The sequence below is a fragment of the Anser anser genome (assembly GCF_964211835.1).
Source record: "Anser anser genome assembly, chromosome: Z".
Lineage (NCBI taxonomy): Eukaryota > Metazoa > Chordata > Aves > Anseriformes > Anatidae > Anser > Anser anser.
Window position 1 is genome coordinate 38,437,366 of NC_139723.1, and position 144,179 is coordinate 38,581,544.

The 144,179-nt window shown below is 40.2% G+C and overlaps 3 protein-coding genes and 1 long non-coding RNA gene across 43 annotated transcripts in view; 3 read left to right on the top strand and 1 right to left on the bottom strand.

The window, feature by feature from the left end:
• Positions 1–5,711: 5,711 nt before the first annotated feature.
• CDC42SE2 (CDC42 small effector 2) lies at positions 5,712–81,804 on the top strand. 36 transcript variants are annotated; one of them, XM_083816099.1, is made up of 11 exons: positions 5,743–6,068; positions 6,303–6,360; positions 6,468–6,591; positions 18,397–18,505; positions 20,994–21,066; positions 21,416–21,457; positions 49,373–49,695; positions 50,170–50,295; positions 74,656–74,757; positions 79,309–79,426; positions 79,850–81,804. In XM_083816099.1, exons 7-10 carry the CDS (start codon positions 49,642–49,644, stop codon positions 79,405–79,407), a joined length of 381 nt encoding a protein of 126 aa, XP_083672225.1. In that variant the 5' UTR covers positions 5,743–6,068; positions 6,303–6,360; positions 6,468–6,591; positions 18,397–18,505; positions 20,994–21,066; positions 21,416–21,457; positions 49,373–49,641; the 3' UTR covers positions 79,408–79,426; positions 79,850–81,804. The 36 variants fall into 36 exon arrangements, with proteins under 36 accessions (XP_083672242.1, XP_083672225.1, XP_083672226.1 ...); XM_083816100.1 differs by lacking the exon at positions 21,416–21,457 and adding an exon at positions 30,999–31,126; XM_083816096.1 differs by lacking the exon at positions 21,416–21,457.
• A 13,081-nt stretch (positions 81,805–94,885) lies between these two features.
• Positions 94,886–102,717, top strand: LOC310889007. Its single transcript, XR_014576314.1, has 2 exons — positions 94,886–95,344; positions 100,401–102,717. It is a non-coding gene; the product is annotated as an uncharacterized lncRNA (long non-coding RNA).
• A 9,251-nt stretch (positions 102,718–111,968) lies between these two features.
• On the bottom strand, positions 111,969–138,471 carry LOC310890217 (uncharacterized protein). Of its 3 annotated transcripts, XM_083818974.1 has the most exons (5): positions 138,168–138,471; positions 137,502–137,619; positions 128,803–128,862; positions 117,616–117,680; positions 111,969–112,306 (listed from the first exon to the last, which is right to left on the bottom strand). In XM_083818974.1, the coding sequence occupies exons 2-5, from the start codon at positions 137,613–137,615 to the stop codon at positions 112,045–112,047; spliced, it is 501 nt and encodes a 166-aa protein (XP_083675100.1). In that variant the 5' UTR covers positions 137,616–137,619; positions 138,168–138,471; the 3' UTR covers positions 111,969–112,044. The 3 variants fall into 3 exon arrangements, 2 of the variants coding, with proteins under 2 accessions (XP_083675100.1, XP_083675101.1); XM_083818975.1 differs by lacking the exon at positions 111,969–112,306 and adding an exon at positions 113,839–117,279 and having other exon boundaries at positions 137,502–138,423; XR_014577102.1 differs by lacking the exon at positions 117,616–117,680 and having other exon boundaries at positions 137,502–138,423.
• Positions 138,472–138,530: 59 nt separating this feature from the next.
• The window catches only part of SPTLC1 (serine palmitoyltransferase long chain base subunit 1), a 33,384-nt gene continuing 27,735 nt past the window's right edge, over positions 138,531–144,179 (top strand). For 2 of the 3 annotated variants that reach the window (XM_083818972.1, XM_083818973.1), the window contains exons 1-2: positions 138,531–138,668; positions 139,892–139,999. In XM_083818972.1, coding sequence (XP_083675098.1) covers positions 138,603–138,668; positions 139,892–139,999 — 174 coding nt within the window. In that variant the 5' untranslated portion in view covers positions 138,531–138,602. The remainder of the gene's footprint in view (positions 138,669–139,891; positions 140,000–144,179) is intronic. The other variant, XM_083818971.1, reaches the window with a different exon arrangement.

Genomic DNA, 144,179 nt, shown 5'->3' on the forward strand with positions numbered 1-144,179 from the left:
CCCATGAATCAGTGAGGCTGATGGCGTGGTGATAAAAAGCTGTGTAACCTCACGCATACAGTTACTGGCATGAATGGCATTCGAGTTTAATTTTTGAGGCAACTTCGTATATATCCTGCCTCTGGCTTGACCCGAGGGTTTTCTAAAATTCTCCCAATTCTAACTATTAGTGGTCAGTGGGATTCTTATTTTAGGGAAAGCTCAGTGTGTTTTTCCTACCACATCTTCTAGTTCTGTTGTGAGCCCCACCTCTTTTGACCAGTACTATGGACACGAAATAAACATCAGTACTTAATGATCGTACTGTCTGAAATCCCAGTTGCAAGTTCAAAGAACATATGCTTCAGGGCACACAGTCACTGTTCATATGCCTTTTTTTTTTTTTTTTATGAATATGAATGTCCTGTTCAAAACAAATGCCGTCAATCTCTGGTGGCTTGGGACTGAAAGTTATTCCAAATTAATCTAGCAGGTTGGAAAGAGATCAAAAATAACAACAATATAAGAGTTGATGCAACTTACTGCCAGTTACATAAACGAGGAAGGTATTGTAATGGAATGGCTGCTGCACAGCCAAACGCTGTTACAAGCAGGCTTTTAGTACCACCTATCCGTCAGCCAAGTAAGGATCTGTTTTTAAATATCTAGTTAAACTAGCTAAAATAAATAGCGTAATTAAAATGCAAAAATAAATAAATCCAGCAACAATGCAAAAGGTACACTGCAATTTATTAGGTGAAACTGAACATTAAATTTCTTGGTATAAGATGAAGAGGAGAGAGGAGAGGAGAGAAGAGAGGAGGGGTTGAACAGCTTCAAGAAAGAGAAAGCAATGGCCATTTATGTTGTTATGAGGAACAGATGCCATCTCATCATCATTCCTCAGTTAAATTGAACTGGCTCTGCTGCAGGGACAGGCAGGTTAACAGTACTGAGAATATGAGTCCACCTAGTCTGCAGTTCAGAACAGCTCTGGTACAGACCCATTCAAAAAGAGCACTGAGTATAAATCTAATGGAAGTGGCAATTAAAAAGAAATTGTAAGGGAATGAGAAAATTAATTTAAAGAACAAAATCAAGGGAGAAATGTGAGCTTTGAAATGCAAGGTGGATGCTGAGAAGGACTGTAAGTCGTTTGAGACCTAGTAAATCACTTACGTGAAGTTCCCATTGATTTCAGAGGACTTTTTACAGGATGAATAAAAGAAGCTTCCTAGGAATAGGAAAATACTTGAAGCTACCCAGCACTACCAATAAGTCTGTAAAACTCTCCATGCCACCAGCAAGGCACATAGGAATATTAGCAGTAATGGTGAGAAAAATTAGATGTTAAAGAGGATTTTTGGGGGGTGGGGGTTTCCTCCCATCCTCTAACCAGTCTCCAGCCAGTTTCAGAGTGGCATCTTGCAGCAAAGACTGCTTTCCACAGTGCCTGTTGGAATGGCCCTCGAGCTCTGGTAAAACCAGTAAAACCCATATTTTCATAAACAGGAAAGCAAAGTCAATCCCTAGAGCTTCTGAAATAACAGTATTTAAAAAAAAAAAAAGTGTAGTATTATTTATTATTTGTATCACAATAGCATCTGGAAAAGCCAAACAAAGTGGAAATTGCTTAATACCGGGCAATGTGCAAACATAGCACAAACATAACAGAAACATGCAACCTAAGCGGACCAGACAGCCAGAGGGTGAGAGACAAAACAGAGAAGCGAGTTAAATAATTGCAACTTTCCAAGAGCATATAATGCATACAATGAGAACTAAGGGAAGTTACAGAAAGTATATTAGAAACTTAATTATTAGCCCTGGTTCTTGCAAGCATAATTAGTGTTAAAAATGGTTTTCTTTCTTTCTTTCTTTCTTTGCGGACTTGCATTTCTACCAGAAAAAAAAAAAAAAAGAATGAGGGTATCATATAGAGATTTCTCTGCAAGCTCACAATGAAGAAACTATATCACTGCAGCTATTCAGTGAAGTTCCTTTCTGCTAGAGAAAGTGCTGATAAAGAATATATCTGAGAAAATACCTTTGGATTTATAATAGATGAGATTCTTTTGTTCAAAGATCTTACTTCTATGATGCAGAAAACTCTGAGCTACATTGCCAAGTTCAGGTCTTTACATGTTGAATAAGAAGCGACTGAGTGGAGAGGACACACGCTCTTTACACTTCTCCTCTCACCTTCTTGGTGAGTGTTAAATCTGCCTCGTGCTACTTGTTGGAAGAGCACCTTAGCTTGTTTTTCAAGTCTGTGCCCTATAGATCTAATTCAGAAACAAACCTATGCTCCCTATAAAGCCATGAGGGGGTAGGCACGAGGCATGAGCCTTCATGCAGACAGAACATGCGGCGTGGCTGGTATCCAAAATCTGTGCTGATTCAGAGGGTTTGCTGGGACTCCCAGGTAAAAATTCTGCCTTTTCTGGAAAATGCAAGTTCTTCTCTTACCTTGGCTTATTCATAGAGAGGAACCATTTAGAGAAAACCCTGGCAGATGGGTATCCCCAGTAGCTTTCTTTTTCAGCAGAAGAGAAGATGAGGCTAAACTTGCTTCTCCAGCCCCGTGCCCCACCCGTCGGTCTGAGCTCCTCTTAATGCTGACCCTTAGGGCTGGACTCATCTTCGGCGTGGGTTACGAACAGACCCTTGCATCTGGCTGGGCGAGCAGAGCTGAACACGTTGCCTCTCGCTAGCCGAGCCACATTAAATGACCGTACTCCTAATTCCTTGCCTGTGGCAACAGCAAAAGAAAACACCTCTGCTGAGAATGCTGTCACGGAGGTACACAGCTGCCACGGCCCAGGAATGAAGGTATGGTCAGCTGCTGCAGCTCAGTGAATAGCTGACTGAACCACTTGCAATCGCTCGTCCACACCTTCTCTGACTTGGGTATGGCAACACCAGAAGTAGAGGAATCCCATGGTGTTTATGGGTGTTATACCCACACGCTGCTGCTTAGTCACAGCTAACATGTTTGTTTTATTGTTCATTTAAAAAAGAGAACAACTCATTGTTAGATTCGGAATTATAAAGCGTTTCTTCCCTTTTAAAAAGCAATCATTCTTTCACAAACAAGATCAAAGCCAGCAATGATGGATTTCTATTTGTTGTGTTTGGAATGCTGACTGCCAAGCACTCTGGCACACAGGGTGGGAAGAATGTCATTTATTATCAAAAGTTCGTACAAATATTGTGTTATTTCTGCCTTGCCATTTTTTCATGCTTTGGCATGAGGTCCTGAGGAAGCAGCAGAGGGAAAACAAGTTTTTGAAAGATAAAAATTCTTTCCCAACTTTGGATATGGAAGAAGTAATTAGTAATAGTAATATTGTCAGGACTGTCACAGGGGAAAGAAATTAGGAGAACAGTCAGTATTCAGTCAGAAGGACACAAGAGAGGTACTTAGAAAGTGCTAAAGACAACGTGGCTGTGTTTTTGAGGAACTAACTGTAATGAAGCAAAGTACAAACTGTTGGTCAGAGCTCATTTGTCCGACTCAGTTCAATTTATTGAAGGCTTAATTGAGTATTTTTGCAAGCATGGCTGGCTCTATACACAGTTTGTTCTCATACACAACATGATTAGTTCTTTGTTAGTAACTATGGCAGCTAAATATGTACCATCACTGCCAGAAGCAGCCTGGCACATGACCGTCTTCTGACAAGTCTTTGGCACATGCTTTTACAATGTAGATGGATCTCCTGATTGTGCTGCTGAACCTGGTTTGGAGACATTGGCTTCTTGCTGGTTTATGCTACTTGGGCTACACAAGGTGCCTTTGGGCACTCAAGTGTCTGTTGAGACACGTGGCAGGGAAGACGCCTGAAACAATGAACATTGCCAGAACCAATCTAACATGGATAACTGTGGAGGCACACACTTCACACGTCCTTGTTCCTTACTAGAAATTGCCACAGGAAACAATTCAGACCATGTGTTATGACGGGGTCTGATGTGAATGCCGCAACATTCAAATACAGTGGTGTTGCTAATGTGGACAGTCCTTCATGGGAATCACTCTTGTGCAAGCACGTTTGGCCTAACATCCTGCAACGTTGCTGTGATTCACCCACTTCTGCGTGGAATGTGGCCAGTAAGAGCTGGAAGTTTGTACTTACATCATGTCTTAAGTGCACAGTATTGAAGTGACAAGTTGTGTGGCATTCCCCATTCCCCTTCATGGTTTATACACTCAGCAAAACAGGATAATGTTTCTGCAGAAAGCTTTCTGTGTAAATATGCCTACTCACAACATTTCCATTTAACTATGTAGTTTCCTGCATAAGCTGCCACTCAACAGAATTTATGTTAGCCTGTCTTCTTCAGAATTTCTTCAGTATTCCCAAGAGTTTTTCAGGAGTCGACTCCTGAGAAACAGAGCTTGAGAAAGACAATGAACTTGTGGCTAGACTGACTGGATCTGCATCCAAACTCTGTTAAGTTTCTTGTTTTACCACATACTATACGTATGACCTGAGGCAAGCTATACTGCCTCTTTATGCAGCAATTTCTCATCTTGAAAATGGGCATAATACTTCTCTACATCACAGGGTTCTTGCGAACTGAAGTCCATTAAGAGTAATGAGAAGCTTAAACAGAATGGTAACAATGATTGCAGCTGTTCTTTGCAGGCATCAGATAATGATCCATCATCTAAACACTTGCAACAGAAACACCACCGGTAGAGTACAGGGCTGGGACTGGTGGTTTTCAGTGCATGGGGCTGTGGAGGGCAGATCAGCGGCTGGATGTGGGGATCTGTTCAAACACCCTTCATGCTGCACCCTTCAGAAGGCAATCTGGACATAACCACATCTGGTACCTCGGTGGGTGCAAGTGAAGACATCTATGGAAAATGAGCAAAATCATTAAAAAAGTCTGGAAAACAAAACACAAGTTTTCAGGTGATGCAGTTTTTTTAAAGACAAGAAATCTGTGTTAAGTGTAAATGTCAGAGGGATTCATACAGGCTGAAAACAGAGACCGAAATGTTCTGAGTAGTTTTAGATATGCTTGATATGCTTTGCAGCCAAATGGTCTCTCCTGTTTCTTCCTCTGTGGCACTGCCCAAGCTCAGCTAACTGGAAACTCTTTAGCCCTGCCACATTTTCAGTTTTAACCCATGCTGCTGAAGCACGCAGGCCGTGCCAGGTGAGCACAAGCAGCACATGGGTGAGATGGAGGAGGATAGCGGCCTCTCGCAGTCTGGGGACCGGGAACATGACAGAGCTGAGGTGTCAACGTGCCACGTTTCGTATTTGATTCATGCTTGCCACCTGTAGCTCAGAAAAGTGGAACTTTTTTTATTTTTTGGAAGACAATACATGGTCTGAGCGAATGCAGAGTGCACGGCGTAGTGACTCAGGGCGGTGCAACACCTATTTCGGATGAGCGAACCGTTTGGTGGTTCGTCGCCACTCAGCGAGGCCAGGCGTACCCCGCCGTCGTGCCCTGGGGTGCTGTCCCGCAGGGGACACAGTTCCGCCGGGAGAGGTCCCCGCTGTGCCGAGGGGGTTGGAGCTGGGCGACCCCCGGAGCCCCTTCCAACGCAGGCCTTTCTGTTTTCCCCTGAGCGGGCTGCGCGGGGCCTTAGGCTTCCTCCCGAGGCCGGGCTCCGCAGCGGGGCCGCCCCCCGGCGCCAGGGGGCGCTGCGGCGGCGGCGGCTCGGCGGGACCGGGCGGCGGCGGCGGCGGCGGCGGCGGCGGCGGAGGAGGAGCGGGCGGTGCGCGGGGAGGGCTGACGGGCAGCCGCCGCCGCCGCCCGGCCTCCTTTGTCCCCTCCCCTGCCGGCGAGCCCAGCCCAGCGCGGTGCGGTGCGGTGCGGTGCGGTGCGGGCCGCCGCGGGGATCCGATCCCCTCGCCGCCGCCGCCGAGGTCGCCATCTTCACCTCCGCCCCGGCCGGGCTCGCCGGCAGCCCGTGAGGGGCCCTGCGCCGCGCCGCGCCCGCCCCGCTGCATGTGACCGCGCCGGCCTCCCCCGCCGGCATCGCCCGCAGCCTCCTCCAGGAGGGCGGCGGGGACGGGGCGCGGCGGGCGGGCAGACAAAGGAGCGGAGCGGAGCGGGCAGCGGTGAGTGGCGGGGCAGGGAGCGCCGAGCCCCGCCGCCGCTGTCGGTCGGTCGGTCGGTGGGTGGGGGGAGCCGGGCAGGTGGGGCCGCGCGCGGCTGGGTCGGTGCCGCCGAGCCCCGGAGGCGCTGGCGGGGCGGCGGCGGCGGCCGTGCGGGGGGTGTCAGGTGCGGGGCCCCGCTCCGCCCGCAGGGCTGGCCCCGGGCTGAGCAGCGCCGTGCCCTGTGCTTCTCGGCAGGTCGGCGCAGCGCGGCGAGCCGGGGCTCCTCCCGCGGAGGTCGGGCATGAATTGAACCGTGAGTCCTCCCTTCCTGAACTCGGGGGGGGGGGGGGGGGAACGGAGCGGTGGTGTTGCTACTGCCTTTTCTTTTTTTTTTTTTCTGCTTTGCCACGAAAACTTTAGGTTTTCAGCGACGTGCACCTGAACGGGCTTCTCTCGCACCCGGTGCAAAGACATCCTTCGTATCCTGGCTACCTCCTTCGCCTGGCTACGGCGCCTTAATGTGAAGCAGCGCGTGCAGCCTGCGGTGAGGGGTTGCCCGAAGTTCTTGCTGGGTCTGTTTTGTTTGGTGATGGGCCTGACTTCATCCTCAAGGACAGGCAGCCGGCCTCGGATCTTAGCAGGCAGGGAGCCCTCGTAACAGTAACGCTGTGTGCTTCCCTGTAATTAACCGAAGAAATGGTGATCAGAATCAGAAGGCGCGTTTTTCCTCACTCACGAGGAATGCGTAGTCGATACCATTTGCATAGCTCATCTGATCAACAATAGCTCAGTCTAGGTACAGATACGTTTCTGAGAGTTGTGCTTGACATTGTTGAGACAGGTACAGTTTTGAAAGACGTAATAAAACAACTGAATTTCACTTGTAATGACTTCTTCAAGGTTAAAAGGGATCGTTGTAGATAACACTGCAGACTGGGTTTAAGCAAATTATTTCAGGCGTTAATGATCTAAGTAGCAGCTCAAATAAGCAGTGAAATCTCGCTGTCTATAAATTCCATGTAAGCACGTAAATTGTTGTACTGTTACATACTTCATTGCTCTCTTAAATTTAATTTTGCCAATTAGCTTAGGTGAGAAAGTATAATCTGGATACTGTTGTCTGAATACCTAAAATTATTTTTAATAATAGTTTATATTTTCTATATGATTTCTGCTTTGAGGAAAGGGTGTTCTCCCTTCTGCAGGAGATCAATCATTTAGCATTCAAGAAACTTCCTGGTGAAGTTTCTGCTTATTTAGACCTAAGATGTATAGATAGGAAATCAAAAGACTGTAGTATACAGTCTACAAAATATTCTAATCCATTGGAACACAAGATGAAGAACATTGAACCTGTTGGCAGGTGTAATTTGTTTTCCAGAAATGTTGCAGCTGTACCACGCATTATCTTTGATATAAAACCTGTTTTCACGAACAGTATGTAGACAATTTACTTACACTGCCATATAACCACACAAAACAAATTACTTCGAAGCTTGTTGGTAATTCTGACCTGATAAGCACGTCAGAATCTTTATGGTGGCTTGCAGTATAGCCATCTGGGGGAATGCCTGCGGACATGGTGTCAAGCCACACGGTGACAAAAGAAAAGGCAGTTAGAAATGTTTTGAACATCCTGTCATGGCTTCTACTGTCCAAAAAATAGATATAGTTGCTTTAGAAACAGGAAGGGTAGAAAAGAAATTCAGTTTGTCTTCAAAGTGACTTTTTGATTTTTTTTTTTTTTTTTTTACTGTGATTTTTTCCTGGGTATCAGCGCATTCATTGCGATGATCAAAACGTTAGTCCTAGGGCAGAGTCGAGAAATCGAACCGTGTCCTATGGATGGAAGCATTGCAGTAACCAAGATGTATTAGATGTTCACACTTCACGTTTTTCCTCCAACAAGAAGCATAATCGACACTGTTCTGCATTTCTGGAAGGAGTAATGGCTTGTGGTGGTGAAATGACATTAATCAGCAGTTGCTGCTATAATTCACTGTCCAAAGGGGAGGAGTTAGTCCAGCACCTGGTAACTTGAGCAAACCTTTCAGAGCTTGCACAAACCCTTTAGATGTTTGTGCCAGACGTTTTGACCCTCAAAGGTGGGGTGTGAAGGGGTTTCTTCTTTCTCTCTCCAGTAAGATTTCTTGCTAGCATTACAATTATACAAATACTCTATTATACAAACACAAATGACTTTCTTCACGCTACTGACATATGAATTACCAGGAGAACATTTCATTATGTGGTTTATGATTGAGGTGGCAGTTTCCTGGATTTCAGGATTTTTTTTCAAAGTTATGGTAGTGTTGAGAAACTTGCTTTGTTTAATTATGATTCATAGACCAACCTTTAGGCATGAAGCATAATGCTGAATTAAGTTACTCAATAATGTAAAAAATTCTAAAGTACTTTCTGAAAGCACCCTTCTTGCGGGTCTTTGTTTGGTTTTTGTTTCGTTTTTTGTGAGCTGAGCTTGTTGTCACGTGGCAAACTGTATACAAGCCTAGCAGAATACATTGCTAAGAAAATCTCTTGCCAGTCTGTTTTGCAGGTACTGTAATGACTCCTGTTATTTCTGGTTTCTGTGCAGACATCGCTGGGTTCTGGTCAGTACCACCGAGTACTTGGGTAGAATTCAAATAGGACTAACTACACTTATTTTTGAGTTGTCCCATGACTGTTCAGTTTTCAGCCACTTCCTTGCAGCTCTCAATTACACTTCACAGCCCGAGTCTAGGCATCGAGTAGCAGTGTCTCACGAAATACATCGCTGCAGCGCGTGTTTTTAGTAGATATGGTTCTGCCGGGTAGTAGACACTGTCACGTCACATAAATGTGCACCTGAACGACCCAGTTATCTCTGGTGACCTCCCTAGCTCTGGATATCTTTTCTCACTGTGTGCTTCTCTGTATACTCAGATACGAGGAAAGGGGTGATGAATTATGTGGCCCTTCGTACAACCTTGTTGTGTCACCTCAGGCAAACACGTTTGCTACTAACTGCCCTACATGTTTAGTATTAGTCCCATGTCTTCTACTATTAATATTTGCGTGTTAGCAAACAACTGAGTTTTAAAAGAACTGGATGTTGTGAAAATGCTAGTCACTGTTTTGATACCTCAAGTACAAATAAATGCTTTCTTGATTATGTTGAAGGATTGTAGGGAATTTGATGCTGTTTACTCCATATATGTAGTTAGGACATACACGCCTGTTGTCTAATCCAATTTTATCAATTCTTAAAGCAGGGCTAACATTCAGGTTTTTTGTTTTTTTTTTTTAAAGTATTAGAGTGCTCTTGCTTTTTTTCCTGTTGCTTTAGATGTACTATGGAAGCTAAGCATACATGATGATGACTGCACAGCTGAATGATGTTTCTTTTTCAAGAACAAACTTACAAATAGCCTAGATTGAGATATGTTTGAAAAGCAGGGACATGGTGTTCCTTTCTGTAGCTGAACTGGGGGGAGCGAATGGGGGGGTGAATAGGGGTGAAAGGAAGAATGTTTCTGTGAAGCATGCTGGATGGGTTGGATTCCTTTTTGGTTGGAAAAAAAAAATCAGTAAATCTCAAGAGGCTTTTGAGTCACTTAAAGATTTCAGGGTGTTTTGAAGCAAGTCGGGCTTACATGATTAGCATCTCTTGTTCTGTTGCATGACTACTGATGATGTCAAGAAATACTAAATTCACACAAGCTACCTGAAACAAATGAAAGTGGGTGAGAGAATAATCAAACAGCTGCGCTGACTGCGTTGAAGTAGGGGCTGCACTTAATGGGCAGGATGAAGAGGAGATTAGCGATGAGAGCGCTGACTGTTTTCAACAAAAAGAATGCAAAAAAGTTAGGAGGGTGGTTTGGGAGAGTGCCCTGTAAGAGGGCCTGTTCTTGGTGCCTGTTGCATAGCTAGGTAGCAGCGCTTCAGGACCCCTCCAGTCTCTTTCTACCTCTGTGTGTTGTGCGCAGGTGTAATTTAATCTTGCACATCAGCTTCTTAGTCCAGTGATTTACCATTGTCCCGAAAGGAACAGAAGTTTCTCTCAATAGCTTCTCGTCTCCATTCCGATAGGAACAGAAGTTTTCTTGCCTGTAACAAAAGCACTGTTATGTGAGCGCTCTTCCACCTTCCTTGTCAGTGTTTTTATTAACAGATGGGTTCAGAGTGGAGGGTGTAAGGAGGAAGACATGAGGTGTCAGGGTTATCATCAGCAGATCTTGCAAGCTTCCTGGGAGGATGAATTATCTTAAATTAACTTCCTGCTCTGATTTATTTAACTGTCTGTCCAATCAGTTCGGTAGTATTCGTCATGATATGCAAAAGGGAGAACAGATACCTCCTCTGTGCACATCCAGCAGCGCACCGGGGTGATGCATGGGAGAAAGCAAGCTGCTGACAACTGCACTCCCTGGAAAACTGGGAACTGCTCTTCATCTTGCTTCAAAGTTATGGTTATTCAACACGGAGCTTAAATGGATGTCCCTGGGTTGTGTTCAATGAATCGCTTGCTTGTTTGGTGTTGAAGGTACGGATCACAGTGTAGGCCACGAAGTAGTGCTGCCAAAGGTCTAACCTATTGCAGTTACCTGAGGCTGTGATTTAATACTGTGGCTACTAGAAAACTGTCAGTTTCTTTGCTGGACAGAATTTGCATCCTCTCCCCACCATATATAATTGTTACAGCCCCACCATGGGCTATGGTAAGACTCGTTTGCGCTATATAAAACATTGTCTCCATTGCCGCTTCCTGGGAGGAGAGGAGGTACTAGAGGAGAGAAAAAGCGATTCATTTTTGGCATAATAGAGGAGAAATTTTCGTATAAACAGATGAGGGTTCCCAGTGCTAGGGGAAGATCACACGTAGTGATGACAGGTCTGACCCAATAGCTTTTCACATCACAACAGAGTACTGTATTTATGGTTGTGCTTTAGGCAAGCAGGAGTAAAATATTGTAACTATCTCTAACCAGTTAAGCTAAAACAGAGAGCTATTTGTTTCATGGGTATATAAATCACAATATAATGGCAAAACAATGCATGAACCAAGTAACTGGTTACAGACCGCATCATTGTTTGTTGAGTATTTTGGTGTCTCGTGCTTTTTTACAAATTACTGGACAGTTCTTTTTTTTTGACTGTACATGCCTTGAACTTTTATCAGTTACCGCATGCAGTTCAGATGTGTTTTCTCAAGAAAGCTTTCTTTCTACAGGATAGAAAGTACATTATCACCAAAGCATTTCCAGTCAAAATTTCAATTGTCCCCATAAGAAAAATAAGTGTCTTTTTGAATGAATTTGGAAATTTCTATATTATACTTAGCACATTTTCTGTCTAAATCATAGACTTATTTTTGTATGGATTTTATATATACATATACACATATAAAATATATATATAAAATTTTTCCTCACCTTTTGTAAAGGGATATCTGTCCTCTTTCTTGTAGTCACCAACTGAATTTGGAGACTGTTTTTGCACAAGATTTAAACAGGGCATCCATAAATTGCAACCCGATTTCTCATGAAATCAGTAATACTACTAAACATTGAATTACTACTACATGCAGAAAGCTCTTTGTTACTTTTTTTGGTTGCTTTATCTTGTGGCTCATGTTCAGTAATTCTTGTGCTGACTGATAACGTGTCTTTTAATTGGCCCCACGTGATGCAGCTATTCTCATCAAACCCCAGCTGCTAAAGGAACTCCACCTACTCCTTTAAAGCTTCCTGAGAACAAATTTTCACTTGAGCTCAATTACCTGTTTCCCCTCTTAACCCTTCAAGTGAATGGTGTCTTGCCCTGGTATTCCATGTTGAAGTCCTTTTTGGAGTAAGTTGTGTTTTGTAAGGTTTGTTCTTCCTTGAGATAATCAAAACAAAGTAAAATTAATGTAAAAAAAGATAGTTTGAAGTTAAGAGCAGTCTTGTTTACCTGAACTGTATAAACAGTTTTTGAGATCTGATAGAAACACTTTTCTGTAGTCCAAAGCATGCGTAGTAGTTCAGAAACAGGAGCTTAGCAGATTTTTATTTGGTGGTGACATATCCAAGTCTGTCTACTTAGAAAAAAGCAGACAAACTGTTCTAAGTAACCTCTGTTTTTTATGGGATGGGGCTGGTGGAGTGGTCTTCAAATAGTTGGTTTAGTTTTGGTATTTAATGTGCATATTGCTTGTTAGTTGTTTTTTCATCTTATTGTCCTCAAGCACAGGGTGCATTTGAAGAATAACTTTTTTTTTTTTCCATTTTGTAACGTCCAGATACTGCCAATTTGTGAAAAAGTGTTATTGGCACTACTCTTGGTAGGTGGGAGGAAATCATTTATGGAGCTAATGAAAGACTACCTAAATCATTAACTCTGGTACATTCTCTCTCTTCTTTTTCTTTCTCTCTTTTTTTTTTTTTTTCCCCTCTGTTGTTGTCCTATCAGAAAATCATCTTACACAAATATTTAAGCGATCTGCTTTCACTCTGTTTTCACGGGGAGCATGCCACTGGTATTGGTGTGGCTGGTACAGCCAGGACTTGCTGCATAATCAAGTCTTTTTATTTCAGTGTTGAAATAGTGACTTTGAAGGATAAATCTAGGTGTGTTCAGCTCTGTTATTTGACTCCGCTGTAACCTGTTTACTGCTAAGCTGTCTTGTAATGGGTAAGTGAAGCTTTGTGATGCTCTTGAAAAATGCTAGTGGGACTTAAGGCTGTATTGAGGCAAATTCAAAGGGGCTGTATGTCAGTATAGGCACTCTATTGTGAAACACATAATCGGCTCTAACACGCTGTTTTTTCCCTCGTGGACCATCCCCCTGGTTGCACCACTGCCAAGCTTGTTACGCGGGCTCTAAAGAAAAGCCTGTAAATCCTTGCTCTGGAGCCTCTTCTTCACCCGTGCATGGTTATTAAGCGTTTCTTCCACTTACTCTAGCCCTTTCCAGGGCAGTCAATAGGAGTGGTGAGTGACTCCTTTCAGTTTTGAGTGTTTCAAGTGAAGCACTGGCTATCATGAACTTGGTGGTGAAAATCTCATTGAGATCCTAAACCCACTACAACTGTGCCTGAAGAAAGTCCACTACAGCTTTACAAGAACACATTTGCAAGGGTGGTATTTGTCATTACCTAGGAGTCAGAGTTACAGTCTTGTCCCTTGAATCTCTTAGTTAGAATCATAATTGCTTTAGTTGTATTCCAACGTGTTTCACAAACCAAAGTATGAGGCACTGTCGTAGTACATGCAGGAGAATCTAGGTACTGAAAGTTGCGGTGGATTTGTTTGTTTAACCTACTTTTTGGTTGGGGCACAACGAACCAGCAGTTGTTGTCTTTCCTTCCAGTCCTGTGCATTCTATGTTTTCACGATACATGTATGTATCGATAGTAAGGTGATGCTTATTTCTTAAGGTGATTTTTTTTTTTTTAACTAATGCCGAAAGTTAGAAGTAGACTGGGTAAAGCGATCCCATTTCTGGGAAACTCAAAACATGTTATAGTCAAAACAAATGTGCACTTTGGTGAAATACTATATAAATTAAGAATTCCTTTAAAGAAAACACAACTCTATGAAAATACAACTAATTGCTCTGAAAGCAACACTTGTGCAGATGACTATTCAAATGCTAACACAGATAATGGGTGATTCCAGATTATGCTTTTTATGCAGTGGGTCTGCTATTTCTTCTTTTTTTTTTTTTTCTAATCCTTAAACTCAGTTTCCTTTCTTTCAGGGACTGAAAGCATAATGTGAAGGCTTTGTTGGTTTAATATCTACTGGCTGAGGTCATATTAAGATATCTTTGTTAGTGTTCTGCTCTAAAAAGAGCTTTATCAAACTGTGGCTTATTGTTTTTCTAAATGTAACTTAATTTGTATTTGCATCTATTCAAAGCTGATGAGAGCATTTCAAACAGTGTACTACTCAAAAATCCGAGACAGAAAATTTTACAAATCACCATGGTAATGTGTGTGTGTAGCGGGGGGTATGGGGAGCGTAAAGGCAGAGCCTGTGTTTAATATTGCATATGCTCAGTGCTGCAAGCATTGCTTGTTCTTTGATGTATATATGTTCTTTGCTTAATTAAAAATTAGACCGTAAGTAACATTGGCTGCATCATTTTATCAGATTTTTTTTTGTGATTCTGAAACTAATCCACTGAAACAATCAGATAATGTGGCTAATTATTGAGTTTTCTTTCTGTTCAGAAAAATGACATAAAAATCAGGTAAATTTGGCAAAGAAACTTCAAAATTTCTGTTCCATCCTCTCCAAGAACTTATGGAGAGGCTTAAAAGTCAGTGTTTTACAGCTAGAGCTACATTCAAAGCACGCTTAGTACAGGTAGCTCATGTCTTGGTGATTTCTGTTAAGTCATTGACAGTGTCTTAGGTTCTCCTTTTTAGCTAGGCCTGTCTGGATGCTTTTGTACCTGCAGTTGTTGCCTTAGACACAGCAGTAATTCTGAAGTGCAGTCAATGCTAGTTTTAATTACAAAAGGGAATATTCTTGAGAGGATCTGCATCTGCTCTGGAGCGCTGAAAACTGGTTTGGTTAAAAACAATGAGGATCATTGTAGACTATTTTCTTAATAATTTATTCAGTCAATGCTGACTACAGATTAACATACAAATTAATGGGAATTTATAGGGAGACTGACTCTTGAGGTTTTGTTTTTGTTTTTTTGTGATTTTTTTTTTTGAGGATGGGACAAGTTACACCTGACATTTCTTGGCTATTTACTACTGTAGTCCGAGTAAGCTGAAAAGCTGAGAGACTGGGTTGGAGGATGATTTTCTTTCTCTGTTGCTGTGTTGACTTTATTAGTTAAAAATATATATATATATATTTAAAAATATTGAGAATCAAGGAAGCACTGATGCTGTTCAGACTGCAGCCCAAGTTCTATCGACCTGTGTGTTCGATGGCCTGTGAGAACGGGCTTTTTTGCTCTCCCCTTGCACAGAGGAACCGTCGTGCAAAAGCACCAACATGGAGCGCAGAGCTGAAATGCTCTCTCTGCATTGGAGTTCAAACGAGACGGGTAAGGCTCATGAGAGCTGCCCGTGCCCAGGATAATTAGTCTGACATAACACGAATGCAGTCAGGCTGTCCGGACGTTTCTCAGTCAGCTGTAGAGCCGATTCGTCGTGTGTATTCAGGTCACTCACTGCATTTTGCTTTTACAATGATATTTGTTTGTTGTATGCAGTCTGTCACAGTTATAGTGGTTTCACTGAGGTGTTTTTTCTTTGACATGCCAGGCTTCCTGTTAAGAGGGGGTAAGTGTGGGAAGTGAAGGCTTTGAAAGTCTTTGCCTTTATGAAAACAAGTTGCAGATTTTGAAGGCTGCGTTTTGTAAAGGCCGAAACCATTTGTGTGGGTAGTGGAGCTATTTGGATAGCTAGTGACTTGTTAGGCCCTTTCTTTGCTTGCTGGGGGAGATGTTCAGTTTCCAGCAGCTGGATATCTCTCTTTCCAGGTCTTTAAAAGACAAAACTTCGGGATGGACTGGACTAGAAACACCAGTCTGTTGGGTTTTGTTTGTGTTCTGTTGGTTACCTCAGCCCTTCTACTCCTGTTACGTACAGGATTAGTATTAGCACTGTGGTTGATTGTCGTCTGTGTGATTTAAAATGGGCAGTCAAGGTATTATACGTAGTACATTTTGAAGCAAAAATTTGACTAAATTACACTCTCTGTCTCATGAATCAGTTAAGCTATTCACGTCAGGCTCTCAGATTCTAGGTTGGCAGGTATGAAAACAGACTGGTACGCTTCTCAGAAGCAGGCAGTAAATCCACCTTCCTCCCACCAAAACCCTGACAGCGTCAGCCTCTTCTAGCCATTTCCTTACAAAAAAGGAAAGCCCTTACTTTTAGTGAAAGAGATCTCTGTGAGATTTAGGTTTGTGTGGTTGTGAAAATAATTTGAGAAAGAAGTATTAGCCCACAGTTTACTTTTTCTTTCTCTTTATGAAAGGCTTAGCCACTCAGACATTGGAATACAAGCAAGTTTTCCATACTAAAAGTGCAGGATGTCTAATTGGAGTGGAATACAAGATTTCAAGCCTTACATAGCTGCGTTTCTGTATTCCTACGTATCTTTCAGTCGTTTCCATAGTGTGTTCATGCAGTGTAGTCCATTAAGCATCCAAGTAAACACACCTGTGTCGCTGATGAGCCAAAGAATTTCATTAGACCAGAGATGAAATAGGAAAACTTGACGCTGGCACAGATAAAAGTGACCTAAAGGTCAGCCTTCTAAGCGCCTGACTCCAAGTAGTTTCCAAGAGGATTATTTGCTTTTTTGCCTTTTTCCCTTCTCCTCCCTGGGGGAGATTTCTGGAGGCAAAGCATAAACAGTATAAAATATTGAAATGTCTTAATGTTGGTGTCTTCGAAGTATCTCTTGAAAAGGTTTAAACGGGGAAAGAGGTATTCAGAGAAGAGTTTAAGTAGGCTACTGTTCCAAGTCCTCTCCTAGGCGGCCAGTGAATAGAGATACCTTCCTCCTTTAGAATTATTTACATATTAACTCTGGCTCTAAATTGTCCTCTAAAAGATTTTAGTTTTGAAAGACACATCTCTGGTAGCAATAGGAGAAACTAAAACTTGCTTTCTGGATTCTTTGTGCTTCCACTTGTATTTGATCTTACTTCTCATAAGTCTTACAGCCTTTTATTTCTAGCTTTTCACAGTTCTGAACTCATTGGCACTTAATAATTCTATTCACATTCCTTAACGGTTCCATTAAATGAATTGATGAACAGAAGCTTCATAATGAAATAAAATATGATCTACTGGCTCTCCATCACTTCCTGCGTGCATGTGACTGAAGATATGACAACACTTCTAAATAAGTGTTTGCCATTGACTGGAATGGGAGGATGATTAAAAACCTATGTATATATACTATGTATGTATTATAGAGACATGGAAGTATCTCAGATGCAAGATTAATCCTTTATATTTTTCTCAATAGTTTTTAATAGCTTGTAAAAAAAAAAATATATATATATATAAAAGTCTGTTAACATAATGAAGATAAAAAAAATGACAAAAAGTTTAGATTATCATTTTCTTATCAATATACTGATCAAAGTGCTGAAACTGATTATGTTTCTTTAAATGGAAGTGGCTGAATGTTTGCAGGGCATTTAACTATTCATCTATTGCAAACCCACAGCTTCATTAGTTTAGAAAATATTTTTCCCTAAGATACAAACGCATTTTTAAAACTTGCACTTCGTATACATATAGTGTCTTCATGCAAGTTCTTCATCAAATTTGAACCAATTCTCTGTAATTTGAAAACAACTTGAAAATGTTACATGGCTCCACTGATTGTTTTCTCTCTGAATTTGATACACTTACTAATAACAGTTTGCGTAAATCTGTTAATGCTTATGATCCTCTTGTAGCTACCACATCAAAATAGATGTCCAACATCTGGGTTCTCTAAAATCTTGTGAATCTTGCAATATTAGTGATTTCTGGCAACTGGCTAAGCCAGCAGTTTAGCTGTAACTTAGAAATAGAGGAAACGTACTGAATTGTTAGCTCCCAAAACAAGGCTTTCACCAAGCAGAAAGCTTCAAGTTCTTATGTAAATGCTAGCACTTAGAATGCTGGTTATAAATAACAGTTGTCTTAATGAGTGAGAGGCGTAGGTAAGTCTGCAACAAGCTGTCCAAACTTTTCGAAGACAGTGGTTACAGCTTGATTAGTAGTGTGCCTTGGCAGTGCCTGCAAACACCATTCTTTCCACTCTGCTGGCGGGTAATCTGTGCCAGTTAATTTAGTAGCATTTCAGGCCAGAAGTCTTCCACTTATAGAAGTGGTTTTGTGAATTAAATTGTCCATTAGGATGTAGGTTTAGTCTACAGGCTTCATTCATCCGGGACTCTAAATAGCTGTGACACAACTTTAAACTAGTGGTCCAGAATTTTATTTGTAACTGACTTTAAAAGTTTTTTCTGTGAGGAGCTTCCATTGTTCGTTGATGCTGCTCTTACAGTGTGGTCATGGGCTTTGAATGTTACAGTTTAGGAAAGTGAAATTCATCTATTTTTCTACTTAGTCTATTCTTTTTTAAAGAGGAGTCAAGAAAGACGAAGCTTAGAATTTGCAAATATAGATATTCTTACATTTGATATTGTTAGTTATAAACATAGGTTATATAGAAACTCAGTCTACATGTTTTTAGGATGTTACGTGTGCTGTTAATGGCCAATTAATGTGTGCTCTGTACTAACAATCTCATAGCATTGTGTTGCTGAAGCACTGTTATCTCAGTTTTCTCTCGGTAAAACTTACATGATATGAAAACTTACGATATGAATCTTATGTTTCAGGTTCAGTTGCATTCTCTTTGAGGGAGGAGGTCTATGTTCAGCTGAGGTTGAATTAGTTGGTTCTCCTGCCTTTATCTCAGCTATTGGCCACATATACTTCAAGTACAAGGTAGCTAACTTTCAATGACAATTAGTTACAAGATTTTAAGAATGCTTGTCAGCCTTATTGGCTTTCAGGATTTTATTTGGTTCTTTGTTAAAATTGTTGGGCAACCAGTGCAATGTCATGTGTTACAGGCTGATTGTTTAGCTGTTCGTTTTTTGTTGTTTTTTGTTGTTTTGTTGTTGTTTTTTGTGTGTTTTTTTTTTTTGTCTGAGCAGCAAACTATCCTGATACAGTTATTTTCCAAGGGCATGGAAAAAAAAACCCCGAACTCTACATACAGATACTCTGAATATAGTTTGTATGGAGGGAAGTTTTCATTTGGTCATTTATTTTTTTTCAGGGTTCATGCAAACCGTTCAGTGAAAGCATGTATATTATTACCAAGTGTTTAAGTTTTTAATGTTTCAAAGTCAAGGAAACTGCTAAAGTATCATGATACTGAAGTGTCTTCCCTGGGTGTCTGCTGCTGTGTGGACAACCGCATGCTTTGCTCTGACCTGATGTCCAAACTTCAGGGCCTGTTGTTCTCTAGCTCCTCAATACATCTACTCTACACTCTTTATACGCTTGGTCAAATTTACTGTTGCATCAATTAAAGTTTATTTTTGTCTCCTATTTGTTCTTATGAAGTAGCTAAACATGCACAAGGTGTAATGCCAAAGTTGTTCTTTGACTCCTTAGCTGAAGAAAGGAGACAAATCTCGTTCTTTCCACACAGTTCTCTGTGGCTGTGTAACAGTCAAGCATTGCTTTCACTAAGGCAGTTATAGCTAATTCCTAATACTGTCATTCTTAGTAATCCACTGCTGTGATTTTTTTTTTTGACCACCCAAATTTCTGTCCTGACAAGAAAGGTGATCAAAGCTTTCTGTCTGTGACAAGTAACACTGTCCAGACAAGTTTCCCCTCTTCCCTACCTTCCTCCCCTGCATTCTTCTCTTGACTTGCTGTTTTTCTTCGTTTATATAATCTGTTTTACCTGTGCTCATCTGCCTCAGCTCTTTGTTTCTAATCTGTAGATTTTCCCTGTCTCTTTCTGAGAACTATGCAGTAAATAAACAAATGTAATTTTACTTTTTAAATCTGACATGTCAGCCTGAGAAGAAACAGAAGCCTCAGTTCCTCAGTTTGTGAGCAGTAAAGGATTAAATATGACAAACAAGCCGCCACTGAAAATCAGCAAGCAAATGTCTTGTCATTTAGTGTGGAAGATGTAGCACCAGGAAGCTCAGGTGTAGAAGATACTTAAAATAAAAATTAAAAAAAAAAATCCACAATCCCCATTTAATATAGGAAATGCATAAAGTTTTGTTTACTGTGACTTCTGCCATATTTCTTGTGAACATTTGAAGTGAGTGGTTTGGGGTTTTCTTCTGCTTTTGTTATTGCTTCTGTCAGTTTTGAAGCCCAGTTTTGATACACAACTGCAAACAGGATGGTTTATGAATCCACATGAACGATCTCTGAATGCAGTGGGTTTTTTTGTTTTTGTTGTTGCTGTTTTGGTTTTGGATTTTAGTTTGTTGCTGTTTCTAACACAGGTTTAGCACCAGGAAATAATCCATTGGCCCTAGTAGTTCAATAGCAGATTCTAGAGCAGTGGCTCTTGGTGGTCAGAGACAGCTCTTTTTGTGTTTCCTCTCTGTTACTGATTGCAGCTCTTGTAATCCATCTTTTTGCCGAGAACTTCTGAACTTGTTAGTAGATGTCATGCATGGACATCTAAACATATTTAATAACGAACACATTTGCTGAACCTCACAGACGTCATGAGGTGTAACTGCAAAGTTGTGTGTTTTTGTTAGATACTTAGTACAAACCACTTATTTCCTGAACTACCTGCTACTGACAGTGATCTGAAGCCTGATCAGTGAGAGGGTTTATGCAGCTAATCTTGCACACACAGTTTGTTGGAATATGCATCTGGTTTATGGCCTTTCCACCAGCCCCTGATAATATTAAAGTTTTACCTTAGCAAAGAAAGCAGCCAAAATTAAGCAGATGCTGCCTTTGAACCCATGCTTCTTGGTTACTTCCTAAGCTACTACTGCATATATATGTAAAAACGTACCACATGTATGCATGTGTGTGTACATACACACACAATATATAATATAACCATATATATGTGTGTTTTAAAAATAAAGTGTGTAGTTCCTCAACTCTTAAGGAAATATGTTAGTATAAGAATAAAGAGCGCCAAGAGTGCAAAAGTCAGCAAATGCTTCTTCCAAAACTGCAGTAAATAAGGTAGATTCTAGTCCTTGAATTTGTTCATTGATGGCAGTAGCTTTCAGCCTTCCATGAGTTATGATACCTGCGTCTCTTTGCAAAGGAAAAAAGGTGAAGAAATTCCTGACTCTGGGCTGACTGTTGGTAGCTGTTTTCTTTTCTTCATTCTAACATGAAATCATGTTACTCTTTGTTATAAATAATATGTATTGGCAGCTCTAATAGGTACTTACACTGTGTTTTTTTTCCTGCTCTCTAGAATTGGGGATATCTTCAGTGAATGACTTGCTGCTTACAGAAAGGACTAGAATTACTGAAATTGTGAAATACAGGTAGGCAATACTGCCAGTTTACATTTCACTTTAAATGTTGAGCTAAACACAGATGATAAACCTATGAATATTCATTGTGATAACAAAACCGTCAAAGCATGATAGAGTTTTTAACCTAAGTAGATTGGATCTGGTTTCATGGCACTTCTCATGAATTCTGAAAAGCATTTCAAGTGCCTCCCTGGTGATAAACCCCTGATGAGAAGTCCAGCAGAGTTATGATATGCAAATTTCCTTTGTACTCATAATAAAAACGTTGATTAATATTAATATCTAATTCAGACCAGCTTTGACAGGAGGTCCAGGTGCTTTGTGACCCTCAATTAATTTTACGTATTATTTTTGACAGCATTAAATTGTCTTGTTGCCCCAGTAGACTCTGGTATTTCTGGTATGTGCAGCCACATATGTTTTATCTAGATTTTTTTTCCATAATCCTCTTACCAAAGAATATACTGTATTCATTTTCTGCTTATTTTACGTTAATTTCATGTTCCTCTTCCTTTGTTCAAACTAAGGTTCTTAAATATGTTTGCAATACCTAACTCTTCTCTAAGATGATATGATTCCACAAGTGCTGGTGGAACAGTTAAATCCTGAAATTACTGATAATTTCTTTTTAATTCTGCACAACTTTTAATTTTGGAAGCTTGTAAATTATACTTCAGTGTTCTCCTTTCCCAATTCATATTCTCTTGTCTAAAAATCCTATGAGTTTTGGAGAAAGATTCTGTTGGGTAACACTAAGTTAGGAAATATGCACAAAAGCTGTTACATATGCTGCTTCATCCAAAAGAGATATCACTTGTGGAACATGTTACAGAGCTCTGTTCTGGAAGCAAAGCATGCAAAATACTACTTAATTTCTCAGGTACTAAGTAATAGATATCTTCCCATTTTAACTTGCTCTTTGTGCTTCTGAGCACTATTCATAAAGTGTGTAATTCAAGTAGCAAACCTGATTATTTACTCTAAAAATAGTCAAAGTATGCTGAATTTCATTTAAATAACTTGTTAATGGCTAACGGGCTTTTTTTTCTTTCCTTTTTCCTCTCTCCCTTCTCCCAAGTTTGTTTGACAACTCTGGAGTATTTTGAGTAAGAGTGACAATACCCGACATGTTTGGGCTTATCCTTCACGTTGAGCACTTCCTTTCTATAAGCGTACTTGCTTTTTTCAGCAGTGACTTCACTATTACTTGTAAAAGCTTTCTGCCAGAGAGCTTGGGGAAGAAAGAGTCTGCGCATGAATTTATCCCGGAGAAGTCCGTGATGAGGTAGTTTTATTACCAGCGTACGAGACTGGAAGTGTAGGTGCCGTCCTACAGTGGGGGCAGGATCTGCACCCTACCCCAGCTGTCCCTGATGTTTCTTGATATTTTGCCTCAGAAGCATTGCCGGAAGCTCATGTACCCACCCCATGAAAGAAGCTTCACTGGGGAATTGGGATGGTGTGTGGGGATGGGACATCTCAGTCCTTGGGATTCTGTCAGAAGTGGGGTGGGAGAGGGAGAGAGGGGAAGAAATGGTGGTCAGATGTGGTAATGAAACATGAAAATGTTGGAGATGGATGGAAGGGGGAGAAGGCAGGCAGCTGGGTGGCAGGCACAGGGATAATAAAGGCAGGTGGAAGATCTTGGTGATGTCTTCCTCTTCAAACAGACCAAGAAAAAGGGGTGGAATATTTTAAGGAGAGTAGGGGCTGTACTGCAAGCAGCAGGAGGGCTTATGTGTGGATGGGAGCTGTTGAAGGGAGACTCCAGTGGGGAAGGGAGAGGATTTTGACTGGAGCACTGGAGTCAGTGGTGATGCCCCCAGAGAGTAGGGGGAGGCAGGGAGCAAAGAGCACTGCAGAGTGCAAAAATGTTTGTGTTGTGCTCTGGTGCCAGAAACAAGTGAATTGCAGTGGGTGTTCCCAACCTGTTGGCTGCCCTTTCTGTATGTGCTCCAGGAGTGTCTGCAGGAAGCTTCAGTCACAGGTCAGGAAGTACAGCCTTCCTGGCCTGCCTCACCAACAGCTATTGAAAGTGGTGAGTGCAAAATCTCCTTAAACATCTTGTAGTATGTCCCATTCCAGCCTAAAAAAAAAAAAAAATACTGAGGTTCTAATGTATTTCTTCAATTATTTTGTGGTTCAGACTGGCAGTTCGCAAGACAGTGGTGCAGGACAGTGCTGCACCAAAGCCATTCCCAGCTACTTCTCTGCTGAGAACCCTTTAACTCCCCCTTCGCCCCTGCAGTTGTGTGTCTGGACTTGCGTCTTCGCATAGCCAGTCTTTCATGTCACAGGATTGTGACCATATAGTGGGTGGATGGATTTCCAGTCATAAGGAAGAGAAAGCATTAAGGCCTGTGGCTCGTCATCACAGTTAGTGTTTTCCTCGTCTAGCCTTATGACATTCTGAAACAAATACTTTCAAACTGCCTGGAGTAAATTCTGAACAGTCTGGAGAGGAAAAAAAAAAAAAGTATTTTCCTTTTCCATTCTGGTGTTGCTACTTATCACTTATTTCACTAAAGGTCTGGAGTACTGGGCTGGGGGGAAGGTAGGAAAAATGTTTCTGTCCTATATGGAGGTAATGTAAAAACAGTAGTGAATTTTAGAAACAACTTTTTTTTTTTTCTTTAAGAAAAACCTTATTTGATTCACTTCTAGCACAAAAAGCTTCTGAGCTTCTGCAACATTTATGCAGCACACTCTGGCTGCCCAGAGTACTAACCTAGAACCTTTGCAGGCTGTTTGTGGTAGCGTGCATCTGGATACCACCACAGAAAACCCTGCATATCTTCAAAGTCTGAAATGAGTCTTTTCTATTACCTTGGTTTTGTCGTATACGGCTTTCAGTTTTGGTTTGTAGGCTGTCTTTTCTGTGTAAAGTTTTCATGAGTTTTCATTTCCTGAAAGTAAGTGTGGAATTGCTTAGAGTTCATCCACCGTATTTTTGTCACTTCTGCATGACTCTTAATTTAACAATTGATTCATGAAGTTGGAGCAATGGCAACACAGAAGTTTTAGTTCACTCAAGTAATTAAAATTGACATGTGCTGTTCACTTTAAGGGTAGAGAAAAAAAAAAGCACGTAAGATGTTGATGAAGGACTATTTTTTTTTCAGTTTAGCTTAAGTAACTTCTGTCCTCCTCCTCAGTTGTTTTAAAACTTGGGTCAAATCATTGGGGTGCAGCTGGATTGTATAACTCACTCATACGGCTTCTTAAATGGGGGAGCAGGGGTAAAAATCTTTTTTTTAAAGAGCTGAAACACTTTGTTCCCATTTCACAGTAGAACTCAGCTGATCCAGAACAATATTAATGCTGAAGTCCACAGTGTAACTTTTCCTGTCGCTTTTCCACAATAAAGTGCAACATGAGGAATGAAGTCACTAAGGATTTTTGCCAGTGGAAACCATAAAACAGGAAGGCTAGGAAACAAAGTTGATCAATAAGAAATTTGCTATTGTGGAAGACAATTTGCATTACACCTGTCCATATGAAAAGAATATTAGGCAAAAAGTAGTATAGGAGAGTGTGCCAAGAAAATTGGTTGTTAAATTGAATACAGGTTTGTCCTGCTTTGTGGGCAAGCTCTCTTGTAGTCTAATGGGGAGGTAAAGGGAAGGAAATCCCGAGGTCCCCAAAGAGATGCTGCTAGAAACTGAAAGTAAACCTGCATGATGTTCAGTTACTGTAGCTTGAAATGTTGTGTGCATGCCCTGAGAGATCTTTCATTTTCAAGGTTTTAAATTTAGACTTATAACTAGCTATAGAATGTACTTTATAAATGATATTTAAAGCATCTCTCTAACAGATGGAGAAGTTCTGTTCTCTAAGATTTCTTTTTCTTTTCTTTTTTTTTTCTTTCTGGAACCGCAGTCATATGCGGTAATGTTTATCTTAAACTGGATAAGCTTATATACAGTGTGAAATACGGCGTCCTGAAAAGGCTCTGTGTGCTTCCTGCCTTCATGCGTGCAGTGTGCTTTGCAATCATATCTTTGGTTTTTACGCCCCGGGCCCACGCACTGTGTAATGCTCAGCGCAAAGTGCCATCTGCAGTTAGCATGCTGAAGAAGAATGTTCTAAGACTACTTGAGCACTGGCGTCCCGTTTCTCCAGAGAGGCCGCAGGGAGTTTTAATAGTCTTTGTCAGAGATTTAGTACTTCCTATCTGTCTTCTGTACATCAGCTTTGTAGTTATCCTCCAGTGTGTAATGCCTATCCATTTAGAAAAGCTACCAGACAATGTGCATGTGTTATATAGTCAAATTAGATTGCTAGACATCACATAGTTAAGGAACTGTATACTAGAGCATGAAATCACCTGAGAAATTTAAAATGTAGTAAGTCGGTAGGTCACAGGCACAGAAGAGCTCATGAAGTCCAAGAATCTGGTCCTTGAGCAGGCTGGGTGCAAAAGTGAACTTAAGCAAAGATCTGCTTCCTGTACCTTATCTAAATCTTGTTCCTGAGTTACAGGTGTAACTTCTGACCATGGCCATTTAGAGATACTTCTGTTGTCTGTTTTCTTGAAAAGAAGGAAAAGGATAAGTCTTTTCTATATTACTGGTCTAGTACCAAGAGAAAGAGGAAATAACGAACAGACGTTTGCTAATGGCCTAATTTAACCTCAGATTCATCTTTGCCCACAGAAAATACTCTGCCAGCCATATCACTCTGACGTCTTCTTTTGGAACAACAGTTGCTACAGCATATTGAAGGACGTAGAATGGCTAATTTTCTACCCTTGTTTTTAACATTATGTACAGTTACTGGGTATTCCCTTAATTGTAAAAGCACTTTAAGCTCTGTTCCTTGAAGGACATGTGTTCCAGTAATCATTTATTTAGAATTTTGGCACCTAGAATCAAAATACTGTCTTGGAAGTCTCACCGACACTCAGCTTTAGATATGATTGTTTCACAGATGTCTTTCTTTCTGTATTTTCACAGATAACTAGTCTGCATGTTTATTTATGCCCAGGGCTGTTGCATTTTGGTTGAGCAGTTTGGATGCTACCCAGTGTCCAGGGGAGACTGATCTGGCACATGTTTATTGGAACAGTCTTCATTCAAATATTAGATTTCTCAGAAGACACCATTTTGCAATATCTATTTTTAATATAATGAACAAAGTAATATCTTGCTGTCCATGCCTTCCTAAGCATGAGCTAGCTGCAGTGTTTTTCAAGGATTCAGTTTCTTCTTTGGACAGGGATAATTCAAAGAATAGTCATGTCTGTCTCTTTCCTTCTCTGTATTAAAATGTATTGCATTATTTAATCCTTCTCATCTTTCTTGTTTTCCAGTTATTGGTACTATCAGAATGTTTTCTGTTACTGACTAAACTGGGGAGGAAGTGTAAGCAGGCAAATAATTCTCTTATTCCTGATGCAAAACCGGCCTGTGCCTCTCTGGCTGGATTATGCTTGACTGAGTGTTTGTGTGTGTATGTTTTATATATATACATGTATATATATATAATGTATATGTGTGTATATATATATATAATTTCAAGCATTCAGAAATAGATGTAGTGGTGACATAAGCAAATGCTGTCTTTCTTATCAAACACCAGATAGCACTATTCATTGCACTGCATATTCAAGAATCACAGTTATTTCAGTGCTGCCTTGTGTTACTCTATCCCACCTCTGACTCTTACACATCTTTATTTGTCTAGTTACTTCTGCACGTGTGCTGGCTAATGTGAAATAATAGTGCTTTGTTGTCTCTTTTGTTGTTGTTTTCTTTTGGTTCTAGCAAATGTATGTCTTTAACATGAAGTTCTTAGCAATTGTTCTACCATCCCCATTATGGAGCTATACAATACAAATGGAGAGATAGCTATGGAATTAGGCTAAGAAAAAGAATAGGTGGAATCAAGTATCAAATAGTATTACAAATAAACATGGTACGTGCACCTTTTTTGATCTTGTATTGCTACAGAAGAAAGACTATGATTGTAGGTTAAGGCATCACAAATTCTGAATTAGTAGAACAGTTAAGTTCCTGTTGCACTGGAAGTATTTGAGTTATGGTTCTGGTACAATACTAGTTATATAGTTCAGGGCCTTATTTAACCTACTGACCTTTCGCTTTCCCCTAGGTTATTACGTGACACAGAACTGAGACAGTTAACCATAAAGGTGGTGTGTTTTTTTTCCGAATGTAAACTTCTACTGAAATTCCTTTGCAGAAATTACACTTGTTTGTTGCTGCCTTTCTTTGGGCCCATTCAGAATAATCACATGGGGTTTAAGACCTCAGCAGAAGTACCAAGAGGAAGTATTTTAGGGAAGGTCTAACCTGTTTCTCACAAGGTTACCAGGAAATGGGCTAGACTGTCTGCATATGTCCCATGTTAACACGTTATTGCATATCTGTCATATATGGTCTTTCCAGAGTTAGATCACAGGTGGCAGCTCATGGGACAAGTAACAAACAGCCTCTTGGTCGTAGATGGTATCTGGAAGTCATCTGTTGACTGGGAGTGTGATAAGTGTACAGCCTTGTCAAGATACTCTGGTAATCTGATGGGCAGCAAGCGCTGCAATTCCTATGGCCTTTTACGGAGATTCTAGTTCCTCTCTACTGGCATAAACCCCCAAAATTTTTTCCACTGTTCCTAGAGAGACAGACTTTCAGGTAGAGAACTGCTAACCTGGTAACATGAAGTGAAAAATCTTCTCTGACCCTTTAGTTAGGGTAGGACCTGAAAATAACAGGCCTAGAAAAACTATGATTTCCTTTCTACCTCTTGCTAAGCAACAGTCTGACATCCTATATTAAAATACTTCTGCTCCCTGTGTACTCTCTGAATAAGCTTATTAATGTAAATGATTGGTTTGGGTTGCTTTCCATTAAATGTAATCTTCCTTCTCTGTTTTCATTGTGAACTACTACTTCACATATAGCCTCAACAAAAGATCTGTTTTATCAGTTGTTACATATTGATACTCAGAATTCTTGCGGTAGGTTAGTTTCTTTTCTTCCCTATTCTGTTTCTGCTATTCAGTAATGATTTTTTTTACCTAGAGGAAGGGCAGTTGAAAATGGACGCTATTTTTTTTGAGTATTTTCTTTCCTATGACACTACAAATGCTAAACAAGTTTTTCATAGGAAATGGCTGAAAATGTACTGGCACTTACAAGCAAGAGGATACCAAAACCAAGCCAAGAAACAGTTTATTGGTAATTATTTGGAATTTGACTTTTATTTCTTAACTTTTTAAATTTATTTGTCTTGCTAAATATTCTTCATGGAAACACTGCCCGTATCCTTCTTGCCTTTATAACTGGTGCAACTGTGTTAGCACGTTCACTGAATGAATGCAGTTGTAAATATCAATAAAAGATTTAAATTAATCATTGAGAAGGAAGTTCAATGTCAATGAACAGTGTTTTAGATTGGTAGCTGTGTCCTTTTCTGTGTTGTGCCTTAAGCTGGTGTGAGGCTGTGTACCCAGAAGAAGGCCTGGACTTCTAAACAAAAGTCTTTTGAAGATTGGCAATGTTAGCAGATGGTTCTTCATGCTTTTGAAAACCAGTCACTAACATCACCAATCATTTTACTAATTCCAAAGTTATACTCCAATGTTAACTTTCCATAAAATCGCAAGTAAAGATGACTGAACAATAAATGAACAACTTTTGAAGACCCCTTGGCAGAACTGGAACAACCTGTGGAAGTCGCCTGCAATTTAGGAAGGGCATGGGATTCCTGGTGCAAGTGTTCATATGTAAATAGTCGTGACTGAGCGGCTGGGATTCTCCGAGTACTTTCTGGTGGGGGACAGAGGGGGGAGTGCTCTATTCTGACTGTGGGAGCTCTGAGAAAAAGATAATGAAGCCCTTTGTGCCCCCCTCCAAAGACATGCGCTTCAGCGGGAATGGGCCATGCAGCTGCAACCCTAGCAACAAGGCACTGGAGAAAAGAATTAGGGCAGCTTTCCAAAAGAGAATGGCCACAACTGAGGATGAGCAAATTAAACTGCTGGCATAGCATTTAGAAGAACCTGTGTGCCCATTAGTCTTCCTAGTTTGTTGTTGTTGTTAATTTTTAACACTTAAATTGAAATCCCCGTTCTTGTTTTTGTTTTTGTTTATTTTAGTAAATAGGTAAATCAATTACTTAAGATGTGCTAGTGTCATTACTGTTTGTTACTTTTAACTGTATCCTGTTTTGGGCTTTAGGAATTTCTGGTATTGAACTTAGCACTAAGTATGTTCCCATACACAGTAGAAAAATCTTTGATTTTTTTTGTTGTGATTTTATGGGTCTTAACTTAAGAGGCTGTTTCCTGAAGAATTCATAATGATGTTTGATACAGTGCACAGTTCATTGCCATAAGTTAAATAGCATGAAGGAATTCAGTTGTAATTTATTTTTTCAGTGTAGATGCATAAAACTCTTAAAGAAGCAGTGGTTTGACAAATTAATTTATTTTAAATATATTTATGTGTGTGTATATATATATATATTCATAGGACTTTTTGCAATATTTGTATTGGTTCTTGTAAAGGGGTTATGCTATTGTGACAGATGCTTTCTACAGAAATTAATAATACATGTTTCATTTGTAAGATGCGGCAATCTGATCTATTTGCATGGAGAGCCCTGAATGAATTGGGATAATGCTACTGATGTGAATACAATAAGCTTCATTAATTACCCAGCTGTGGTTGGTGAATCACCAACCACAGTTCTCGCTGCATATTTGGGAGAGAGGGAGAGTTTGTTTGGGAGGGAGACTGAATAGTGAATACCTTAAGCCAAATGGTCTGTGGCTGAGTGTCAGACAAAGAGGTCTTTGGGGAAGTGACTGATGATGTGCTTTAAAGGGCAGCAGCCGTATCTGGCCTTCACAGTGAACCTAGCACAAAAGCCATCACCCCTTCTCTCTTGGGAGAACCAGGGGAATTGAAATCCACTGAGGAACCGAGCGTACCTTGCTGTGAAGGTGCTGTTACTGCATCATGGTCATCTAGTTACGGTAATGAAGAAGGATGACATGACAAGTTTCGTTACTTCATTTCTCCTCCCCAGTTTTGTCTTACCTCCTACATGCAGTCTCCAATGTCTGTGCTGCAGGCTGGCTGTAAATCAGAGCCCAGAGCAGAAGACTTTACGATTCCTGGATGTGCTCGGATGAGGCCGATGTGCTGACCTGGGGCAGCATAAAGTTAGGAGCACATTCCCATCCACTGACTGTGCTGCAGAGGTGATCATGTCCTGCACAGGAGCAGGGTGGAAAGCTGGAACAGCGTCCTTGTAAACTGTTTGAGTGTGATTTGCTGGAGCTTGATTGTAGATGGGATGTGCTACTCATTTCTTGGCTTTTAAGTTTTTTCTTTTGCCTTTTTCTTCACTTGTTCTATATGCAGCCTGTGCAGTGAAAGAGGGCTGAAGGTGAAAGCTGGGAAGAACGTGTTCCCCTAGCAGGTGTATTTATTTATTTGCTGTTAAAGTACAAAGGGAGAAGGCTGGCACCTGCTTAATATTCGGAGGCAACCTTAGTTTCAAATTACAGAATTCTCAGTATTTTTGTGAGTGGTAGAAAAAATAAGGGAACTGTTTGGATCTGGCTTGAGATTTAAGGCTGTACTGAAATGCCATATTTAACAACTGCATAGAATAAAGTGACCGTTTCCTCTTTGCTATCTTCGTATACACACTCAGAAGAAAAATGTTAAAAACAAGTTGCATGCAGTCACTCTTGTGCTCTTTACGGAAATTGCTAGGGAAAGTAAAGCTAAGAATTTAAAGAGCTCCGCTTTATTTGAGGAAGGGCAACAGTAATGGAAAAAGCATGCTAAAGAGGAACTGTAACTTTTAGCTAAATGCATACCTCTTACACCTTAATCTCAGCTTTCAGATAAAAAATTGTTATGCCAGGCAAAGCAATTGGTGGTTTTTTTTGTTGTTGTTGTTTCCAGATATACGCAAGATTTCTTTGTCGACAGATTGAAGGAAGATACCCCTCCACACACAGAAAAGTAAAACCGAACAGTTTTGTGGCATTAGAGGAGATAGGATCTCATTTAAAGCAGGGAAACTTTGCACGGTAAACTGAATTACAGAAGTTCAAAACACATTACAGAAGTTTGACAGTTTAGTCAAGGTAGTTGCTGCTTGCTTTTCATTTGTGTTGATTTAGTTAAGTCAGTTCTACAAACAGTTTAGATTGTGCCCTCCAGCAAAATCCAGTGACTCAGTTTCAGACCTTCCATTGGAAAGGATTGTACAGATGAAATATTATGATATTATTAAATAGTTTTATTGTAAATTAACAGAATGTGAAGGGAGTAAAGATGTCTCTGTTTTTTTTGTTTTGTTTTTCTTGAACAGAGAGGATTCCACTAAATTTAACTTAAATTGTTAGTAATAATGAAGTTTTCCAGTGGTTCTGTTGTACGCAGAAATGCTTGCTACAAGTTTTGTAAAGGTCATCAGGAAGACATTTGCCACCTGTATATACTTCAGAGCTGTTACCATCTCTTGTTTAAAATTGGCTACAAAAGTTTTTAAGTTTGAAGTAACTGGAGAAAAAGGGCAAAAGTTTATGGCTAAATGAAACAGTGCATCTTCTCTCAAAGTCAAAAAATCTGTACTTTTACCTCTTTGTAAAAGTTAGTGTGCTTTTTTGGGCTTTTCTTTAATATTTCAAACCTTTGTCTGTTTATTTCTAGTTTCTTGGTCATTTGCCACAGCAATTTTTAAGAGAAAATGAAGCTGTTGTGATACTTTCTGTTTTGTGTTTCCAAATTGCCACAATCTCTGCAAAGGAAAAAGCTTAAACAGTGTTTAAACACAGGTATGGTCGCATCTGAAGTGAAGCACATACCTGTATCCTTGGCTTTCCTGACCCTGGCTGTACCTGAAAAAGTGGTGGATTTGTACATCATGAAATTGTGATGGTCGGTCATGTTTCTCCATGGCACATGCAGCCAGGATGATCCCTCTGAATATCTGATATATATGTATCTTGTCATCTAGGGAATTAGGTATTTGCCAAGAGAAATAACGTAGTTAATCAAAGTTTACCTGTCAGATGAGTAGAATAAGATGCCACAGAGAACAGAGTAGGTGGAGTTGGCAGGGCCACTTTTTCAAGCTTAAACTTGGAAGGATCTGATGTTAAATCCATCATGAGCTAAACCCTGTAATTCAGTTCTCTGTCTGTGGCTTGTTCTGTAGCCTTATCAGTGTAGTTTACAGAAGAGGTCTTGGAGGAACCTGGCAATACTTCCTGATCCAAAGAGCTACAGCGGTGGCTGCTGCCATTTGCCTCGCAGCTTTATTATGTGTGTTACAAAAAGATTGCCTGTCATGTTGGCTGTCTGGAAAAATTCCGTAGCTGATACCGAATATTTCCCAGTTTCAAGTGGGCAAGCAGTTTTGATTGATGTGAGAAACACTTAATTCGTATTTATGGAGAATCTTGTTTGGTGTGGCAGCAGCATTCTTTTCATAGCGAGGAAGCATAAGTATTAAATGTCATGTATTTGTTATTCAAGACCTTTTAAGTTTATCAGCAGTATTGTATGTCTAGTGATTGTTTTGGCAGGAGAAATATACTATGGTTGAAGCACTGTTAACTTTTCAGGCTTCCCTAGGGTTTTTGACTGCTTTGTTTAGGTCAGAAGGTTGGAAAGGTGGAAAGGAGGAGGCAATATTTTTGTTTGTGTGTTGGTTTTATTTCCATTCCTTAGCTGTTTGCAGTAGGTAACTTACTAAAATAGATACTGCTTGGAGACAGTATGCCTCTGATCCATACCACAATTATTTATACTGCTTTAAAATGTGTTTTCTTGTAAATAATTTCATTTTTCCCTTTAGTCCCTCCTGAACAAATTTTCATGATATAGGTGTTTGTACTTGAAACCTTTAATTCATTGTGGATAAACAAATAGTGTAGGGTAACATGACAGCAGAACTGAAGTGCTTACAGTGGGAACAAGAACATAACTTCAGTACTGCACTGGTGTGCCAGGGTAAGACTTCACTTCATGCTGCGAACATCTGCTGTACGTATATTCTGGTTTGGGCATTGCAGAAAGCAGTATGTAGTGGTCTTTTTTCCTCACCCTATGTGCTTGGAGGAGAGATGTTCTTGTGGAAGGGATGAAAAGGCAAGAAGTAGGCAGGGGCAATGTCTGAGGATGGAGACCTGGACAAATCAGGGGTAGGAGCAGGAAGCACGGCCTCCTCCCTCAAGAATATTTCTGGGGACGTAAGTGTGAAAGGGCTCTCTAGCAAGAAGCACCTAGTTCAAACCACGTCGAAGGCCTAGCATTTCATCACCTTCATACTACGGAAGAGGTGCACGCAGCACCGAAGGGTTGTTTGGCTTGCTCTTCCGATATTACCTTCTGTCCTGTGGCTGCTGTCCCCAGTGCTCCCCTCTCGCAGCGCTGCTGCAGGAGACCCTGGGCAGCACAGGGGAGAAAATGAAGATGTTGGTGTCAGACAGCTTGAGGGCAATTACCTTGTTTGTTCTAAATGCCGGAAGGTGCACAAAACTCCAGCTGAAGCCTTAGTAGCGGCATAATAGTGCAAGTATCTTGAAGGTGGAGGGGCTTAGGAGGGGAGATGTTGAGTGGTCTGGGGTTAAGTTCTTCTAAATTCCTCATTCTGCCCTGCCTCCAGTAGCGTTATTCCTTTCCAAAGATTTGAGCTGTACCAGGTGGATCATCATACAGAAGCTAGATACATAGACAATGCTGATACATTTACTTAGTTTGTTTGAAACAAAGAGATGTATGGCAAAAAGTCAAGGTCAGTTGTAAAGGAGGAAAAAATTTCTACCTTGATTACTTATATGTATATATACCTTGATATTTAAATATATATCTGTTGTATGTCCTTACTCAGAATGTCATGAATAATAAAAATAATGACAAAAGACAGGTGAGGTGTGATTTCCGTCCCTCCATGTACGCCCACCTTCTGGATGTTTCTTTGTACAGTAAGGAGAAAAACTGCTTTTTTGCTGTATTTTGCTTTTTGGAAACAGTGTGGAGGTTGTGAAAATGTTGCTTGAGAAAAGGGAGAAAAAAAGTTAATGGTGGGATGGGATGAAGTTTTTACACAACTCTGAATTATTACTGAAACAAGGACGCAAACTTTTAAGACTGAAGATAACTAATAATCAGGAAAGCTTTCTAAGGGAAATACTAGATTCCCCATAATTCGTTATCTTAAAGTGACATTTGGATGCCTGCTGATTTAAAAAAAAAATCACAAATTTGACTAGAGGTTGAAGTTAGTGTTCATTCAATTATGACTTTAATGTCTTTTTGTGTAGAGTACTAGATTAACAACATTGTAGAGGCCTCTTCAGATTAGAAGAAATACAGTCCACTTGATACAATTTTCGTTTGTATGTACAAGTCCTAAACCAAGATTTCTTTGAATTAGCTGATGATGGTCCACACAAAAAATGAAAATGTAAGATTTTTTTTCCATTAGAGTTATCAAAAAAATAAAAGGACTGAAAACTGGACTAAATACAAAACTGTAGAAGCATACTACTGGCCATAAATGAACCATAGTTTCTATTACTTATTTTTGTTATTTTTGCTGGTTAAAAATACAAGTACACTTTCAACTTGGTAGTGCTTGACAGAGGACAGTCTCACTAAGAAATGCAGACTGGTGACATAGCGATGTACTTGAAAATGCATGCACTAGTAAATAGGATGTTGTTTTTCTCCATGTAACTGCTATAGGTCAGCATTAGTAAGTCAGCTTTCCATCCAAGCCATGTTTCTATTTCTTTGGCTTATTTTCTCCTGTATAATTTGCCTCATCTGCAAGCCATTTGTTTCTCATCTGTAGTCTCGTGTCTTAGCTATAAAATGTACATTAAGAACAATGATTAGGCTCTTTAAGATCCTGTTGTGTTAGGAAAATCCATTTAAATAGAACATACAGGTTTGCAAAAACAAACAATTGTATATTGACTTCGGTACATTAAGAAGTGAAGCAGTATCTGGCATGATTATAGCCATGTGTTGTTGACTAATTGTAGTAAAAAAGGCAGATCTTTTTTTATTTTTAATATTTTGGGGATTATTTCCACTTCAAGTGTACCTGAGAGGTAAACATGGATATGTATAGGCAGTGTATATGTGATGTATTAATATATTACGTAAATAGACTTACTGTATTCATAAAGGCTGTCAGTAAGGTTGCATAACATTTGTTTCTCACAGTATTGCTGAGTATACAGCAGAGCTTTTATGAATACAGAAGACAAGGTTTACATGGGTGAAATGAAACTAGTAAAAGTATGTAAAAGTTGATAGGGATCACATGCTGACTCCTCATGAGGATACTAGAATTTCACATGACTAGTTGAGAATTAGTGTCAGCAGATAATTGCAGCCACTCTCCAATATACTTAGAACATAGCATACTACATTCAATCTTTCCCACCTAAACAAGCATTAAAACTTTTCTTAAAGTGTTAGCTGAGAAGCAGCATGCAGTATTACTGCCTTGAATGCAGAAGACCACTTATTTTATTTATTCTGAACATTATGATCGAATAACTGATGATTCCCTTTAGAAAGAAGAATGTTGCAATTTTATTATGAAACGTTCTGAATATGTGACTTTATAGTTACATTGCTAGAATGCAATGAAAGCAGATATCAGGACAGTTAAAGTTTTTTTTATTACCATGGTTTAAGTTGTTGACACTATATATTTTTTTTTTTTTCAGGGCAGATTATTATTGGCCAATTCAGAGTTCTGTAGACAGAATTCAGAGAAACATACCTGTTTCTTGATAGGAAAACACACGATATTTTTATCTTATTTTTTTCAATACTTTCTCCTAAAAATTTGAAGATTAACATACACAATTCTAAAATCTAATGATTGCCTATTGGTCTATTTTGCTGGGGGAAGGATTGCCCTCTGTCTTTAATATCATCATGCAGTTTCAGTGTCCCAGTTCTGCAAGAAGTTATACATTGAAATTGGTGAAAATGGCTTGTGCTTAGAATGTCCTTAAGTATCTTGAGTTATAAATTAATATGATCACTATGCCTCAGTTTCCCATGCGTGCAAAATGCAAGAAGTCAGGAGACTTCCTCAGCGTCAGGGTGTTCATGGCAAAGCCAAGAATAGAACTCTTATTTCCTGCCTCCCAGTTTTGCTTTCTATTTCAACAATTAAATTAATTCATGTTAAATAGTTAGCAATGTGATTCACGATGATGGATTATATGCAAAGATCTTTATATATATGCTGTTGTAGGTATGCATGATTTTTTACAAAAACTCAGCAATTACCAGGCTTTGCAGTGGTGGTCCGGTCACAAACCTGACTTCAGAAATCCTATCAGTGAATTCACAGCCCAAGATGAAGAGTCATGCCTGTGTTAAAATACAGGGAAAATAGAGTTGAAAACAACATTGTCATTCTTCTACCTGTTTGATACTGGTTCTTGAAGTTTTTACCAACTCTTTAAATGGTTACTGAATCAACTTTCTTATTTTTGGTAATGCAGTGTTGTCGTACATTAAAGATCTTTTCATTTCTTTCCCACAGAATCATTTAAAAATGGAATGGAAAAGATCTGCTCATTCATTTGTTAATTTCTTTGCCAAGATATGACTGTTTGCCTGTGGCTCTTTTTTTTTTTTTTAACTAATGCTCTGTCCAGTTGAGTGCTAAATGACTCATGTGCTGGAACTTCCACCACTTGCATACTGAGACTGTTCTATAATCTAGTAAAATTTTAGTGAGTGTTTTTCTGATAGTCACCTTCCTGTTTTTGCTCCCTCTCTCCCCTCCCCCCAGCTTTTACTGTTAAATTGTATATTCGTTAACTTAGGGTGAATTGATTAAATCTGTGTTAGAGTAGAAAGAGGACCTGGAGGCTGGGTGTCAGAGTACAGGGTACTGTTTTTTTCCAGCCTGCCTTCAGAAGTTATTTTTTGGGGGCATAATAAACACCTTTCTAATTAAAGGTGTGTTTTATACCTCCATTTATCATCTGAAAATGTGACTATAAATAAAATGTGTATTTAGATAGAAACCTCTTGTATTTGAGCCTCATTCAATAAATAAGCTAGATTAGTTGATCTCATATTTACTCCATGCAACTTAAATTTGGTTTACATTCATCGGTGAAAACCTTGCACTGGTGCCTTAATCACTCTGTCTTTATTGACCTCAGTGTTGAAAAATACTGACTTGATACGTGGAGAACTTTCCGGTTAGTATCAGCTAAAGACAGAATTTGTCTGTATGGGCGCCAATCTTTACCCTTTAAGGACAACAGAACCTATCTGTGAAACTGAAAGAGAAGTCTCGCAAAAAAATATCTGAGTTGGCTGTGCACGCTGAGCTTCTCTTGAGGTTACTGATTTAAAAAAAAAAAGTGTTATGATAGCTCTGTACCCATAAATGCATCTCATGCATGAAATGCCTAGAATAAAGAGGTGAGAAGACAGATCCTTTATGTGCAGGCTTTTTGTTGTTGCAATAGCCTGGAAATAGTCCTTTCAGTTTTCATGTGCTGCAGCTTTGGTTCCAGCATGAAAGAGAGCAACACGCAGCACTGTAGGGCATATCATAAAAACAGCAATGTCTCTAGCTCCTTGGTCCTAACTATCCACGGTGCCTAAATCGCCCACCTAGGGGGATGAGGGGTGGATGGGGCTGTTTGGTGTGGGTCATGCTCTGAGGTCCTGAGTCTGGGTCACCTCTGCACATGGACGCTGCCATCGCTGCTCTGTGCTCGCTCTCCATAGGGAGCATGGAAATCGTCTCTGTCCCGGGCACCCTTGGTGCTTGTGACAGCTAGCCCCATCGCTTTCAGCCCGGCTTTTGGGGGTGGGGAGGATTGCGGTGTGGTTTTGGGGGGATTTGTGAGCGAGTTGGGATTTTCCTGGTGGTCTTGTGCTGCTGTGGGAGCTTCTTCCTAATCCAGAACAGAACCCCCCAGTCAGTCACGTTGAGCAAAGCCTGGTAGGAAGAGTTGGGCAGCTTGATCATTTCTAATGTAACCAGACCCTTGTTAAGGCTGCAGACAGCACAGGCATTGCGGTTGAGAGTGCATTTGCAACACCAGTTTCTGAACACCTGGTGTTGTGGTGGAAGACGTGTTTTTCAAACAGCATCTGAGAAGCAGATAGACTTGCCGTGAGTTAAGCTTTAGCATACGAGAAGAATTTTCTGTGTTCAAGGAGGTTAAAAATTAAACCAGTGACTGTGAAGGTAAATTGGGCCAAAATGTCATGCTGTTATATTTTCTTTACTGCCCCTTGTAGAAATAGAGTGGACTTGCAATTGAGCGTGCTCTTCAGTTTAGAAAGGCTTTTTTTTTTTTTTGTCAAACTATAGAGTTCTTGGATGTCAAACAAAATACTTCTCAGTGTAGTGGAGGTAGCATTGAAATCTGCAGCACGGAGATTGCTGGGAGGAAATGTCAGTGGCAGTCTGTACCTTCCCTGTTAGAGGCGGTGGTTGGATTGAGATCGGAGCCTGAAAGTCAGCCTCCTGTCATGTGATTCACAATGTCTTTTGTACTTTTCTTACCCCCAAGCTTGTGCTTTTAGAAGGAAGAAATACTGTTTTGATTAATTTTCAACTAGGTCACATTGAATAGCTGGCCTGACTCTGCTTTCCAAATGTCATGTAGTAGTTCTGCCTGTAATGAATGTAACTTCTATTGTGTGACATGACTTTAGTCTAGAACGTATTAGAAAGAGAATAGGAAGGGTGTTTCTAGTGCTAAATAAGGCTGAGAGCAAATAAAAAGCAGTGTTTTTGGGGAATAGAATTAATAGCAGATGCATGAGTACATCGAAGCCAACGGGCTGAAGCAATTTTGCAATCATAGTAATTGAGTAAATGTGTTGTAGGTGAATTAGGTCTTCTGCTGGAGAGAAAAAAAAAAAGAAAACCTTAGCTATCTAAGTATTCATCAGTTACCTCCTCCAGCGTTTTGGAAGATGTCAGTTACCTGCACTCTGTGGGGTGTTTCTGGCAGCTCTCTGCAGGTGCCTCCAGCATCATTGATAACCTGAGGCCAGGATACTGTGGAGGGAGGCGGGCAGGGCTGTCCCACCCTGTGAAATAGCCAATCTTAAACAAACCAAACACTAAATAGAGGTGGCAGGCTGTGCTGAGTCCTCGTGCATGTTCATGTAACATGTAGAGAATACTTTTTTTGCATAACAAAGAGCAGAAAGGTATTTAGTTTGAGAAATGTTTGTATGTATCACAATTCATTCCACTCAAGCATTTTATTTTTGATGCTTTAAGAAACTGAGGTGTTATTTAAAAAAAAAAAAAGGAAAAGAAATTAACAGAAAACAGTCAGTGTGCAAGAGCAATTGTTATATTCTTGGAAAAGATTGAATAGTTCGTGATGCAGGATTATTTTTGCAATTTATTCATTGAAACTCATGAAATTGTTGGCAGACTGAGTTTGCATCTTGGAAATCATAACCTATTTGTGATACTCAATTTCTTAATAGTATGTGTGGTAGTACAATTTCTAACTACATGCTGTGCAGTTATCTTCTGTCTTTTGTATGGGAACAGCTGTACTTAATACAACTAGAAGTTCACTATGGGGTTCAAACACTGTAGTCCTGTGGTTATTTGGTGTCAGACTACACTTGTCACGTTGCCTGTTTACTTCCTTATAGCGAGTCACTAACTTGAGAATATAAAACTTCTTTCATATTTAGTAGACAAGCACTGCAAGTCAGCAGCTTTCAGTTTGGGGAGTTGAAGTGCTATTTTAGTATTTACAGGTATGTACAATTTGTCTTAAAACTAGTCGGAGAAGTAATTCTTAGCATGAAGAATTGATGTGCTTTCAATCTTAGTTTTTTCTGCTGAACTGGTTATGTTATCAGTGGAGGTAAGTCTCATGCCCATGTATACGCAGGTTGTTGCACAGGACAGCCAGATCACTTCAGATTTACGGCGGTTTTACATTGGCAATAAAACTGTACATAACTTAACCACTGTTGAGATATGACCCAGAGGGCATTTTCCAAATTGGCGTTTTTAATAGTAATGGCCTTGAACTGTTTGTGGGTACACAGGGAATATAATCCAGAGTTTCTTGGCATGATAAGCGGGTCATTTCTGAGGAGACAATTTAACTTCCTGTACATTCAGATGTCAGAACAGTAGTGGCTGTTCTGTTGAGAATACATACTTTGTTATAATGCATCTGGAACATTTTGAAACTGCCTTTGTTTCTTAACTAGGTCAATAATTTTGGTATCTCCATTGAAATTGCATTTCAGAGCTAGAAATTTGTCTTGTGTACTGTGTATTTTTATTTTAAATTGGCTATTTTTCTGTGTATATTATGGCATAGTATCTTTTCTCTCAGAATACTTGTTTCTAAAATTGCATGTCTCCACCTGGTTCCTTAAGCTTTATTGATATATAATTAAACTTAATTTGGGAAAGTTTGTCTTTTTTTTTCTATATAAAAGACATACCAAACAACAAACTTCATCTGCACTTTCAACCAAAAGAGTAATAGGTAAATATCGTAAATGAAAATCTTTGAAAATGTTCAATATTTTGTTTGCAATTAAATTTTTCATGCTCTTGCCTTTAAGTGTCTAGATAAACATTACATCAGTGTTTTGAAAAAGACATGAAAGAACTCTCTGAGGTCAAATATTTTTTGTAAATACCCTAGCTGAATACTGAGTATCATTTGTAGTCACTCTGAGAACTTGGGGGATGGAGAAGGAACGAGAAATAATTCCTTGTAACTGATCTGCAGCTTCTGAATCAAGCTGCTGCCTGAAAGTGGTCCCAAAATAGGATACTGGATTATAGGATTTCCTGTGAAACAATCATGTCTAGATAGGTACTGTTATAGCTACTAACAAGTTATGTCTATATGTGCATGTTAATAGCTTAGTGTACACAATCTTAGCAACAAAAATCTCCTGAGGATTTCCTCCATCTTTCCTCTTTAAATCTCATTCTGTTTTGAAAAATAAGCATTGCTTTCAGCAAAAGAAAAGGTGCTGTTGACCTGCAAAGCCTTATTTCAGACTGACGGCAACTCTAATATATTTTTTCTTTACCAGCTGACCCTAGAAACTTTTTTTCAGTTTGTGGTTGTTCTCCTTTATATAGACTAGCTGTTTCAAGTTTGTAGAGGTAAGAATTTTTTACCTTTATGGTTATTTTCATATTTGCTGTATTACAGCATGATGGTCTTGGTCATGGGAATGCAGTCTTTTGTGATCACTGCAGTTACTGAGTTACGTGTTTTGTGTCTGGCTTCACACAGGTGCATGCATATGCAGTCATAGTATTTTGTAGGCTTCTGGTATGTAGAAATGTATAGGAGGGGTTACCTGTGCTGTGGAAGTCATGTGTGCTTCTTCCTTAGTAGTTCTATTTCAGTGTATTGTAGGGTTGGTGTGGTGGTTTTTTTTTGTTTCTGTTGTTTTGGCAATTGTTCAAGGATTCTAGAATTAGGACACTTTCCTGTGTTACGGCAGATCTAAATTATAATAGCGAACCCAACTCTTTGTTTCTACAGTTATTTTTAGCTTTTCTTTTTGCTTGAGTGACTTGAGAAATGTCTGGAGGCAGAGGAAGAGAGGCAGCTATTGCTGTATAATGGTATACCGAGATGAAACCTGACCCTGGTGCCTGGGCGTCACATTGGGCTGCATGTCGCGCAGTGCTGCTCCAGATACCGATGGGAGGAGGGCAAAACCTGAGCCCAGCTGCAGTCTCAAAGCAAGCGTGGCCGTGGCAAGTGTTTTCACATGTATGTGTGCTTCTGAGTAGAGCACTCTTTGTGAGACTCGCTTTGTCAGGTTGGTGTAGGTCCCCATGCTCACCTTCACGGTGAAGTCGCAGCAGGCCCATTTAGCACTTACCAGCTCCTACCAGTTTCAAGACATCTGTGTGTCCTGGTTCTACAGTATGCCTCCATGACATCATGATATTCCTGCCTGATGTGGGTGGTGGTTCTTCTGTTTCTTCTCTGTTTTCTGGCCAAAGGTGGACTTCTTCTGAAATAAAGCAAGTATTTTAATACATTGATCTGAAATGTCTAGTCAGGAAAAACTGACCCCGCTGCAGAGCAGCAGCAGCCTGATTTGTAAAGGTAGGGGCAGGTAGGGCTGTTGTGTGAGCAGTTTGAACGAGCGGTGACCGCAAGCGGTGGGGTTTGAGGCCCCCACGTCTGGGATCTGCGTGGGGCGGCAGCGTGAGGAGAAGCGTCTGAGGGGAGCACTGAGGAGCGAGGCCGTCCACGGAGATGGAACCGCTGGGCCCCATCTCCAGCTGCTGCATGTACATGTTCCCGACGTCCTACCTCGCCTGGCTAGTCCAGAGTGACCCAGCTGTCTTCGAAATGATTTTAAGTTTCCTTCAGCCATCCCCCATGTGCATACATGCCTGCATGTGCATAGAATTCATCATCTGAAGCAACTAACAATAGAGAAAGTGATAAAAGGGCTAGAGAATAAGTATGGAGATATGACAGGGCCCTAAAGGCTAGTAGATGAAAAATGTGCGCTTCTGTGGCTCTTTGAAGAGCTTTGAAGAGAAAGTGATTGCTTCTGGTATATCAGTTTTCTGTGGAAAAAGGAATATTAAATGCTGTGAATGCTTTTTACCTATTGTCATAGTAAAGAACAGGTAAGGGTCCTTTGAATATCTCATATGGTCTGTCAAGTAGTTGGTTGTAGATTTTTTTTTTTTTTTTTTTTCCTGTGGGCCATACTACTCCTGTAATACTACATTGTTGTTAAAATAATGAACTCCGTGGACCTGGATGTTGATCGTTTCCTGTCATTACTTTAGAAGTAATAATTGGGAGCTGTTTAGGGATTTTTTTTTTCTATTCTTTACAGAAATGATACAGTTTTCAGATCCTGCATTAGAGCACTAGTTTGAGGTGTTGTTGTTTTTTTTTTTTATCTCTAACTGGTATTACCTGTCAGAATTAGTAAGGAGATTGGATGAGAATAGGAAAAAAAAAATCTTTTGTGCTGTCTTCGGTAGGGTTTGTCAGCTAAGAAGATGATGTTATTGGCCAATTGGAACTTTAAATATAATTTTAAAAATCATGTTACCCAGTGTGAATTGACAGGAAATATGCAGTTAGATTTCCTATAAACATAGGATTAGATTCTCAAAGGCTTCCACTTGTTATTAATGGACTTTTTCTTAGACAGGACAAATTATATTATGCCTAGAGTTTATCTTGGGTAGAACAACATATTTATTTTGTCTTAGGTTTGTCTTTCTGTTTTTGGTAAATTTGGATCACCAGTTGTCAGTTAGTCTTTGTATATTTTCATAGTGCAGAACTGCTAGATGTTCAGTGTTGTGGTTTTCAGAGAGGGAAGTTCCTGTTTGCACGTATGGCAGATCTGTGTGTGAGAAATAATATAAGCTGTGTGCGTCAGCTCTTTTAGAAAACTGCATTGAACCCATGGAGGCTTGGAGGCTGGGCCACTTAACTGAAATAATGAAATTTAGCAGAGTGGCTATGGAAGAAAAAAAAAATCAGGGAATTATGGGTAGGAAGGGTTTACCAAAAAAAAAAAAAGGCATGACACTCATCAATGATAAGAACAACTGTTTGAGCTTCATGTTACCAATCTTATAAAGACGTTTAAAGACCCTGTACTTTATGCTTCCAACTGGCTTTCCTGACTGTACCTGCTTTATTGTTTTCTCTTAGAGACATGATATGAAATGCCTGGTATTTCTCCTTACTGGCTTGCGGCTGTTCCCTTCCTGCATCTTTTGTTGCCATCCCTTACTACAAACTTAGAACACGCAAAATGTTCAAAACCATATCATAGGAAAAGGCATGAATAAAATACTTCTATACAGTATCAGGACCTATTCTTTAAATGTTTAAAAATGCACGAGAAAGTCTTAACTCAAACTTTGAAGACACTTATTCATTTTCTTGAAACTTAAACCCCAAAGCATATGGCACGGAGGGAGGAATAGATATGGGAAAGTTATGAGGAAGTGAAAAATAGATTTCGGCCTTACTCAGCCTGTGCTGACGGTGAGTGTTATCCCTGGTCTGGCAAGAGCTCTGCGCAGCTCTGGTTTCTCAGGGTTTGAGAGTGCAAAGATAACTGGTGCACTGAAAGCAGCGGCAAAGTCCCCAGCAGCGTCTACTCGGGCTGGGAAGAGGGAGGAAGAGTGCTTTTGCAAGTGCCTCAGCACTGCCGAGACAGCCTCTGGTACAAAATTCAGGTATGAAGGCAACTTTCTCAGTAAGTAGCGTTTTTTCTAAGCTTACATTGCTTGTCTTACAGGTCATTTTATTTCCAAAAGTAGTTTGAAAACCAAGCTGTCAGGGAAGTAAACACTTCCCACTTCCTTTGAGAGCTGGAAAGCATCCACCAGTTGCTACGGCTTAAAGTCCATGGAAGTGGTGCACAAGCTCAACCTGTTAGTTTGGATACACCTTAACCTCATCTCGCCCATACATAGTCAAGTGACAGAAAGAAATGAATCTGCTAAGCAGCTAGAGGAAATGGTACAGCTATAATATAGATTTAAAGGGAAAAATATATTAAAAAAAAAGTTTTAAAAAAAACAACTCTAAAATAATTTTCTGTTGATGAAGGATTGAAACAATTGACAGCTGTTTGGGGCATCTAAGGCAAAAGAAAACATTTATGAAATTATTCTTCCATATGAAGAACAATTGTAAATTTCTTTCCTGTAAATTACTGGAGACTAAAAAACCCATAGTAGTCCTAGCCATGACTTTGTGCATACATGTGCATGTCGTGGTACATCATGACACGCTGTGAAATACTTAGTCAGGACTTGGTACATGCCTTCCTTTTTTTTTTTTTTTTCCTCTCCTTAAATAGGAGTTTGAGTTTTGGGGCAAATTAGTTAAATTCAGATGTTAACACCTGCAGTCATTTTCTTTCTCTTCCTGTGGTTTTGTTTGCTTCAAGTAATTGTCATAGCCTTGTTACCACACTTCCTGTCTGAAGCTATAGCAAACAGTTACATAGCCAGAGGATATAGAGGTTGACCCTTAAAAGGAACTTTATAGGTGTTTCTTAAAAACAGTAGGCTTTTCTTAACCTACATGATTCATAAGTAGCTTTATTCCAACTGTACCCTCCACAGCATGCAGCACATATCCCTGTTTGGATCAACTAAGGTAAATGCTCTCTAACACCCTTTTTGCCAGTAAGTATGAAGAGCTCAGAGGAGAGAATGTCTGACTTCTGTTTTATCCTTTATTATTTCCTGCTCTGTTTAACTTTTCTGTAGGACATGAATGCTTACAGTATCAGCTGTCTCTCTTAGTAACAGAATGTGCTCCACACCCCTACTAACCACTGAGGCAGTGTTTGCGCTTACCACCTTTATGACTGGTATTTAACAGTAGGCAATAGTTTCGTTTTTTTGCATTACGTCAGCTATTTTAGAATAAACTTCGAAGTAATGAAAATAACCTTACTGGTTTCCCCTTTGAATAACAATGCATCCTCCTTTTTAGTATTTTAATTTTTTTCATACTAGACATTACTATAAATGATATAAAATTAGTGTCTACACTAATATCTTGCAAGTATGCAAGATATATGGCAAAGAAGTTCAGCAAATAACTCTACAAGTTATTGGTTTATGAACTGAATGCTCTAAATAAAACAAGTCAAGTTCAAAGTTCAGAAAGTTCAAACTGGATAAAAGCAAACAGGTGTTTCACCGTTGATCACCGTTTTGACTTTCTAGTTCAGGTAGAATAAGCACATTGTCCTTCAACATGAGCTGTGTGGTGGTCTGCCACTCCAAGCACCTCAAAGCTGTGGAAAGAGGAAAACTGAGGAGTGGTGGAGCTGCTGTCTTCAACTGCACACTTCAGTTGTGGCCCCAGTGTTGTCCCCTTGATCTGGCAGGTCCGCAGGGATGAACACAGGAGTTCACACACATGTGGTGTGATTCATTGATCGCACAGTGCCGTGTTAACAGCTTGATCCTGTGACGAAACAGAGAACTGGCTGTGAGGTTCTGTGTAAGTTTTTAGGATCTGCTTAATTGTGGCCAGATTTGGGGTAGTCCAGGCTTTGCAGGAACACTTTCTTAGGAAATTGTTGGAGGACTGGTATTACATAGTTGTCTGGCTTGTATTTGTAGGTCACTGTATTGATTTTCCTTTCTCTCTTACTCTTTAATAACCAATAATTTGGAAAAGAGGAGCAGAATTTCCCTATTTCAGTTTGTTCTTTAAACAAGCTACTAGCAGCATAAGAGAAGTGCAAGTGTGTTCCTGTTAATTCCACAGTGTTGATATCCCGTTTTGCCTTTAGCTGAATCGTTTTTTCTTTCCATTTTGGTGCAGCATATTTATACCCGGTCTTTTATGTTAACTTGGCCACTGTATAGATCATGTTTTTAGCAGAGCGGGATGTATAAAAATCCATCACTCTTTAAAAGATGCCATACTTAGTGGATGTGTTTTCCTCCCCTCCACCCCATTTTTATTTGTAATTGAAAGAGTACATATTGAAAAACTGCTTGATACTGCTGGTAGAACCAAGAAATTTAAGCCAAATGTGGCCCTCTGTAGCTTATAGAGGAGAAAAATGCATTTTTAAGAATAAATGTATAATCAGAGAAAATTACTTGTAATCTCTAGCTTGGTTTTGGCACTTGGTAGCTTTCCGTGTAAGGGGGCAGGTCGGTTTTAGAATTATGTGCTTGAGGATTCAAGTCCACCACGATGAGTCCGACTGGGTGGAAAAAATCTTGTGCACACTTGAGTATTTTGTAACCAGGAAAAGCATTCCAGGCTCAGAGAAGCATGGCCAAGCCTTTCAGTTTTGTTCCCAGGGCTTCAGCTGAGCATAGCGCTTAAAGGCTGCAGCAAGACGAAGAGCACTGTAGCTACTAGCACGCAAGTGAGTGGGCCAATCAACAGAGGAATTTCCCAGCCCTTTCCATGTATGTGTGCTGTACACGGCTGTAGTAGCTGGAGGAAAATTAACCCTTTGTGAAAACAAGAATGTGATATGTTGTATCTGGATCTTGTCAGATCTAAATAAGCACCACTGTTAAAAGGAGCTGCACTTCGAAATACTGCATCACTTGCCTAACAGGAGGGGATGCATGCAAGACTCCTGCTTATAGCTTGTGCAGGTTACAGTATATTAGACTTCAAAATGCTGTAATTTTGAGTACTTGCTTTTGCAATTGCTCATAATCTGAATGGCTAGAGTTAGGAGAGCACTGCTGCATTTCAGAACAACTTGGAGCCTGTCAGAAGCAAAACCCTCAGTTTTAAGTAGAGATAAGACGTACAGTTGCTGGGCTAAAAATGTTAATTGTTATATGTTTAACAGAAATTTAGCGTGTTCTAGTTCCAATTTTGTTACATATTAAATCAAGTCAAGAAAAGAATTATGTGGGATGCAAATTCTGAAATTGGAGGGAACAGCAGTGTATTTTCTTATCAAGCTTTTCTATGTTAGGCTCTGGCTATTTAAAAGTTGATCCAACTTTAAATCACTAGAATTGAGAAAATGATGCGAAGTTGCCTAATTATGATGTGAGAACTTCCTTAGAGACATTTAGTGTTTTAAGTTTTTTCCCTTTAAGTTCTATTGCAGTTCACACTGTTGGTTGATAATTCCCGTGTTTGATTGCAGCTTCTTGACACATACATGGGGTTTAGATGGCCATTTCTGAGGCAGAAATCATCATCTTAAATCGTAAAAAATAAATATTAGTACTGTACTAAAGCCTCTTTTTGAAATGAGACTGTCAAACCAAAGGTCGTATAGAAGGATCTTTTTTGTTTATTTTTTTCATATCTCTGTTCAATCAAATTGCTTTGTATGGTATTAGTGATAAGGAAAGACAGTAAAATATTATTTTTTCCATTCTGACTTTTGGGTAAGAAATGCATGTAAACTTACTTTAAACACTACTGATAGCTCTTTCAAGGCTAGGAGATAGATGTTCTTTTGCTAGAGTTTTCCTATTTAGATGTTGTTACCGCAGCACATGTTTATTTATTGAAGAACCTCTGTCAGCCTCTGGAAAGGTAAGAAGTGGGAAGGCTTCCCAGAGGGTTTGGACTTAGTACAGGAAAGGTGCTGCTGTTTCTTCGTATGCACATCACAGCCAACAATCCTGGAAAGTACCTGGCTTGTAGTGGCAGCACAGTACAGTAGCTTGGCTTGTGTGCAGTAAATTAGGGACCTCATGGCTAACATGTGTCGTGTGTAGAGAACTGATGAAGGCAGCAGCTAAGTGTGACTGCTGTGCCAGACAAGCAACTCATGCAAGCCGCTCTGTGTGTATGTACAGATACGTACATAAAGATGTTGCTTGTGTATCCCATGGGGTCTCCAAATCACTTCACTCTGTGAAGAGCTGCATACAGACAGCAGTGCATAGGTATGCACACACAAAATTTCTATGAATGAAGTTGCAGCCATATTTAAAACTCTTAAGGAGCATGTATGTGAATTTTTCTGAATACTTTCTTTCACTTCCATTTCCCTCCAAATTAATTGTATGATGGCAAGATAAATGACCAAAATGAAATCTCACTGAAATTTTTATTGCACTCTTAGTGAAAAAAAACGGGTTGGAGATTAACCAATAAATGTTACTTTAGCAAAGGAATGGCTGGAATCTGGAGCCTCAGTTGTTCCACATGAAGAATTTTGAAGGTTTAAGGAAACAGTTTCAAACTCTACAAGTAATCTCCTATTTTGAAGTAAATTGTACATGAAACAGCAGGATCAAGAGAGAAGGCAAATGGTCTTGAGTGTTAACCAAGTTTTCTGCAGATTTTTTTCTTGGTATTTAGAAAATCATGCTTTTTGTTTGACAGCTGTGCTATGAGGTTGGTGTTAATTGTATTTAAAACTTGCTCTGTAAATGGATTGTATAATTTTGCTATGAAGATACATGAAGTGCCAATAGGCAGAATTTCCTAAGTTAAAAGGGTGTATGTGTGGTCAATTGTCACTTTCAAAAATGACATTAGAAAGTTAGAATCAGATCAAACCAAGATGGCTGCCAGAAGATTGGACACTGGTCCTCAGTATTGCTTCATCTAGCAAAAGCTAGAACCTAAACCTCATCTGGATTTCTGTTAAATGCCGTTTGGAGTAGTCATTGTAGAAATAAGCATGTGACTTGTTTGCTAGTATCTCTTCACTCGGGGTTCAAGATACCAGCAAGAAATCACAGGTGTGGGTGGCTCTCTGGGAGTATGAAATTCTGTATCTTAGGTTTTTTTTTTTTTGATATAATGTACTTCTGTTTTCAGGTTCACTTAACGCTACGGACCAAAGAAGCGTACGTAACATTTCTGTGGTGCTGGGACCAACCTGCTGAAAGAATACTCTGAAATAATTTTCTAACTTCACCGTGTTTTCCTGGAACTGATTTATCTTCAGAGAAAAGCTCAAGAGAGAAAAAGAAATTCACATTGGAACAATTATAAATAAATCTATTTAAAGAACTTACTACCTGGAGATACGTTTACAGAAGTCAAGTCCTGCTTTTCATCTGCGTACGCACTTCAGACTGTAAACAATGAGCGAGTTCTGGTTGTGTTTCAACTGCTGTATTGCAGAACAGCCTCAGCCTGTAAGTATGAACATCAGCACTGCTTTGTTTGTAATTAACTGTATTGCTCAGATTTTCTGTTTTTGTTAACGGCTTTTTAAATTAGTGCTCTTTGACCAAGCTCAGTGAGAAGTAAGGAATTAACTAATGGCTTAGTGGGGACAGAAAAATGTCTGTTCTAGATGGATGCCACATACCTTTTTTCCTATCCTTAATCTCATTTCTATCCAAAGTCTTTCAAATGCAAGCTTGTATGTTTGAATTGAAGGGGGGAAGGGAAGGGTGAAGAAGACCTAACTTGGCACTTCAATATCTGCCAAAAAGCAAAAGGAAATCTGGACATGTCATGACTTTGGTACTGTATAAGGCCTGTCTTGAGGTGTGGCTGGACAATAGTGAAGGAAGGGAATAGTTCTCTTAAGAAACACAGAGTGAAATCCAGTACACCTTAACTGAAGTCAGGATTTCAGACTTAGTTGCTTTTTTAATTTTTAGATGAAATCTTTGGAGAGTGAAGGGATGTTCTCATGCTGTGGATATTTTTGTCAAGAATTCAGAATGTCTCTTGTGTGGAAAAAGTACACAGTGAACAAGTGGACAGAAGAACATTTTAAAGCATACGTAAGGAAATAAGTACAGAAATACTGTTAGGTTTCTTGAACTAGCTTTAGAGTGTGCATTAAGTCCAGTGCTGTGAGAGAAAGTCCGCCTGCTTGAGGGTGGAATTGACAAGGAATATGGTTAGCACTTGGAGAAAAAATTGTATTGTGTGACATCGAGATCAAGCTAAATCAATACATAGAAAGGACAGTCATCTTGCAAATGTGGCCACTGATGTTGAATTGCAATGACGAAGAGAATCCCAGAGCGAATAGAGCAAACTCACACTAATATGTTCAGTTGATAATTTGGCTTCAGGGAAGCAAAGGGATTTAAAATAAAATACCTGTCTGATGACTTAAGAAAAAAGCTCATAGAAATTGACCTTGCTCAATACCTGGATGATCCTTAGGTGTCAATGCAAGTATTAGAAATTTGACCATTTTAATTTCTAACAAATAAATACAGCTTTATCTCACTCTTAGTCCAGTAAAGTTGAGGGAGATGAGCTCTCAGATACCAACATGAGAAGCTGCAGTCCCCTCCTCCTGCCTGAATGCTGTGCAGTCCATTAAAATGCCACCCATCTATAGCCAAAATTATTTGCATAGTTTTTTGGATTATATATTTCAATTAAAAATAACATGGCTTTTAAAATCTTTGAGATATAAAATGGCATATTGCATTTGTTTACAAGAATCTTCAGTCTTACTCCTTATTAAAATCTTGATTCAAGCTTTATGATGCAGTTAAACTATTGCCCATAAAATACATGGTGTGTTAATGCAGCATGTTGTAATCTGTCAGTCACAACCCATGGAAAGGGCAGAGCATATACTTTAAAAGTGGAGAAAAGGGAAACAACCCATTTTTGTACGTTTCTGTTGATCCAGTGCTGTGCATTTGATTAGAAAACTAAAGCCATCCATATGTTTAAGATACAGATAGCACTTAGCAGAGCATTGACCTAGTTCTTGAAATCAGCTGTTCAACTCTTGTAGGAGCCTGCTCATTACAAAGTGACAAACTTCTTCAGGACAGGTCTCAGGAAAAAGTCTTTGTGGGCCTGCCTAGTTGTGCTTGACCATGGGTCCTTAGCTGTCCTTCCACCACGCAGCTGCTCTGCTCATTTTACAGCGTGCTGTCACGTTGTACAGCCTTTGTTCTGCCACACGCCATTGCTTTAAGTGGAGGATTTAGTCAGATACAAATGCACCTGAATAAGTACATGAATATTTTTTTTCTTTGTGGCTTGTAGCAATGAATATACTATCAGTGTAAGCAAACTCGAGAGCCAGATGGTTCAGGAGACTCTGGTGCTGAAAAACATGCTACTTTTCCATAGAATCATGGAATATCCTGAGTTGGAAGGGACCCATAAGGATCATCGAGTCCAACTCCTGTCCTTTTGTCCCGTCCAAGTCCTTTTTAAAGACAATTTCTATACTTTTACATTTTTATTACTACTTATTGTTACATTTTTATTACTTCTTATTGTTCAATGTATTGCAAAATTTTGTGACTATGACACTGAGGCTCATCCGACCATGCAGGACTTACTGGTTTGTTTTATTACAAGGGAGGCAAAAATTGCAGACTTGCGTAGAAGGTCCTTGTCCAACCCTACCGTACCTTTAGCCTGTTGGTGTAATCCAATCCAATTTCTCAGGAGAAATGCGTAGTCTGCACAGTTTATCTCTTTCATGTGCCGCCTTTTATTTTTACCTTCTGCACCTCAACCTTTTCATGACCTCACTGACAGTGTCCCAGCTTTCACTTTCAAGCTCAGCCATAAAGCATGCTCCTTTTGTGGAAGGCCTGATGTGGTCTTGCAGAAACGCTAGAAACTAATGGTCTCTCAGAATAATACCTGAAAGCAGCAAGTTACCTGATTTGCTACTTACTCTGCAAAAAGCTTAAAATGTTTCTTTTATTTTTAAATTTACATTCTCTGCAACACGATTCTTTTCTCATAATCTTTGTCAGGGGACACCTTTAATGTCATGAATATTGACTTAAATTTAAAGGCTTTTAACTGGATCGAAATGAAAACTGAACTTTGAGTAACTGCATGTGTTCCTGTGTTATTTGTAGCTTCCAGTGAGTTAAGGGCACTTCCACCTCTCTTGAAACCCAGGATGTGGGAACAGAGTTCCTTCTGCTTTATTCTGGCAAAATGCTGGCATATCAAATGAGGTGTCTTGTGTATGGCATCTCCTATCTTTTCAGCTGTAATGCCCTTAAGATAAACGCATACGTGTACTGAGTCATTTCAGTCAATTTTACAGAAGACTGTTATTCAGACTGCACACAAAGACGTTTTCTGGGTCACTTCCATTACTTTGTAGGCCTTCTAGAATTGCACGCTAGTGCTTTCCAGTTCTTTTTCATGGTTTTGAACCATGCCTTTGCAGATAGATTTGTAAACTTTATTGCAATAAAAGCACATTGCTCGCCAAATTTCAATGGCATCATCTCTCTAACAGCATACCCCAGAGCAGTACACTAACAGTGTTGTGGTATATATTAGAGCACTTGGGGAGGTTCCTTAATTAAAAGGCAGTATTTACTTATTACCATCACCAATCAATCAGATTTGATTGAAATGTATCACTGTGCAGTTACAGCCTCTCTATGTCTTTTGTCAGGGCTAAATGGATACACTGTGTTGCCTTGAAATGAAGCAGGGGCTTCCTGGAAAACAGTGCTTTACTCACTCTGCTAATGTTATTTTGGTTGCTAAATATTCCTCTCAGTGTTTCCAAGACTGCAGTACTCGTAATATGATCATTAAAGAGGCGTGTTTGAACATGAATCTGTATCACTCTCTGAAATAGGATGATAAATGAAGGAATGGACGATGCAAAGAAACAAAACTAAATATTGATACAGTTGAAGAAAGCATATTCCTGTGGGTGGTTTAAGTCTTGCTTTTTAATACCCTGCGATACCCCCTTAGTACCCCAGCAGAACGCTGGAAGGACACAAACAGAAGCCAAGGGAAGGTATTTTCATACCGACCTCTGATTTTCTCTTGTCAGATTTTGTGTTAATACATTTTAGCACAATGAAAATTTCAAACAACTAGTTGATTTCATCTGTTTTCATAAGGTGATAAGGAGGTGATATTAATCTGTTGAAGAAATAACTGTGGGCATATTTTTCTTGGTTCTTTAAATAGCCTGAAATTAATCTCTTATGATCTGACCCTAGCCCGTCTTTATTTTGAGAAGAGTAATACTTTGTGAATGCACCAGGTTTCTTACACTTCCCACAAACGCTCTTTGTAGGTTCTGTAAGCTGATCTTGCACTTTCCAGTGATGTGATGAGTGTTTCTTCCCATGCATCCTATGTGCTGTAGTCCTATCCACTGCTGTGTTTGGTAAATTCTGCTAAATCCCAACTACCAGATGCATTGCTCGATAGCAGGAGTTTAGTGAGCCTTTTGTCTTGCAGATTTTCGTAGAAAAACATGGCCCTAGTTTCTCTCCTAGGCTAAGCTCATTGCTTACACCAGGGTTCTGTTATTTTCCTCCACTTTTTTGTTTCTGTCCTGCCCGTTTTTAACTTGCAAAGTTAATTTTTGGAGTGAGAAGTCTTCGGTCACAACCTGGTGCACTCCCATCTAATTTGGGCCACCGCCCAATACAATTGAGCTCTTTATTTTTCTTTGACCTTGCATTGAAATTATTGCTCTGCTATAAAAGAATAAAGTGTGCTTTCCTCTGTCTAGCTCTGAGTTTCCTTCTCCAGTTAATTAGTTTCTTCTTTGTTGCTTCTCTCCTCTTTAGAGGCTTTTACATTTTGTCAACATTTTTTTTATGGTTTTGCTGCATGCTATGCCATAAATGCTAAAAGCAGTTGAGAAAGTTTCTGTCCTGTCTTTTTTGATGTATGAAATAGAATTGACAGACCTGGATTTAGAGTGAGGAAGCCCATAAAGGCAGGAAAAAAAACCAACAACTTGTTTTCACATCAAGCCAATCTTGTTTGTTATCTCTGGTTGAGAGATCAAAAATGAAAGTTGGGCAATTCTGAGAGCTGGCTTTCTGTGCAAATGATTTCAAGTTAGGTTGTAAAAGAACTTAAAACTTTTGCTGTTCATGGCTCTTTTCAGTGGTGTCCAGTGCCAGGACCAGAGGCAATGGGCACAAACTGGAACACAGGGGGTTCCCTCTGAAGATCAGGAAGCATTGCTGTGCTGTGTGGGTGACACAGCGTTGGCATGGGTTGCCCAGAGAGGCTGTGGGCTGTGGACTCCCCCTCCTTGAAGCTTTTAAGCTGCCTGGACGTGGTCCTGGGCAACTGCTGTGGGTGTCCCTGCTTCAGGTGGCCTCCAGAGGTCCCTTCCAGCCTCAGCCATTCTGTAAATTCTGTGAAAGTTAAATTCGATCAGTCAGATATACTGGGCATTCCTGCCTTAGCATTTTTGAAAAATACTCTGTTCTGGAGTCTTGCATGAGATTTATTTTTTTCCTTTTCTATTTCTTCCAGTTTTTGGGGAGAAAAAAAAAAAAAGTAGATCAAATTCATGTTAGAAGAGGTGGAATAATTTTAATAGGCTAGCACACATGACCCATGTAATGAAGGAACACTGCTGACAAAAACTGACCTCTTCACTGGTGATAATGGGAACAGTGCACATACTGCTATATTTATTGACTGATCAGTGCTGCAGGTGACATAAATCATCTTGACATGGGTTACTTAAGGAAGTTTACCATTGATAGGTAGTGTCAGCTGTACCTGTTTTTCTAGAAAAGGGGTTCTGTCTATAGCCAAGGATCCATCTTACCACTGTAGCTCTCAGTAAATTGGGCACAGTAAAGATAATTAAGTATTCTGTATGCGTAACAAAAGCAGAATAAATCACCCTCGGTGCATAATAAATGAGATGTTTGCTGCTGAAAAAACACTGGGTCAGCTTCTCCATTCAATTCTGCCATGTTTTGCAAGCACGGGTTCTGACTCAAAATGACCAAAACGTTCAGGCCCTCCAATTCATCAAGTTTGATCATCCTACCACATTCAGTAAGCCTATGTAAGACTTCAGATGTAAAAGGTGACGACTCTGCAGAGCCCTCAGATTTCAAAGTTGTCATATTGAATTACGTACTAAGCTGCCAGTTTCAGATGTTTGAAATTCCTTCTTTTTTGCTCTTTAGGGATGTTGTAGAGCTAGCCTGAGGGAACACCTTATTAAAGGGGGGCAGAGTTAAATAAGCAGCAAAATACTTAGCTTTTATGTCTCAAACCTGATTTCTTTGTGCTACTTTTAGCCTGATGGGGCTGCTTTAGATTTTCCTTTCAAATTTAAATTAGTCCCCACACATCTCGAAATCTGTTGTGGTGTTCGAGTGTAAAACCATTTACAAAGAAAACAAAAAAGAGAGGCAGTATTCTGCATGTATGTATAAATCTCTGCATGGAAATTAACTGAATATTTTGTGATACTCTATTATGGATAAAGCTGTGACATTTTTAGGAGCTCTTGGAGTTAGCTGTATCAATGCTATTTATTTAATATAATGCCAGTTGATGGGATGGAAACTAGCTCTTTTGAGGGGAAAAAAACAAGAATGATGCCAGCTTTCTGTTGATGAAAATGTGTTATGCCATTATCAACATATTTGAAGAAGGATGTAATATGCCTTTTATATCTACAGTCTCTGTAGAGCTCAGGCTTTCTGCTTAAACTTGGGGACGGAGTAGATAGTATCCTTTGATGTGGACACCAGTTTTAGAGCCTGTGTTTCTTTTTAAATCTCCGATTTTTTTAAGTGAAAAGACATCTTCAACAGCAAAACCCAGTATAAGTCATTGACAAAAAGAACTGCCACAAGAAATGATTGATACCGTATAACAAAAGTTAATAGTTTGGCAGCCAACCTTGGAGAAGATGCTGGGGCATTTCTGAAATGAACAAGTCCAGAGCAATTTCTCTACTTTTTTTTTTTTTAATGGAAGTTGAAAATGCAAGAGTTCTGATGTTTTTGGCATCCCTTATTTTTTATGCTTGGAAATTCAGCAGTTTGTTTCCCCTCTTCTCCTGCTTTCCAGATTGGAGCAGGGTGGGTAGGTAACCTGAAGACACCAGCATGTAGTTTTGAGAGGTATTTCTACCTGCCAACAGCTAGAGGCAGAGGTAATTGGGCGTAGAGTCTGAGAGATTTGTACATCCACTGACTCCGAATGGAAGTATGCTTAGCGTTAATGAACAGAGAGAGAAGTTGTTGCCTTGCAGCTAAGTGTTCAGCCTTTTACCTTTAACTATTTTTATACAAAAGGGAGTACAGAGTAGAAACTTCCTCTGCAATCTTACTATATTTTTTTTGTAACTCTTCTGTAATGGATCTGAGATACTGCATTGGAGATCATTCTTATAACCAACATACAATTGACAAAATATAACTCACAGGATATGCATTTTAAATGGCTGTATATCTCCATGTAACCTTACATGTTGAATTTCCAACATTAACATTTCAAAATAATGGAAATTGGCCTTTTTCAGGCTGTTTCCTCAAACTTTTGCCTCTGAAGTTCTTGTCATGAGTCTTGCTTATATGAGACATGCATGAAAACAGAGTTCCCATTGATTTGTGTTATAGCTATTCTTCATGCATCCTCAGAGACTTACAAGGTACTCCTTAAGCCAGAGGATTTAATGTATAATCGCTTGCAATGATTTTCTCACTTTCATTTTCAGAGTGGCTTAGCTGATCACTCTGAACTGTCGACTTGCATAGTTCTGGGTTGATGTCCCACCACGGAGCAGGGGGAACAGAGGAGTGGAGGCTGAGCAGAAAAAGTGGAGTTTTTAAACACACTGATGCAGATTTAGGGAAGTAATTCCTCTCTGGACCATTCAGCTTTTGTTTTTCAGATAATTTTGGAGTTTTTTTAGCTGCTTGGGTGTACCCTCAGGAGAGCTGTAGTTTACAGTGGCTGAGAACAGATACCATCTCCCTTTGTCTTTTCCCCCTCAAATACACCTGTAACACCCAGTGATTTGTAGGCATGCTGTGCACTGAGAGCGACCTGTCTTCAGAAGAGAATGGCTTGCGTGGAATTCTTCTAAATACTCCTCGCCTGTTTCACCTCTCTTGGTGCAATTGTAATTAGCTTGTTCAGTTTCAGAAAAATAGTGTGGTTTCACAACACACTGTCTTCAGCGGGCACATGGTCTTCGTAATTGGTTTCGTTTGTTTTTTCCCCTATTGCTTGTGGTATGGCTGTTTTTTATTATGAGTGTAACCTTCCTTCTTGACAAAGGGTTTATTGCAAAGGACTAGCTGGTTCATACGATGCACACGTTAGTATTGGGGTGCTGTCAAATCGCGCTTTAATTTTGCCTTATCTTTGGCAGGCCTGCACTAGGGTTTTGGCACAAGATGGCTTAGAGTAGGCATTCGGCTACCTTATAATGCATAGGAATAATTTGGGACCAAAGTGGGTTGTCCCTGAGTTGGGCAGGACCGTCACTCTGGTGGCATGGCACGGCACTTGACGCCCCAGTGCTCCGGCACCATGGCGCTGGGCCGCATGGAGGGGCGGCCTGCAGCTCACTGCGCCACCAGCACGGCTGAGATACGGCTCCTGGCCAGGGGCTCCTCCCCCCCCTGCTTCACCATGGGGTGTGCTGTGGTACATAGCTCCCTGCCTGCACTGCCCTGAAAGAAATTGTGGCCCCTGAAGTCTTCCTGCTTAAACAGTGAGAAGGTTTCTGGTGGGCCGTGACTGTGGTGACAGCTGGCCTGAGGTGAACGAGCTGGAAGTTCGTGGCGGTGTCTTCTCCTGAGCTCTGAGTGATTTTCATCATGTCCTCGCTGGAAGCCCCAAGCGGTGCTGCTGCTCACGAGCTCAGGCCTGACTCAGCTGGGAGGTCGGCGTTACCCTTGCTTTGCAGCTGGAAGATGCGAGGCCGGTTTCCTGGGGAGCTCCGTGGTAGTGAATAGCGATCCACCTCCTTCCGATCCTCTGATCTTAAATGAGCAGAGAACAGAAGAGCTGGTTGGGGCGCACAGGGTGAATAGATGTTAATTGGGAGGTTACGCCAGTATGATGCAAATTTAGAGATGGTACAACTGTCTTTTTGAAAACCCTAAAGAGATACAAGCTTTAATAATTATCTTTACCTCATTATATGTATTTGCATATACCTTGTGTTTTGGGGGTGCTCTCTCAGTTTTGCGAACTGAAATGCTGATGCTATCATGAATTAAGTTCCCTGAAGAAAGCACACTTGGCAGTGTTTGACTGGGAACTAAAGTTGTGTGTGAAGGGAGTGTTTTATTTATAAAAGGAAATTACTTTTTATGAATCATAAAGTTCCTGTAAACTTAGGTAGCTTCCAAGCCAGATCTATTCCAGGTAAATTTCTTGAAAGACCTGAAAGTCTAAATGTGATATTAATATAGGACAAGTTATTTAGCTCTGCTTAGAACAAATATTATTTTCTTGGAATACAGGTTTCTGTACTCTAGCAATTCAAAAGCATTTAGTGCCTAGGCACCAGGATGATGGTTAGATAGTGTTTAGTGACCAGTGTTAAAATGGGAGCAATGAATCCTGGTGGGCACGTACTCCAAAAAATCTGCTAGAATATGCACGTGTGTGTGTGTGTGTTTGTAGTATGCTGGACTGCTTGTGGTTGTTCTTGTATTTAGCTGGGCAATGCTGAGCTTGTAAGGAGAAAAAGAAATGCCAAAACAAGAGTAGGCATGCTGATCTACAGAAAGCAGGCAAGAGAGCTTTACAGGCCCTTTTATTCTCCATGGAAAAGTATTAGATGCATGTTTTCTTTTTGTGATACCAGAATTAAGCTTTGAAAATTAAATGGCTCATCAATTTGTAATGCAAAGGAAGATTTTGGGGGAGGATGGAAAAAAACAGTTGTCTGTATACTTAAGAATATAAGGAAGTGGGACTTAGATCAGAGAGAAAAATTATGGGTACTTGATTATTGCTTTTAAAAGCTGTGTTTTAAATCCTGTCAAAGATGAGTAAGCCCATTCTGCTGTGTGGATATCATCTTTTCTATAAACTAAACATGGAGACAGTGCAAATCTTAAAACACCGTGCAACCAGTACTGGGCTGCTATCAATAGTGAGTATGAGGAGCATCAGTACTTTTTTTTATTGAAAGTAGTGCAGCTTAAATGTAACAGCAAACATTTATTCTCACTAGATCTTAAAATGGATGATGTTAATTATAGATGAAATCTGTGTGGTTTTTTTTAGATTTTATTTGTTGTTCATTTCAAACAGAGATTACTTAAAAGGCAAGAGGAATTTCTGAAGTACATAATGCTTGTATGAAATAACTGCTTTGTAGCATCAGACATACTATTTTACAAATACGAGGACATCTGATTATCCTTTTGAAGACAACAAAATTGTATGCTGTTGGTATGAGGTTTCATTTCACCAAAATGATGTTCTATAATAAGTTTGTCTCCTTCTTGCTTGTTCTCCCTGAATTTGACACCACTGCAAATATTTATTTCTGATTAGTCAGTATGAATGGAAGGCCATACATCTGTCTGAACTATCTTACTTTTTATAATAAGAAAAACAATCAAGTAATTCTGTTACATAAAGTTATTATATCACTTACGTAATTTAGTGTTCCAGAATTGTTCAGCTCACGTTATTCCTCAGTGAAAATGAAAGAAAAATGATACAGGAAATAAGATGATTTTGATTGTTTCTTGTGTCCTTGTAATTTTTTTTTATGTAAAAAGACAGGCAAAACTTGTCTTTGCAAGCATGCTCTGAAATACAACTCTAAAACCTGTTTTTACCATATAGCGGTTTGTTGCTTAAGAAAACATACATCAAGCAATCCGCTTTTACAAGGAGACACCTTTGAAAATACGTAAAACTTCCAGATGCCAGGTCTGCAAACTCAGTCTAAGTTCAGAGTCAAGCTGAGTCCTTTTCCCACACTGGCACAGTAAATTTTTTTTTTTAAGCAAGTAATCCCTTTGCTTCAGCTCATTGGAATTTAGTAAATAATTTGGTCATGCCCAAGAAGGAATAGAATTCAACATAGGCTCTTAGCTATGTTGGCCCTGCAGGCATTGCAGGGGTGAATGTTTTTAACAATTTATTTCTTATAACCAAACTCAGCAGACACATTTATGTTCACAAAGTGTAAGACTAGAAATGCTGCAGGATGCACTAAATGTGGTACAGTTCATGCTGTAACTGTTCCCCAGCCATACCTAAGTTTTATGTTTTGTTTATGCTTGTTCACTTGTTTTAGTTTCTTAAATAAATACGTTCTGTAACTATACAGTCTCAGAACACAGAGGAGTGGTCTTGAAGATGAAGCCTGCAGGGAAACAAAATTGGGAATGGCAGAAAGGTTTGTTTGGGTTTCTCAATTTTTTCTTAACAATTCCAAAGAGGGAGCGTTGAGAGCACTGATGATAGCGTGTCTCTCTCTACTTTTTGACATTTTTAGTTTTGCAGTTTGCAGCTGGAAAACAAAACCCCTTTGTGCTGTTCTTAGAGGAAAGATTTAGGTGCTTGCCCTTCAGTTTTAAAAAACATTAGATTAATAAAAAGTACTTAAAGTTTATTTGAATTTCCAGTGTAATATGTTGAAATTAGCACCGTAAAGCTAAAGAGGTGGATGATTAAAACTGTCTAGAATGGTGTCATAGAGCTATGGTCACTTCTGAAGCTGTAATGTTTGGTTTTCCATAAAAGCTGCTGGTACATAAACCAAGTATACGTTGTTTTTATAAGGATAAGCTTTTAAAGTTTCTGTAAAGCTATATAAACTCCCTTTTTTCATGTGGGATTTTAACAAAGCTGCTGCAGATGATTTAGGACAAAGGAAAGTGAGGGAATTGCCAGAAACTAAAGTGGCAGGATTCCTTAATACTGCTCTATCGTCTTCTGGTTAGGCAGCCTTTGGGATCCTTTACAGAGGTAACTTGTCAGTCAGTTGTTCCGTGCAGTGAGAATAGCCAGCATCACTTGGGTGAAATTCCTGCCTGGACATCTGTCAAATGACAAAGTTTACAGACATCTTTAGGGGACCAGGACAGAGGTAAAAGTCACTCAAATAGAAAAGAGCAAGGAGCAAATGCAGGGAGGACTCTTGAGAAGTAGGCTATGGGCTGGAAGTGTCAGTCATCTGAAATCTCCCTGGCTCTCTGTGTCTGTGTGTTCATCTCAACAGGCAGTGAAGAGAGGGATTTGGAGTGAATGCCAAAGAGAGAGCAGGAAAGGTGTGAAAGGGACCACCACAGCCTTCTCAATTTCAAAAGTGTTTCTATTGCACTGTATCCGAAGTGACAGGGCGAAGAGGCTCTGAGAAGCTCTCTGTAGGCTACCTGTAAAGTGGCTGCCTGTGTTTTAACAATACCATGGCATACAACTCGGATGCTGCCTGTGAAAAGTGTGACATTTCATGTTGTTACAGTTCTTCTTGTCCAAAATTATTTTGATGTGGTATGCAGTTGTCCTTACTCTAAAATGTTGAAGCTATCGAGAAGCACATTGTCCAAACTGGCGGTTGAGGACAGCGGTTATAGAAGGCTACTCAAATGCCTGTGGCCATGGATCTTTGAATCTTCCCAGAACCTCGGTGAACCACGGTGAAATGGCAAAGTGCTCTTGCGCAGGGGCTGTGGATGGAGGTGACGCATTGAGACCACGCAGGGAGGAAAACGAAGCTCTTGCACATCCTGTGCCTTGATTGTGGAGGTATATTTGAGTGGCATAGACTGGTGACACTGATTTATAGGGATCTCATAAAATCATCTGATACAGTAAGAATTTAGCAGTTTTCATGATGGCTTCATCTGTTGAAACCCAATTTTGTATTGGCATAGCTGCCGGAGTCCACTGGAGACCTGTGTGTTGGTAAAGGATACCTGGCTGTGAAGCAGTGTGGTAGCAATGCGTTACCTTAGTTGCTGTTTCTCCGTAATTTAGAAACAATAGATGTATTTTCCTACCAACAAATTTGTGTTTGTAACTCTAGCTGATGAGAAGATCGAGTTGCATGCTTATCTTTTCAGGTATCACATGGTTCCATTTTCTGAAGAGGAAAGGGAAAAATATTTACCATAAATAGTCTACTCTTACAGTTATGCTCCTAGTTTGGAAATTCCCAGCCTGCAGCTGTGTAAAAAGCCTGCTTTTGTTCTGTATGTTTATTGCTTTTTCTCCTCTCCATTCCCTAACTTTTGTTGTTGTTGTTATTGTTGAACTGCCAGTGACTGTAAATCTGTAGCCATTAGCTGATGTTTGTTGTGCCTTGGTTCTGGTAGAAGCTGACTCCCTTTGTAGAACCGGGAAGCAATTGCCCTGAAATTGCCATAATGGCAACTGGAGGACTCAAAGATCCCTGTGGATAGTAAATTCTGAATAATGAAAATATGTGATATTTCGTGCTTAACAAAATCTGTGCTTAACAAAATCTGTGCATCTCAGTGCAGCCAGTAGATGTGTGAGGAGCTATTGCTGCTACACCTGACTACAACTTTTCACCCAGGCTGCTTTTGGAAGAGTTAGAATTTGACAAGTAAGTTAGTAATACGGGGCACTTTGACTTGATGAAATTTAAGTACTTAATGACTGTTTACACTCCAAGACCTGTGGAATTGTGGCATGCCTCAGCTAGACTATACAAAAGTGCCTGTACATGCTTGAAATTAGTGTTTTCCTTGTGATAGGAGGTTGGACCAGGCAGCAAGGACTCCTTTGCTTTGCTGGGGAAAGCAGAACACTCCTTGAAAGGACTTCATTTTTGTGCTCTTTGCAATGGGACACCATTCTGCTGTTACCTCCCTGAACAACTGCCCTTTCATCTTTTTTGGAAATTTGCCACAGGAGTGAGAAGGCACCTATGGGTGCAGGCCTTTGTGTTGCAGCTCAGTGTCAGATACTGTTCCGGATGTTGAGAGCTGAGCAGAAAGCTATTTGGGCTCTGAGTGCAGCTCTTGATTCAAATGCTTCTTAAGAGTTGCTGGTAGCATACACTTACGGAGGCGCTTTTATCTATGCTACACATGGGCTCAGCATCTAAGCAGTCCTAAAATACCTACTGGACCATCCGTTGCTAAATTGTCTCGGGTGCTTGTTGTGCTGTTTTCTTTTATTTTGTGTGTAATACCATCTTTTCCGCATGCACTGCTGGGATCACCTTTCAAAAGCGTGACTATTTTTCATGATGTGGGTAGAACACGGGAGGCTGTTCCTGCTTCCTTTGTGTAGGCTGTAGCTCCTTTTTGCTTTGACGTTGTAAGAGCGACTAAAGGCAGACTACATCGTTATGTATTATGGGATGCGCCTCTTTGAGCGACTTACCTGAGATGAACTAGGTGAACAGGTTTCCAGTGCCAGCAGTCAAATCTCGGAGCTTTGCAGGAGCAGCAATTGGGATGGCCATTGAAGCAGATCTGTGATTGCAGGTTTATGAATACCTCTCCCAGCTGCGAAATGGGGTACCGGAGGCTGTGTGACAGTGCTTGCTGCTGACGAGGTAACTGGTCGGGGTGCCACTGGAGCAGTAAGGACAACCCAGAGATCATAATTTCACACAGGTGAAAAATAACAGCAAGGGAAAATACCAATGGGAGGATTGCCAGAAAGGTCAGCAGTAAGCAGTGTGTCTCATGGACCTGGCACGTGGAAAATTGTAGAGGAATTAATTTTCCTAAAAAAGGATTTGTACAAAAAAAAATAAAATACTGTGGTAAAACATCACTGTTGTAAGAAGCACAGTAATCCCCTAGAAAACCACGTGACTACTTAGGTCTTTCATTGAATATGTATATATTCGAACAAGAAGGTGCTGATTTTTGGGCAAACTATTGTCGAGGTTAGGGGTTGACATTCACAAAGCTGATGAATTTGCTATGTTTGTGGGTGTTGATTCTTAAGGATATTGTTATTAAGTATTGTGGCTTTGTTTGTGACTTGTGACTGCGGCACAAGTACTAAAGCTTCCACCCATGAGTCTTACCACTAAAAGAAGTATCAGTGCCATAACTCCAGAAGATCCGCTTTCTCCTTGTCGTGGCATTACTAGGAGCTGGGTTCAGAGGCTTTCTGAGAATACCACGTGCCCCAGCTCGTCATAGTCAAAGGTGGATCACAATGTGCAGTACACGAGTGCTGCTTGCGAGCACATATTGCAGTGTGTTTAGGGCTGTCACTTTCACAGAGGCAGATGTTTCAACTAGCTGCTCCAGATAAAGCGTTAGACTTGGAAAGCGATTGGTTTTGTATTCAGAGTGTGACTGAGGATCCTGTATCTGGCAGTGGCTATTACCTGTTCAGAAGCAATATTTCAGTTTGTTTTCTCTTATATTTTTCTGTAATGGAGTTTGGTATGTACATATAATTCAGATTTAGAAGATCATACAGAGGTAAGTGTACATAGGAGTACAGAAGGCTTGTATGTAATGTAATGTATGTAATCTAATGCATTGTGTATGCTTCTGTATAGATGCAAATACATGCAGACACCTGGATGCAGAGGACATAACAAACTTGCTTAAATTAGACAGCTATCTGTAGAAATTCTCAGGATTTGCAAGCGTGAAATACAACTTCATAACAAAGGAATTTCAATACGCAGCATATTTAAGGACACCCGAAGCTTTTGTTTGTGTTCTGGTTGGTGGGGGTGATGCTCCTTTGGCTGAACAGGAGGGGCTTCGTGTTGCAAGTCCTGACACATTTCCTCTGGAAAGCTGCAACTCTCATCGTGCCAGGTCACCTTTTAAATATTTCCTGTGTTCTTTTTGGAAATGGTCAGCAAGTGAAAGGAGAGAGGGCTTAACATGATGCATGTCTCGGTGTGTTGTTATCAGGACTCTGGGATCTGTTGTTTTAAGAGGCTATGAAAAATATGCAGAGAGCTTATATTGTGGTGTATCTTTACATCATTTGTTTAATCTACCTCTCGTTATTAATGTTCTGATTTTGATCACTGGGGAGAATATACCACATCTGTGTTACAACAAAGTCAATTCCAGCTCACTGTATTGGTCTATATTCTCTCTCTCCACCACCATGTGAATTTAGAGACTTGGGGAACAATCTAGGTGGGAAGGGACCTCTCGATGCTGTCTAGTGGGAGCCCCCACTCGGAGCAGAGCCAGCTGGACCAGCTTTCTCAGGGCCATGGCCAGCTGAGTCCTGGAGATCTCCCAGGATGGACATTCACATTCCTTGGGTTCCTGTTCCAGAGTTTGACCACTACCTAGCAATGAATTTATTTATTTATTTTTAACTTTTGCCAGAATTTGCTATGTTGGAACTTCAGGTCGTTGCATCTGTCACTGCGCAGCTCTAAATCTGTCTTTCTTTACCATCCCTTCACGTGGTGGAAGACCAATAAAAACCACAAGCAGATGTCACTCCTTGTGGATGAACAAACCCACTCTTTCAGTCTCTCCTTGTGCGCCACATGCTGCAGAATTTTTGTCCCTCACCTGTGTCACAGTTCTGGATTCACTCCAAAAGCTGCAGAGATAAAATTTGTTTCCAGCTGTGGGGTGGTAATAAGCACTTGTTCCAAGCAACAGCTGACATGCTGGAAGTTATGCCACCTGGCAACTGCACGAGAAGAGTGCATTTTATATGCAAAGATCTGATTTTTATTGAGATGCCACAAGCCAGTATCTTGACTGGCTTGTTCTTTGCATTACGTCCTGCTGTTCATACAGCTGATGAACGGCCTGCTACTCTGCCCTCAGACAGCATAGTCTGTCTAAAGATGTTGAAGAAGGATGTTTGCTGTAGTAGAAAAACAGTATTATCACAGGTGACTGTTGTTTTTTATTGATTACGTTAAAAAGGCATTAATCACTAAACAATGAAAATAAACTTACTGGAAAGAAGTTGGTAAAATGTGGCAGACAAATTATAAATGTCATCTTCAAATTGTGGCAATGTGTATTTTGAAAAGGAAAGTGCTTACTATCTGTATCAAGTAATGGATTCTCATTTACTGTATCACTTAAAGTTGGTCTAAGCTTCTGGAATAAAACGAGTTCCCTTTAATGTGAGAGCTAAACATGTTTCTTGAAAGACCTATTGTCTTTCAGAGTCATTTGACCTAATCTGGCAAATTTTCCTGTTTATTTAGAAAACATAGGCTACAATTGCCAGTTTTGTCATCTGATGACTAACACCAGTATAATATGAGAATATTGTGTAAACAGATCAGAAAGCGCACACTTCAAAAGACTCAAGGAGGTGGTAAATACATTCAATTTGCTAAAGAAAGCAGCTTAAACTATTTAAAGAAATCTCTCATTTCAACCTTTTGTCTCAATTTCCTAACTCTCCTTTAGCTAGAGGAGTCAGGCAGCATCTTGGATTTTCAGAAAACCTGATGAAAGCTGAGTGTGCTGGAGGCCTCCTGCTTATCTCTGTTGCTCAAGAACTGTCGTGAAAACCTCAGCTGATTTTCTTCTTGCTTCTAGTCTGACAGAAAGCATAGTTTCTAGGATATGTAAGCAATCAAGACTCTCTAAGTAATCTGCTAGAAAATGTCAATATAAGTGACCGAGAAAAATCTGTTAGTAATGGTAACAGCTTTGGAGTTTTGCAGTTGATGAAGATCTTGGTACTCAGGGCATTGGTATGCTGGGCTTAGATCCTAAATGTTACTGCTTTAGAAGAAATCTATCACTGAAATACAGTGATTTGAAGGGATTGGTTGGCATTTTAATTTATTTTGCATATTATCTTAGTTAACTTCTTTGTTTTGCCTCTATGGAAGGAGAACTGTTATGAGGCATTTGAACATTGGAACACTCTTCAGACCTGTCTATCTAATTTTGATGGGGTGGTATTCGGAGCTCAGACACACCACTCAAGCCACAGCTTGTTTTGAGAAGCAGAAGCCCCCACGCTGCTCTCACGCCTGACCCCGCTGTGGCTGGTAGGGCTGTGCTGTGCTCTTCGTGCCGGTGGACGCGGCCGTCCTGCGCGCGGCCGGCTATTCTGGGAGCAGAACAGCATGTGTGTGGGAGGGCAGAAAGCCACCTCTACACGGTGATCTGATACTGCCTGTTCCGAGAGAGTACCTCGCTCTTCGTGTGAATAGGGACCCCACTGCTTGCGCTGTTGGCACTCTCTTCAGAGCAAATACATAGAGCAGGAGAGATCAAAGGAGGAAAAGAAAATGGAGGGTGTTTTCGCTCTTTCAGTTTCTCCTCTAGGAGACCAAATTCCCTGTCTTGAAATGATTGACTAGCTTGTCTCTGATTAAATCCTTTTCTTGGTTTTCTATCTTAGCTTTATCTTTGGTTAGTTTTGCTTTTGAAGTTTCAGCTGAGCTCTGGAATACAAAGCTAGGATACAGCTCTGTTTCAAAAGAGTTGTCTCATTGAAAACTTTAATAGATCGCTTTGTCTTCAGGGAGATGTTTTGAAACTCATATCTTGATTGCTGTGCACGATCCCAGAGAGCAAATTAACAGATTAAAAGCTTGCTTTCTGCATTGGGTTAGCCTGAAGTTAACACTAGTATGATTGGTAACAGAAACTCACAAAAAACTATTGCCATTTGAGGGCTACTTGTGGCAGAAGGTCAAGCACGATAGCTCTGCCCCCCCTCTAGATCTGATAGTTCCTATTTCAAAAACAGTTTAGCAAGTTGCATTCTTTCCTATCACTGTCATGATAGCCTGTCCGTGCGGCGTGGGATTTCTGTGTAAACCAGCTCCTAGTCATGAGAACAAACACACTGGTCAGGTAGAGAGGAGAACTAGCAGCATGTTCCTTGCCTGTGTTTCTCATACCTACCATGGCAGTTGTGGAGGCTGCATTGGGATTTATTTTAGTTTATTTTACTTTATTTTAGTAAAGTTTGGGATTAGGATTGTTTCATTATGGAAAGATGCATTATCTATAAATCTGTTAGTGTGGCATGGATTTGAAGATGTGGGTAAAAATGATTATGGTTCATCATGTTCAAATTACCCTGCTGTTACTTAAAAGCCAAGCTCGTAAAGAGCTGTAGTGGAGGGTAAATTGCTTCCTACTGTATTAGGGGATTCCATTGTAATCACTGAGATGGCAGTGATGGAGCAGTCTGAAGAAATGATCCTCATGTTATGGAGACAGGTTTAAAATCTGTGCAACTTTCTAACGTCTGCATTTTCAGTTGTCTTTTTGCTTTGAAAAGAGCAAAATTTGTGGAGTAATAAATGCAAGTGGTCATTCTCTGACCACAGAAACTCATTCTGCAAAGGAGCCCTCCAGCCTCCAGCTGGATCATTCATTTCTCTGTTCACCAGGGAAAGTTTCCCAGTAGGGAGTCAGGAAGTAAATTTATTAAGTCTTGATCTTGGCTTCAAAGAGGAATTGTTACCTTCTTGCCAAGAGAGATAAGCTTATTTTATGACGGTAGTCATTTAAGAAAAGGGAAAAACTTTTTTGTTTTGTTTTAGCTAGGTTCCTGAGCCTGCAAGCCACCACTGAGCATTGCTGACTCAGTGCAAGCCACCCTGGCAGGTGAACGTGACGCACTCAAGCATCGTATGCTGCTAGGACATCCCACTCTAATACGTAATGTTATGAATACCTCGATTTAAGGAATTCCTTTTAAGGAATTATTTTTTCAAAAATAGTCTAAAATTAGAGGAGAGACTAATAAAGCACTGGGAAATGAATCTCAAGAAGCTGGCATTTTTACTTTGCGTCAGATGAGGCGCCAAAACGTGGTGGGTTTTGTTTTGTGGGGGGGGGGGGGGGGGGATGTTGCCTGATTATGTATCAAGGCTGTTTTGAAGTTAAAAGATGTTTCTCATTTTATTCAGAAAAGAAGACGATAAAAGTGCAGGCATGATGTTGCAATGTTGCTTCTTAACAGAGAAGCCAAAATAACAGATTGTCATGAAGGATAATAGAGATCATCTTGTGCAATCTGCGGAAACGATGACAAATTTGGCCCAAGTTGTTTGTCTGCCAATAATTAGATGGAATGAAAGACAAAAAGAACTGTGTCACGAAAAACAAAGGTGCATCACTTGCCGTTTTGTATATGGATTGCTTCATATTGATTTGGATATGGCTGGAGATGTGACACACAAGATTAGACTATGTAGATCAAAATGCTGTTCCCTTTCAAATTCAGTTTATTGTGTGCTACTTTTTTTGGAGCACAGAAAAATGTTAAATTACAGAAAAAATGCCTTGATACGCAATATATGATGCATTATCAATCTGTATAATGTATGCTTTGATAAAGTATGATGTAGCATTTTAATTACATGCAATAAAATGTATTGCATATATATATTGAAGATCATAGTCCAAATCTGCTTCCACAATATCACTGACAGGGTCTGAGATGGAGGCTTGTGCAGGTCAAATCAACAAAGGCATTTGTGTTGTGCTGTGTGATCCACGGAAGCCCTGTGCATCACTTATATTTCACTCATATTTGGATTTGGGATTTGTATCTCTTTGATACCTTCAAAAAATCTGATGTAGGTTATGCAGAACCCGATCTTCTGCCAGCTAAACAAGAGGTTTCTTTGCTCTTGATCTCCTGTGTGTGTAGGCTGGTGCTTGCATTGACTGGGCTATCTTTGTATGTTGGTCTGTTTGACTTCACGTGTGACTTCCAGCTTCCAGGAAAATAATTATCAGCCCGCTAAAGTGTTTTGTGTGTGTGTGTGTTTGTTTGAAAGGGCCTGTCAGGAAGGGTAGCCAGGTGTACGTAACTGCAAAGGAGAAAAAATTCTGAAATTTAATTTTTTTTGCGTGTGTGTGCATGCACACATAGAGGCAAAGAACTTGTCTAGAATTGTTGCTGTACCGTGAATTGGCTTGAGTTAGAGAAATGCAGCCCAACTTCTGGACAAAATTTGGAGATAGTCAGAAAAGATCGCTTCTCTTCAAACTGAAAGGAAAGGGGAATAAAAAGGAAATTTTACATGCCTCGGTTCATCAGTGGCAACTAGTTGTTTTTTTAAAAAAAAAAATTAGTTTCTAGCAGTAAGTTTTTTTCAACTATTAAAAAGGTATTTCAGTTAGGTGATTCATAACTTTCAAACAAAAGTTTTTAAAAGTTTATCAAAAGTTTCTAGAAGCTTGCAGGGTTAATATAATTTCTTGTAAAGCAACCATTGGTGGCTTTCTCAATTCTAATCTTGTACTTCAAAAGAGGTGCTACCTTATGTGGGTGTAAAGCATCGCTCACAGCTTAAGAATAGAAGAGACATCAATTCTTTACTTCATTACTATGGTAACTGAATGTGTTCCCATTTCAGGTTATGCAGTGTATGTGTTTAGAGCAAAGCTTCAGAGACAGACGGGTCCTCAAACTGTTTCTGTTCCTCTCAAACATTTAACACGCAAACCTGCATCTCTTAAACTTTTTTAAAGATGATTTTATTCTTTCTGTGGGGTAAAGATTACCTGGTATGTGCTTTGCAATCCAAATTCTGCAGAATTTTGTCAAAGGAACAAATTGAGCTAAGCCATTAAATTACGGAATTTCATATTCCACTTCCAGGATCCCTCTGCAAATCTTTTCCTCTCACCTCACCTCTGCTGAGCTCCTTGCCGTGCCATCACCCCTTAGTAAACAGGGAATTGGATGCACTGGGACAAGGCAAGCCAAAACATCAAATACTGTAATTTAGATTTTAAACTTTCTTTGGCCTTTGATAGAAAATCTTTTAGTAACTTGACCCACGCTAAAAAGAAAGATAACAGACACTTAGCAAGTTAGTTAATCGTAATGATTTCCCAAGAAAACATCCATCCGCAGGAAACACAGGAACAGGAAATAGGGTGTTGTTGCAGCTAGGTTGTCAGAGTTAGCACACGTGCATGTTAGGTCAGAAACATATTATTTTAAAACAAGCTTTTAGATGGTGTGAATATGGCACAGACGATGAAGTCCTTTGCGCTAACGTTGTACACATCCACAGTTGTTTTATAGAAGAGTTTTATAGTCAGTCAGATCTCATTATTAAAATGATTAGTGGTGTGTGTGTGTATATGAACGTTAATGATTTACGGTATTTTGCTGTATGGAGTTTGGGGCACGGATGAGTGGAATTTGTTTTGGCTGCACTTTATCAGCTGAGGCAGATGACTTGCACTAGAAACAAGCACAGAATAGGCATAAATAGTACACGGAGGGAAGAGAGCATAATCGTGCTATTCATTTAAGTGAAAGATGAATGTGCTGTCTCTCAGCTCCTTTCAGATTAAATATACTGAATTTACTGGGGAATCAATCTGTGTGTCCAAGGAGTGGTACTACATGTATTCTTACAGGTGCAGGGCCCCAGAAGATACGACTCCACGGTAAAATCCAGGCAAAGCTAGTCTTCATGGTGTCCTCTGTCAGAGTCACGTAACCTTTCCAAGGATGCTTCCCTACTCCTGTCTCCTGTGTTAGGTCCTTTGAAAAGTGGTGACTTTTAACAGTGCTACCCATGTCCCTTCTCCTCTGCTCACCAGTTGATTCAGTACTGAGGCCGTGTCTACAGAAACTGCGCTCAACAGGAGCAGTGTTGTAAAGCAAAACGGTGTTGAGGAACCAAGACAAACATGAGATGCCTTTTGGGGTCTGCTTTAGACCGGCTTGCCTGTTCTCTGACTGAGATGTCCATTAGCAGTTGGAGTGCCTCAGCTGGGATTCCAGTTCAGCTCCACGCAAATGAAGTGCAATTTATGCATGCCAGGATCACGCAGAGATTAAAATTGAAGCATGGTAAATTTGGACCGGCAAAGTTGCTTCAAAAGTATGTTCATGATCCAAGTTCAAACATTACTATACATGCAAACTGAGTGCTCCTGCAGGAAAAAAAAAAAAAACAAAAAAAAACACACCATTTTATTTGCTTTTAGAGTGAACTGCTTCATGGTCTGAATGGAGCAGAGCATTTAAATATTGTTCCATTGCTTCAAGGAGATCTCATCAGTGGGCATATGCCAGGGTGTAACTGGTGGCTGATGGCCTCTGATAAGAAACTTGCTTAAGAATCAGGGTTTGATGGCAGTTCACTTCAACTACTGGTTACTGGTTCACTAGCTGGAGATTAATGCAGAATCATTTAAAGCCATTCACACGATCCAGCACTCCTTAATGTTACTGGAATGCCTGTATGCTTTGCAACAAGTAAAAAGGGAAAATGAGTTGCCCAAAGAAAGGGTTTTGTTTGTTCACCACACACCCAAAACAAAACAAAAAAAAAATTCAAAAGCTTCTGAGATTTGTTCTTGTTTGGTCTGCCTCAGAGCCCAGCATTTCAAAACTGCTAAAACCAAGAAATCCTGGATATACTGTTTCGACATGCAAATGACTGTGACTCTGGCTTTCTGGTTTTGTTTGTTTTTTAAAGCTGAAGGCGGGCACCTGCTATAGACCTGAAGTAACATTGAGTGTTCTAACTGGTGGAGTGCATGTGGGGCTTGAGAGACGCTTTCTGTGTCAGAATACCAATGTGCCACGATCCAGCAATTCGCAACTAACACCGTTTACCCATTACACCTGGTGGGGATGCTCCTAACCCTGATGGTGTTAGATCAGCAGTTCTCATCCAGTGAAAATATAAGCCTGGTGTGAGATCTCTCCCCACCAAGGTAGTCACGCATACTTTTACAAGCTCATGTCATGCGTTATTTAAGAAGTAGTGTGCTGTATGTGTCCGTGAGTTTGGTTTCCAGACTGAAATACTAACACACGGGACACGGTTGGTGGTGGGGCATTGTGATAGATTCTGTTGTGGCTGTTTATGGCTCTGTGAAATAATACCAATGTTTTCTGTACCTGGGACATCTCAATCGATTTCTGTAACCGCTTTCCCCTTGAAAGCCCTTAAACTGCATGAAAATGTTTTAATAGTTAGGATTATTTTATTTGGTTGGTCTTTTCAAATTCCTTGGGAGTAGAAAATTCACCAACAGTTTTGGCATAGAACAGGTTGTTTTGTTTTGCTATTTTTATGGGAGTGTTTTACGTTTTGTTCTCTGCACACCCCGTGGCCCTTAATACAATACCCTTCAGGTACCCTGAAACCTCCTAACACTTGTTTTCAGTAGTAGGGAAAAAGTGCAGGAAAGGATTAAAAGTGTTTTGTGCTTGCTGGCTCATAACTGTGGGCTCTGATTCATGGAGATTTAATCTGTAGGTGCATTTCACTAGCAGCTAGCCCACTCATAAGGCATGCACCTTCATGTCTTGGGTTTGGATGGTCGTAGGATCCAACTGCAGGTTAGGAGTGGACATCCCTTTAAAATGAGGCTGAATGGACTTTAAAGGAATGGGAAGCTTTTAATTGGGCTTAAGCAGTTTCTTAGCTATTGCACTGTATTTTGTTCAACATACCTCAAATGGAAATACTCGTTTTGTGCTTTGTGGCTTTTTGTTTTTGTTTTTTTTAAATACAGGATATAGGCATGGGGCGGCTGCATGCTGCATGGTTTGCTCTGCTTAATCTTGCTGGTTGTGGCGTAAGAAATGAGGACAGGCTTTTGTGTTCTTCTTTTTTTTTCTTTTTCTTTTCTTTAGATACTATATTCAGCTGGAGGCAGACATCCAAAACAGGTTTAATTAGAGGAAGTCCTTACTGCTTCTAACTTCTTACTTGCGTATTATTACATTAAAAAGTTGCAGCTGTGACTCTGAGAAAGGGGAGGCAGAGGTTACAGCTCTTCTTGCTTTCAGCCTCACAGCACTGGAATCAGCGTACCTTTAGGGTGCGATCTGGCATCCCGCCTCACTGTCACACTACACTCCTACAGCTCACACTCCACAGCCACGCAGAGTGAAGTTATCTGAGTGTACGGGGTTCATTCAGGATACGGCTGTGACTAACCCTGATCAAGGCATTGTTCTGGACATCCCCATGAAGTGTATTAGAAACCCTGACATAAGTTCCCATGGCATGCAGCTCAGAAATTATGCAAGTTAGCTGCTTCATCTACTCAGTGCTCTTTGATCATTAATTCTCATTTTGAATGACTAAACATCAAATTTGATGTATCACAACATGGTTTTAAATACAAATATAGTCAGAGGCTGCAGTATGAAATGTTGGTTAATAAACAGTAGAATCGGTTTAGGTTATTTACAAATATTTTGTTGACCTAAATGTTTAGGAGAGGTATCAGTGAGGGTCTAATCTGCTGTAGATCATCTGAGTAAAAACAAAGGACTGCATTACCAGTGTCTTGGTTAACCCAGGAATTTGGATTCTGCTTTGTGATTTTATGAAAATAACCTTACAGCATATGAAATATCCTAACGATAGTCAACTTCAACATTTATATATATATGTGTGTATATATATATAATATATATATTATATATATATTTATAACATACTGTTCTTGCCTTTTAAATGATTGGCTTCTTTACCTTCCTTCCAGAAAAGACGACGGCGCATTGACCGAAGCATGATCGGGGAGCCAACGAACTTTGTTCACACAGCTCACGTAGGATCAGGAGACCTATTCAGTGGAATGAATTCGGTAAGCATCTGTGGATGAAGAATATTTCATTTTAGGGTACAGGCTCATTGTGAATATATATTGTATAACTAACACAAAAAAGACTGATTCTCCACTGAGTTACAAGACTGGGGCTCTGCAGTGTAAAACTGTAGAATAACCTGCCAGTGTCTTAATTCCAAACCTTAGCTACTTGCATTCCAGGTTACGGAAACCCATATAAGACATTCCTGTGGTTATTGACAATATATAGCGCATGTTGTATAAATTGTGAAGGCTGTATGTAGAATACCTTTAAAAAATTTGTTCTGATGGCACGTGTGAACTAATACAGAGCTATATTTTGACATACATTAGAGTACATCAGAGAAAACAATATTTTAAATGTGTCTTATAACTCAGACTAGATTTCTTAAATGTTTTTAAATATTTTAAACATGGTTTATGTGAAATTATAGTTTACCTTGGTTTATGGTACATAGAAATACTTTTGTGCCGCCTTGCTGAGGTTTTCTATATTCTGTAACCCTATTTGCACTCAGAATTATTTCCAGAGCAAGTGATGATGTCACAAGCAGGGTTTGTGGCTTCCTGTAGATGATAGGAGCAATAAGTTTTTTTCTCTCTGAAAGTGAGAAACAGAGACTAAGACAGATACTGAAAATAGGCTTATGAGGATAGATGTCTAGTTCAACTGTATTTTATGTGAAACACCAATCTATTTGTAAGGCCAACAATTGTAATCTGAGAAAAGGGTGGTATTTAGATACTGAATAAAAATACTTCTTGACTTTATTAATCCCCTATAAAGGAAAAACTTGTTATCAGTTGGTGGATGTTAGCAAAGGGGAAGAACGACTTCTGCCAGAGATGTCAGAATGGAGAACAGAGCTGTAGAGGAAAGTCACTTTTAATGTAGGCAAGTGAGGTCACTTGTAGTTTCAACTATTTTGCAGCTTATTGAGTTCAGAAAAAAAAAAAAATATATATATATATATATACAGCTTGGTAGCTGTTGGGGAAATGCAAAGCTGGGAAATGACAAGAAATACGCTAGGTTTTCCCTGAAACAAGGTAATGGTTTAGACGTAATTTGTACGAAAACATCTGTATGAAAGTTGAATGGACTAACACAGCTTCAATTTGACAAAATTCAATTAAAGCTAATTATTTAATGCAGTAAACTATATTAATATTTAAAACCACTGTGAATTGAAATAAGCAAGTGATCAGTTTTTCTTTGTCTTTTTATTTTAAAGCATGGCTTTTTATTTTGTAGATGTTTGCTGTCTCCCCTGTGAGAACCTCTCTCATTCTCACAGCTGAACTGTCTCTTGGGAGGTTTGTGGTGATTGCCTGAAGCTTCACTCTTTCACCTCAGTCTTTCCCCCTGCTTGCCCTCACCTTTGCCTTGCATAATATTTAGTTCATCTCCAGATAGCATTTAATCATTACTGTCTCTACATGGAATTTTTCATTTTGAACACTCATAACTGGATATCTCTCTCATTTTTTTTTCAGTTTGGATAATGTGCTGCATCAGTGACCACAGTGGTAGTTTCTGATCCCAGATAGAAAGAGACCGTATGCAAAAAATAATCTGTAGAAGTACAAATCTCTAGTTTTTTAACATTGTCTATTTTCTTGCCTCTTCTTTGGTAAATTGCTGTGGTAATATTACATACAGTTTCCTTGTTCATTCTTCACAGTGTAAACTCCAAGGTCATGGCAGTGTTTCCATTTTTTCTGCTGCTTAACTTTACAGTATGGAAATTATACTTCTTTGCGAGCCTCTTTGTGCCATCTCTGTTCTGAATACCTTAGGAGGACCTCTTGCAACTTCATTAGCTTTTTCCCATATAAATTTGGTTCTTCATTCACTGTCTGGTCGGTGCCTCTTTTCACCAGTGTTGGTACTTGATTTATGCTTCTGAGTACAGCAGTGACCTAATTACTGAAATACTTAATTTTTTTGCCTTCTCTGTTGAGAGCTTTGCTCCCTTGTCAAATGTGAACTCTTACTTCTCCATTTCCACCACTTTCTTACTTCTTTTTTAACCTTTGTATTACATGGCAGTCTCCCACTTTATTTTTCTGTCTTCATGCTCCTCAATTTAGCCTTTGATTTCATGTATTCCTTCCTTTTTGTAGTTTTTCCTTGTCTTTTTTCTCAAGGACCATCTGTGCTATTTCCTTGTTCTAAAAGGGAGGGGGAAAAAAAGGAAGGAAAGAGATTAATGAGATAGATAAGCAGTACGGCAGATTGTATGATACTTAATTGGTGCAATCCGCTTCCCCTTCCAAAACCTTTGAATCCTTATCCTATCTAAATTAGACATAAGAGGGAAAAGAACCATGCTGTTGTATGTCGTCAAAGGGAAGCAATAATGTCTTTGTGGAAAAAAAAAAAAGAAAAGGCAGTAGCTCAGACTGCCTCAAAAGGAGGGTGCTTCAGAAAGAGTACCACCTTGTAAGCCCATCATTTAGATCTGCATTTTGGTCAGTTTTTAACACTATATATGTCTCATATGAGAGAGAAATATATATATATATATACATTTTTTATATTATATGTAAATACATACATATATATAGTTTTTAATACAAAATAGCCACTGAGCTGTTCATGCAGTGAAACTAAAATTTGCTGGAGTCCATTTCCCATAGGTGCAACAGCCTCTGTATTTTAGATTGATAGTTCCTTATCCACTAGCAAAAACACCTATATGTGTGATCAAATACCAGAGTGACTTTTCTAACCTTTAGAAAAAGCACTCATAAAACTTACACCTTAGCCTTGGAGTTTGTATTGATAGCCTTTTCTCTAAAGTTTTGAAGTGGTATAGGCAAATTGTCAGGCTGGAAGCTGACGTGTCCCAGAGGGTGACATTTCTACTTGTTTCAGTAGAGGCAGTAGGGCTTGTTCAGATCAAATGGATTCAGTCCTTAAATTGTTTTGGGGAATACATTAACGTGTAAATTAGATATTTTCTGAAAGAAAAAAAAGGTTACATTCAAATTCCTTTTGTGTTCCAATGGCTAACATGACATGCATAGTGAAGACGACGACCAGCTTGGTGAAATGTGAATGTTTTCAAACACCACCCTATGAATGTGGTTGTGCTCTTCCTCCACACTTCCTTACAGAGTTTGTAGTCACTGGCATCAGACCCACTAGAGCATTACCTCTGAACACTTAGCCCTGAAGAAAAATTTGAACATAGTATTGTTTCGCTGCAGCTGCATCACTTACTTGGGGAAAGCACCAGGGTAGAAAGTAGTGTGCTGCTTAAGTGCATTAAAAAAAACTCAGATCTTTTGGTAAGCACTGCAATATGCTATGCTGTTGAAGACAAAGATGCCAAAATAGGCTTTTTTTCATGTTAATTTGAGAAACAGCAAACAGGAAGGAATTATGCTGCTTCAGTCTGTATGTGTGCATATGTTTTGCTTTGCTGTGGAAAAGAATATGGTTCTTTCCCCTTTGTAGATGGGGAAAATATCATGCATGCTACTTAGACAGGTTTCTCCAGTGCTGTTTTAATTCAGCTTTCTAGTGATGCTTTGAGGTCTCTGTGATGGAGCATACATGAAGTAATTGTAAGTGGTGCCCTGAAGACACAGGTTTCTTGCTGAAAGTTCAGTTTCAGAAGATGTAGCCTTAAATGCATATTTTACCTTGCGCTCGTTGTGTACTTGTTTTTTATGCTCGGGGTGCAGACAGAAAAAGGCCAAGCCTTTAAGGTTGGAGTTTTCTTCCTGCAGGCATGAGGAGAAGATTATTTTGACTTGTGCAACACAAGCAGGAAAGGTCTATGGATTCTCTTTCTTTTTGTTGATAAAAGTAATGAAACCTATGGAGAGATGTGCACATGCCGGGGGGAGAAGGATGATCTAATCTATCTACTGGCATCAGGCTAAAAATGCCTTAAAATAAGCTGTTTTCAGAGAAATTGGTAGACTCAGTATGATTTTAAGAAAATGAATGCCCTGCCAGTTAAAGGAATAATATCAATTAAATAAAGTGGGACATGCTTTAACATAAATAGATACATTTTCCACACACCAAAAGCTCCTGTTTGGTTTAGAAAGTTATCTGAGGTTAGCTGTGTACTGCAGATATTATCCATATATTTTTTAAATTTTCTATTATATTTTAAATGTAATGGTGCTAACTTCACTGGTTTATCATACTTGGCAAAGAATGTTTTCCATATAACAAGCTAAATTACAGCTTGTCAGATGGAGTTGGACACCAGTACGAGATTTGATGAATTTTCTTGAGTAATCAAGTGGCTCAGTGAAAGCCTGAATCAGCCAGTTTTCTTTGGGAGAGAGGAAAAACGTCTGCATCAGCACCAGTTCTTCCATCTCTCCTGCTGAGCTGCCTGCAGAACTGAAAATTCCAGCAAGCCTACGCTGCATATGTCCTCATGCAAAAGTAATGTAGCTTTAATGGTAAAACTTGAAAACCAAACCAAAAAGAAAATTGGAAGCAAGACGACACCATACATAGTTCACTTCTAACTGACTTTCTTGTTTTCTTTGCCCCACTTTCCCTTCTGTTTCCAGGTGAGCTCAATTCAGAACCAAATGCAGTCCAAGGGAGGCTACGGAGGTGGCATGTCTGCAAACGTTCAGATGCAGCTTGTAGATACAAAGGCAGGATAGCCTTGGGGATATATTTCCAGTAAGTATTCCACTCTACTTTTTAGACATTGTTTTAGATTAGTAAGGAAGGATCTTTCCACATATCATAATTAGCTCCCTATAAATAGCTGTGTTCCATATGATGCATAATTTTAAAATGCACTTGTTATTAAAAGATCGATATCATGTAAATATGTTAATTTTTCTTTATGTAATGAACAAAAGATTGTCCTGAATGCATCAGTCTGTTCTTAAGCCTACAAATCTTTGCAAGTAAAGTTAGCTGTATAGCAGATTACAGAAGTATTTTGTAACATGGTTAGAGTACCATATTTTGCAACAATTTTTCCATTTAGTTAGTCATAATATGTGTGGTGTTAAATCAATGAAGAGTAATGTTATGGTAAGAAAATGGTTGCTCAAAATGTTCAAAACTCAGTTTAATTTGTTTTCTGTGTTCCAGGTTTATGTGAGTTCCTGTATCTTCTTTCCTGTGTCCCCTCTTTTGCCTTGGTGACTGCTTTCTGTGTTCATGACAAGAGAGAATTGATGGCTTATTGTTCACCCTTTGTGATTACTCCAGTGAAAAGTTGCTGTTCTGCTCTGATGATGCCATTTTTCAGATTGGTCCGACCGTGCCTTTCGGTGGCATGCACACATTGGCCTCTACCAGTACCATGGACATAGAGCTGTTTAGGATTATTTTTAGGTTTTGCTTGTTTGTTTTAAGGCAAATGAAAGTACCAACCTTAGCTTCCCTCATCTCTCACAAATACTAATGCACAGCATTTTGTTGCTCTTTATTCTTTTAAGTCTTCTCTCCACTCACATAATTTAGAAATGAGTGAGTTTTCATTAATGTTTTTAGTCGCCCATTGTTCATATCCATTTTTGAAAGGTCTTGGACCTGCAAGCACAAATGATTATTTCATACAAAATCAGCAGAGTAGATGACCGCATGCTTTGTGAGGTTGCTTTGTATGGTGGCCCGTTTGGTGCCAGAAAAAAAAATCGCTTACTGCGGACTGATGATACTGTTGCTGGTGAAAAATTTTGCTGTGGCACCAAGTAATGCCTGTTTCTGAAAAAGGACGTGTAACTTAGCTGCTTCAGAGTTATGTCTTTATTTTAGTTTTTATCCAACTGGTCTTGAAATAATAAAGAGAGAGCTTGCAATCATAAGGCATTTGTTGTAAATGTTCAGTATATTTATTTTGAAAGAACTGACCTCGAGGCTGTAAACCAGTGTAGTACCGTATCTAAGTGTTGTGGAAGCGCTTTAGTCTATTTAAAAAAAAAAAAAAAAAGCAACATGTTTGGCTGCTTCTTTTTCTTTTTACAGTTTTTCTTAATTTTAGGCTGTATGGTCATTTCCAGTAGCAGCATGTCAGACTGCCTGCAATGTTAGCTGAAAAGTTTAGTAGACCTCTCTAAGTAGTTGGCAGTTTCTGTGTACTAAATATTTAGGGGCCATGGAAGTTGCTAAGAGCAACATACTAATCTGGCAGAACAGATGCCAGTGAAAACAACATACAGGGTGACTTTTTACTAAGTTGGTAAAAAGCCTTTTGCTCAGGTTCCAAAGCATGTTTCTTTCACACGTTGTGAAAATTGTATTTTAATATTGCACTGTTTTCAGATTATCTCTGTAGATGGTCTTTTTTCTCCTTGTTGGTGGTTTGAAACAAGTCAATGATTTCAGTCCTGGTTGAGTTACATTTTTATGCGAAAAAATCATCCTAACAAGGCATAACTGAGCCTAGTGAGATCCATTTTTATACATAAACACCCATGTGTTCATATAGGTTGCTGTCATAAATTATTCTTTATTCTTTTTCCATACTTTTTCTGATTTCACATTGCAACAGCTGTCAGATTGATTTAAACATGTATGAACCTACATACTCTTCTCTCAGTTCACAAACACCACACCAAATACAGGGCCTTGGAGGTAGTTCGCCTTCCCCGAGTTGTATTTTTGTGGTAGCTGTCAATTACCTGGTTGAATAGCTCCAGATAAGCAGGTTAGTCTTCACTGATGAAGGTACTGATTCATAACGACACATGATGAAGGTGTTCAGTTGTCTGGGTGCATGGCAACACGGCAACACAGTGATTTTTTTAGGGGTCAGCGTTTCCAATGCCACTTTATCGGTAAGTCTTAAATATACCATGATCAGAAAATAATTTGAATTTTGCCATTGGTAACAGCAGCTTAAATTTGCTTGCCAAAACGATCTTGCACTTGTTAAAATGTTTTCAGCTCAATAGCCAGAAAAAAGAAATTGACATATTTTTATAACAGACATACTTTTTTTGTACATTGTGTTCATTCTTGAATAAAGTCAGTTCAGTGTTGGCTTGTAGATATTAAAAGGAAAGTATTGACTTTGATTCAATAAATGTTTTCTTTCGGTTGGTGGCCTACCCTTTTCTTTTTCATAAGTTACATTTGCATTAGGAAAACAACTGCAGCCTACAGACAAATTTGTGGTGAAAATTCTCTGAAAAGTAACTTGGTAGTATGAGTAATAAGTAATTTACAGGGCTGAGGTTTTTTTCATGTCACTTGACCCTATTGTTGCCAAGTGGACTAAACCATAATTTTATTAGTAGTTGTGTTTCATTGATTAAATGTGTACACCAAAGTTGTCTTCAAGGATCTCAGAGGTTTCCCAATAAGAAGTAAATTGGAAGCCTTCATAAACAGGATTTCTTGCCTTTTAACTGCAAGTGGTATGTGTTTTTCTCCATTGTGACACAGATTATTTTACTGTAGTGATCAGCAGAAGACTAATTATACACCTGATCATGATAACATGCACTTCTGCATTAAGTATGCCAGCAAGGCACAGTATTGTCTACTCTGTATTTGTTTCAATACATTCACTTTTTATATTTGACAACCTTAAAGTTAATTCCTTAAGCACTAATTTATTGCTTTAAATTTCATGCTAAGTTATTTTTGAAGACTGATACTGAATTATCTACATCATGGCAAGTTTTTTGAAATTGCCAATTGATGAAAAAAAAGAAGATAGTTCTGAAGGGGATGAAAGAAAGATAAAGATAAAACCATGAGATAATGATCAACTAGAAAGTTCTCTTTTTAGTTTTTCAATATTTATGGTTACTAAAAGCTTAGAGTTTTAAGGCCTAGTACTGCCTACAAAGGTTTGTCTTGAAAAGTAGGTGTTTTTAATGTGTCCTCTTAAGGGAGCCGGCCTGTGCACACTTAGGCCTTGCTCTGTTGAGCTGACTGAAGCAGTTGTATGAGTCTGCTCATCCCTTTTGTGTTTTTTAAATGAGAAGATGCTGCATTAGCAGCCAAGTCTCTGAACATAGTCCTGGGCCCAACAAGCACTGTACTCTGCAGTGTTGTGATAACCCCACTCAAAACAACCAAAAACTCCCAAGCAAACACCACACCACCCCTCAAAAAATCAACTCTTAGATTCAGAAATCTTGTCTACAAGGTGACACATTCTTACCAAGTACAATACATGCATCATTGCAGCACCGTTATCCTGATTTCAGTGCTCCTGGTCTCTTGCCTTGGGGGTTGGGGGGTGGAGAAATGAGGGGGAAGGCAATTAATCCATTGATATTTGAAGTCTACTTTTTAAAGGTGTTACTATTTTTTTGGTGCATGCATGTGAATAGGGCACCTTAACAATGAACTGAAAGTGATTTTTGAGCTTCATAAGGATTCTCTAGGTCTGTCTGCACCTTATTGTTTCTCCCTATCACCATCTTCTTGGAAGATCTCCATTCATGCTGCTCAAAAAATTTCATGAATTTGCTCAAAAAATTTCATGAATTGACTGTGTTTTCTGTCTTTTTATGCCTTAAAAAAAAAAAAAGTACTATGTCTTATTCTGTAACTATTGGGAACCAATATTTTGGTTATTTTGGTTTACCAAAAAAGAGTATTTTTTTTTTATTTTTTTGAACCCACTAAATGAAAAGGGCTCAAGCAGTACACATTCACACAGATCAAAAGCTTTTGGTGATGATTGCAGGCAAATGACTGTGATCCCAGATTAGGGGGTTTTGGATTATTGCATTTATTTGAAAATCAGCAATAAAATTCCAAATCCTTATTCCATATCCCTTTTTCTGTTTCACGACTTAGCACAGGAAAGTCTGCACCATTTGATTATTCTTTAACATTTTCTTATTCCTTAAAAACAGTTCTGAACATGATGGAATGATGACATCCAGGCTAAATTTCAGGTTTTGTGGTATAATGCAATTCTGTGAGAACAGACAGTTACATCAGGACACAAATTTCAGAGTAAAATGTGCTCTATGTATGTACATTCTAAAATGTATTTGGGGTGAGGATTTGAGGCTTTTGTGTTAAGTCTATAAAAACATGCGGGTTGCAGCTACCAGCTAAAATTTGCCTAAAGAAATATTTTACCAAAGGTAAAGGTTCTTGTCTTACGTAACTTTAGGATATAGAATGAGAATCAGAACAAAACTAGTTTATTTCTGAAAGAGTTATGTTCACCTGCTTAACGGAGACCGATGGCATGTGCAGCATGTGCTGCTGGGAAGCCAAGATGTGTTTAGCGATGGAATTGCCAAGCCATGAATAAGAGTCCCCAGAATGAGACTTAATGGAAATGTAACCTTTTCCTGCAGGTAGCAGTCTGGGTGTCAAAGTAACAGTAGATAAATTTTACGTGGTTCTTTCAGTGCTTACTGTTAGGAGGTTAGGAGAGATTTCTGTGGGTAGACACAGCAAACGAACATAACCAGTGGTCATCACGAACTTGGAGAAGTTACTCTCTTTAAGTGCAGGCTGCATTTCTCGACTCACTACTCTGAATGTATGACTGGCTAGTTCCTTGGAAATAAACGAAACACAGGACCAGACAAACACAGTGAAACAACCTTGATGGATGTTCTATCATATGCAATAGTAGCAGATACTAAAACAGTATTCTTGTTGTCATATTTAAAAAGTCTGTGTAATGGAGAGGAATTTCATGTGCTTTACATTATTTCAGAAGAAAACCCATTGGCTTACACTGTACTTACAACACAAAAGAGCTCCTACATGTTCACTGCCTCACTAAGCATTATTAAATCAGCTAAATGGATGCTTAAATAAATTATTTAATGATATGCACTACTCAATAGCTTGTCAAATATTTAATTGTATTTAGCATCCCTAATGACAGTGTGCGAGCATAACATATCCTTGACTGTATTTTCATTTACAGTTACTATAACGTTACATTTACTGAAAATAGCATCCTAGCCTGTGATCAGTGCAAGTACTTCAAATGTAAACCAGTAAAACTGCATAGGACTGGTCCCATCTACTTACACTCTTGTCTGTGCCAGCGCTGATGCTGATTTGGGTGCCCAGCTGACTGTACTGAGAACTCGTGTAGTAAAGGGTGTGCTGGTTTTTGTTTTTGTGTTCATAAATGGTTTAGTTTTAAACCAGGTCGGTTTCATGATGCTTATGGAGAGTAAACCTGGGAGTGAGATCAGAACTTTATTTGTTTTCTTGTGTGTTTGTTGGGGGGCGGGGAGGAGGGGTGAGGAGGAACGGAGAGGGGCAGCATTGATAGTTTAACCTGGCTGTGGAAAAGCATCTATCTTTCTAAGGAAAATACTCTATTCAGCTGAGGGACAAAGCTTAGCCACAGCTGGAACTGTGAGTACTGCTTCTGAAAAGTTACTCCCACTTCTGGGGTCCTTTATCTCCATGTACTGGTCTCACTATAGGTTTGCCTGGGTTGTTCTGTTTGGTCTGGGGGCAAACTGCATATTGAATTCATTGCTAAATAGTCAACTGGATCATCACCAGCAACCTCAGGCAATATGATTTTGTCATTTCTACCATCAGTGCTAATCCTGTCTGTCATCACTGTGCAAGGAATGGTTTTCGGTCTTCACACAAACTAACAAACTGTGAGTTCAAGCTTCAAGTAGGTTACCTAATAAGCTGAGGACAAAAAAAAAAAAATGCTGGTGGAGTTGGCAATAATTTGCTAAATACCAAACTTGATTACTTAAATATAACACAAAATAGTATGACCACATTTATGAACGATTGAGCTGTCATGCAAAAGGCACAATTTATTTGTTATAACATAGCTAGTCAAGCATTTCACGCGGCTTTTTGTGGCACCATTGGATTGTCCACAACTATTTTTTTTCCGAAAAATGCGGTGCTCTCTTTTTAGAGATGTGACAGTAAGAGAGCCTATTAACAGAGAAGTAGAGCATTACCTTTACATTTGGCCTATCAGTTCTTTCACGTGAAGTGGGTGCTTCACTTTTGGGATTTGGCATGTAGTAGAAGACATTCCAGGTATGCTGTGACACAGCAGGGTTGGATATCACTCTGATTTTCCAGGACTTCAACAAGGTATGCAAGGGTTGTGATAAGCTTTATTACTTGAATAGTGACCTTGAGGGGAGGAGATGTTTTAGCATGAAAATGAGCCACCCGCAATGGATACATCATTTTTTCCTCAAAATGGTAAGGAGTAAGGAAGCATCAGACATTGATGTCTGCATTCAGGGAGTGCTGTGGTTTTTTAGCAGTGCTCTGTGTCTCAGAGCCACGGGCAGTTGTTTACTAGGAATGTGCTTTGTTTCTCCCATGCTACACCTTCAATGCCATGAAGAGGCTGTTGGCTTTTGTCTTGTTTTTTAAGTTTCTCACCATTACATTGGCCTTTGTAGGTTATAACTGGAACTATCTGCAAGGCAATACAAACTCATCTTGCATTTGTGTATTTCCTGGTGGGAGACCCACCTGAATGACTGCTGTTGGTGCAAGCAGCCCTCCTGTGCCACACAGGATCAGGGCTTTGTCTTTCCCACCTGCTGTCGTTCACCGTGATCCCTCACCAAATGCGTGAGGCAGGCTGTTGTGCAAGGCCAGTTCCCAAAACATCACATCTAGGAGGAAGGTGAGTGTTACTTGGAACTGATTTTGAAGTTCTCAATTTTCACAAAATGTGGCATCACTAGGGAGATGGCTATTCTGAAACCTTTTTCCTTAGGAAATCATCTTTATAGTAGTAATAAAACATGTAAGGAGACGTAGTCCTTGGAGAGGAGTACACTTTCCAGGTGGTTAATACTAATGTACATTTTGGCACTCTACAGCTTTTTCCACCTGTCACAATTTAACCTCCTGGAGCAGTAACAGTCATCTCCTGTGTATGGTGTACACATTAAGCAGCAGAGATAAAGTATGTATATGGGGGTGTTATGCAGCATTTCTATTCACATTCATAAAAGAAAAAAATAGCATTTCAGAACATGTAATTAGGGAATCAACAGTCACATTGCAGCAATGTATAACACTACTGGTTTGGAAGGATGGAAGATGGGAGGGGACAGATACTAAAGGTGGAAGAATGAAAAGACAGGAGGGTGAGTGGGGGAGGAGGGTCAACTTTGATAGGTGTCCAAGCACCGTGCTCAGGCCAGTTCCCCGTGGTGCTCTTTTCAAGAAGCAGCTATTGGCGACAGCCACAAAACCAGAGCCCAGTGCAGCAAGGCTTTTCATTTTTCACTGTTTTAGGTAGTAGGTGCCAAGCCAGATACTCTTTTTGTAAATTGCAGCAGACATTGGTTTCCAGCTGGCAGTAGCAAGATCCATCAAAACGTGGGTAGGAGCAGCCCAGGGGAACAGGACTGCATGGTGAACAGAGCTGGGAAATTAGTCTCTTTTTGACAATTTTCAAAGTCTGTATGAAATAAAAGTTGTTTTTCTTAATATGGACACGCATGGGATGGTGCAATGAGTGCCCTGCAATTCCACGCCTCTTAAGAAAAACATGCAGAAGTGTGTTTCCATACCCACTTGCTGGAGCTAGACAACATCAGGTTGCTGCTAAAGGACCAAGTCCCAGTTTCCTTTTTATTGACTAAAATTGCCCATATCTATCAGTGATTGCACAGATGCTGTTTTCCTCTGAGACTGCCAAAATGCATCCGGCACAGCCCTTGGATGGGAATTAAACAGCCATGGCATACTTTGGCTAAGAGCTTCCTCGCTCCTTCTCTGAATCATAACCAGAGCAGTGGAAATATGTGACAGAAGTAAACACTGTGGCTAATGCAGCAGCTCTGTAAAACCTAGAATTTCAAAGTTACAGCGAGATGACTGCTTACTAAAACAATTTTAAACAGTGTGTTTTAAAATACACATGCACCCCCAAATATGTACAGTGAAACGAAACAGTGCTGACCTACACAGACACGGCGGCTCGCACTGTCCCTGGCGTACACGCTTTGATGAAGTGCAACTATTTCTTCTGCGAGGCTTAGTGCCGGACAGCTACCTGGGCACAAGCCGCATCTCAGCCTCCGTGTGCGACATCCACCTGCCTCCTGTGTGGCAGCGCCTTGAACCTCCGTCCTGCAGCCTCGCGGAGGCTGGCGCAGTGCTGGTACAACAGAAGCTTCATCCAAGCCCTGAGAGCCAAAGCTGCCGCTGGCGAAGGTCTGCCAAGGCGAGACTGGCTTGGGCACAGCTCAGCCGGTTGGGTTGTCTGGGCCACGTCCCTGCACGGCGCTGCTGCTTTCCTAGCTGCACATTTACATCGCGTTGCACCCGGTTAAGAACGCCCTCCTCGGGTTGCTTTTTCTAAGTAGGGCGCCCAGCTAGCCCTGCAGAAGGGAAAGCTGTGCTAAAGAACTGCCGCGGGGTCTTCCTCCCGCCCGCCCCCATTTAGCAGGGCTGTGCCAGCCCGCCCAGCTAATGGTAGGACGTCTGGAGCTGGTTATTATCAATACAGTAATCAGTGCTGTCACTGCTTGGAGAGCGGTGATCAAGGATGTGCAGCTGCTCATTTGGAAAGCTTCCTCAGCTGGAAAGCTCCACACCCATGAAGAGAAATCCCCTGTGGGACTGTCATGCCTTCTAAATTTGTGCTTCTCTGTAAGTGGGAGATTTCCATGGTCCTGTCCAACAGCCCATGCCATATGGCCCACAGCCCCCCTGCCCCGCCAATAATAGCAGTCCTGATGTTCGCATCACATGTTCAAAAAGTTGCAGTAAATATCTGGATAATTGTTAAGTGGTCACCAGGCACACTACGTGGGCACCTGCATTAGATAGCTTGTTGTCCCAAGGTAAAGGCATTTTCACAGCACACCGAGCTGCTACAAGCTGTTTTCCAATTCAGAAACCTACAGTCAAATTTTTCACCGTAAATGAACCCGTGACTGAGAATGGCCTGTTCTAATCAAGCAAAGAGGAGTCCAGAATTAGACGACTGCAAAGATTTATAAGCATTTTACTAAACTAAGAATACATTTGTATGGTCCAGGACCTCACTGCTTTTCTATTTCCCTTCTATGACTTTTTGCCCAAATTTCTCATACACTACATTGTCTGCATTTCTGTTCATTCACTGTGTATTACTTAAGGTTTTGGCTTTCTGAAAACTGTTTCTTAAGACTTTATCCACTACTGCTGTTGCTTGTTTCCCACCTGAGGTCAGTCTTAATCCTCCCGTCACCACTGGCACCATAGCCACATTCACAAGGATTATCAGGAGTATGCAGAAGAAGCTAATGAATTCAAGTGATGCTTGAAATAAAGAACATAGGAAAACTGAATATCTCCTAGAATGTTCTTCGAGTAGCATTAGCAGTGTTTTGATATTTGTTCAGGGGTTAACATCCTCTAAAGGGTAAGAACAGAGCAGCCTCGTGCTTTTGCAGCATTCCATCAAGTGACTGGCATCCCAGGCTTCGTCCTCACTTCACTCAGTAACACTTACTGGAAGGTTACTTCAGAGCTTTATAGTGAGGTGCATAAGTACACAGGGTATAACAGACACTTTGAAAAAGAAAAAAAAATACTTTTTGTTAATAATTATATAAATCAGCTATTTTTTTCATAAAATAATTGCCCTGTCCCTTGCCTGTGTTCTGTACCCAGGAAGATAAGGCTGCCTTAGGAGCAGAAGAGTAACAAGGGAGTTCTCTGCCGCTTCAAGCAATTACCAGATGTTAAGAAAAAAAAAAGATCTGAGAAAAGTAATAAGGGTCATCTCATTCTTGTCAAAAGGCTTCGTTTGTTTTAATGAAATAATTTATTTGCACAAAGACTGAAGGAACTAAGCCAGGGTAGGGCACAGGGTGACTCATTAGGGGTCACCTTCCTTTGCAAGCTCCTTTTACATTGCTAATTTATGTTAGTAAGAGCACTTAGGATCACCTGGGTGAGAAGAGAGAGAACCTTTCACTGCTAAACTGCTGCTTCAGATACAGCCTTTATTCACTGCTAGCAAAAATACTGACTTAACAGGACACAGGGATGAGATCTGTCTTCTGCCAGGCTGCTGCAGAGGGATGGTCCTGTTAGTAAGATGATGGAAGAAATGCCAAACCACAAGAGGAAACACTATGGACCCTACACAGACAGATGGGATCATTCTTCTTCCTATGAGCAATGCCTGCAGAGGAAGCAGGGAGAGCAGAAGGGAGCTGGCACAGTTCTGCTACTACCAAGAGGTCAGCCCGCGAGATGGACAACCTGGCATTTCGCTTATGCACTGCAGGCCTTGCGGCTGTGGTGGTGTCACACTGGTGGGCAGCTCAGCTCTCTCACTCCCCTTCTGCAACAGAACACGGGGAGAAAATATGATGAGAAAGGCTCAAGGTCAGAGATAATGACAGGGAGATTGCTCACCAGTTACTGTCATGGGCAAAACAGACTCAGTCTAGGGAGATTATTGTAATTTATTGCCTATTGCTAATAACAGAGCAGAGCAGTGAAAAACTAAAAGCAAACTAATAGCACCTTCCTTCCCATCCACCATCTTCTACCTCCCCTCCCAAGCAGTGCAGGGGAATGGGGAACGGGGGCTGCGGTCAGTCCCTGACGCTTTGTCTCCGCCGCTCCCTCTCGGTCCCTCCCTGCCCCTGCTCCCCGTGGGGTCCCTCCCACGGGATGCCGTCCTTCCCGAACTGAGCCTGCGGGGGCTGCCCGCAGGCAGCAGCTCTTCAACAACTGCTCCCACACGGCTCCGTACCACGGGGTCCATCCCCCAGGAGCAAACTGCTCCAGCACGGGTCCCCCACGGGTGGGCGGCAGCTCCCCCCAGACTGCCTGCTCCCGCGTGGGCTCCTCTCCACGGGCTGCAGCTCCGGCCCGGGGCCTGCTCCTGCGGGGGCTCTCCATGGGCCGCAGCCTCCTCCAGGCCACCTCCACCTGCTCCACCGGGGGCTCCTCCACGGGGGGGCTGCAGCGTGGAGATCTGCTCCGTGTGGGACCCATGGGCTGCAGGGGGACAGCCTGCTCCACCAGGGGCCTCTCCCTGCACAGGCCGCAGGGGAACTGCTGCTGCCTGCCTGGAGCACCTCCTGCACTCCTGCTGCACTCACCTGGGGGGCTGCAGGGCTGGTCTCTCCCATTTTGTCACTCCTCTCTCCTAGCTGTAGTTACACAACAGGTTTTCCCCTTCTTTAAATCAGCTCTCCCACAGGCCCTACCAGTGTCACTCCCTGTCTTGGCTCTGACCAGCAGCAGGTCCCTTTTGGAGCCAGCTGGAGCTGGCTCCACTCACAGAGGTCACCCCTGCAGCCACATAAACCTCATACAGTGGCAGAGTTGCTGGGCCCTCCCAAATTAACCCAACTGGAATTGCAAACCATCAGTAACAAGCCCCCACCCACCCACCCAACACCAGCCAAACTCACAGCATCATCTCATGCACACACTGATGGGGTACACCAGTTCTTTGCAAGAGGCAGTGGTCTCTGATTGTGCAACCTCGCATAGTTTCATCAAATACCTCTTCATCTGTTAGTCTGTGAATGTGCCTACATGTGCCTGTCGGAGAGGTTCACAACACTAAGACACCCCCTCAGTCAGCCTCATTGTCACTGATGTAACACCATCTCTCAGCACAGAGTTGTCAGAAACATGCCATCTGTGTTCCCTACATACAGGGTCATTAACAGAGGAATGTTGTTTTTTTTTGATCATAGCACCATGCCATCATTAGGGCTGAATGCTCTACGTCTTGCTATTTTGTTTCTGTGGTTAAATGCAAAGTGCTTAATGCCTTGGGTTAGTTGTTGCTCTTCAACCAGCAAGTGGGGTTGATTTTGTATTCATGGGTTATGGGGAGCAATAGAAAAATCCCAGCTGGAGGTTTGTGCTGGGAGTGCACAAGAAGGTGTGTGCTTCAGGACCAGCAGTCCTGTCAAAAGGCAGGCCTGCAGTGTGGCTGCCCAGCCGCTCCAAGGCTGAGCATGTGGCTGAGGGGAAAAGCCCACAAATGCATGCAGCTTTTTGCAGCAGTTCTTGAGAACGAGAGAAGTTCAGCAGCTTCTGCACTACCCAGCTACTCTATCTTCCTTTGGTCAGGTAAGCCTGTCTAGATAGAGAGAAATAAGAAATGTCTTTGGCACTGTCCAATGGCTGGTCCATGAAGGAAACAGACTGATGAAAGCACAGCAGTGTGGAAAGCCTCCGCCACCATGACTCAAGGTGGTAGGCTGAGAGATGTGAGCTTGTGGTAGCTCATGGAAAACTGGACAGGCTTCGAACCCTGCAGCAGCCTCCTGCAGATGGGGTGAAGGTTTGGGTTTAGGTGCTGAAGTGACTAAACTGAGTGACACAGCAATGCCTGCTGATGAACTGCGAGATTTAATCCATTGCAGGAGCCTGTGAGCAACCCACAGATTTTGTCATCAGTTTGCCCCTCGTCTTGCGACATAGTCCGAGAATTCATTACCCCAGAGAGCTGCTTTCTCATCCTGCTCCACTCCCGCTGCATGAGACCCCTGTGCCAATTTGGCAGTAATTCGCCAGTGCTAATCCCTCCCTTAAGTCTGACAGCTTTTTTGGAAAACGTAGGGGGTAGGCACTGTCCTCATTCATACCAGGCAGGCTGGTGAGAGCAAAGCCTGATTTTCATCAAGACACCGCACAGAACCGGCGCTTGAGATGTTTGCTGTCCCCTTTGCTGCTGGCTAACACCTGGCTTCCCTCTGAGGGTTTGCTGATGGCTTCAGGTGGCAGAGTGGTGTGCAGGGCTCTGGAGGTCTCCCACTGTGCTGGGGTGTAAGCGCCAGGCACCCCGCAGGAGCCTTGGCGGTGCGGTGCTGCCCGCGCCCCTCCACACATGGCCATGGGTGTAAGCATTGAGAGCGAGCAAGAGCCACGCTGGCATGTGAGGGGTAGGTTTCCCATTCCAAGGGAAATAGAATAGAAACACAAGAATCTAGATGAAAATAACAAAACACCCTGTGCTTGTTCTTACCCCTTGGCTTTGCTTTCTTGCCACTGCAGAACAGCGCAGCTTCAGTGAGCGCTATTGTAGATGTCAAATGTAGAGCAACTTTATTTTCCACTGAGCATTTTGCTGTCCATCTTTGGAAGGTCTGAAGTCCTTACATGGACTTTACAAAGGTCTAAAGCACATACATGAAGAAAAAAAAAAAAAAGCACAAAATTGCTTATCCAATAGATCCTGAATAGTAGTAAAATTTCTTTCTCTTATAGATCAACTGAAAGTGGTTGGCTCAGCTAAGCTGAGTGAACCAGGGACTGCCCCGTGGCTCCCACCTGCAGCATTGGCCTCTCTTTCCCCAGGTTCAGCTGAGCAGTCAGCTGCAAGCTTTTGCAACACGCCTTGGCTGGTGCAATAATGATGCTCTTGGAGCCCTCAGCTCGCAAGAGAGGCACAAAAGGCATCAGAAAACAACAGCCCCTCTAAAGCTTAAAACGGAGCTGCTGGTCGACACACTGCCATATGTGCAGCATGTGCCATATTACTGTCTGCTGGACTCGTTTGCCTCAGCTTAAACAGAGAGCCCTATCTGGTGGATCCCATGCTTCTCTGCTGGCAGCCCCGCCACCAGCTGCAGCGTGTGTCCTCGTGTCCAGCTGCGAGCCCTGCCCCTAGGCTTTCACCACGGCCTCCAGCCAGATCTGTGACCTGCCCGCTTCCCACCAGACACCCTGAGCAGCATCACGTTACTGCCCTGTGGTTAATTACCGCCTCAGAAGCACAAAGGCTCTTCTGTGTGTCCCTTAAGACTGCCCCAAATCTCTGAAGACCAAAGCAGGGAAGTAACTAGAGAATGCGCTTTTTTCCTCCTTCCCCCAGATCAAGGCAGTAGCAAGTCCTAACAAATACATAATCCAAGAAAAAGCTACTTGTTTTCTGCTGCTGTTGGCACTCAGAAATAAGCACTAGTTAGCATAAAAATATGGGGGAGGGAGAAGAAAATGGGTAACTCAGACTATTATGCTATTTTCTGTCATCAACAAGTCTGGCTAAATTCTGGATCTTCTCCTGCCTCCTCTTACACCTGGCAACAGCTGACTCCCCACTGTCGAAAAGAGTTGGTGTTTTTGTTTTTGGACATCTTCCATCTCTGTTACTTCCCTATAAATAAATTCCAAGAGCTGTCAGTATGCAACCACCTTTGCTTGGGCTAGGTGGAAGAAAAGGCACTTCTGAAGTAGACGGGAAATGCACCGGTTTTGAAGTACGCTGTTCAGGAAGACTGCGCGCAGGACAAAACAGCACATGCACAAGCATGCCCGCGTTTCAGGTGGTGCTCCAGCCTGGCACTGGTTTTTAAAAGTTCATTGGCTCTGAGCTGCTCTGTGCGAGGTTACGTGAGATAGCATGGAGTTATCCCCCCGTCCCCACTCCCCCAAGCCCTGTGCGAGGCTGCTGCCCCGAGCACCTGGCCCTGCAGCCAAGGCCCCGTCCAGGCTGCTCCTGCTGCAGCCTTGCCCTCCTTGTGCCTTGCCTTCCAGCTCCGCTCGCCCCATTATTTTTCTCCTCCGTGTGCTGCTCACCGTGGCTTTTCCTTTCCCAGTTTTTGGCACATCCTTGTGTCGCTGCAGCACCCTGTGGCGTGTGTGCCTTTCCTGCTCCCGTGTGCGTGACCCGAGGGGTGGGGGGAGCACGTGTTCTGTTTCCTCAACCTCTGACACAGAAAAAAAATAGTGGTGGTGGGGCTGGGTAATGAATGAGCATACGGACAATGCATCTGGAACTACAATTACTGGTAAGCTGTCCCTTAAGTGTGATTACTGGTATGTACAGATTCACACCACAGCTATCAGCAACAATATCCTCTAGGGTTTGATACTCAGCTTCTCTAGAAGAGATGTCCCGTGACTCTTGCTTGTAAAATGCAGGCTTTTCACGGTGGTAATGACATACTTGGCAAAAGCTACTCTGCAGAGGTATGGAAGAGAAATATTTTAGCTACTAGGGTCCTGACCTCAAATGTTAGAGGTATTTCCATAGCTCATTGCCTCATTTAGGTCAGCTTCTCTTGGGTCCCATCTGCTGTGCTGGAACATCTCAGGACCTAGCACACATAAAGGGTGGAAATTTATGTGTGACTTGATCACCCATACTAAATATGTTTTTCTTCAGTGCTTGACAAGTGGTTAGACACTTGAGGAAAGATGCAAGGAAGATCAGAGTTCAGTGCTAAGAGCTCCAGAGTCCAGGACTGAGCACAGAGACTGACCAGGCAATTGCACTGCAGATACTACTTTTACTCTGAACTATAAGCATTTGTGCAGGATACATTTTTTTTTTCCTCAAGCACTGGAGACCTCTTTCCTCAGGCAGCAGTGGTGGGAACATGCCTGTTACAAAACAAACTGCTGCGCATACAGTCAATTCTTTTCCTTTATTTTCTTTTTGTGGTTTTGACTCTTTAGGTGAGAATTTTAACAGGGATGAGGAAGCAGCGCTGGAGCAGCATATCTCAAAAAAGCAAACAAGTGAGGCACAACCCAGCCAGTTCTCAGGGCAGCTGGGAACTCCACCATGAGGCTGGGGCTGTGTGGAGCACTCAGCCTGATGGCAGCTGGGAGGAGACTGGGTATGAATGCAGCCTGAATGCAGCTCCTAAAACCATAACACATCTGTAGCTCCACTGCTCACAGTCCAAATGTACATGGACTCAGAGAAAGGTAATAACCAAGGGCAATATCCTCATGTTTCTTTTTTCCTCTTGCCATGAGGGATAGTCAGGCTTCTTGCATTCCTTTTCTGTAGTTCATATACAGATGAACTGCTCAGATGAATCAAATAGTTTTGCTAAACTGAGCCAGGACTGAGCACTTTGGTGAAAAGCACACAACTTATCGGCCAGTAGATGACGCGACGCATCAGATTCCACATGCCTGTGTTTGGTGTTCCTCCATTTGGGATTGTTCCTCCATAAGGGCTGTCTCTCTTTCATATGAGATATTCACCAACTATATTAGATTAGAATGAGTCTGCCTATATACTGTATGTATATGCAAGCAGGCAGTTACTGCCAACAGGAACTAGGATGTTGCAGTTTGAACAACATGCTGGAGCACCCATTCATTTCTTTCCCATGACTCACAGCAGTAAATGCAGTAAGAAACAGATGAGTGTGATCCTCATACAGCCTGAGGCAGAAAGCTGCCAGTGCTGCCATATACCAGATAATCCTAATTATAGACACTGCTGGAAGTGCTGCACACCTTTAGTGTCCTTCTCGAACAGAGTGGCAAGAATATGCTGACATGTACACCCTTAACAGTGTAATTGAGGAGCCACAGGGCCAGAAAAATACATGCCTCCCGAAGATGAGAGAAGTGTAGTTTTTTTCTTTTTCTTTTTCTTTTTCTTTTTTTCTTTCTTTTTCTTTTTCTTTTTCTTTTTCTTTTTCTTTTTCTTTTTCTTTTTCTTTTTCTTTTTCTTTTTCTTTTTCTTTTTCTTTTTCTTTTTCTTTTTCTTTTTCTTTTTCTTTTTCTTTTTCTTTTTCTTTTTCTTTTTCTTTTTCTTTTCTTTTTCTTTTTCTTTTTCTTTTTCTTTTTCTTTTTCTTTTTCTTTTTCTTTTTCTTTTTCTTTTTCTTTTTCTTTTTCTTTTTCTTTTTCTTTTTCTTTTTCTTTTTCTTTTTCTTTTTCTTTTTCTTTTTCTTTTTCTTTTTCTTTTTCTTTTTTTTTCCTTTTCCTTTTTCTTTTTCTTTTTTTTCCTTTTCCTTTTTCTTTTTCTTTTTTTCCTTTTCCTTTTCCTTTTCCTTTTCCTTTTCCTTTTCCTTTTCCTTTTCCTTTTCCTTTTCCTTTTCCTTTTCCTTTTCCTTTTCCTTTTCCTTTTCCTTTTCCTTTTCCTTTTCCTTTTCCTTTTCCTCTTTCTCTTTTTCTTTCTTTCTCTTTCTCTTTCTCTTTCTCTTTCTCTTTCTCTTTCTCTTTCTCTTTCTCTTTCTCTTTCTCTTTCTCTTTCTCTTTCTCTTTCTCTTTCTCTTTCTCTTTCTCTTTCTCTTTCTCTTTCTCTTTCTCTTTCTCTTTCTTTTTCTTTTTCTTTTTCTTTTTTTTTCCTTCTTTATTTTCACTTTCTATCACCCATGCTAATGAATACCTATAGAGCTTATTACCAGTCTTGCAGAATTAAGAAAATCACTGCCATGTGCAAGCACAATCACTATAGTGTTGGCTCCAAAATAAGAGCAGATTGAAAAGAGACAGTTATTTTGAAGTGAAACTTGGAGCCTGCTTCTTGTTGACAGTTCCAGAGACTGAGGAGGAAGAAGAGAAGGGCAAAGACCGAGAGAGGAACAGAGTCTGAGTCTGGCCAACTGAGCATAGCTCTGAGCCAGGTCAGGTCATTCTAACCTTTTCTGAGTGTTTTTTTTTTTTTTTTTTTTTTTTTTACCCTTCCTTTCCTTTTAGAATCAGGTCCCAAATACGAGAGCTTAGTGTCAAAAGGTAATAATGGCTTTGGTACTTTTCTGAAGGCTCTGCTCTGTAAATGTTCCCTAACTGTGAAAGTCAACTGAACTTTCAAACGCTGCCAGAAGAGTAGGCTGCAGAACTTATAAGCTTGCACAGGCCATGCATTTGCTGAAGGACAGGCAATCATGGGACAGAGAAGTGTGTTCACAGCAATTCTCAGACTTCATCTGTAATATCATGCTTGTTAAATAAATATGCTTAAAAATGCCTCTCAAGGGCTTTAGGATGTCTACAAAATCACTCATGTAGCTCCTCAGACTATTTTTTGCATTATGATTATGTATAAGAGGCTCCAGCTGAGACTGAGCTGACCTGAACTAACAATGCAAGACATAAAATATTACTTCTTGGTGCCAGAGAGAGAGAAAAAAAGAAAGGTTGTGTGTGTTTGGTTTTTTTTTGACAAAAAAAAAAAAAAAACTTGAGTGCCTTCAGGTTGCAGTAGAATCTCATTTTAAGGAGGCAACAGGCCAAACTAAGAATTATTTCTGCAGAAATAGCTTGTAATTTCCTTCCATCAGTTCTTAAAACATGTTACATTTGCAGGCTTCATCCTCCCTTTCCATTCTATCGCAGATATAACTGAGACCCACACTGCAGAAGAACTATCAGATGAATAAATTTTACACCATTGTAAGGTTTTCTCTAGGAGAGAAGTGTGCCAGTCCAAGCTTTAAATTGGCATTAACCTTGTCCTTTTCTTTCCATTAACTAATTTACAGTAACAAAACACAACAACAACAACAGCAAAACAAGCCAGAGGATTTAGTACATTGTGGGTGGCATCTGATGTAATTAAAAAGCTAGTTCAACCGAAAACCACAATGGTTTCTGTCATTCCTCCTGGAAATAGTTCTTGGGGAACTTTTCCAATGAAAAAATATTTACCAGAGGATAGCTACTATTAAAAAAAAAAAAAAAAAAAAAAGTAGGAATTAGGTGAAAGAATCTCTATTCCAAAGTGCTTTCGTGAACTAAAATAGTTTTCCTTTTTCAGATGAATATCATCTGCTTCTATCTGGTAGACATGAAGTACAAAAGATACTTCATGCATTCCCTCTACACATTATTTCCTTACATTCCCTTTCCTACATGATGGTGTTGGACTATCTTCCTGGTAAATAAACCAGATCTACTTTATCTTCCTTTTCCTGTCCCCTTACTATACAAAGAGTTCCAGTACCTCACCTTCCGGTAAATTGGAGGCACCAGAGCAGTTTTCTCCTTCTGGTACCCCTCTGTTAGAGCGAAAAGTGCCCGCCTCAGATATGGCCATCCATGTAGAAATGGCCCCAGTGAGGAATCCCTGCTCTCAGGAGACCAGATCTGTGGCTTGCCATGAGTCAAGTCCTGGTGCTGAAGAAGGGCTTTGCCTCCTACATTCATGTGTAGATTTACTCAAAAAAATGGAGCATATGTACAGAAAGCCAGGAAAACATTCACTTAATAACAGTTTTAATTATTCAGCGCCTTTAGTTAAGTGCCTGGTTGACTGGCAGGTTTATCACTGGCTGGAGAAAGCTTGTCTAATGCTGAACCTCTCATTCAGCCAGACAAAGCTGCGGCAGACAGCACATTTAGCTACTCCCATGTGGGCAGGTAGACAGTTCCCGTGCTCGTAGAAAATGCTTGATGACAGCACACGTAGCAGGTTGCTGAAACACAAGCTTCTCTGTGTGTTCAAAGATGTGTACACGAGTGTACACGAATGCAGACGAATATGTACACGTTTCAAATTTGTCAAGGACATTTTTAATTTGAACAGGGAGAGACGAGGTCATGAGAGCCATTACAGCTTATTCCAGTGCATTAGATGAGGTTATTTGCAATGTGTTGTGTATTTGGCATACCAGTTTTCTTTTGAACCTCCAAGATTAAAAAGAAAAGAAATAATAGCTAAAAATAAAAGATAAAACTAAAACAACAACAACAAAAAAGCTTTCCCTAGTTTTATTTTAAATAATTCAGAAACTATTGCAAAATTTGCAGTTTACCAAAATCCAGAAAGCTTCTGTAAGTCTTGAGATACAGTAAGTCACTGGAATTCCTTCATTATTAGCAATAAATGACTTTTTGGTATTTAATAAAGACAGAGTTCCCCAGGTATCAGCCATCCAGGCATCTGTCTTCTTAGTGGTAACAGCACAATAAAAAGGATAGGGACCAGAGAAACCAAGCGATCCTGATAGATGAAGATATCAACTTTCTGGGTTAAAGTCATGCACAATAGATGAAGGAGCAGTGATATTTTCTTACCATGAATCTGGACAATACTGTTAAAATTTGAGCATTTATTTTCAACATGAAAGACAAAAATGGGGGTATTAAATACGTTCTTTCCCCATGGCAATTCACTCTTGTCACCCAGTGTAGTATACACTGTCTTCCTAGAACTGAGAGATGAGTTTTGACTGTAAATTATTCGAGTAGCCCTGAACAGAGGCTTCTGGCAGTGAAGGCAGCAGATCCTTTTTCTGTACCCAGAACTTATCAGAGAAAATCTCACCCAACAGATCTAAATCTGCTTTCCCTGTTGCTAATCAAATATGACACACCATCAAAGAATTAGCAGAAACTGCTGATTTCATGAAACATTAAGGAGGGCGTGGGGGGGGGGGGGGGGAACAGCTGAAAGCTACAGAGCAAGCTCCACAGTTAGCAAGAATTACATCTCCCATGTTCTGTTATTGAAAAATAAGGTATGTAACAGCATGAGACATGCACTGGAAACATTTTCCCATGTGTTTACTGCTCTGAAGCACAGAAGCATTGCTGACAGAAAAATGGGTAAAGCTTTAAAGCAAGTGTAAATGTAGATTTTAAGCGCATCTGACTTAAAGTTTGTTTTTGCATGTAATATAGATTTTTTTCCCCACTTTGTACTTCTTGATTAAAGAGAGCATTTTTTCCTAGCATGAAGCAGGAAGTTTGGTAGCAGAAAGCAGAAGTGTGCTACTCAACATGGATGTGTTTAGTCCCCACAAATTTTATGGTATCTGTCTCACAGTGGTAAAGGCAACCAAAGTTAATAACCCATAGAGAATGAGGAAGATATATTTATAGAAAAGGACTTAAACTATATTTTAAGGTTTTAAAAAGAAGATCCTAGAAGCTTGCAAAAGCAATTAAAATATTTTTTTAATGAAGGAGGGACTAAAATTTGAAAGCTTTTCTGTGTTCTGTGGTGTAGCAAGATCACAAAATGTGGTGTGGTATGGTCACTTACTGTCCTCCTTTTCTTTTTTTTTTATTTCCCTCAAGCTGCCACCAAGGGACTGCCTGGACCATCACTACACATGTTTTTCCAAGAGCATACACATTTCAGTCATTCCAACAAAGACTGAACCAGCAGCAGCACCAGGGGAAGACTCTTGCCATGAACAGCTGGAGAAGATGTTCCAAAAACAAGAAGTGGCATACTGTGACAGCCCCAGGAGCAGCAAGTCGCTGTGCAGAAGGAACCTGTTGGTTTGCAGGGAATAACAGTGGCTTCAGCACGAGGAAACAACAGAACGAGATGTTTGTCCAAGCAAAACCCTTTCCTTTTGGTTCTTTCTTTCGATATGGAGCACCCCGTCCACAGCATCTGAGCCCCTCTGTAAATCAAATGCTGTGTCCTAAATCATTCAGAGGAAAGCAAACCTCCCCAAACTGCAGTTTGCTGGCTCCAGGCAGAAGAGTGATAAAAGCTACAAAAAGTATTGTTATGCTGTTCAGAATTATACAATCACAAGCCCCAGGGGTCTTTGCTTTAGAAGTTTCCTGTTTGCAGTAAATCTCAAAATACTAAATAGTAACAGCACTCTGCTGACACAGGAATTGAAACAATTTGGTGATGTTTCTCTGAGCCCTTTGACTTACTGACCTCAACATACTTCTGTCTTACAAATACAAACCTGTGAGACATCACTCTAGTTTTCCTGGATTGTCAAACCAGTCACAAATTTCCAATTAACCTGTTGACCTAGCACTTGCAGATGGGATTGATTTGCTGATAAAGGCTTTGTCTGGGACAGACAGGAGTTATCTTGTGGGACCACATGCAAGTGTTAGTGCTAATACCGCACTCATTCCTTGTACGGATAAATTACAGCTCTGGGCAGCACTGTGAGAGAGGAATGCTTGTTATCTATTATCTATAACTAACCATGAGCATTCTGGATACTTTTTGTGGTACTGCCACACAACAAGGTATCTTGTCTTCCGCCAGCAGTGAGGGGTAAGCACTATTGTACTGCAAAGATTCAAATGCCAACAAAAGCAAATGACACTGTTACTGGCTTACCCTGACAAAGGTTTGCTCAGTAAGTGTAAAATCCTCCTCATGCTCTGAATTACCTGTAGCCCCTCTTTGGGATTATTTAATAGTTAGATCTTCCCAGGTGATGCAGAAACAGGACTTTTTCTTGTGAGTAGTTGCTCAGAATTTGACACCTTCATCACCAATACAGTTCGGAGCAGCAATTAAAAAAGGGCAATGTATCTATTTGGCACATATGCTAGGCCAGGAGTTGCATTAAACAAGGGCAGTATATACACACAATGCAGCATGCTCTGCTGTGGGGGGGGTGCATAACAGGCCCCAGGAAAAGGGCATCCCTGCGTACGAGTGCCTCGGCATTCACATGATAGCCAGAATTCCCAAATATACAGATTGCAGAAATTTGGGTTGGCAAGGGACTCTGCAAGTTTTGGTGTCCTAACCAGGGCTCAATGTCTCAGGAGTAAAGTCAAATTGCTTAAGAAGATACAAAGTCACCCCAGCATTACAGGATAGAAATCCAGATTATTTGGAAAAAGGAGTTGCTTTATTTTTTAAAAATGAAGCATACCATGATGCCATCTGTTTCAGTGGTCTTTTTTCATCTATATTTTCAGCTTGGTGCAGATTTATGTGCTGATGACTGGGACTTTAACACAGAAATCCTAAAGATGGTGTTAACAGACACACAGCTTCTGAGTTCAGTATAAATGGAAGCAATTTAACAGCTAAGAAGGCGTTTGTGAATGGGGCTAGGATGATGAACAGGATATTCTGCAGAACAGCTGACTACACATGGAAACTGCAATGGACTGCTGAACTAGTTCATCCTTGAGATAGAAGATGGACTTTGCACACTGCCTAGAGAGACATTGCTGAACCATACTTGCAGTAGGCTCAGCTGCAGTTACAGAAGCAGCTCCTGTCCCCCACAGCCAACCCCGTCCCCTACAGTGCTGCTGGCTATGGCTCTGCAGATGCTTCCTGGCAGAACTAAAGCAAGCACTTTCTGTCTCCTTTGTTCTCTGGCCTCCTCCCCCTGCCATCTTCTCCCCCAGTTCTGGTAGTTGCAAAGTTTGTGAAACTGCTTCTAAAGCCACAAGTTAACCAAACCAAGGAACTGATGAAGGTTAAAAATAACTATGTTAAAAAGAAGAAAAAAAGAGGGAAAGGGAAGGGAAGGGAAGGGAAGGGAAAGGGAAAGGGAAAGGGAAAGGGAAAGGGAAAGGGAAAGGGAAAGGGAAAGGGAAAGGGAAAGGGAAAGGGAAAGGGAAAGGGAAAGGGAAAGGGAAAGGGAAAGGGAAAGGGAAAGGGAAAGGGAAAGGGAAGGGAAAAGGGAAAAGGGAAAAGGGAAAAGGGAAAAGGGAAAAGGGAAAAGGGAAAAGGGAAAAGGGAAAGGGAAAGGGAAAGGGAAAGGGAAAGGGAAAGGGAAAGGGAAAGGGAAAGGGAAAGGGAAAGGGAAAGGAAAAGGGAAAGGAAAAGGAAAAGGAAAAGGAAAAGGAAAAGGAAAAGGAAAAGGAAAAGGAAAAGGAAAAGGAAAAGGAAAAGGAAAAGGAAAAGGAAAAGGAAAAGGAAAAGGAAAAGGAAAAGGAAAAGGAAAAGGAAAAGGAAAAGGAAAAGGAAAAGGAAAGGAAAAGGAGCAGTTTTAGTTCAGAGACAAACATCCAAGGGCTCACAGCTTCCATAGTGGAGATGGCTGAATTGAAAACACATTCTTTACAGTCCTACCATTGCTTCCAGCCTAACATGTAAATTGATGATGACTTCAGCTTATATTATGAAGTGAGGAGAATAAGGAGCAGATACATGCTCCCGTTGGCTGCTCCTGCAGTGCCGAGGACAGTAGCCACAGACAAAAAGGCTGGAGGGAGGAAATCAACCACTAGAGCTGAAGTTCCTTGTGATGGTGAGTCAGCAACCTTGGGCTTTAAGTAGCAGTATGATTCTGATTCAATTTCTCACTTTTTTGTTCTTTTCAGAAATATCAATATTAAAATTAAATATCAAATTCTGGAGTGCAATTCCATGGCAAAAGTTTGTGGAACAAGCCAGAAGACTTGCTCAGTAAATTGGGTAGGAGTCTGTAGCTGTTTGCTTCTGCAAGTTGTATTTCCTAACACTTAAGAATAATTCTGATTTGGTGCTGGGTAGCTTTTACCAGAGTTTTTCATCCCTTTAGAACATGAAACCAAATTCATCTTAAGCCACCCAGTATTCATGATCTCTGTTCTAACACCTATACTTTCAATAACAATAATGAAGTGACTATTCTTCCTCACTCTCATAATTAGGACTCTCATTCTATGATTTTCATACAATTAGTTTTTTTTACAGACTTCTGTCAGTTAAACTTTGCTGAGGCATCTGAAGTTACTGTCAGTCACCAACACAGGCAGGTCAGCAAAATCTCCTTGTGGAGACACCCTTACATTGGTGTGACTGGCTTCTGGAAAGGGGGAAAGCAAAATAAATAGATAAATAAATAAAAATTACATTATCGTTACCAGATATAACATTGCCAGTATAGCTGGGCATATGCTGTGATCATTTTCCCGGCACTGTTATGCTTGTGACAAGACACCCAGTGTAGACAGAGCTTTCCGTTAAGCACCAGAAAAGCTTTTGTTAAGTAGCATGTACACCCTTTAGTACAGACTGATGCTTTTAATATATTAGAGTATACCTGTTTTTTTTTTTTTTTGTGAACATCAACTATTTTTTGCATACACACAAAGAAAGAAATCCCAAAATAAGAGCTCTTGCTTTTATCCAGAATGTAAAAGTTTTATTAACTTGCCAAAGCTAACTGATTTTTTATAGAAAAATTAGTGACACCACTAATGTATTTAACGCCTCAGATCTTATTCTTGGGAATACAGCTCAAAACCAAGCTTTTCCTAATGCACGCTAAGCAATGACATCAGTTAATCGTTGTCTGAAGCCATATAATTAAAGAGAAAGTCCTTCACTAAATAATTCCAGTACATTTATGACAATAAGCTGTTTTTAATTCTGTAAACTAAACCTGCTTTGACAATGTCTCCAGATTTCCCTCTGCTGGGAAAATGGTAACATTGCTCACCAGAAATAAACCATCCCCATCTGTTTGCAACAGTTTTGTATGGAACACTGTTTATATATATAAATATATGTTATATAAAGTTTATAAATGTTGGCAGAAAGTACAACTTCCTTGTGCATCAGACTGATGAGATATGACATTCATGTCCCTGACGACAGCTTAAGTGGCCTTGGTCATTTCAGTCTCCCAGGATGATGAGAGCCTAAGAGAAGACATAGCGGAAGGGTGTGGAGAGAGACATCTCCACGCAGCTATCTCTTTGGGAATTTTAGCTTTATGTTTTCATACAGGTGTAGTCTGAGCTACTGCACAGTATACCACTAATCCCTTACTGTCATGACCACAGCTTCCAGTCTTCCCTGTTTCCAGATCTCCCAAGGATAACTACTTGCTCTCAAGGCCTCTTTATTTATGCACATTCATGTCAGCAGAACTGGCATCAGCAGCGCTGGCTTTCATTCCAGTTAAAGTAATTCACTGCTAGTACAAGAGGGTAACATTACACATCAAAGGATTGACTGAGCTAGAAAAAATTGAACAGGCTAGGTCCTGTTCAGCTCACTGCAGCTACACAGAGCAGGGTAAAAAGGCACAGTATTCATCCTCATGATATGCATTTGCTTGCTGTGTTGGAGAACAGGGTAGTTAATGAATTCTGCCTCAGGAGTCTTCCAATTTTTTTCAATCACTATGGCCTTGAAGGATGACATGTTAGAGAATATAACTCTCTGTGGATGAAGAAGTAGCTTGCAGAGTTTAACAAAGCCAATTTAACAGCTCCCATTTAGAAAAACTATACAGAAACTCATTGCTCCCATGTTAGAAAAAAATAGCTATGCTCTGGATATGAGCTGGGAAGTTGCTATGTTAAATATTACATTACATGTTTTTCATGAGAGATAATATTTTGCTTCCCCTTACTTAGCAGTCTTTTTCAGATAAACATTTTTCCCCTACTCTTGCATTTTCTATAGGAAAAAAAACAAACCAAAACAAAAGAAAATAGAACAGGAAGACAACTGACACTATTCTTATTCCAAAGAGGTCAGCATTTGTGGCTCTACCTTGCACTGGCACCAGCCAGAAAGTTCCTCTGCAGGTCCAGATCCCCGTCTACACTGTGGTCCTGCTCTGCTGAATGCAGACTGCATTTTCATTGCTTGGAGATTATTTTAATATTCATGCATATGAACAGCGTTGTGCTAACACAACTAGGTACAAATTTGACTCAGATATCATCACATTACAGAACATTTCTTCAGTAGTTACATACTAGTATAATTTTCCCATGGTATTGCAGTTGCCTTCACACCAGTAACAGAGCTTTCATTTACAGCATGCTGTGTTTGACTCCAGGATATGGATCTATTTGTTCTTACCTGGACTGCAGCCTGTTGCAGAACTATAATACTCCAAATAATGCACACAGAAACCACTATTTTCAGCTAATGCTTTCTATTAGATCCCATATAGTATACCCCCGCCCTTCTTTGATGTATGCATTTTATATACTCAGATTCATTTTCGGATGAATCTAATATGGGCTCTAATTCTTCTCAACTTCCTGGGAGAATTCATCTTTCACAAAACTAGAAGGGCGAAAACTAAAACAAAACTAGTTCAAACAAAACTCCCACCCCTGATTCACTACCCTGTCACACACAGCTGGTCAACAGCAAATTTCTTCCTATTTCTGAGGTTACGTTAACTTTCATGGGTTATTCAATCTTTAGTCATCCTCATCAGATCTTTTGTGGGGTTTACAGCTTGGACATCTTGTTCAGGCAGACAAGAGTTTGCTCAACGTATTCAGTTGGTTACAGAGTGATAACCAGTGTCAATACCTATCCACCTGAGCTGAGTTCATAGCAGTTTCTGATAAAGGATTGTATTTTACAGCCAGACACACCCACAAAATCCTCAGAATTGGCACTACACAGTTTGCTCTGGGTATAAAATGGTCACCTTATCTAGGGCTCCTCCTTAAGCTGAAATATTGCTGCTAGATATTTACAGGTATGTTTACTTTTACCTGCCTTATGGGTGGACTTTACAGTCCATTGTCAAAAATCACAATGGCAGTGTCACAGTATGTTTCTGCAGTATGTGAAAAAAGCTATCGTGGTAATCTTCCTGTCAAAAGAACTGACTGGAAAGCAGGGAATTGAAAGCATTACCAAGTGCTGTGGCATGTACTCAGAGATTATTCTATTTTATTCTACAATTAAAGGCTGAAGAACATTCAGTTCAGTCCAAGACAACAAGCCTTTGGTCAGGTTTTCTGTAGCAACATTTAGCTGACAAGCCTTTAATTGACACTGTGGATAAAACTCCAGACATATTTTTTTGCTCTGCATGTATCCTTAAAGCCTATGTTCTGTCACTTTTATTATGTTTGATACAAAACAATTAGGTCCCAGAATGTTTCCACTGTAATCCACAGCCCTGCGTCTTGCCCAGGAATGCTGTGGTACGCCACCAGCAGTTAGGGTGAAGTGTGGCAATCTGCGACTGTTGTGCTTGCATCCCAACGCTTGTTCTCAGACTCCTATTTAAAGCTACTGAAAAGTACATTGTTTTATTGTTGCCTCATGTTCTAGAAAGCACTCTGCCATTTGAAAAGGAGAAAATCATTCTTCCTGCCCTTGGATGGATAAGGCAGAATAAACCTGAGTGTATCTGGGATGTCTAGTTAAGTTTTATTGCAGTCACATTTCCATTTTCTGCATTGCTGGGTGACACTGGAAGTAGGGATGATCAAGTTCAGTTGACAAAATTTGGTAAAATTAATTTCTAAATTTATAACACAGATTTCTTGCTATTAAGTGGTTTTGCTAGGAGGGTTTTATCCATTTGAGAAAGAGAAACAACAACATGAGTTATTACTTAACTGAAGAACAGCAAATGGTGTTGCACCTATTATAGTCATATAAATAATTTGTAATGACATAGTAGAGTTCTCACTAACATGAAAGGAAGAAATAGACACTATCAGCCTTCCTTTCCTCAGCAAGTCTACATCCATGTTAGATGAATTGTACCAGAACTCAGCAGCTTTTCATCAGTATGTGGCACTCATCCCCACAGTAACACTGCCTACCAAACATCTCTTGCACAGGGAGGTGGAATTTTGCTCTGCAGAGCTCCAGATTTTGTCTCCTCAAACCATTCACAGATCCTAAATTCTTACTAAAATCAAATCTGAATATTTGGGCTTCATCTTCTCTTGCAGACCACCTTTTCTTACTGTGCTGCTACACAGCTGAGCTAACATCAAGCTACGCACCAGCTGGTCATAAAAAGTGTGCCACACTACCTGCAGGGCATGTCTGCCCTGGCCCCTTTCTTATTTTATTTATTTTGGCAGGCAGAGCCCCAGCCAAAGTGGTTGGAATCCAAAGCATCCTGGGCATGCTGCAAAGCCCATCTGTTCAAGGGGGAGAAAGAGAGGCATTCTGGTTGGCACTGGGAATACTGAACTGAATGACACAGGGCTGGGAGGAGTGAAAGAAAAGGGTTACAAGGATTGCCAGTCTGATTTTTGCTTTCACAACTGTTCCTTATGTGTTTGTTCGTAAGGGGAACACTATGAGGAAAGAACAAGCTTCCTTTTTGTTTGTCGACATCCCACTATTGATACCTACAGGCATCCATCAGTACCATGGTTTTTCCTGTCTGGTCTTCTCCAAATAAGTTTCCAAGAAAAGATCACGCTCAAAATTCTATTCAGGTACGACAAGGTGGGAAAATAAATATCTTGAATTTTCTTTAGTTAGTCTTATAAATTATTCAGAAAGAAGAACATATTTTAGCACACTTATTTAAAGCACCATTTTGTTTCATTTCTAAAAGTAGCTGGGCTTGAACTGGCACACCACATTTTTCAGGCATATGAGAAAGAACAGTTTTCTCAAAACAAAAATATCTCAGGTCAGACTTATCTCCATGACAGTAACTACAGCTTAGACTTTTGTCTCCCCGAATTTCTATACATGCTTTTTAATTTAATCCAATAACAATAAATAATTATTAATAACAACAATAAAACTGCTTGAAAACAGAATACAAATATATAAGTTGTTTGTACAACTGGAAACATACAAATCAACTTTCTAAAAAAAATTCTGAAAAAAAAAATATATCACTTCTTCCAAATTATAATAGAGTTAAATAAACTCCATTACTAAAATTCTAATAATGATAGTTTACCTAACGGAAATAATGTAGAAAATAATGTTTCTTTGTGCAAATTCCACAGGCTGAATCAACTGAATGGGATGTTAGGAAGAGGTGCATTTCAGTGTTATATGGCCTTTGATTTTAAAAAAGTGATATTAAGATACACAGAGAAGTTTCTTTGTACTATTTATTTTTCTTTAAAAAGTAATCTATATTGAAACCACTATAGATTTGGATAGAAAAATTCAAATGCTGGATATTATCAATGAGAGAGTGACAGAGTTTCCCCACACATTGCTTAGAAATGACTTGGAGAAAGGAAGTGGGAGCTCTGTAGGGAAATGCAAGCCAACTTTCATCAGTGAATGTCAAGCCTTGAGCCCACTGGTAAACAGCCAACTACTAGCTGCAACGAAAGGTCACTAGTAACAAATCAAGGCTTAAAAAGCACAGTTGGCTGAGTCTCTAAATCTGAGCCAGTTGAAGCTTTCATAGTTTAGAACACGTGTTTTCAGTAGTACTTTGGGGGAAAATGAAGAAACAAACAAACAAACTTTACAATTCATATATAAATTCACGTATACTGTTGATTTGCAGCTCCCTTATGCTTATCTAAATCCTGTGGAAAGCAAGGCTTTTTTTTTTTTTCTCCTCCTTTTTTCCAATGAGGGTTTCCAACTGACATTATAATTTGGGGTTTTCAACTCCGTTGGTTAAAATAATATTACACTGAATCTTATTAAATTTGGCAGCCACAGTGAACTCCCTAACATAACAGAAAACATGTGCTTGGAGAAAGTTGCTCCTAAATAGAAAGGATTATTTTAAAATTTACTTATAGGGTGGCATTTTAGTAGAATAAAATTACCTTTAAAAATGTGACTACTTGGTATTTAGCATTTGACTGGCAACTGCTACTTTTATAAACACAATGAATAACACGAGACACGTTAACACGTACATATTACTAAACATGAGAAACTGAAATTCAAGTGCATTTGATATGTATACAGTTACTAGATGGTTTCAAAAATCTGTATACAAATAGAAATGGCTGTGCAATTCAGGTAGTCAACTACGATCCATATTCAAAGCTTTGCCTAGGTGTCCCACCGAGAAAGAGTTTAGGGATGTCTTATGGGATGTCTGGCTAGGTGACTTGCCTGAACTTAAGAGAGAACTATGGTTCTTTATGTGCCATAAAGGCTTAGTCAAATTTTTGGGAAACATCACAGACTCGCTGTGCTTCTTGTACTCACACCCTACCTCAGTCAGGGCCTCTTTTGCCAGAGATTAGACAGAAAGGTTAAGACAGGGCTTTCTTGAATCCACGTGATGGGAGAAGGTGTAACCATTAAACCATCAAGCGAATGAACTTGATGAAACAAATATGTTTTCCCCAAACATCAAATATTAATGATAGAAGTAAGAAATAAAATGCAAACAAAGAAACAAGCCCCCCTTCAAATAGGAGCTTTATAACCATTACCTATTCTGGAGTTGCTTTCTTTATGTACATTCACCTTCCAATTTCCATCCCAGCTGTCTATCTTCGGTGCTTCATTCCAAGTGACTTTTACAGCACTTCCATTAGGAAGCAGCAAATAGGTGGAAGCAGTGTACCACACAGCAAGAAGTAAGGCAGCAACAAGTAACAGTAATTGGCAGTAAAACTGTCACCGGGGATGAGCAAAGACAGTGAGACCAGCGAGCTGTTGGAAAAAAGAGGTTGCTGTGTGCTATTACAGGGTAAGATGCACCTGGGAAAGGAAAGTGCATGTGACCATCTAGGATGGGAAAGACTTCAAGTCAAATTTCAAGTTCACATTTCTCTCATTCAAAAGCAAAGCAAGCAAACAAAAACGAAACAAAAATCCCCACACAAACAACAACAAAAATTTGACGAAAAATTCTTGTATGAGGAAGAGAACCAGAAAGAGCTTAACTGACCCCTCTCTTTTCTCCTGAGCTTCAACAACATCAGTAATGCAGCACGAGGTCCGAGCACACTTCGAGCAGATTGCAGTCAGGAGCTAACTTTCTAGTAAAAGCTCCCTTGTCCACAAGAGGCAGCAAAACGCTCCGGGCCGCTGATTACTCTCAGCTTCTTAGACTTCTCATGTGGTTCAAGTTACTAGTCTTCAGCCGCTTGTGTCAGAAATGAACTGCAATATTTCTTGAAATAACCACCGTGAAGTACACTTGGCTTTTCTATTGCTTAGATGGTAACTTCACTCTAGAACTGGCTTTCTGACATTTCAGACAGTCATTTTAGTCTCCAACTTATTTCCAAATAACTGCAATTTAAGACTTGAGAAATGTTCTAAGAAGGCAAGCATATGTTTAAAAAAAAGTCTTGCTTTTTTAAATTGTGTTTCCTTTCTTTTATGATAGAATTCATTTAGCACAGTCTTAGCTTACTGTGTAACACAACTCAGAACCAAAGTAGTCAGAGATACTTGGTCCAGAGACAAGGAAAGCTGGTTTGAGATTTGTCATTACAAAGAAACTGAAAATTATTATTATTTTTTTTACTTTATTTTTATTTTTTTTTCCTCACACTTTGTGGCAACCCAGAGGCTAGCATACATTGATCTTTATCTGCCCAGGACTTGGTCACACGCTGCTTTTCTTTATCCACAGCCCCCACAGGGAACCTTCATGGGAATAGCAAAATTATAATATTGGGTCTATGGCAAGGTGTATGCCAATAAAAAGGTTCTCCTCCTTTACCTAACCCCTCACTCCTCAGAAATCAAATTCATCAGCCCTTTGTGTTTTGGAAGCAGTTACTAAGAAGATAACTTTGGATTCCTTTGGGTTAGGAGTGCAACTCCAGTTTTGTTCAGATATTTTGCAATTATTATTTTTTTGACTTTTATAAATATACAGTCTTGATTGGATATTTCTAATTTAAATCCCATTCACTCATCAGTATTCTACTGATTCACAATTTGGACTAACACTCTACCCTAAAATAGAGGAGAGATATCAAAGATACTACTTGACTGGAGTGTTTAACCATGCTACAGCTGCAGCTGATTGTTGATCAGACTAATCAAGGATGCATACATCTGCTTGAGAAAGGTAGGAAGCAATTTTTCGCCCCATACACTGCTATATGATTTTCTTCTACAGTAGAACACCGCTTTATGTGATCCTGAGAACTACATCTAAAATGAGAAAACTTAGCTGGGGCTGTAAGAATCCGGTGTTATATATATATATATAAATATAAATATAAATATATATGTATAAATATATATATATAAGATTTTATATATATATATATATTATCTGAAACAGATCCCAGTACAATTTACAAGCATTGGACAAAGACTTCATTCTATTTATTAGAAATTGAGACACATTAATGTAAATCACTAGCTCATACTTGCCAGTAGAATTACAGGTTGCACCAGTTTCAGTGTAAGGATTATCATCCCTACCCCATACAGCAGTATGCAGAAAATCAGTGGTGTTCCATGCTCTTTGAGGTTTTTAGGCTGATACTTCCTAAGATCACCACAGTTGTTTCCTGAGCAGCATGATGCATAGGAACAAAGGAGACTCAAGTTCCAGCCAAAAACTCGCTTGCCACAAATGAATTCAGGAAGGAGGGATTTCTTGCGTACCTTATGTGCCCTGTGAGGGGAAAAGTGGGGTGATCAGGATTGCCTGGGTGCTCCAAGTGCAGCACATTTAGTGTTATATGCAGCTTCATGACCAAAACACCCTGATCCTTGGTAGATTCTGAATGAGTCCTGCCCTTCAGGACAGTTGGGAGCTGACATCAATAAAGTTGAGCATCTCAGCAGTACCTCTTAAAAAATAGGTACACCACATTTGGGTGTATGTGTCTTAAACATTTAACTATGAAACTTTGGTAAGGCTTCCATTTCACTGGCACATGTACAAAGCAAAATAAACTCTCAAGTTTCTGGAAAAAGAAACTTCCATAACATAGCAGATCTATATCTGTCCCTACAGAACACTAAGCATACAAAGTAATCCCTTAACCAATTATTGTTTAAGAAATGATGTTTTCTTTTTGTAGAAAGCTAAGTACATAATCATAGCGAAGATTACTAATGACAAAAGTTGGAAGACTTTCCTAATTCAAGGATTTTTTGCAATGTTTAGTTTTAAAAGTCTCTTTGGCAATCCATGCAATTTTGTGTAAAAAATACCATTCAGACTCTAAAAAACAGTTGAAATTTGACCACTGTCAGCTGTACTTTATGTACTGGAGGAAAATACATAACATGCAAAAAAAATAATATGCTAGTTAAAAGCTTATGGGTCTTCTTCCCCTCAGCTACCAATAGCTGGTTGAATAAAGGATATTATTCTGCCCTACAAAACTTTCCTTTAGATAGGATTAGATTAGAAGCAACCAGTTTTTGGGAGATTGACAAATTTTATGCTCCAAGGTTTCATAAGAGGCAGGCATTATTTCATTATTTGACCATGCACAGATTTTGCAAGGTACTGTTTGAGGAAGCTGATTTCAGATGTAGAAAATGATTTATGCTTAGAATTATGTGTGCAGTTAACTATTTTGCTGCCCCAAGGTGCAGAAAGAAAAAAATTATTCAGAGCAGAACAGCGAACTAATATGCTCTCCAAAAGATACTATAACTCACAATAGATAAAAGACTTCTTTTTTTAAGTGGATTGGCAAAGACAGAATCTTTACCTTGGACCAAAGTTACTTATGTCACACTTGAAGAAGGAAAGAATTGCAGGGACAGAATCCAGTATTGGTGGGACATGAGAAAATGTAGAATAACTGAATTTGGATTAGCATCCAAATAGCTGAACAGTCACCACAAGCTGCTGTAGAATCTTATCTGCCCCTTCTGTGATCTGAGATACTGTTTTTTGGTGGGATTTCTGTTTTTGTGTTTTTGGTTTTTTTCTTTCTTTTCTTCCCACCTTAGTATTAACTATTCTAAATTATTAATTCGACATTCTATTATTTATTCTTATGATTTATTTAATCATTCAATTAATTAAAACAAAGTAATTATTAATTATTTAAGAAAAATACCGCTCTAGAAGCAGGAAGTAGGCATGATGTCTGACTCCGAGTCAGCAGCAGTAAATTGTATGTCAAGAAAAGTTTTCTTCAAGTGATGTTCAAGATCACAGCAACTTTTAAGATTGCTCATGGTTTTGCGTGATGGTCAAAATAAGTGCTAATATTCATTTAAATAGAACTTGTAATTAGCATAGCTATGTAATAGAGAAAATAACTCAATTCTTGTAGTTCTAACATAGGCAAAGATCCTCAGGTAATTGAAAGTGTTGTCTAATACAAACTGGAGGATCAGTTTAGTCACATCTTTTGTGGAGTCATCCTGAGAGTAATGAAGGGCATTGGGAATCCATGTAGTATGTTTTCTAAGATAATTTAGATTAACTGGTAATTCTAGAGATGAATTGAGCTGTCTTTCAGGAAACATAACTAGTTTCTGACATAAACATTTCAAAATTTCAGGTAAGACAACCCAAATTATTACTACTTTCTCTTCTGTGAAAATAGTGATCTGGCATGAAAATATTATATTTTTCTGAAAATAAATAGTTTATTAACAGTTTTACTGGGGGGTTGAGGAGCAGACCTTAAGATACTGTTGGAAGAGAGGCTCTACTCTTTCACTGTTCAAACTATTAACATAGAGGAGAAAATATTCCATGTGAACACTGGAAAATGGCTGCAATGCTTACACACCATGTTACAGATCTAGGTTCAAAGACATGACATTCTGCAATATTTATGCATAACTTCCTGCATATTAGAGTTCCATGCTGAATGTATACTGAAAATTTTCAAGACCTATAAACACATAGGAGTAGAAGCACACAGCTCACATTGTTTTTACTGATATCAAAGACTGAATATGGGACACCGCTATAGAAAATAGATTCTGAAGTTATTTGTTAGCATGTTATTAAATTGGAAAACACAAGCCCTTTACATAATTGGACTACATCTTGTGAAATGTTCATCAGTGGAAAGAATTTATTATCTAGTATTTTGGGGAGTCATGGGACACATGTTCTAATAAACTAGAAATAGTTTTGAATCAAAGATCTAAAAATTTGGTTTAAAATTTGCAGCTAGACCTTCTGTATTCTTGTGTGAGAATTAGACAAAAAAAAAAAGAAGAGCAATGTGAAAACAGAATGCTGCAAGTGCTTGTATTTGGTACAAGTTGAAAGAGTAATGAAGAAAACATTCAACCCATAAAAGCTGTGCATATTAAGTTTTTAAAAAGGAGTGAATCAATCTGAAATATCTAAATTGACTACGAATATAACAATTCTGTTATAACAGAGGGGTGGGGAAAAAATAACCCAAACCTAGTAAGTAAATGATGCATGGATGGAAGTAAAGGTAGGACTATGTGTTTTAACTTTCCTGTAGATGTTTCGAATTGCTGTGTAATATTGCAAAGAAATTATATAGTTGCCTCTTTAAAGCAAGCAAGCAAATAAACAAAAAACCTCCAAGTATAGCTGCACAGTTTGTACCTCTAGACTGTAGTCGCATTGAAAACATCAGCATTTGCCATTTGTATGCAATATTTTCCTGTGATCCTACATGCAAACAATGCATGTACAGAATGTACATAAAGAGTGAGCAGTAAAGTTGAGCACCAACAGTTTCTTATACCATATTCTAAGAATAGCTCCTCAGAGTTTTTGGAGGAGATGAAGCGTGAAGTCAGCAGAGTCAGGTTTTCACACTGGTCACTAAAATGACTAGTGTTTTGCTTAACATAAACATCCTGGAGATTGACAAAGCAAAACAAACAAACGAAAAAGAAGGAGAAACCTGGGTAAGATGAGTAGTTGCATCACTCCTCTTTCCTCCTGCCTTCCACTGTAATTTTTAGGCCATCTATGTCACTTTCTATAGCTAAGTTACAATTTAGGGAATTATTTCACCACTAAAAATGCTGAGCCAGGGCTGTAACACCATAGTGACAGTTCTGGGGAATAACTTTATGTTGCATTTAACCCAGCATTTCATGTGGTTTGGCTAGGATATATAAGGGGTAGATAGACAGCCTTGTTCTTTACTGTATTTTAGGTTGTGGACTGTGTGTTAAGCAGTACTTACAATACTATGCATTGCTTGGTGGGAAAGGACACGTGTGGTTTAGCTAATAATTCTGACTTCATTCTGGAAAAGAGCTTGACTCATCAGTACAGGCTGAACAAAAGATGTTCAAGAGTGAGATGATTATATTTGTTTTACCAGCTGTTGACCTTGCAGACTTACTAGGAATTATGAGCTTCTCACAGATTTCTGCCAGAATTCAGCAGTATTCTGATAGAGTACTTTGTCAGCTCTGTGTATCAATTGCTTGTGAAAACCAAGATAGACAACATCCACAGTTTTTAATCCGAATCTCAAAGGGATAGAGGCTAATTAAATGCTGTTGCAAGACAAGATTCAATTTCAGCCAAGTATCCTTTCAAAACCAACAAAGGATGGAAAGCTGCCAGGCAAAACACATGTATTTGGCATCCCAGAAAGGAGCAATTCTTCCAGATTAACAATGCAGTATACCCATAGTTTTGGTAGTTTCTCCAAGGAATAAGCGGGAGGAGAGAAGGATGATCTTACTGTTTTTCTTTTTTCTGTAACAGCTGATAATCTACTAAAAAACAGGATGAAAAACAAAACTCTAAACAGTTCTTAATTTATCTGATACGCATCAAGGCTCTAGAATGTCTTCAAGCTCACTCTGTCCTTCAGAAGGATTTCACAGCCCAATTTAACATTAAAACCTGATTTTGAACCAGACATTTATAACCACAACCACCACCACCCCAAAACAAGCAAACAAACAAACAAACAAACAAACCCAAAGGCCTAAAGAATTTAGCCATGGATTCTCTGAGATATTAGAACTACTGAGATGTCTAATACAAGTGAGTTCAATTATAAGAAAATAAGGGTTTCTCTCCTTTTTCCCAGGTTTGTGCAAATTAATTATCATAATGAATCATTAACACTACATAAATGTAAATCATTTCATTAGTAAAAAAAATTATAACCTGACAAATGTGCTAATAATATGACTACCAGTAACGGCAGATAACATTACTTATTGAGCTTTACTTGAATTTGTTCTGGGATGGAAATGTTTTAGAAATATTGTTTAGAAAGCCTGCTGTTAATCTTTGATAAACAGTGTAAAAATATAATGGTATTTCAAATAAAATTGTTTCAGCTACAATTTTATTTTTTTATGCTTTCAATTCTAAGAAAGTTTGAAGAAAAATATATCATCTGTGGGGAATATTCTTCTTATGCTTCAGATACGACACTTATTTCAATGTCCTTAAACATCTATGAAATAAAGCAAGAATTATGATCTTTTTTCTTCCTCTATGTGCAGACACTTAAATCGTGTAGTCAATGTTAACTGTCTTTGCTGCTGCTTTAGCACGAGTTCCTTACAGTCATATGACGTCTTCCATGAGAAGTAAAATTATCTCCTTGTCTCTGAGAGGGAAATGAGAATGAGACACAAGGCTACAGCTGCGCTGGGAATCAAAACCTCAGCCTCCTGAGTTCCAGGCCAATGCTTGAATTGCTGCACAGGAAGTAAAAGCAGCATCACATGTGTGACAGACCTTCTTCTATCCAATATCAACATAAGGTAAAGTAAATAAATTTAAACAAAACAACATGCAGTAAGTTCTATAACAAAGTACTTGCCCTAGAAGTACAACAACTTGTGTCTTCCATGTTCACTATGTTTGAAGGCTAAAGGCCATTAGAGGAAGACCAGGAAAAAGGCTGGGCTCCTTACTGAAGTTTCAGCTGGTCACCTTCCTGTTCTAAGAAACAAACCCAGCTGACAGCCTACTGTGAATGGTTCTGGATAATTATTATATTAATATTAATATATGAAGAAGATCAGAGTTACCTTTCTTTAAGTGCTTTTATCTGGAGGCTTGTAATATACTGTTTCACACTCTGCCACCATATGTCCTAAAAGACAAGAGCAAAGTCGATGTATGACAAATTCCTGGAAATTTCTAGCATACAAGCAAAACCAGGGATGTTAGAAAGAATCAGAAATTCTTCCAGGCTGTTCAGCTGGAACTAAGTCACTGAATGATAGCTCTTGATTAACATTCAGAAGCTTAAAATATCCCCTACTGTTTTGCCATGAATCACGGAGATCATTTTGGAATACCAAGAGTTGACTCTACAGGAAAAAAGAAAAATCACACTTTCCAGTAATGAGCAGAAGCTTCAGACTAGTTGCAGATCTATTTTTTCAAAATCTGTGGGTGTCTGAATTCAGCATTTCCATTCTAAGCTCATCTTGGAACAAAAGCTGGACTAAGGAGGACAGATAGAAATGGCAAATGGTGTAGAAGAAAAAGCATTAAGAGCTGCACCTTCCTTCAGAGTCGACTACACAGGTCAGTTCACTTCCCATGAACCACTACATTTCAGCACTTAGTGTCACGGCACGTAACAAACCTACCTTTGTCCAAATTGTGTAAATTAATAACTTTAAGCAGTCAATTAATTTAGGCTGGCATTTCTCCATCAAATGGTTAAAAGTACGTTCTGACTTCTAGCAGCCTTAACAAATTTGCTATATTGTGTTACCAGAAATAAATCATAAAGCTTAGCGTATTAGCTTCTGTAATGTAGCGAGCATTAAAAAACTGAGATGGATAGTGTAAGACAGAAGGAAGTTATGCTTTGCTTCCTTTTTTTCTGTTGTAATATGAGAAATCAGAATTTCCCACTGTGTTGGTGGCCATAAATAGAATTCCAGTTATAAAGCCCCTAAACAGACAATGCTGTCCCTCTCAGTCCCACTTGCTTCTGACTAATGTTAAAGTGGGCAGGAAATGGTAGTTGCACATGCAGTAACTGTAATTAAGCCTGGTTACATACTGCCTACTCAGCACCATAGATATGATTTTATTGGTGCACAAACAACAGCTAACTTGTTAAAGAACCATTTTGGCTTACACTAAACATACTTTATACTGCTATGAGTATTTCAGGGCAACAGCTGACTTCTGATGAGTTGGTTACACTTACGACCAGCTGATCAGATTTGGCACAAAATTAACGCAAACTATCAGACACTTACACTACCATCCTTGTAGTAGGGACTGACACATGGCAAGTAACCAAAGTACTAATATCTTAAAACATACCATCCAAATTCAGTTGAGAGTCCTCACATGGACAAATTGGACATAAATGGGCATGAATTTTGCTGAGGCTCCTTCTTCTTTTATAAGTATATATAAAATATAAATCACATATATGTCAAACGTAAATGATATTCATATTTTATGTATTATACATATACCGTATAAATATATTTTACATAATACATTTATATTTATATATTGTACAATATATATGTATTTTATAATTCACAAACCATATTCATTTTATATTTACAAAAGTTTTTCTTAACAGGAATATGACCAGCTATCACCTGAGCTGCCGTACTAGTTCTGTTGGCAGCTTTTGAGGAGGCCAGCTCTCTCCTCACTGAGCCTCAGCTGACATCAAAAAAAAAGGGTTATTGCTGTGGGAGGCCTGTGCTAGTTATAGAATAATCAAGTCCCAGTCACAGGCAGAGGAACCGCTAAATAAAGGACAGTGACACCAGCTAGACTATTTAAACTTATGGGACGTTTTACAAAGGACAACTAGGGAAACAAACCACATGGAATGATAAAGCAGACGTACTGTTTGGTGGTTGGGGAAGAAAACAAATGACACATCATCTCATTGCATGCCATATGACAAGACTGAGCCACATCCGATGACTCTTTTTTACTTTCTTTCTGAACTGCTGAAGAGGATTGGATCTCTCCACTCTGCTCTGTTACTCATCATTACCTTCAACCCTGCTTAAAATGCTATTACAACATCATGTAAGCCATGATATTTAAACAGCATTGATATAATTTCTATCTATTGTACAGCAGCCAACAAGCAGCTTCTTCCTTGGCAGTAGAGAGACATGCCTTCTGTTCCTGGTCATCTTGTTCTCCACTAGCAACTAGATATCACAAAAGCAAAAATATCAAGAGTATGGTTGGGAAGACAGATGTGGTGCAACAGCATGTCAGAATATTTGAGTTACATAAATTCTTATAGTTGAAGGTTTCCTAGGACGTGCATTTCAATTCTTTTTCACAGTCACATTTTACACATACCACCCTAATACAATTTGATGCTTTTCACAAGATCTTCAGCCAAAACACAGAAAAAGTATGAGTGAGAATGTACAAGAATATGTTAATCCATTTTTTGAGTTTAAAGAGATTAAGTGATATGAGTTTTTCTCTCAATCAGCTGCATGCATAACTCACAGAATTTAAACCTGAAAAAATGAATAGCTTTTAGTATTCAAGCCACACCTCACAGACAGCTCATAGACACCTCATAGACAGCTACACAATTCCAGTATGGGCTAGACCCTCTGTGTGCTTCTTAGAATCCATAATGTAATGCTATCTGAGATCATGAGAGATTTAAAACGTTCTGTGCCTCTGAAACAGATCTTTTTTTAAATCTTCAGAGATATAATACTGTCTCTTTCAGAGGTATGGGTGTTCAGGTGACAGAACCCAATGAAAAGACTGGAATAGAAGAAAATTTCACTGTTGAAATTCTTTAAGCATATGAAAAAATATTCTGCAGTGTTTGATCATAGGATATTACAAGCTGTGCTCCTAACACATTTAACAAACTGCACAAGGAAGAGTATGCACTGCATGTTTAAAACAGTGAAAGGGATGTGTCATGGGTAGTCATAAAACTTGGTCATTACATTGACCGTGTCAGTTTGTGAACTTATCCAGCAGCATTTTTCTACCCATGAGCTAGTGAAGCAAGAACACCCTGAATGCCACTTCTGATATCTATTATTTCTCCTCTATTAAGGGATGCAATAGGTGAGAGCATATTTGCCCAACAATAACATCTGGACTTACCACTATATTTACCAAAGTATTATGCCAACTACTGATTCTAATAGACAGAGGACTCAACCCCAAATATTGTATTTTACTGGGTATTCAGACAACAAACAGTGTTTCTGAGCTTCCCTTTTCTGCATTTGCAAATTCTTTGGCCCTTTTAGATATTCCACAAGCTTGAAAACATATTATAAAATCACACCTTCACTATACGGATATCAGAATGCCTCAACAGCCAAGAGGGGTTTTCAGGTTGCTTCTAAATATGGCTTAATGTAAAGTTCAAGTAAAGAAAGGTTGATTCAATAGACTGAAAAAAAAATTAAGAGTTAGACATAAACTAATTTGAGCTGATCACTCTCCATTCATCCAAACAACATTTACCAGGGTAGTATACTCAAAGCAGGATTAAGCTTCCCTCTGTTGAATATTCAGTTCTTTCCAGAATTTGAGATTTGTATGAAGAGAATTTTAAAGTTCCACCAGCGTCCTGAAACATGCAAAATATTCAACCATTACAGTCTCCAAAAGAAGCAATTTATAAAAATCAGGGAAGAGTTTAAAGACCATTTGTGACCAAGAAAGAAAACAGGCACACATGCACATTACCAGGTGATTGCACTTGAAAGGTATTATTTACAGGATGCTATATGCTCAGTCCTTTGACATTTCTCTGTAAGCACACTACACTTTATAGTGCAAATCTGCTCTCTAGTGGCAAAAACTTATGACTCCAATTATACAGAAAAAAAGCCTTAGTAAATCCCGATGCAATGAAGTCAGTTCATCACTGTTTTGCAAGAGTGGGTAATTAGAGAAAAAATAATTATTGAGGAAAAAAAAGAGCAACTGAAACTAAGAGTATGTAATTCTGTTTAGATCTGACTGTTCTAGTTCCTTTCCCTGGTGGTACATAATTGATCTCTTGTGACATAGACTTAATATATATTTGAGGTAGGGCAGGTAATCACAAAAATAAACAACAAAAATGAGCTAATTTCTGATGGTGTGAAATGTGCAGGGTTCTATCAGGTTCAAATCAGCAGGCTTGAAAGCTTGTAAGACTGGAATGTCAACTCTCAATGCACATGCACGTTGTTACTTGTCAGTAACACTTCTTTCCCTTTAAGCTGGGAAGTAACTATAGAAATAGAAGATAGCAATGTCATTAGATCATTTTAATCACTTTCCAGTTACATCTCTCCTTGCATAAGTTTTCACGAAAGACATCAAGAAAGATCAGGAAGAAATATTGCACAACTGCAGAGCCTAATGATTTCACTTCAGAGTCTTGTAAACCTTATTATTAGCTCCTGAAATCACACTTCTGTTTAGATTAGGGTGAGTAGCACAACCCTTTCTAGCTTTTCAGCTATTTAATTCCTCATTTTAGTAATTCACACATAAATGGATGTTCACTTACAAACACTGCTAGATTAAACCACAATACTAAATTGACTACGACTCCCTACTGTTGGTTAAAATACATACATGGTTTGAGGAATTAACTGCTGCTTCCTGCCCAGAATATGAAGGCTACCCAAAACTGGCCATTCTAATATGCAGAAGTTCAGCAGCAGCTGTCTGTGCATTTTCAACTGAAAGCAGAGAGGAAGATGACGATGACCTGTTCTGCTATAGCTTCCAACATACTGGCAGGATAAAACTTCATTTTAGGACAGTAATTATGACTTAGAGGACAACATTCAGAGTTCTCCTTATACCAATGTACTTGTATGATATTTGGTGGATTTCTTATTTGATGTTTAGAAAAATAAAGATTAAAAAGAGTGGAAAAGGACTGGGCTAGTACACAAAATGAGACTGCCCTTCATGACAAACAGCTCCTTCTTAGAATACACTGTCTTAATGGCCAGCTATCAAATGAGGGAAGATAAAGCTTTTGGAAGCTCTCTTTTCAGTCACTGCAGAGAAAGGTAAATTGGATTTTCAAGCCAGATACTAATTCAGAAGTGCAAACGCACACAGCTGCATAACCTGTGTGCCTTTGGGGTGGTCAAAACACCTATAAATAGCTAATCCTTTGGCACTTTCCCCTTGCTATGTTTTTGCTACTGCAGTAGCACACAAGAGCTCCTGGTTTTGCATTGACTCTTCTTTTACACTGTAACTAGGCAACATCCCTTTCTAAAAACCCGCTGATCCTTGCCCCAAACAGCTAGCAATAAAAGGGAGCAATGTGACAACAGCTGAATACAATTGACAGGGTGGGAGATGGACAGATTGGTCTGCAAAACACAGAGTCACAGCACTGCAGCTGCCTAACCAGAAAAAATGTTCTATGCTGGCACTGGGCAGAGGATGATCTACTGAGACATTTAGAAGAGGCAATGGTGGTGTGTTTTTTTTTTTGTAGGTGTCTTTTGTTGTTGTGTTTTTTATTGTTTTTTTTTCCCTCCCTTTAATTTATACGAAGCTCCTTGCTCCATGCATTTTGCAGTACTTGTAGATTCCTATTACAGTTAGGTTGTTGTACAAAGTCCATCAAAGTTCTGTGAGAAGTACTGACACAGATACTTTGAGTACAAAAAAAAAAAAAAAAAGATACGGGAAACTAGTCCATGAGAAAGCAAGACGTTCATTTCTGTGAGAATGGGACACCCTGTTGTTCTGTCCCAGGCATACATTAGACAGATACTATACAGGCTTTTGTTGATATTTCTACTAATAATCTTATTCTATAGCATTAAAACAATATCTGACGTACCAAACTCAAATCTAGTTCAGCTCAGTATCATGCTGCAATGTCAAAGGATTGCAACTCAAATTAAATCCAGAAATATTTTCATTAAGACTGATTTTTCAATTCAAGATACATTTTTTTTAAACAATATGTAATGACTGGCGGCATCACCAATCCCATTTCTGAGACAGTTAGCTTAAATATTTTTAGGTAAATTAGAATCATAGAACAGTTTGGGTCAGAAGAAACCTTACGGATCATCTAATTTCAATATTTCTGCCATGGGCAGGGACACTGTCCACGAAACCAGGTTGCTCAAAGTCCCATCCAACCAAAATTATTTAAGGAAAAATGAAGATTATTTCTTACGGAGTCAGTACTATAAAATAAACAGCTCAGATGAATCCACTGAATTTTCCAATTGGACAACCTGGGACAGTCAACATTGTAAGAAAACAGATGCAACTGCATCCTAAGACTGGCTGATTTGTGTACATACACAGCAAGTGTACAAGGATATCTCATACTCTGCGCTCATAAGGCAATGATCTAGCTCAGTCACAAATTACACAGTATCACTTTTTAAGCACTTCTACCCTCTGATAATGTGATATTACTATTTCACACTGTCGCTTTTGAATGATGTTATTTAAAAGCATTTACATAGTCTTGAAAGATGTGCATAACCATAGAAGCCTGGCCCTAACTAAGCCAGTCCAAAGGTAAGATATTTTTAATCACCGCTTCACAGTTGGAGTTTTGAATAGCTATGAGATTAATATGAATACTCTCCAATGCTTTTGGGAAATGATGGATCAGACACAGTTACAGCAGCTCTAAAAGACTAGAGAAAATAGAGGCAAAGCAATGTCACTGCATGACTAATTGCAGAAGTTGCTCAAAACATCTTTAGCTAATGTTTTGCAAGAGGTCAAAGAGAAAAGTAATTAGTATGCTTGAACATAGATATGGAAACTAAGCTTTTATCCGGGGAGCAAGATGTCTTAAGAGATGCATATGAATCCTGGGAGGGTGAGGAATGATAATCAAAAAGCAGAGTACATACTGGAAAAGGGTGGGAAGGTCTCGTGGGTAAGAAAACACGCCTCACAGCAGGACAGTAAGGAATGAATTACTAGCCACAGGAAGAATGTAGGGTAGTAGGTCAGATACAGGAATAATATTTTTCCAGTGAGATTATGGTGTTAGCATTTAGTCCTTTCTAGCTTGATCTTCTTCCCTCAGCAAGTTCTTATTACTTTCTGAAGTATTACTGAAGCATTGCTCTTGACAATATAATATAGCTGGCAGTTTGATCAAGTTAAAAAACAATGACTTTGGGACATTAATGGCTTTAATACATTCATGTTTACCATCTCATAAGAAAATATAAAGCACATTTCATGCTTTATCTGAATGGAGAACTGCTTTGACTGTTGAACTCTGAAAACTGGGCCTGAAATTTAATAACAGCCTGCTTTTCATTCTGGCCCCCACTCATTACCAAAACTGAAATTTGGCAACTGGAATATTTTCCCCACTTTTCGTGACCTTTTTTTTTTTTTTTCTTTTAAATAATTATTTGACTAGAATGTGGATCAACAGTGCAGAAGGGGAAAATATCACAGAATTCCTCCAAGCTCCTGAAATAAACAAAAGCAATAAAAATGGCAAGAAAAAATATCAATGAAGGCCAAGATATCCCTTTAGTTTATATTATATTTTGACATGTTAAACAGCTAAGGAGTGTTTGTGAGCCAACTGCTATGACTTGGATAATAAAATAGACAATGAATGAATTATTCTTTACACAGCAAAATCCCAGTTCAACACATTGTTTCCCCACAACCTTAGTGTGAAAGCTTTCTGAAGCAGTGGTGAGTCTGTCCTTTACAACACCTTGCAACCCCTCAGAAATCACCTGGAGAAGACTACCATGCCATTGCCTGCATGTTGTCACTCAGCACATACCCCCACTGTATTTGAGCTCTTTCTAGGTTTAAAACAGTGGCTGACATTGGCCATACGTTATTTGGAATCTCATCCTTTCCCCAGGGAGAAAAAGTCTCCCCTCCCTTTCCCTCCCCTTCTCTTCCCTTTCCCCCTTTTCTCTTCTTTCATGTATGGAAAGTTAATTTACCTGTGCTTTGGCCCCAAAAAGTTAAATTCATTCAGACTTCGCCAGGCAAACATCATATAGCTGGTAGTGTTCCCTCTGTGGGTGTCAGAGCATGCTGCTGCTCCAGCACAGCTGCATGAATAATTGAATCAAATTCAATTATTAGACAGCATTAAGGTTCAGCTCCATGTACAGTGTTTATGGTAGGCTTATGTTGTGGTATAAGCAGCCTCTTTCTGTCATTAATGACTCATCATACTTTTACAGGAAATGTGTGTAATCACAGCAGCAATCTAAGAAGATCATCTAGCAAGGGGTGTGGGTCTGAACCTTCTCCTGCAATTTTTGCTGTTGATGTTTTTTGACTATGGGTTGGAGGGAAGTGGAGGGGTGTGTTTGATTTTTTTTTTAAAACAACAACAAAACAAAACCCAAACATACATATATATATATATATAAACAAACAGCCAGCTGCATGGAGTTTGGAGCACTGGTATCATGTTACAATTGTGATAGTGAATACACTGAGCATTTGTTGACATTAGGAAGCTGAAAGGTATTTGAAAAATCCCTAGGGCAGATGTGAGAAGCACAATTATTTTTAATGTCTTCCGTTTCTCTTTACAGTATCTTGTTTGCCTCTTGACTTTTAGGTTAAATGCCCTTATTAATAGGACTACTTTGACTGATAGGACTTTTTTAGCAACCATGATGAGTAAACACCTCAAAAAAAACCGTAAATTATTTCTGAAAGATGTTTCAGCAGTTGCCTAACGACAGACACCATGGTACAGATTTTCCACACGTAAAACCAATGTAACTGTGTGACTGGAAGGTTATATAACTACAGAGGAGGTACCAGGAATAAACAGTGGATAGCTTTTCCAGAGAAATATCAGTGTGCACCTGGTCTAAAATGTCTCTGACGATTTATTTATTCCATTCCACACTGAACAGATTTAAGAAAAGTTTGCCAGTATTATTGCTAATTTTACCCATTGGTATATTTGCTGGGACTGGCTCAAGACTGCTAGCAACTCATATATATTTAAAAAATTTAGTTGTGACAGGACCAGTACTACTAGGTCAGACTCAAACAGGAAAATTTGTGATCCTCCTGCTGATGAGCAGGGCACAGCTATTCCATGCAGGCTCCATCCAGTGTTAGACTTGAGCCTTGCTTGGCTGAATACAAGACCTTTCAGGATTTTTAGGAACTGCAACAACTGTACCAAAAAACAAAACTGTCACTGCAGCCAGTTGCTGAAGCATGTGGTTGAGCAAGCCCTTCTTACAGCTCTGAGATAAATGAATCAAGAAATAAGATCTGGTTTTCCAGCTACCTCATCATGCCTTCTTGCTTGTCTTCCCTATCACACACACAAAAGGGAAATTGAAAAGGGAAGGGAGGAAGGGAGGAAGGGAGGAAGGGAGGAAGGGAGGAAGGGAGGAAGGGAGGAAGGGAGGAAGGGAGGAAGGGAGGAAGGGAGGGAGGGAGGGAGGGAGGGAGGGAGGAAGGGAGGAAGGGAGGAAGGGAGAACTTTCCCCCTACCCCCACCCCCAATCTTTCATGGACTCTGGCATAAACTTGTAAGATATGCATAACCACCTCTGTTATTTTTACTTTCCTACAACACTGTTGCATAAATTCTGGCACTGTGGCTTCAGCGCATTGCTTCTCACTGGCAGCAGATGTCTCCCTATGTCCATCACTTTACATTTCTAAAAAAACGTTAACATGCAAAATTACATGAACAGTTTTCATCTGCTGAACAGCATAATGTTTTGTTCTCCACAAGGGTCTATGAAAATGCAAAAATTAGTTGCCTCTATGTGTACTTAAATGCAAGAATACAGGAGTAAGAGGAAATGTCAAAAAAACTGTGAATCTCAATTCAGTTTTCATTTCATGCTTTCAAACAAAGAAAATTAGGATGATGCTTTTTAGTTAACTTTGTCAATTTCCCATAGAAATCATGAGCCAATCTACGAAAGACACTCCATTGGTATTTCTTCACTTGCATTTAAATGCATTTCCTCTCTAACACATTACTTATTTTTCATAATTGAGCACCTAAGTATCCATTCTCAGATCCTGGTTTTTGCAGGTTAGATATAGACCAGAAAGTCAGTAAAATATTGTGAGGTTCTGAATTTGATGTCTCATTTGATGACCCAGCATTTCTTAGGGTAGCTGAATTCATTTCTGAGTGTTGCACTATTTCAAAAAAGCATAATTTTACAGCTTTAGGCATTAGAACTGTACAGCTCTTTCTAAGTCAGGGGAAGCAGGAGTAATCCTCCTAAGTCAGTTACAGGAAACTGCCACTGTTAGCTGTCAGAGCTACTTCAGTGGAGTTATGGAAGACTTACACCACTCACCAAGAATTGCCTTGGTGGTGGGGGCTCAGGATTTAGCCAGTAATGATGTTCTTTCAGACCCTGCAGTGTGCTTTTGCAGATTCCTAGGAACAACAAATCTGGTACAGATGTTTTGCACAAGTTACTGTATGAGGCAAGAGAAGCGTGGTTAAGGGGGAAAAAAGGCCTTATTTTTGTAGCTAGCCACACATGTCCAATTTTGGTTAAAATATTTAACAGAAAAATCACTTGGAAAATATATTATAGTTTTGCAAATGGTTTTTACACATTTGTTTCTCCATATGGAATAAAGAAATGTGTCTGGGAATGCTGGTACCACAATTCCAAATTCTTATTGTCTCGCTCATTTCCTGATGTGATCCATACACAAAAAGCCTTGAAATATGAATTGACTGTAAAGACTCCTGCTGCACAAACCACTGCTTTCATGATAAGACTGTTAGGCAATTTAACAGTATATGAGTGTTGTTTCACCAGCTGTGCTTGGAGCAGAAGGAAACACAGGTAACATTACAGCATCCCAAAAATGAACACAGATATCCAAGGAACTTCTGAAGGAAAAAGTAGCAGAATGTACCAATTTCCTTTTCTTTTCTACATAAATACAGACATGACTCAAGGAATCAGGACTTTTTACCTCCCAGGTACAGAAGGTACTCAGATTTGAAAACTGAAAAATACAGCAAACCTACCAGGATAGTCACTGGATTAATTTACTTACTGGTTTTGATAGCAACTGTCAAAGCTCTTAAAGCTGGTTTTTTTTTGTTTTTTTTTTTCCCTCACAGAAATTTAGCAAAAAATATCTTTTGCAAGAACTAAGCATTTGTCAAATTTTTCTCTAGCTAAGCTCCTCCCCACAAGAATCAAGCACTTGCAATTACATCTATCAGTGGTCTCTGTTATGGGTACTAGCAGGGGCAAGAAAGCTCTTACCTCATACTTCTTTGTTCGATAACCACACAGACAGTGAACATGTTTTTTCTTTCCTGTCTTCTGGAAAAATAAATAAGAATATTTGAAGAGTTGTTACATTTGCTGTTTAAGCAAAGAACACTTGATTTAAGATGTTTTATCATCTTACATGTTAATTAAGGCTAGTGTCATATTTTTAAATTAGTAAGAATATAACCCAAGTGTATAGAAATAAAAGTCACTATGAAAAATAGCAATTGAAAACTAGGTTGTTTGCTTGTTTTCTGAAACAAAAACAACAACAACAACAAAAAGTCTAGAGAAACATCAATATACCACATTTCTCAGAAGACTGTTCTAAGATATCAGATGTCCTATTTTTAATATGAATTCTAAGTGAAACAATGGTATAAATGGGAATTTATATTTTAAATATCCTACCATTATAGCTGCAAAATTGCAGTCATTTCCTTTTCTCTCGAGGGAAGGGAAAATCTATTAGGGTAATCAGGAATAATTTAGAGAAAACATTGAGAGGGAGCACAAGCTAAGTTGTGCTAGTTTTTTCACTTGAAATTGTGCAGTGAATTCCGCATCTGACATTCACAACCATGTGCAGCAGGCTTGTCTTCCAATGCAAACGTCATACAGAAGCTATGCTACCGTTGAACTACTACTACTACTACCAAGTCCAACTCCTGGCTCCACACAGGACCACCCAAAAATCAGACCATATGTCTGAGAGTGGTGTTCAAATGCTTCTTGAACTCCAGCAGGCTCGGTGCCGTGACCACTGCTTCCCTGGGGAGCCTGTCCCAGTGCCCGACCACCCTCTGGGTGCAGAACCTTTCCCTCACACCCAGCCTGACCCTCCCCTGTCCCAGCTCCATGCCGTTCCCTCGGGTCCTGTCGCTGTCCCCAGAGAGCAGAGCTCAGCGCCTGCCCCTCCGCTCCCCTCGTGAGGGAGCTGCAGGCCGCCATGAGGCCTCCCCTCAGCCTGCTCTGCTCCGGGCTGAACAAACCAAGGGACCTCAGCTGCTCCTCATACATCTTGCCCTCCATCTTCCCTTCACCATCTTTGTAGTCCTCCTTTGGACAGTCTCTGATAGTTTGATGTCTTCTTTATGCTGTACTGCCCCAAACTGCACACGGCACTCAAGGTGAGGACACACCAGTGCAGAGCAGAGCAGGACAACCCCTTCCCTTGACTGGCTAGCAGTGCCGTGCCTGATGCACCCCAGGAAATGGTTGGCCTTTTTGGCTGCCAGGGCACACTGCTGGCTCATATGTGACTTGCCCTCAAACAGAAGCCCCACATCCTTTTCCACTGGGCTATTCTGCAGATTCTCATCCCCCAGTCTGTACGTATAGCCAGGGTTGCCCTGTGCCAGGTACAGAACCCGGCCTTGCTTTTATTATATTTCATGCAGTTGGTGATTCCTCAGATGCTGAAGAGTGCACTGGGAAATTCTGAAAAGTTTCAGAAGCAAGTTATTCATATTGTTGATTCCTACAGACTTTCACTTAGATTTTCAGAGTTGTGAGGAAGATCAGAATCTGTCTTATAATGCCAACATCGACCCCATTAACAAGGACTTCATTGTTTCCTCAGTTCCTTACTTGACCCTACCGTTTAGGGCCCTCTGAAAGATACATTTCAACACTTAGTCTGTGTGGGAAAGATCTGTGGAGAGGTTCTCACTCAATTTATTTCTTGGGATTATCATTATATTCTGTTTATTTTATCTTTTAGATGTCAACTGCTCACAATTACTTATTTTTGTGAAACATCTGGGGAGACTATGGATGCTTAATAATGGAGAACACACAGTTTGTACTCCACTAATTGGCTATGAAACAACAGTTGAAGAGGGAACTATGTTTTCACTCAGGCCTCGCTCAGCCAGGTAAGAATTTCAGAGCTTGAAAGACTAATGTATCAATTCAAAAAATGTTTTAACCACATCTGTTCTGAATTCAGAGCAGTTATGTTGCAACTCTCTGGGTAGCAAACATATGCAAGGTGTTGCCTGTAGGACTTGACTAGCTCTGCCAACACATTCACACACGTTTTACCTATAACCGCAAAGAATTTCAGCTTGTGTGCTGGTATGTGTTACATGGATCTGTAAACAATACAGTGCCTTTCTGAACTTCAGTACATTGGCAAGAAACACGAGTTGGCAAATGACCGCTTTGCATTTTTCTGGCTGAAATTGAGTTGCTTCTTTTACATGTGATTCTACAACTATATCTTCAAGGAAACAAACTCCTCCATGGTGAAAACCATGCATTAACATGCTGAAGTTCCCATAACTTTTCAAGCTTCTCTCTACTCTGATAACTCCATCTGAAATTTCTAAATTCAAGGATGCTAGTAAGAGATTTACAGTCACGCTGCAGAGCACACTATTATCATTAAAATGCAGAAACACCCAAACAAGCTGAACCAAACCAAACCAAACCACCTGCAGAAGGTGTCACAAAGTCAACGAGGGCATTACTAATCAATGATTACTACAGTCAGCACAATGCAGTTACTGAGAGCACTAAGTATTCTGCAGACATCAGTAAGGAAACACAGTCGGTTAGGAGGAAAAACAAAGATTATGTTCTCACAGACAATCTGCCTTCAAAAACTCCTGGAAATTGTGAAGATGTCATGTTTAAAACTTTAAACATTGAGTTCTATCAACCTGAGGATGTTAAGACACCACTTGATAATAAAATACTTCAATGCCCCATGATGTTAAGTGAATGTAAGAAGCTACCACAAATTGAGCGATGTGCACTACAATCAAGACGCCTTTACTGAAATCTGCAATTAATTGCTGTCATTCCATTTTTTCCCCAGGCCAAGAAAAACAGTGATTGCACAGAGCACGACTTCATCCTGGTTTTGATCTGAGTTCTGCAATATTGAAGGCCTGAAAAAATATAATAGTTCCTTTCTATTTTTCATCAGGAAGTTTTGTTGACAATTAACTAAAGAAGGAGAAGGATGAATCTGTTGTTAATCTTTGAAAATGATCTGCTACCTGGATGGATTTAACATGCATTTAAATTTAAGACATGGAACTGGATTTATGGTACCAAATCTAGAGCCAATTCATTAAGACTAGTGCTAGAAGGTAAGTATCTTTTGCATTTCTTTGTGCCACAAGGACTATATTGCCATTTTATTCTAAACAAAAACACCACCAACAAAAAGTCTTCACATCCCATAGGCAGCATTCCCATAAGGTTCACTGAATCTAGACCACACTCTAAACATCAAATTTTGGGGAACACTTACAGTCACAATCCCGCACAGACTTCCACAAACGTTACTTAAGAACTCTTTGGAAACTGAAACTCATGTTAGATACAGACCTATGATCTCATGACTGTGTAATTGCCTCCTTATCTGCCTATTCTTTGCAGGCAAATGAAATCCACAGTACTTGCTGACACATTTTTATTAAAATGGATTGAACTATCTTACTTCAAAATATCCTAATATCTGACTAGAAAAAACAAATTCTCACCTCCATCTAGTACCCAAAGCATAGGTATATTCTTAAAACCTCAGACTGGTAGATTTATGCTCACATACTTTTTAATGAGACCTTTTTTTGAGCCATCTAGTTGCAACTATGCAAAGTGAACGCTGCATAAATCACATTTCTGTACTTCTGAGCATTGCAATGTCTAGGTTTCTGGGCATCAGAATAATCTGTAAATCATAGTTTCACTGCTTGTTGCCGTAAAAGTGCTCATTACAGACTCCATTTTTATGGATGACAGCCATTGGATAACTGTACTGTAAAAGCAGAGGCATTTGCACAAACCAGTGTGACCTCTCTGTAACCACACAGAGGTTAAAGGCTATTCACGCTGCATTAGAAGACAGCCTTTTATGTAGTTGGCATGAGAAATATGCAGTTCCAGGAAGAGAACAGGACACAAAATCCTCCTTTAAAACTTACATGACAAAAAGTATGGAAAAAACTACTGACAAGAAAGTTTCTTAGACATTTTAGTCTGGAGTCCAAATCTTCAGGTAAATAAGCTGAACTGACACAGGGTTAACTTCCCTTTGCTTCTCTTCCAGTTTCATTCTCAAGACATTAGGCCTACAGGATGATAGTTGAAGGAGGTGTGGAACATGAGGCTTCAGAGCCAAACCTCTTGGGTTTCTCTTGTCTCCCCAATCAACGGCTTGAACTTACACCAATTGTATTTTTATTTCCCACCTTCTTGCAGATCAGGAGCTCTACATTGCGTATGATGCATGCTAGGCCTACTACCTGCAAGAAGCATTACATTAGGCCATTAGGCCAAATTTTAAAATAGCATATGAAATGTACTTCTCCATCTACCAAAAGTCTTTCAGTCTGATGCAGACATGTAACTTTATGACGTTTAACACTTGGAAAAGACACATTTGAATCTAGTCAGTTTTAGCACTTTGCATGTGAAGAGATGATAGTATGTCACAATATACTGAATTATTTATTTTGACTGACTTACATTCTTTACAAAGTGATTCAGAGTTCATGGGGTCAGCCTGTTTTAACTCCATTAGAGAATCACAGAGTCACAGAATGGCTGATGCTGGAAGAGACCTCTGGAGGCCATCTTGACAACCCCCCCCGCTCAAGCAGGGACACACAGAGCAGGTTGCCCAGGACCATGTCCAGGTGGCTTTTGAAGATTCTCAAGGAGGGAGAACCAATCACCTCTCTGGGCAACTCATGCCAGTACTCTGTCAACCCTCTCAGTAAGGAAGTACTCCCTGATGTTCAGATGTAACTTCCTATATTCCAGTTTGTGCCCATTGCATCTTCTCCTGTCACTGGGCACCACTGAAAAGAGCCTGGCTCCGTCCTCTCTGCACCTTCCCTTCAGGTATTAATAGGCACTGATAAGGTCTGCCTGAGCCTTCTCTTCTCCAGGCTGAACAGTCCCAGCTCTCGCAACTTCTTTCAGATGTGGTCCAGTACCTTGGTCATCCTGGTGGCCCTCCACTGGACCCTTTCCAGTATGTCACAGAATCACAGAATGGTTGAGGTTGGAAGGGACCTCTGAAGATCATGTAGTCCAACACCCCTGCCAAGCAGGATCAATCACCTAGAACACATTGCACAAGATGGCATCCAGGTGGGTTTTGAGTATCTCCAGAGAAGGAGACTCCACAATGCCTCTGAGCAACCTGTTCCAGTGCTCTGTCACCCCCACAGTAAAGAAGTGCCCCCTCATATCCAGATTGAACATCCTGTGCTTCAGTTTGTGCCCATTGCTGCTCATCCTGTCGCTGGGCACAACTGGAAAGAGTCTGGTTCCATCCTCTTGACACCCTCCCTTCAGATATTTATATGTATGGATGAGATCTCCCCTCAGTCTTCTCTTTTCCAAGCTAAACAGGCCCATCTCTCTCACCTTGTCCTTGTATGACAGGTGCTCCACTCCTCTAATCATCTCAGTACCCCTCCTCTGAACTTGCTCCAGTAGTTTCAAGTCCCTCTTGTACTGGGGAGCCTAGAACTGGCCCCAGTACTCCAGCTGTGGCATCACCAATGCTGCGTAGAGGGGAAGGATCACCTCTCTTGACCTGTTGGTGATACTTTGTCCAGTGCAGCCAAGAATACCATTAACCTTCCTAGCCGCAAGGTCACATTGTTGATTCCTGTTCAACTTGACATCACCCAGGGCCCTTATGTCCTTTTCTGCAGACCAGCCTTCCAGCTGGGTGGCCTCCAGCATGTCCTGGTGCCTGGAGCTATTACTCCCTAGTTGCAGCACTCCACACCTCTCCTTGCTGAACTTAACGAGATTCTTGTTGGCCTACCTCGTCAGCCTGTCAAGGTCCCTCTGGATGGTAGCACAGCCCTCTGGTGAGTCAGCCACTCTCCCCCAGTTTTGCGTCATCTGTGAATTTACTGAGGATGCACTCTACGCTATCATCCAGATCTTTAATGAAGACGATAAACAGGACTGGACCCAGTATTGACCCCTGGGGTCATTAGAAAGACTTTGGGTACAAGTTTGCCCATCATGTCTGCCGTGTTTCTCATCCAAACATACTGCGAGAAACAGCAAACGGACAATTCACTGTGAGAAAAAGGTGGGACAAAAAGAAGCAAAGAGAACAAATTCCAAGTTGCCCTATTTAACATAGTACTTGTGTTTCTAAAACAAGTAAATGGAATGTTGCTTGGACTAATCTTTTGTAGTAAAAGATGGACATCAGCTGCATATTGAGGTGGGGTAGAGGAACAGGTGAGACATCCATCTCTTTCCCTCTGCCGCATAGGCGATCAGTCCAGGAGGAAGTTCTGGCTTGCAAATCCCCAACCTGAATATATCTGAAGCCTTGAATCAGAGAGATGTGGGATTTAACCACACAAGATAGAAAATCTGGTTTAGCAACAGCAACACTGCATATGGGTAGCTGGCTCTCTGTAAGGCAAATATTCCCATTTAAACGGTGTCTGTGCTGTTAGTGATCCTAGCAGCTTGGCTAAGATGCTCTTACAAGTTCCTCATATAAGTTTTCTTCAGTCATCACAGGGTTGGGCCTATCTGCTGTCATTTTCTAAGACACTTAACTCTGCCATTTATGGGAAACAAGTGTTAAGCCTGGTGCTGCCAAGCCCACCTGGGCACTGAAGAGAAGCATAAGCAGGAGGCATAGTGCCATGCCTACATCCACCTTCGTGAGAAGTTAGTTTTTTGCTCCAAAGGTCTACATTTGGCTGAAAATGCTTTAAAAAGAAGACTGTGGTCACTCTGGATAATTACAATAGTTATTAGCTCCTAGCAGTTGAGGTCACATTTGGTCCTTGTTGTATGGCATTTCCACTTTCTGTCACTTTTGTCACTGCAGTTGTTCAGGGTGCCGTGATAGCTTAGGACAGCTAGAATGCAGCAGGAGCTGCCCTTACTCCCACACAAAGTTGTGTGTCAAAGCTTGTGGTCACCAGATGTTTCCCAGGCAGATCTAAAAACAGCTTTCTGCTGGTGAAGTTAATCCAGAGCTAATTCGCTGTAGAACTAGGATTAAGCACATTTCCAACATGCAGTGGCGCATGGCTTGAGATAATACGAAATTTATCTTGAGCTCCGCTTGCCTTGTGAACAATTATTTCCTTGCATGTCAGGTAAATTGTGGAACTTGATATTCAAGTTCTTCTTGGCACTTGCACAGAACTCTCTTGCAACATCTTTCTCCTTCCCACTAGGAGCTGGGACATATTTTTGGGGTTTAAGCCTAAGCTCCCAACTGACTTGGGATAGTTTCTGTTTGCCTCCAACATCATCTTGGTTGAGATCAGGTTTCAAGACAACAACAAAAGACTAACTAGTGCTATCCTGCTATTCTCCTTGCCAATACAGGATTGCTTTCCCAGTGCTGTAAGAAAAGTCTCTGTGACTATTTTTTGAGGGTAGCCACAGAGTCAGGACGTTACAACTAGGCACAGTAAGGACACAATAATATAAGCTAATGTTTTGTCACACAGAATGTGTAAGAATGGTGCAAAGCCTCCCTTATGCCCCTAATCTCCTGTCATCATCCTCTGTGTGCGTGTGTTTTGAGGAGGCAGGGAGGAAGTGAAAGGTACTCAGGACTGACTCCTACCAGTTTCTCACATACATCTTCCCACCACCCCCTCCATGTGCACATCTCCAAGACAGCAGCAATACAAGTAGGTGCCAGCAAGCACTGCCACCCCCTACACAGTTATGTGACACTTCCTACTGCCATTATCCCCTGTTCCTTGTTGATAATGTACAAGGTCAATAGGAGCCAGGAGTGAGATCCAAGAGTGTAGAAAGACAGCAGACATCATTCCCTCACTTCCACTTCCAGCCCCTACTCTCTGTCTCAGATTTGACAGAATAAGAATGGATGAGCCAAAGGAAGAAGGAATGAGGCAAAGAAGGCAGAAGATAACTTGCACTGTCCACCTCAGTGAAATTTATGAAAAATACAATTCCTGATAACCATGTTAAGTCCCATTTTTCTGCCTCTGGAGTGACCTGAAAAGAACTGACAGTAACCAGAACGCAAGTGCTGACCTGGGAAATTTGAGCTAGGAGTTCAGAGCAGGGCGTTAGAAGTGAGTGGAGAGGAAGGTCTAGAAGAAGAGCAGTTTAGGAATACTGTGCAACTGGAGGATATGGGGGAAGACAAAACTTGACTCTTCAGGAGCAGGAATTTCCAACGGGTGCTATCAATAGGTTTTGTTGGGACTATAAATTCAGAGACAGACTCAAGTCTTTTTCCCTCTTCCCTTCCTTCCAGACCATAAACTGCCACTGTAAAGGACTTCTTCCTTCACCTCCCCCTCTTTTTTGCTCTCAGAAGTATAGCAGCCTTAAGCAATTAGTAGCAGTTGCCTTGTGTTGGAACAATGAAAATACTGAACAATAGGAGTAGGCTCATTATTACAAGAGGCCCAGCCTTAAAATAATCCAGACCAGGAACTCAGAATTCACTGCCAGAAGAATTACTGGTTGGTATGTTATTAACTTCACTGTATTTCAAGCTGGAAACAACTCTCCCAGTGTCTCACAAAATGATTTTTTTTTTAGTCTCCCAATCACACACATATCTGTCAAACATTTTGAAAGTCAGAACCTGATGTTGAAAGCAGGGTGGTAACTTAATCTGCAGCCCACCAAGACGATTAATGTGGCCTACTCGTTGGGGGGCAGTTTGGGACTGGGATGCATACCAGACACTTTCTTTCAGGCTGGTAGTAGCAGCCGTCTCCCAAGAGCCCAGGACTCCTCTCCAGCATGTTGCAATGGCCACAGAAGCACTTAACAGTGAACAGAATAATCTTCATGCAGCTAAAATAATAAAGGGACATTTATTGTCTCTGTATTGACTCTGGAGGTAGCCTCAAACCACATTTTTCTCTAGACTGTGTAAAGCCTGGAGTTTCAGAAGTATATCATTAAGTTCAGAAACTGGGGGAGAAGAAAAATATTAATCGGCAATCACAATGAAGTCTGATGATCTTAACAATTCTGTTCTAAAACCTCTTAAATTAGTGCTTGCTTGTCATTAGCCCACACCACCCAGGTTTCACTGTCTTCTGTTTAATCAACAGCCACCCCAGCTTTTCTTTTTGTAACCACGTTGAAACCTACTGAGTGAAGCCCCAAGGAAGGCAGTTGCACAGTGCCCTCCCAGACAATCACCAGAAGCCACAAGAAGCCCCAGAAGCTTCAGAGAAGCAGCTCCCAAACACTGCCTTTAACAGCGACACCCTTTGTTGCCTTTTCATCGAGAGCTAACTCGCTTCTGAAGCGAACCTCTCTGCAGCTCCCACTCCTCTCCCCTGCCTTTCAGGCACTCAAATTCTTCACGCAGGGACTCATCCACATCCACTCGCCTGGCTGCTCTCCACCAAACTCATCGCGGTTACTGCTTTCCTTCAGGCTGCCCACCCGCACCCAGCGACACCCGGCTTTCACAGCTGCTCGCTTCAGCACGGCTCTTGGGAGCTGCGATCGCCCTAATTACTTGAATTCACCCATAAGGCTACTTCCCCTGCACCCCGGCTTTAGCTGCTGCCGTCCACCTCAACAACACACTTCCACGACCCAGCCACACACGCCAAACCGAAGGCTCTGGGCTCTCAGCTCGGCAGCTACCGGCGGTTAAACCGCCCCGCGGCCGGCCGTTAACCGCCCCCCACGCCCTAGCCCCGCCCTCTCGCGCGTTAACCACGCCCCCACCCCCGGCCCCGCCCCCGCGCCGCGTCCCCGCCCCTGACGCCGCGGCGTAGGGCGCACCGGGCGGAAGCGGTCCGGCGGCGGCGGCGGCCATGTCGGCGGCGGTGGGCGTGGGGCAGCAGTGGGTGCTGGTGGAGATGGTGCAGGCCTTCTACGAGGTGCGGGGCGCGGGGGGACGGGGCGTGGAGGGGGCCGGGGACAGCCCCCAGCCCCTGGTGGGCTGGGAGGGACGCGGCGGGGTCCGCCTCGGCTGATCCGCGTTCGTCTCAGTTAAAAATATATGTAATATATAATACATACATATATGTGTGTGTGCAGGTGTGTGGTGTATATGTGTGTGCTGGTATATCTGTGTGTGTGCTTATCTGCTGATGCTAGCCTAGTGCCCCGAATTTAGGTTAATCGTAGCCCCTGAAAAACATAGTTTGTGTGGACTTTTGCTCTTTCTATACCATGTACTCTTCAGCTATCGAGATTACAGATGTATTCTTAAAGCTTATGGACTGAAAAGTACTCTACAAGTGGTAGTTTAATTTTTTTCACATGGACATGACATAGAACTCCGTCTTTGTGTTCAGTTTCCTTTCGTTTATGGGCGTTTGGTGCATTGTTTCACTTCATGTGCGTGTCAGAGCCCACCAGGAATTGTTGGTGGGTGGGAGCTTCTCCACTAGATGAAGATGGTGTGCAGTAACGTGCGTGCACTTTGCCTCTTATAAAAACAGTAGGCGTCCACGGTGTAGGCTGTGGCCTTGCTGAAATGGAGTAATCAAACCTGTCATTTAAACTAGATGCCAAGTAGTGATGCCATAACTCCACAAGGACCTTAAACTGGCTCTGCTGCTAGAGACAGCTGACCTTCCTCCGTCCCAGCATCCAAAGAAGCTAACACAAAAATGGGTGCTGTGGACCCGATTAGGTCTCTTTTTGTAAATAGTAGTAGCTGCTGTTGCTGGTAGGCTTTGAGTTTTAAGAACCTAGGGTGAAGTCGGCATGTATAGATGTAACAGAGCTCTTGGAAACTGTCTACTGTGAAAATCTTCTGCCCTCACAAACACTAGTGCAACCCTTAGGGCTTATCTGCAGTGCTTTTACTCTTAGTATTCAGTTGATATGCATGTGTGGAACTGAAACTGCTTATCAGTTTAGACTGTGCCATTAAAGAGTAGAATAAGTCCATTCGTACTGGAGTTAACAGCTACATTTAGTAGTTGTGAAGCAGTACACTTTCATGTAAACGTAAGTTTTAGTGAAAATACGTTATCAGCTGATGATCAGCTTTGATTTTCTAAGAGCGTAACTGGTGGAGTCTAAATTGGCAAAATGTCAAACTGATTCAAATAGAACTCTGTTTAGACTTATTTTTGTGCTTTATTTTTAGGCTCCTGCTTACCATCTTATTTTGGAAGGAATTCTAATTCTGTGGATAATCAGACTTATTTTCTCCAAGACATACAAACTTCAAGAGCGATCTGATCTAACACCTAAGGTATGGCGGAAAAATATTTTTCTTTAGAGAAGCAGTTGATGGCTATTGATGCATTTGGCTGTGAACCACTCTGCTGTGAAATCACAAATAATCCAAGCTTTTCTTAGGATTTCAAAGGATAAGCTTACTTTTGAGCAATGAATTGCTTAAAAACTTCAGTTCTTGCTTTTAAAGTAAGCATCATGTTTGATAGTCTAAGAAATACTAAAAATCAAACAAAACAGATTGACGTGACCATGGGAAGACTGATGAGCTAAGAAAAAATGGCATTATCTCTACTCTAGGGATGGCTTTGTTTTAAAAATGGGCGCTATATTAAAACACTATAAGAGTACAAAGATTAGTAAAATAGTCTGTACATGTGGCATTTGTGAGTCGTAACTCTTAGAGTTTACAGTGTTAAGTGAGTTCCAGAGAACTTTGTAGTTTAGTGGCGATTTATTCCTTTACAATGTATTTTTCTCAAACAAAGCCATAATTCGTTGTATAAGCAGGAATTTCTTCCTGACTTGGAGGTGGAGTCAATCAGGAATGAGAGGAATTTGTTTTGGAGATATCCCTGGACTAGTTTGTCCAAGGCATGGTCTGCAGTTGGGCTTGCTGGTTATATTCAAAGGATGACTGGATGAGCTCTCTGAATGTGAAAACACTGAGGTGGATAAGGATTCATTCATTTTTCTTAGTTAAAGATGCATTATGGCGATGTATCACAGTGTTAAAACCAGCTTGTGTGTGTGAGGGGTTGATCTTAATGGTCTTAAGTCCTGTATAACCAGCAAGCTTAGACTGGTATTCTTCATGAATAGTACAGATGATGGAAATTCCCTAGTGGTGGAGAATAAGGTTTATGAAACTGATTCTTGGGTATTTTTTCTCCTTGCTGCTGTCTGTATTATGTGCTTGCAGGGTTTTTGATCTTATTCTTCTTAAGGATATACGTTACATGTGAGCTTTGAAGTGTAGCGTCCTTCAGGATCGAGTGAACAGGATGCAAGGACTGTAGACATGAGCAAAACTGCAGGAAGTGTCTGCTTTATGGGAGTACTTATTAAGCTTAGAGTATTCTAAGGAACACTCCAGGATGTATTTATAAATAATATTGGAAGTGAGAAATGAATTGAGCAGGAATCAAGAAAGGCCCGATCAGTTCTGTGCATGGGAGGATTTGAACTGATTCTCATTGTTTGCTTTATTTGTTAAGACTAACGAGGAGTGAATATGAAGGAGAGTGCAGCATGGTCGAGTATTGAGTGCTCAGATCATGTAGGAAGACATGCTGCAACTTCAAAGTAGTTTCTGATTGTCCATTCAGAAGCTGTTCATTCAGTAGAGTTTTTCTGCATTAGGTGGTTTTGATCTTTGGTATTTTAGAGAGTAACTTTTTTTTGTTTTTTTAGACGGTTCATTCTCCCTTCAGTTGATGGTGGGTAGAGGCTCTTTGCTCCTCGTGCACAATTGGTGACATGAAAAAGCTGAAACATATCCTCTCCTTAACAGTGTAGGAATTACACATGGGTACCTGTGTGTGCACGTTGAATGTTATCAACCAGTCGCAGGTGATCATCTTCATTCACTGACAGGCCATTTTGCTGAAGCTGAGGTGTTAAGAAAGTGCTCAGATAAATCTGGAACAGTGCTATGCAGTGGGGAAAAATTATCTTTTTAAATGGGAGCAGTGAGCAACTGGGAGATGGCACATTGCGGTTTGTCTGCTGTAACTTAATGGGAGCAGGGATTGAGGAGGGGGTCAAACAGGGCAAACACTTTGGAATGGCTCATACTTAGTAACAATCCTGCTTCTGAAGGACAAAAGGAGTGATGGTCACTGGCAAGACAATGGGTTTTCTGAAGAACAGAGGTATGCTAATAAGCTCTTGTTGTGGTGCTTCTCATGAGAGTCATACAAACTTTCCTGATCTTCAGAGGTAGAAAGGAATGTAAATGCTAGGGAAACAAACAAAACACTAAAATCATCAAAAATTGCATTGTACTGATGCTGGATATGTTACCTCAAGGTTGCAAAGCACAGTAGAAGAAAACTTGCAGTCTTCAGAGCTGCATTACAGCAAAGGGTTTGACTTGATGTTAGAGATTAACACTTCTAGCTTTTTGTCACCTGTATCTGGTATTTCCTGGGCAACCTGCACTGGGTGTGTCTGCTTAAGCAAGAAACTGGACCAGGTGACCTCCAGATGTCCCTTCCAGTCTTAACCCTTCTGTGATTTTGATGACAAAAAGAATAGTGTAGGGGAGTGCTTTTTGGTCTGATGGTATGTTCAGGTTGTATAATACAGCTGTGAAAATAGCTCTTATTTTATGCAGGGGAATAGCTGGGAGAAGGAAGAAAAAAACCCCTTAATCTTCACTAAAAATCCTCATACAGTTGACACTGCTTTGTTTCATACAGTGTGGGATGAGCAGGTTTCTGTGTGTGTTGCACTACATGTAGTAACGTGCCAGCAGGGCAAGTGCTGATTTGCCCTCTGGTTTGATTCATGCAGCAGTGTCCAGCCTCTGCCACACCAGGTAGAATGGCTCGGCTGTTTGGGTGCAGGCACTGGAGATAACCTGAGCTCCGCTGCGTGAGCTGAACTACCTTTATGTCAGCCAGTTATGTAATGATCCTTGGTGCTTCGCTGTGGCTTACTGCTGGGGATGCTGCCAGAGGAGGGCTGGCTCCACATGATAAATATTACCAAAGAATACCACTACTGTGCAGCCATCTAGCATGATCTGTCAGGACCAGTCTGTCCTGGGGAACCAGAAGTGGATGATATATTTTGCAACGTAGTGAACTTAGGAGTAATGCTTCTAAAACAGTGAAGAAATCCATCCAAAGGTGTCTTCAGGGTTTAGGCAGGTGTGTAGCAATAGTACTCCGAAACCTAGTAAAGGAATCACCTTTCAGACTGACTGACTGCCAACCTTTCATAACAGTGCTTGCAGGTATTCCTATTGGTTCTATACAACAATAATGAAACTCCTGAATCATCAACTAAAAAGGTGGAGAAATTCTCTGACTGTAACTTCTAGATAATTTGAGATCTCAAGAGGTACAAATAAATCTACAGCCAGACAGGGTGGTGGACATACAGATTCTTGTGGACTTTTCATCCAAAATAAAATGTATAGAAAAGCAGCAAAGTGCCATTGAGGGACTGCAGTGGGCTGAAGGAGATTGCATTCCGTCATTTAGCTACCAGCTTGCTTTCCAGCCAACAGCCATTTGTACAAAAGAAAGAAGCCACCCACATGCGGCTGTCTTTTGCTCTACAGTAAATGATACCGAGCTTCTCAATCTACTAAGTTCTGCTAAAGTTCTACTAAGAGCCACATCTTCTACTTGTGTATGTGAGGAATAGCCTTTTTTCTCTAGTTAAAGAACAGCAGTAGCATGACAACAGTTTTATTAGAGCAATATTAGTCAGGAGACTGGAAAGCTTCTTTCAGAGAAGAATGTTGGATGTGTGGCCGGGAAGTACTGTAGGCTGTGAAAGCTGTCTCTTGCACGTAGAGTTCAGGAATTGATCAGATGGTGTTGAACAGAGACGAGCAGATGCAGCAGCTTCTTGTAAAGGTTTCCAGTTCTTTTTAGCCAAAATTCCCTCTGTAGGTAAAGGCATTTACCAATTTATGGTGTGATTCTGTAAATACCAACAAATTCAAGACTTTTTTGAGGGCTGGTATGACTGCAAATAAAAAAATTGTTAATTTTTGCATATTGACACAGATACATGATTTATGCTGTTTCAAAACATCTTCATGAAGACAGCTCTCTACTAGCACAAGTAATTCCTATCTTTTTTTTTTTTGAAAATGAGCATCAAAAAAAATAATTTGTTTAAATATAATATGGGTTGGATGTGTTTACACCAAAGTATTTCTCTTACCCAAGGTATCTGGTGTTTAAAAGTTAAAACCCACCAACACCACCACCAAATCAACCCAAAACATTGTATATATTTATATGTGTGTATATTTATCTAATATTTTAAATATTTATATAAATATTATACAATTGTTTAATTATTGTATTTAGTATAAAATATAAACATGTTTATATTTCCCCACAAAATATTCATAACAAATTTATTTTAGCATTTAAATTTTAACATAAAATGTGTACAGTTGTATAAATTAAAAATACCTACAAAGGGGAGGGAGGAAGAGCTGAGAGAAG

What these genes read in the sequence shown, in the direction of transcription:
- CDC42SE2 (XM_083816099.1), top strand. Translation starts at nt 49,642, where the DNA reads ATGAGCGAGTTCTGGTTGTGTTTCAACTGCTGTATTGCAGAACAGCCT. An exon ending in TTGCAGAACAGCCTCAGCCT is followed by an intron (nt 49,696 to 50,169) that starts GTAAGTATGAAC and finishes TTTAATTTTTAG; the next exon opens with ATGAAATCTTTGGAGAGTGA. An exon ending in AAGAACATTTTAAAGCATAC is followed by an intron (nt 50,296 to 74,655) that starts GTAAGGAAATAA and finishes CCTTCCTTCCAG; the next exon opens with AAAAGACGACGGCGCATTGA.
- LOC310890217 (XM_083818974.1), bottom strand. Translation starts at nt 137,615, where the DNA reads ATGAAGATTATTCTGTTCACTGTTAAGTGCTTCTGTGGCCATTGCAAC. An exon ending in AGCCTGAAAGAAAGTGTCTG is followed by an intron (nt 128,863 to 137,501) that starts GTATGCATCCCA and finishes TTATTTTTCCAG; the next exon opens with AAGACAGGAAAGAAAAAACA. An exon ending in ATAAAAGCACTTAAAGAAAG is followed by an intron (nt 112,307 to 117,615) that starts GTAACTCTGATC and finishes TTCCCCTCACAG; the next exon opens with GGCACATAAGGTACGCAAGA.